The sequence below is a fragment of the Pseudonaja textilis genome, chromosome 1 (genome assembly GCF_049901715.1).
Source record: "Pseudonaja textilis isolate UNSWEBS1 chromosome 1, rPseTex1.2, whole genome shotgun sequence".
In the NCBI taxonomy this organism is placed as follows: Eukaryota; Metazoa; Chordata; class Lepidosauria; order Squamata; family Elapidae; genus Pseudonaja; species Pseudonaja textilis.
In genome coordinates, this window is record NC_141990.1 from 225,317,880 (window position 1) to 225,462,058 (window position 144,179).

The 144,179-nt window shown below is 40.8% G+C and overlaps 4 protein-coding genes and 1 pseudogene across 55 annotated transcripts in view; 4 read left to right on the forward strand and 1 right to left on the reverse strand.

The window, feature by feature from the left end:
• The window catches only part of TMX2 (thioredoxin related transmembrane protein 2), a 10,148-nt gene extending 9,589 nt beyond the window's left edge, over positions 1 to 559 (forward strand). For both annotated transcript variants that reach the window (XM_026719729.2, XM_087920758.1), the window contains one exon: positions 1 to 559. This exon is cut by the window's left edge and continues 580 nt beyond it. The gene's annotated coding sequence lies outside the window, so the exon portion shown is untranslated.
• A 2,364-nt stretch (positions 560 to 2,923) lies between these two features.
• On the forward strand, positions 2,924 to 12,349 carry SELENOH (selenoprotein H). The gene is made up of 5 exons (XM_026719731.2): positions 2,924 to 3,118; positions 5,621 to 5,770; positions 6,932 to 7,077; positions 11,426 to 11,554; positions 12,064 to 12,349. The coding sequence occupies exons 2-4, from the start codon at positions 5,622 to 5,624 to the stop codon at positions 11,542 to 11,544; spliced, it is 414 nt and encodes a 137-aa protein (XP_026575516.2). The 5' UTR covers positions 2,924 to 3,118; position 5,621; the 3' UTR covers positions 11,545 to 11,554; positions 12,064 to 12,349.
• A 927-nt stretch (positions 12,350 to 13,276) lies between these two features.
• BTBD18 (BTB domain containing 18) lies at positions 13,277 to 30,686 on the reverse strand. Of its 2 annotated transcripts, XM_087920708.1 has the most exons (5): positions 30,406 to 30,686; positions 19,459 to 19,620; positions 15,246 to 16,690; positions 14,572 to 15,098; positions 13,277 to 13,417 (listed from the first exon to the last, which is right to left on the reverse strand). In XM_087920708.1, exons 1-5 carry the CDS (start codon positions 30,455 to 30,457, stop codon positions 13,384 to 13,386), a joined length of 2,220 nt encoding a protein of 739 aa, XP_087776834.1. In that variant the 5' UTR covers positions 30,458 to 30,686; the 3' UTR covers positions 13,277 to 13,383. The 2 variants fall into 2 exon arrangements, 1 of the variants encoding a protein (XP_087776834.1); XR_015740857.1 differs by lacking the exons at positions 14,572 to 15,098; positions 15,246 to 16,690; positions 30,406 to 30,686 and having other exon boundaries at positions 13,295 to 13,417; positions 19,459 to 19,593.
• A 9,055-nt stretch (positions 30,687 to 39,741) lies between these two features.
• Positions 39,742 to 106,195, forward strand: CTNND1 (catenin delta 1). 50 transcript variants are annotated; one of them, XM_087920711.1, is made up of 22 exons: positions 40,282 to 40,371; positions 40,655 to 40,922; positions 64,711 to 64,824; positions 66,663 to 66,971; positions 68,823 to 68,894; positions 69,754 to 69,912; positions 70,705 to 71,231; positions 82,199 to 82,662; positions 82,765 to 82,948; positions 83,850 to 83,967; positions 86,203 to 86,356; positions 86,731 to 86,748; positions 89,296 to 89,364; positions 91,046 to 91,173; positions 94,164 to 94,314; positions 95,406 to 95,598; positions 97,196 to 97,310; positions 98,398 to 98,482; positions 101,836 to 101,883; positions 103,239 to 103,327; positions 103,873 to 103,929; positions 104,214 to 106,195. In XM_087920711.1, the coding sequence occupies exons 4-22, from the start codon at positions 66,777 to 66,779 to the stop codon at positions 104,223 to 104,225; spliced, it is 2,838 nt and encodes a 945-aa protein (XP_087776837.1). In that variant the 5' UTR covers positions 40,282 to 40,371; positions 40,655 to 40,922; positions 64,711 to 64,824; positions 66,663 to 66,776; the 3' UTR covers positions 104,226 to 106,195. The 50 variants fall into 50 exon arrangements, with proteins under 50 accessions (XP_087776873.1, XP_087776850.1, XP_087776837.1 ...); XM_087920710.1 differs by having other exon boundaries at positions 40,295 to 40,384; XM_087920724.1 differs by lacking the exon at positions 103,873 to 103,929 and having other exon boundaries at positions 40,269 to 40,371.
• Positions 106,196 to 138,236: 32,041 nt separating this feature from the next.
• Positions 138,237 to 139,170, forward strand: LOC113448859 (olfactory receptor 11L1-like; annotated as a pseudogene).
• The last annotated feature ends 5,009 nt before the right edge of the window (positions 139,171 to 144,179 follow it).

Genomic DNA, 144,179 nt, shown 5'->3' on the forward strand with positions numbered 1-144,179 from the left:
CACTCTTGAAGGTTCGCTCTGAGAAGAGATTGGCATTTCTGACCAGTTTCTGCTACCGCTACCCTTTGCCCTATTATTATTGTGGTCATTGTTATTGTTATTAAGAAAGGTCTTGTGGTATCTTGTGGTCTTTTCTCTTTTTAGAAGCTAACGGGCAATAGTAGAATATTTGCTGAACTTGAAGTTGTGCCAGAAAACCAGTGGCTAATATACAGCTTTAAAAGATCTCCTGTCTTCTATAGTAACAGCTGGTAGCTTAGTGTAACTGTTTGACTTGGAGAAACTGCTGTTTCTATTGTCCATCTAATACTGCACTAAACAGGATTTAACTAATGTGTCACATGTTCTGGGACTACATTGGCAGACATTCCTAGCCAATGTGGCTATCTGGGTAGAACAAGGGTTGGGCAAGTCTGTCCTTGCGTTTTTAGTTGCTCCACTCCGAAAATTGAGGGCTTGCCTGTAGGTGAAAACACTGCAATTCAGAACTGTTCATCCATGTTCATGCTTCCGTTAATGGTCTTGTACAGGTGCCTTTAATAAATCTGGGAGTGTTGTATTCCTGTGACCTTTTATTGATTTATTAGATTGTTGGTGGAGTTCCTGCCTTCATGGTTTGACTTTGGCTTGTTAAAAAAAATACAGTGTTCTAATGTTTAAATCAATTTGCTCAAGCTCAGCTCATTCTTTATCCAGCAGCATTTTTAGGCTTTTTCTTTTTCTGTTAGGGTACATTTATAGAAGATATGCAGAAAGCAAATGAGATTCACATTGGATGGGTTCACACAATTTATTAGGGTATATATATCTCCATCCTATCATTTGTACTCTAGAGCAGGGGTCCCCAACCGTCTGTGGAACAATTTCTACCGGGCTGCCGGTTTGCTGGGCACCGCCATCTTGTTTTGATGAAAAAGCAGCGTTTGGGTGCTGAAAGAATCCTCACGCCTTAGTTTCATCGAGGGGGGGGGGGCGGCTTCGAACAAAAGTAAGGCGCGAGGATTCTTTCAGCACGCATGGCAAGGCGAGCTGAGTGACCGTCCCGTCGCGAAGCCCATCAACACAGGTACAAAGGAGGAGTTGAAGGTGGCGGGAAGAAGCGGGGGAAGGCTGGCTGGCCGGTCGCTCGGCTCGCCTTGCCATGCGTGCTGATGCCGGTACCGGGCCGCGGATGATTTTGTGATGCCGGTACTGGGCCGCGGCACAAAAAAGGTTGGGGACCACTGCTCTAGAGTGAAGCAGGCAGTAAAAAAAGGGGTGGTATTTTATTATTTATTTCACAATATTTGTAGCCCATCTCATTCCTAGCAGATTAACATGTTTTGTATTAAGAGTATTAACTAAATCCTGGTTCTAATCCTCCATCTATTTAAATAAGAATTCTTGTTCTTAGTAGTGTGGCTTCTGCTGATTTGACAGATGGAGAAGACATGCTTCTTTCAGAAGTGTAACTGCTAATGCCCTTGTTCTCAGAATATATAACGGTACAAAAACAAAACTGTTCAGTGGCAAATGAGGATGTGCCACCTGGGATCTGATGTTATTTAACAGTGGCAAGGAGCAAGTCTTCAACCACCCATCTCTTTTCTGGAGGAGACAAGCAGGATGTTGGTTTTGGCCCCAGAGATAGGACTAGAACCAACTGATGGAAATAGCAGAGTAACAGATTTCAGCTCAATGTTAGGAGAAACACTGTTTCCACAACACAATGAATGTTAGAAGTTCAAAGTACCTTGGGCATCTGCTTTTTCCACCGGGCAGCTTCTGACCCTGCTTACTGATTTATATGTTTTCCCGATATGAGCAATCTTATTAACTTGATTTTATTTATTTATTTATATCCCACCTTTACTATTAAAAAAATTTAACTCAATGCAGTGAACATATCCACCACCTCTTATTTTCCCCACAACTACAATCCTATGAACTGGGCTGTGAGATAATGACTGGCTCAGGATTACTCAGCTGGCTTTAATGGCTAAGGCCTAACTCAAGTTTCATGCTTTAACCAAACTGGTTCTTTGTCTTGTTTTTTTTAAAGTTCTAATAATTAGAACTTTTAAAAAACAAAAAGACAAAGAACTTGTTTGATTATACAGACATAAGCTAATCATAATTGCAGTTGGGAATGAGTCTTATAAGTCAATCACTGATCTTGTACAGCATCTATTCTGGTTGCTTAGTTATTAATTTTATTGTATGAACTCTGCCACTAAGTGGGATCTAATAGCGGGAGAGATTTTCTCAGGAAGCAAATGATGAACTCTCCTGGGCAACATATCCTACTGTGCAGGTAGTCCTCGACTTACAATCACAATTGACCCCAAAATTGTTATCAAATGAGACATTTGTTAAATGAGCTTTGTCCCAATTTATGACCTTTCTTGCTACAGTTAAGTGAATCACTGCAGTTGATAAGTTAGTAACGGGGTTGTTAAGTGAATCTGGCTGCCCCATTGACTCAGCTTGTCTGAAGGTCACAAAAGCAGATCACATGACCCAGGGAGTCATAAGTATGAACCAGTTGCCAAGTATCTGAAATGTGATCACTCCATCATGGGGATGATGCAAAGGTTGTAACTCTGAAACATGGTCACAAATCCCTGTTTTCATTGACGTTGTAACTTTGAACGGTCAATGAGCTGTTGTAAGTCGAGGACTACCTGTACTGCAAGATTCTCCACGGAGCTGCAAATTGGAGTCAATTATTTCCTCTTGCCGAGCGGCGGGCGACCAGGAAGAGCAGAAAAGATACGTCCGTGAATGAAGCAGAACAACTGCTCGAACGAAAGATGCTCCAAGTGAAGGAAGAGCCGCGGAATGGAAGGTGGCACCTACTTCTCCGGAAGCGCCGGTCCAACCCGTAGTTCAGCCCCTTTAACTGACAGGCGCCGTTACCTGCCCTGCCCACCGGGGAGAGTTCGCTGCCTTTGCTAAAGCTTGCAAACGCGCCCAGCTAATACGGTAGCCCTTCGAAAGCGAGTCGTGATTGGTTGCTACAGGACGTCACTCAACTTTCACGGGCGGGCAGCGGCCATCTTACGAAAGGCTTTGGCGCGCGGGGCAGTCGGGGAGGCTTAGGATTGTGCTGGCTTCGTCGCAGCCCGCGCTTTGGAAGGTGAGGCGGGAAAAGGCTGTATTTGTCCTTGGGGGTGGCTCGTCTGCCTTTTACGGGTTTTTGGTTAATGCACCTCATTCCCTTCCAAGTCCAGCGCTTAATGGTTGAAGCTGCGGGAAATTTCCTTTCTTGAGCTGCCCATCGTGTGGGTTGCAAACAAAAAAGCAGGCGCGGTTGCTTCGTTTCCCGGAGGTTGCTCTCTTATTAGTCTCGGTTTAATTATCCCTCTACATCTGAGACCAGGATGGATCTCTTTCCCGCAGCTCCAGAGGGGCGATGCTTTTTTTTTTTAATGCTTAATCTAAATGGTTTTCTTGGCAAACTTCTCTGCGGTTCGTTTTTCTGTCGTCTCCCAACGAGAGTTTTTGGACCGATTTTATTCTGCTTTTCTTTCATGGTTATTGCTACTTCTTTTTAGCGTTATCAAAGATTATTCTGTTGGTTCTGTCCTTATCAGTTGCATTTGTATCCTTTTTCTCCCAGAGGTCAGCATCTCGTCCAGTGAGCCCCGTAAGTTGAATGGGAATTTGTATTTTGGTCTGCAAATCCCAACATTAAACTAGTGTACACGGGTCTCCTTTGCTTATACATAAATTGGTTAAATAAACCACAATCATTTATAATCCTTTTTTGCCTTGCTTTCTCCTTTGATGAAAAGCTTGTGGGTAACAACACACACAGACTCATATTCTCTAATACACTCCTTGCTAACAAATTTAATGATGTTTTTTTAATATAGGTAATTCTCCACTTATGACTACAATTGAGCCTAAAATTTTTGTTGCTAAGTGAAACATATTATGTGAATTTTGCCCCATTTTTGTGCCACGGATGTTAAGTGAATCACTGCAATTGATAAGTTAATAACATGGTTAAGTGAATCTGGTTTCACCATTGACTTTCCTTTTAAAATTACAAAAGTGATCATAAGACCCCAGGACACTGCAACCTTCATAAATACAAGTCAGTTGCCAAGCATCCGGAATTTTGATCATGTGACAATGAGGATGTGAAAAATGGTCATAAGTCCCTTTTTCAGTGCAGTTGTAACTTTAAACGATCACAATGAGGGTGTGGTATTTGTAGCTAATTCATATTTTGCTATTAGGAGAAAAGTGTGTTTTAAATGGAGAAAAAGTGAGTTTCATTGCTTGCCATCAAAGTACATTTTGATAGGACTATTGAAAATCTTGGCCCATTGCAACCAGTAGTTTGGAGATCACTAATTCCCCAGTTTTTTCTCAAAGTGTTAAACTACAATTCCCATCATTTCCAGATAGCCTGGAAAGTTACATTTTAAAGATATGGTTTTGATTGGGAATTGCAGTTGACAGTATGAACTAAATAAGGAGTCATATCCATTAATTGAAGAGCATGACCAGACTTCCCATGGCATATAAGGGGCAAATTTTCTGGAGTTTTATATCTAAGCTTATATTAATCCCCACTAAGTGCTATTAAACAAAATACTTGAGAGGAGGACAAAATAAATGCTGATGAGCTCTGGCCACACTTTGCATTTCTGAACTCAATAAATCAAGGCTGTTTGGCTTCTTTTTCCTAGATAGTTCCAGGTAGAGCATATGTAGTTGTTCTATCTACTCTTTTCACCTTCCTGTGAAAGGGCAAAAGGCAGAAGATGCAGTAATGGATTTCAAATGAGAGTTATCATCAGTAAATCAGACTGATAGCATAATAGATAAACATTCTCTAAGCCAGGGGTCACCAACTTTTTGGACCTCAGGGACCACCAAACTCATAATTTTAAATCCAGGGGACCACTAATAGGAATTTTGACTGACCTTGGGAGAGAGAGAGATCTGATCTTACCCCCCCCCTCTCTCTCTCTCTCTCACACACACACACACACGAAATTCAAATTTCTTATTCTTGGGCATAGCCTAATTTGTGGGCGTGCCTTGGTAGTCATGTGACTGGCTGGGCATGGCTTATATGTAAATATAAATATTTATATAAATATTGAATTTTTTTATTAAAAAAGAGCAACTTTTACCCAAAATCAGGCAAAACAGGCAGGGAGATTGAGTTGCTCACAGAATCACAGATTCATTTAGATTCACTTATCGGCTATCTTAAAAGCAGAGCCGAAGATCTAAAGATTAACTAGAAAGCAAGAAATCCAACAGTTCCTGCTTTCTAGCTAATCTAAATCTCCCAGCACAGCAGAACAGCTGGTGGTCAGAAGAAGAAAAAAGGAAAAATAGCAACTTAGCAGGCAAGGTTTCCAGGTAAGGAGTGACTGGACGGGGAGGGTTCCCATGGGCCCTGTGGGCCCTGTGGGCGGCGCAGCATGGATTAATTGCTTTGGGGGGGGTACTCTGGGGTGACATTTCTCTGCAGACCACCAAAATTTTCTCCACTACCACTACTCTAAGGATTCTTTCTTTGGTGTGTTCTTCCCAGAAAAATCAGCTACATATACTGAGATCTGTAATCCAAAAATACAAATGTAATATTCTTTCTTCTTGCCTTCATTTGCAGAATGCCTCCCAAGGGGCGAAAAAGGAAGGCAAAGATTCCTCAAGCAGAAGCCACAGCATCCAATGGAGAGGGAACCAGTGATGATAAAAAATTGCCCAAGATCCAGAAGACTGAAGGATCGGGAGACCTTCATGTGACCATTGAGCACTGGTAAGATTGCAGGATGCAGTAATCCATGACACATTGCCTACATATTGAGAGAAGGTAATCAGTCAGATAACTTGTTTTAGAATAACATTTTCCCCGTTCTGAAAATAATTATTGGACCTGGGATAGGTATTCAATAAAAATAATAATAATGTAAATTTTAACTGATTGTATTTATTGTTGTATTTGTTGAAAGAAACAAGTTTTGTGAAGGTGGGTAGATGTTTTAAATTGATGCATGCATGTTGTAACAGTTGCTTAGAGCTGCCTACTCTTAGGTGTTCCAGGAATTCTAGAAATTGGAGCCTCAGTAGATTTGGAGATTCCTGGCTGGAGACATTTTAAATACAGGTTCCCCAAATTGGAAAGAATGCCGTCTGTTCCTATAAGTACAATAAATATATTAAAAACAGATTTAATAATAAATTATGCTGACCACTCAAATAGAAATACATTTTTTAATTCAGAAATTTTCTAATGTTTTGAGGTTTTTAAATTACAGAACTTGTTAATTTTTTAAAAATCTGGAATCTTAAGAGGCAAAGCTCTAAAAACACAAAATTATTTGGGTTCAAGGGTTTGTTTTTTCCTTTTTGCTATTACCCCATCAATTTCTCATGGGATTTTAGGGTTCTAAAAAACACAATTTAAAAAAACACTATTAATTGATTAAACCCTGTAAATCAGATGGAATCTGTTTTGAATCAAATATTTCATTGTAACATTGGGCCTCAGTGCAATGAACTTTGTGTGCAGTGAACCAAATTGGTGCAGCTATTTATGTCTTCTGTGCATTTATGTTAATGATACAAACTGTTATTTAGGAGGTACATGTGCACAGATTTATTCCAGAATGTCTTTTATGTAATAATATAATGCAAATGTCAGTTTGGGCAACATAGCGCCCAAGTGCCATAAATTGCCACGGTGACGTATTTTTGAGTTTAATGGATATGTGTAAAATAATAGACAACTATCCTCCCATCTGCGAATAAAATGTTAAAGTGAAGTTTTTATTATGAAATAAAAAGAGAAAGATGAGATGTATTTTTTAAATATGGTGGGAACCTTGTTCTTTTTAAGTTCCAGGGACTTTCAAATTCACATTCACATTCACTCTGTAGTATTAAGATGTTTTTCCTTATTTTTCTTCAATATTGACAGTAAAAGCTGACGAGTCTTTGGACGCACAGCTGAGGCTATCAGCCAAGAGCTGTGCCTGGCCTTTCCTGACATCTGTGTGGAGGTCAACCTTGAAAAACCCCGGAGAAATAGCTTTGAAGTGGTTCTCTTGAAAAAGGATGGCACCAGTGAGTTATTCTGTTGCTTATGAGAATAGGATGCATGAGACCATGTTGGATTTGCAATCTCAATGCTAACCATTGCTTAGCTAGGTCTATCGAATATACCACAATTGGTTTATTAAATTAACCTAGTTTCCTAGGTTTCCATGCCAGTTAAGATTGTTGGTCCTATACCAGGGGTTGCCAATCTTTTGGACCTCAGGGACCACCAAACTGATCATTTTAAATCCCATGGACCAGAGACCCTGGGAAAATCCCCCAAAAAATCTGCAGGAAAATTCCCCACCCCATTTTCCTATTGATCGATCGTTCTTTATTTGGGATCTCAGGATACTGTCTCCAGCTCCGTTGGGGGCGGGGGAGAGAAAGAGAGACTTTTGGCTTCATGCAAGGAAAGCAGCAAAAGTCTTTCTTTCTCTCCCCCAAACTCCACCAGAAATGAGTCTTTGCCGGTGCAGCCTCTTGGAGCAGGAGGCCTAGCAGGGTCCCAAAGACTCATTTCCTAAAGAGTTTGGGGGAGAGAAAGAAAGACTTTTGCTGCTTTCCTTGTGTGCAGCCAAAAGCAGCATAAGAAAGAAGTAGCCTGGTGGCCAGACCAGGCAAGTGGGACAAGTCCCCCCCCATCCGCCCTTTCCCCCCTCCCCTCACTACCTCCTATTGTTTGCAATGCAAGTGACGCAAGCCTTGTGTTCCCATGTGGGCGGCGCAGCCTTGTGTTCCCGCGTAGCCTGGATTAATTGCTTTAGGGAGGACATTTCTCTGCGGACCACCAAAATTTTCTTGCAGACCACCCGTTGTCCCCGGCCCACTGGTTGGTGACCACTGTCCGATACAACATACTGTAGTTGACCACAGTTAACACAGTGCATGAATGAAGCACGTGATCAACGTCTCAGGAATTGTCCTATCTACTTGAATGATGTTACAGAATGGGCTTAATTACATGCCATCAAGTTGGTGTAAAGTCTTAATGATCTCAGTGATAGATTTTCTCCAGTATACTCTGTCCCCAACCTGATTCTTCAGATCTTTGAAAGGTACAGCTGAGTCCATGTGCCTAATTATAGGTTGTCGTCTTTTTCTCTTTCATCTTTCATAACTTTATAGACTTCTCCAGAGAGTTAGGTTTTTTTATAATGTGTCCAAATTTTTCTAATTTGAGCCTGGTTATTTGTGCCTCGTGTGAGAATTCTGGATTTATTTGTTTTATGATCTATTTGTTTAACATGCATTTGATAATCATGGCAGACTTCAGTTTTCTCCAACACCAAGGTTCAAAAGCATTGATACTCTTCCTATCCTACTTCTTCAAAGTCCAAATTTTGTTTCTACAGTATCACAGGAAAAAAATCTTCTTTCTGCTGTACCTATTGTTTATACCTGTATGCTTTGATCTTCTTCATATTCAATATTAGTCCCATATTTTCAATGTCGGTGACATTTTATTATTAGAATGGTGTTTTCATTCCGCTCAGTATCTAAGTCAGCTTCTCCAATGTGAGTGTAAGCCCTCTCACAAAGTTTGTGCACATTTCACAGTATAGATGTGAAAGTGGGTATTGAAGCATAGCACCAGACCACCCACTGTAGACATCAACAACATAAAATCCACAGTGTCAGTGTGTTGCTTCCCTAAATAACATTCTTTTGTTCCCCTAAAATAGTCAATATTTTCTATGAGAGCAGCAAAATATTGTACAATATTTTATGGTGTATTCCTGAAATCTCATGAGAGTTGGAATGAGTTGCTCATATCTTATATAAATGTGATGCCCAGACATAAGAGATGATGCAGCAGAACAAAGTTACAGCCTAGAAAGATGGTTAACTTTCTGTTCTGCTTCACCATAATCTTATGTCTGGATATCACTTTGTGCGTTATACAGTTTTGAAAAGAGAAATACCAGACTCTTCCAATTAATACCATGTTTTCCCTTAAGTAATTACATATGTTAACTGTGCTAACTATGGTACTGACTACAGAAGGAGCAGGAAATGCAAAGGGGCTAAAAACATGTACTGCGTCTTCAAGACGGGAGAGGCTGGTGGTGCACTAATTGTGCTTCACCTTGTTACACTCAACATATAGTGAGTGCCTTTCTCCATGGAGATGCTCCAGAGTGTTCAAGAACATTTGGGAAAATGAGATTCTCAAGTGGTGGAGAACTTCCACAGCTAAGTAGATGGTTTATTGCAGACATTCATAATTTTTTTAACGTGGAAAAGAAGACGATGCAAATTAAAGTGAAACTAGGTAGTATGAACAGAATGAGATGTCCCAAGTATACTATTCTGGGAATAAGAGCTTCTGAATTTAATGAGATTTGCCATAGAATAAACAAGCTTAGGTTCATTTATTTGTTCAATTTCTATAGCTGCCCATCTCAATCAATGACTGGGCAGCTTACAATTAAAAAAAACACAATTAAAATATTAGAAACATTTTAAAACAATGAAAACTATAAAAACCATCCAAAATATATATACACAGCAGCAGAGATGCTTGGCCTGTTAGCAAGTCAGGAAGCTCTGCCTTTAGCACGTTCAGCACAGACGGATTTGTAGAGCTTTATAACAGGATTGAGACCAGGGGTGGGTTTCTACCGGTTCTGTCCACCTCTGTAGAACCGGTAGCTCTGAAGAGCAGCAGACACAGAAACGGTTCTATGTCGTCTGGTGTTTTTGCCCACCCGGGCTCTTACCTGATCTTTATTTCCTGATTTTTCAACTTCAGCTGCCGAACGAGGCACTCACGGCTCACAGCGGGCAGGGAAGCTCTTAAATCCCGAACCGGTAGTTAACCCTGTAGTATCCCACCCCTGATTGAAACCATTCTAATCTCCAAGGTGAGGTTATCTCACGGCAGGGTCTACTACAGAAAAGGCCCATTTTCTAGTCCATGCCAGGCAGCACTCTTTGGCTGACGGGATCTGCAGCATGCTTAGTCTGTTAGATTGAATTTGACAGGTAGAGACTCTTGGGAAAAAAGCCGGTCCCTCAGGTAACCCAGCTCCAAGCCATGTAGGACTTTTAAAGGGGACAACCAGCACCTTGAATTGTACAATCCGGAAACATGCAGGTAATCAATGCAGCTCAGCCGGTACTAGGGTTATGTGTATCTGGCACCATTTACAATCTGCAAAAGCTGAAGTTTCTGAATGCTCTTCAGAGGCATCCCTGTGTAGAGTGCGTTTAGTCTAAACAAGAGGTTACAAGGGCATGAATAACTGAGCAGGGCCTTCTGGTCCAGAAATAGGCACAACTGATAAACTATCTGAGGGGTGCAAAGGTTCTAGCCATGGCTGCCACCTTTGAGCAGGAGCTGTGAGTCTAAGAGGACCCTCAGATTGCACACAGACTCTGTCAAGGGTAATGCAACCTCATCCAGAACCAAAGATGGAAGAACCTCGTCTCTGGAAGGTCCAACCACCACTCTGTCTTGCTAGGGATGATTGGGAATTCATTTCACCCCATCCGGTCCCAAACAGCCACCAGACCCTGGGATAGGACATCTACAGCATTACTCAAAAGGCATGGGGCAGATATACAGTATAAAGCTGGGCGTCATCTGCATATTGATGATAACTTTCTGAAATCAGTGGATCACCTCACCCAGCAACCTCATTAAGTAGGAGAGAGAGAACCAGATCCTGGGCACCCCACAAAGTAGTGGCTGTGGGCTGGCTCTTTCCTTCTATCAACTCTGACTGGAATCACTTCCGGAGAAATGAGGAAAACAACACAGTGTTCCCCGCACCCAGTTCTTGAAGCTGGTTCAGAAGGATACCATGATCAATGGTACTGAATACCACTGAGAAGTCAAAAAGAGCCAGGATGGATGCACTACTTCCACCCTGATCCTGCCAGAGGCTATTTAAGACCATCCCCCTTTCAAGTGAAATGGATAAATCTTGTACTTCAGATATGAAAACTGGTGGTGATGTAATGTAATAAATGTTATTCATTATAATGAATGGCTGTGCCACATTTTCACACAGGTCTGATTTATTTTACTACAAGCTACAAGTGCCTTTAGTTCTTTTTATGAGCTCTGTTCTGGAAGCATTCCCTTTTTTTTCATTGTACAAATCTTTCTCTGCACTCTGTCCCACAAACACAGCACCAACTGAACATCAAGCTTCTGCCCAGCTAGGCAGGGAAAAAAAATGAAGCAGTTTAAGATGAACAGTGCCTGGCTGCAAGTTGCCCCTTTTGTTTTGAAAGTGATTAGTTGATCAGTGAACTCAGTTCTGCTTACAAACCATGTGACCTTTTAGCATTATGTATGGGAAGTTACTGACATTGTATAATCCAAGTACTTCTGGTGATTGCTTATGTGTTAATTATTTTTTAGAAATAGAGCTATGGAGTGGTCTTAAAAAAGGGCCACCCCGCAAATTGAAATTCCCAGAACCCAGCCACATCGTTGAAATGGTGAAGCTCAACTTACTAAAGTCAACAGTGATGGAGTAGGAACAAAGTGGTAAGTTTACACCCAGAATGTGTGTGTGTGAAGTGTCCCTGCAGTTGTAAGGGCAGGCAAGTTTGCCAACATCCTTATTTTGATCGGCCATAACTTCAGGCACCAGTCATAACTCCCTTTTAGTGCCACCATAACTTTGTTTGATGAATGGTCATTAAATTGGGGATTGCCTATAATCTGTCCAAATAATGTCTTGAACCCACGCCAACAAATTGGCTCCTATACAATATTTGAACAAATGTACTTGGGAATGGGGTCTGGATATGTGGTATCTGGTACCCATCATTGATACTACCTAAAATGAGTCATATTTTACATCTCTGGAACCTTAAATTCTATATTCTTATACTGCGGGAAGCTCTCTTAGATTGTATTATGGATAGCCGTATGCATCTGTACTGTGTGGCTTAGAAATGAAAACAAAACCATTGTACACCTGGGAGTTATAAATGATGGCCTGAACTGGGAAGTAGGATCTCTGGCTAACAGGCATCTTTTGTTTTCTACAGCCTCTATGACTGTCCGTTCCTCCTGTGAACTGGAGCATTCATGATGAGATATGATGAAGTGGGGTAAAGAAACTCTGGTCGTATCTCTGAAACTGCTGCCCGCCCCTCCTTTGCAAGGAAGAATGGACCAAATATTATCCTTTCCTGCCCCACCATCCTTTCAAATGTTTGTTACTTCTGAGAACATTTTGGGGAAGAACTTGATTTTCAGTAAAACTTAACCGCCTCCTCTATCTCGTTTAGTTCTGTCCTGTGAAATAAAAGTATGAGGTTCTCTGTCATGGCACAGTATAGTGTTGTCCAGTGTTTTGCGAATTAAAGTTGCAGATCTATATTCACATGTCCTGTTTCATCTGCTGAAGTGTTAAACTTGTCCTCCCAAGCACATACAACTCCCAAGTATACACATGATTTCTGAAAACATTTCATTTTATTTTGCTATTGCACTTTCATCCCTCCAGTGGCTTTAGATCACCATGCTAATATTTTGTCCTGTATTTTTTCCCCAGTAAAACCTAAATGTGTACTTGTTTGCTAGTGGCATTTTAGAAGTTATACTTAAAATCTCTACAGTATTTGGTCCCTTGCTATCTAGAATTGAAGGAAATAATCCAAAGCCAAAAGTATTGGGATTGTTTTGGCAGAGAAAAGGATTTCTTCACAACTACTACTTTTATTTTGCCTTTTCCTTATTTCCTTGATCATGACAGAATGAAGAACCCTGAAAACCTAAGTCTCTCCTCTGCAATGTTTTGTTCTTTTTTTTTATTGACTAAGGAATTAGCCAAGGTGGAATATCTAAGCCGTTCCACAAGGGCCATAAATTGCTAATTATTCTCTCTAAACCTCTTTTTCTCTTCTAATTAAAGATTATTAAAGAAGGCTACTAGCTTTCATTTTTGAGTTATCCTTTTAATTATCCTATTATATTACTGATAGCAATCCTCAGCCTTTGAAGTTTTAATATTTAAACCACATTATTTTCCTTATGCACAAAATACCTGCTCAAGAGACTTAACTCTACTGTTAACTTTTAGTTTACTATGCTGACTATCAATCTTCCCAATGCTTGCCCAACAATTTGTATTATTTGTGCGTGTGTAGTTTTATTTCCTTTAGCTATAGTTAACCCCACAAGATGGCTTCAGTGTAAATATGATACAAAGAACCAAGAAAACGTAAGAATTTTTATTTGAACAAGTTACAACTCAATATTTATTCCAGTCTTTGTGCCATCTACTCTTCAGAATGTTCTGCATACATGAAGAGCTTTGGGTTGTGAGAGAAGGAAGTATTTGGCACAGCTTCGTGGAGTATAGGTCATTGCACTTGAATACACTTCTCTGTGAAGAAGCTGCAAACACAAGGAGATGGTTTCAATGAAAAACAAGCAACTTGGTAATTATTCTCAAGCCTCTAGGGAGCCTTCTCTTTTTTAAAATATAGAAAGTCAGCAAGGCACTTAGTTCCCTGTATCAGTGTTTAAATACTGCAGGCCGCTTATCAGGAGAAAAGTCAGCTCAATTCAAGTGGTCCATCTGGCCAAAAGTAGCAGGAGAAAGGGGTGCTACTTCCAGCAACGTATTGGTTTAAGGAGAAAGAATTAACATTTACAGCAAAGCATGTACTACTGCAAGTATTGAATTAGTAGTGTGATCTCCAGTAACTGGGAAATACAGATCAGCAGACCCTCAGCAGTTCCAATCTGACCTTTAAACAAACAAAAAATGGAAGCATTGAACTGAAAGAGCCAGTACAAAGAGGGCAATTCTTATTCTGTTGCCAGTCCTTTATATATTGCCTTTGAACTGCTAACTCAACTTAGTAGCTTTCAGCTTGGGACAACAGTTGTCCTAACCATTGCATTTCCGGGTTTAGTTAATTCACTAGCCATTAAATAAAATGTTTTTAAAAAATTGAGGGGAAGCACAGGACTTAAAAACTTGAGGACAACACTGTTTCACAATACTCTTCCCAGAAAACGTAATTTTGTCCTCTGAATTATAAGTCACCCTTTGAACTTTTGACTGGCATTTTAAAATCTTGTGTTTACTATAAGACAGTTACATTATAATCTATAAAGGAAATTAAGTAGAACACACTTGTGTAAAATTATTACCAGCCCCCAAGATGTCTCTCGCAAGATAAAATATTACTTTTCATAGAAGTAAATGCTGTAGATTTCTGTAGCTTATCACCTATCCCACAAGAGGCCAGAAGAACCCCAGCATCCTGGAAGGCCACCCTACACAAAGAATAGATTATATCAATGTCACGGTCATGATTTAATGAGGCTGAGAACTGGTGATAATAAAGCAGCCTCTCCCCAGTTTGATTTTAAAGGGGGCTTTTCCATCATCTGATCAAAATACTCAAAAACATTATGGAATCTATTAATTGCTTTTTGTGGGCAGATTCCTTACTATTTGCCATAGAATTTTGCAATATTGTCTGCTAGCCCACCTCACCAAGTAGTCAAAGTAATTCCTTGCCACTACTTGCACTCACTAGTTCAGAACATCCACCTCAGTTTCAGATATAGGAGAAGGATCTGGCCGGACACATTCAATATTAAGAAAGAAGTCCTCTATCCCTCCAACGTCTATGGTTTCTTCTTCTAGGCCGGCTAAGGAAGATGATAGCTTGCAGTCCAAGTTGGGCTGCACAGGATTGCTGAGAACAGCTTCAGTAAGTGACTTTGTATCTGAGATTCCCACATCGTAAGTTACAGGTCCTTGGTCCTCATCATCCGTCCAAGCGACAGATAAAGGCTCAGCAAAATTTGCAGTCCCATTTGTGGGTTCAGGCAGCTGACACTGAGCCATTGCCCAATCCCCCAGTTGGGGAGAGGCTGAGCTGGACAAGGAAAGGCAGTCACCATTAGGCGCAGGTGTTAAAAGAGGAAGACAGTTAAGTACAGGGTCCAGCAAAGAGCTCCCATTTGTTGAGTCACTAATTTTTACCTTGTCTAACTGTGCATCTACTGTACAACATCTCTCTGTTTCTTCAATTTCAACGTTTCTCAGGACATTCTCCTGGGGTGAAGCACCCGGGCTCCTTGCCTGGGGTGAAGCACCCGGGCTCCTTGCCTGGGGTGAAGCACCCGGGCTCCTTGCCTGGGGTGAAGCACCCGGGCTCCTTGCCTGGGGTGAAGCACCCGGGCTCCTTGCCTGAGGTGAAGCACCCAGGCTCCTTGCCTGAGGTGAAGCACCCAGGCTTTGTATAATAGGAGTGCTCTGGGTGGCATCCTCATCAGCCAGAAGCACATCTAGCATTTGTTCCAACTCTCCAGCTGAAGCAAGGATATCATACTGCTCTTCCTTGACCAGATGATCCAGCACAAATGCCTCCATGTCATAATGATTCCCAGCAGCATCAGCTCCTTCTTTCTTCTCAGATAGTTCGGCCTCTTGTTTTATCACACTCCTGTTTTCAGGACTCGGTGCAGCCTCAGCAGTTGCAGGGAGCAGTTTAGCAGACCTGGCCAACTGTTGCGCATCTGTTACTTCTGGTTTAGGATGTCTGGGTTGAGATTGGGAGCCCTCATCTTTCGAAGTGTGCACACCATTTTCCACCACTGTAGGCTGGGCGGCAGGTGATTCGTGCACTACTTCCCAGTAACTGCCATTGACAACTTTTCTGAGTTTTACTCGGCCTATGTGACCTATTTCTTGGGGAAAGTTTGGGGAGGATGCTGGATCATTGCAGGTGCGCTTTCTGCCTTTAGATTTTGGAAGAAGAGGGGGGCTTCTTAAGTCACAAAAATGATTACTATCTTCTTTTTCCATCTCATCCTTGACAGGACATTTTTGTCTCCAGAGACGTTTAACAGACCTTGGCGATTTGCTGGACGTTACAGTACAATGGTCTCTGGAGGCACAAGGCGCGGACAGAGGTGGCAAGGAAAGCTTTGAACGGCTGAGCTTTATCTTTTTTGAATTCTGCAAACTGGCTGTAGTGTGTGCATCTCCAGCCTCAGTCTCCTTTCTGTGCAGACCACCATTCTCATTGCTGCCCATTATATTCCTTATTGTGCCTGAAGGGCGTTTTTTAACTTTTGTTTTCAGGGGATCAGCAGCAACTGTCTGGCTTTTTGAACTCTGTTTGTCATTACTCAGCAATGCTGTAGTAAGCTTTTGCTTCTTTACGTCCTTCTGATCAGCACTGTTGTGGCCACTTATTTCTTTGGAGCATGGTATAAAATTACTGCCGGGTATTGCTTGCTTGCCTGCAGCTACCCAGGATGTCAAGCTACCTCCAGAGGGAGCAGAAGAATGAATTAAGCTTGTCTCTGACCTGGTCATTGGACTGGTTATCTGCAAACAGTTCCTGTTTAATTGCCGGCCAGGTTTTTTTTTTACTAACTTTCCTCCTTCTAACTGTAAAGAATCAAGTTCTGACACCTGAAGCTGTCGTGCAGCTGCAAGAATATCCTGAGCTTCTTCCCGGGACACTTCCATTTCAGATGTATAGAGGAAATCTACCAATTTACGCAACGTCCCAATTTTCAGCCCCCGAATTTCCAGCACCACCTTGTGTCCCTTGGGGGCCATTTCTCTTTCCAACTGCTCTGTGAAGAAGGGGCTGCAGGCCGACAGGATGCAACAATGAGCTGGAACGGCTTCGCCTATAAAGAACACCATTATTAGCAGGTACTTTACCAGTGGACCATCAATTTTGACTGAAGATGTTCTCCATGGGCAAGCCTTGAAATTCTCCCACAGTCAATACATAATGTCAGGAAAGTGAGAATTGTACTGAGTCAGGGCAAAGACGTATCTAGTCCTAAATTCTATTCCCAGGGCAGCTAACCAGAAGCAATTTAGGAAGACTATTTTACTTGCCCTGGCAAGAAATGGAAGGAGCATGCTAAATCAAATGCCTACATGCACCGTGAAGCAACATCTCCCCAAGCAATTGTCTTTGCTCCCTTTTTCTGACAGAATAGAAGGGCAAAGAAGTGGAAGGGCAGGGAATCAGAGAGGAATCTGGACTACGATGAAAAGGCCTGGTCCATTCGCCAGTTATTGCCATTCCCAGTACATAGACCCCAGTACATGGATCATTGATGATTTATATTTTAAGCACGCTAACTTAAATAATGTATTTCATTACAATTAAGTAGTAAGTATCAAACTGCATTTTTCACATGTTAATTTAAAATAGTTGTATTTTTAAAACAGAGTTGCAAGAACGGTTCCCTGCAAGGGATATTTTAACTCACTCTTCCTTTTACATCAACTTACTGGGTAGTGTTAAAGTATACATCTTAATAAACAAAACCCATCTTTCCTAACTAAATTTGCCTAGAGTTCTTAGGTTAGTAATGCTTCTTTAAGGCAAAAGCTTAACAATTTGGTCTAGTTATTTCGGGACAATTGAGTAACAAAAACAATTGCAAAGTGTACAAACTACCATTATGTATTTTATTCACAACTAACAAGATATTAAACAAATCCACAGGCATGCCCTAGGTAAAATTAAATAGCTCCATAATTCCAGTGGAAGAATTCAACACAAATAAAAATAACAATGGCAGCACTCCAAACAACTTCCTTGGATCTATCGCACACCCCCCCCTTTTTTTTGCAAAATTTCACTATGGTTAAACGTTTCAATTGCAAAGTCTTAATACAGGTAACCTTCAACTCACAACCACAATTCAGCCTAAAATTTCTGTTCCTAAGCAAGACAATTGTTAAGTGACTTTTGTCCCATTTCACAACTTTTCTTGCCACAGTTAAATGAATCGCTGCAGTTGTCAACAACACCGTTATAAAGCGAAATCTGGCTTTTCCATTGATTTTGCTTGTCAGAAGGTTGCAAAGTGATCATGGAATCCCAGCACACTGCAACCATCATAAATAGGAGCCAGTTGACAAGTTTCTGAATTTTGTTCATGCTGCAACAATCATAAGTGTTAAAAATGGTCATGTCATTTTTTTTCCAGTGCCACTATAACTTTGAATAGTCATTAAACAAATGGTTGTAAGTCAAGGACTATCTGTACTCTATTCCTCTTCAGAACCCAACTTCCACATTGCAAGCCACGTTACTTAAAATGGATGGAAATGAGGGGACTTTCCACCTCTACAGATAGTTCTCGACTTACAAGCACAATATTGGTCACTGAGCAAAGAAGTCATTAAGTGAGACATATTATTGCTTCCCTCAGCCACAATCCTGGCACTCGCAGTTGGGGTCGTTAAGCAGACAGAGTGAGTGCTGCCTGCTTGCAGAGCTAAATTCCCCTGGCAGCTTTCAGCCAGCCCTGAAATGAGAGGGAGGTCCTCTTGGCAGGCAGCAGCAGCAGCAGCTTGCAACCTTCCCTGCTGCTGATTTCCCCACTGACTTCCACAGTGGATGGAGAGCAGGGTTTACCTTCAATCCTTTAGATTTAAGCTCTGTTCCTGAAGCCCAATGAAGGAACACCCCCCGCCATACACACATCCAAGGCTCCTTATGTGGTGATGCGGTGGTTAGAATGCAGTATTAGAGGCTAATTCTGCCAACTGCCAGGAGTTCGATCCTGACCAATTTAAGGTCTTCCATCCTTCTGAGATTGGTAGAATGAGGACCGAGATTGTTGGGGGCAATACAGTATACTGACTCTGTAAATGGCTTAGAGAGGGCAATAAAGTACTATGAAGCAGTATAGTGTTATTCGGCCTGCTTAACAGTTTGAGAGATCGCTTAATAACTGAAAGTGCCTGGATTGTGATCATCGAACTAAACAGTTGAAAAGGCATCTCAGCTAATGACTATTTTGCTCAATGACTAAAATTCTGGTCCAATTGTAGTTGTAAGTTGAGGACTACCTGTATTGGCAATTTGGTGGAAGGATACAAAGTATTCTAAATTCCATTTTTCCCCAATGTAATAGCCCATGGATATGGTTGAAGAATTCTGGGAGCCACAGTCTGAGGTGCATCAGACTGGGTGAGGGAGCAAAATGGATTCAACAGGCAATTTCATATTATTTTAAATTTCAAGGCACTGAAAACAGATTAATGGAGACAAGCTTCCATCATATTCCACATTAAACTACTGCAGTAACAAAATGAATAATAGATGTTTTGGATAATTATTAGAACTATGAATATCCTATAAAAGGGATACTTTGCACTAAGCCAAAACTATTGGTCCTTTTTGTCCAATAAAGCATGATACATATACACATATACAGAAAAACATGGGATAACTTATGAAAAAAATTGTGCGAGCCTGAAAAATAAGCTCTCTCTTTTTTAAAAAAACCATGTTGCATATAGGCATCTACAACTAGAAAAACTCTTTTGGAGGACTTGCAAAGCTCTAAAAAAATTCAGCTAAAATACCAGAACTTGATCTATTTATTTTAGGTATCTATCTTTCAGATTTTAGACAAATTGGTACCTTCTGCTTGTAGGACAACATCACAAAATAAGTCAGCCCTTTGTTGGCGATGGAGTTGTAGGAACACCATACGGAGTAGACGAGAATTCCTATATAGAATCTTGGGATTTGCAGCTGAAGAACTCATGGTAACAGAACTTTCCTTCATTGTATACCAGGTTTCTATGAAATAAATGTTGCCCATGTTAGCATTTCAACTAAAGTCTGTGCTCAATTCCCATTGAACAGAATTCAACAGCATTTCTTTCAATTCAATTCAGAATTTACTATCTAGTAGCCTACTACCCAGCACAGGAAATATATAAATATAAATATAAATACACACACACACTTTCCTTCATATTATTCTGTCAAAGTTTCCCTTTAATTCTATCAGCAGTGTTCTGCTAATGTATTATCAGATAAACATTCTAATTTTACCTCAATAGATACTTCCTGAAAGTCATTTTTAAATTAAATTTAAGCCTAAATTGCTTAGTAGAAAATAGTCTTTGGATTCTTCAATCTTGCTATAGATCATATTAAATGAAAGTCCTAAAACACAGGGGTAGAACAATTCAAACTACAGGTATCATTACATCTGGTATGTAACTGCTACATTTGTGATTTCACTAAATATTAAACTTTCTTCAGAGCTTTATGAAACAAGGTGGCACTGCTTAATTCAGAATCCTGGCATTCCATGAGTAATAAATTGTTCCAAAATGTATACCTTCACATAAACAAAACCATATTTAAAATTCACAAAGAGGGTTTATTCCTTTCATCATGAAGTTATATTTCAAACTGTGTCTAGTGTGGAAAAACACACGTTCTACTGCCATGGTTATGCGGTTTATCTGGGACAGGAGGCAGAGGCCAGTAACCTCTTAGTGGCACAGAATGAAGGTTTTAATGACTGTAGTTAAAATAAAACTAAACGCAGTTGATCTAAATTTGCTAAATAAAATCATAGTTATTTCCTACATATTTGATAATTTTCCTTTTCTAATAACATTAAAAATTAGATTTTGGAGGTGTTCAGGACTGTGATCCTTGCACTTTGGTCTGAGCATCCCGATTTAAAACAGGGCCATGCAACTCTCATAAACTCAAAACCCACCCCAGACTTTATGTGGTATATAATAAGCCACATTACCAAATTACCAGGGGCTATTTGGAAAGAAAATGTCAAAGAGTTCAAGGGATGAATAAAGGACCCAAGGAATTTGTAAAGTTTAAACATTTTACCCCAACCCACTAACAATGCAAAAAGGAGCAAACTTTTCACTTCATATACGGAGGACCAAAATAGGAAAGAGACAGATTGTCAAGTTCTGTATTAACTTATAGCTTACAGAAGTCACAAATGAACAATATGCGTATAATTCAGGAAATCGAAAAAATCTCAAACGCTCCTCATCAAAATCTGTTTTTAATCCTGTAACAATCGAATTAGGCAGGATATTCACTAATTTATATAACATACTAGTTGTGCATATTTTTTTAACCTGATACTTCTATAATAAAAAAAAAGTATTCCTTTATATCAGAAGTTATACTATTGTTAAATGAGATGCCTTCAGCAAATATGCTAAACTGTTTATTTGGCTTGGGCTTAACATCTAAATTTAGCCAACTGTTTTTTCCAGTTAACCAAACCATGGTTTAACATGTTTCCATTCGTTGGGCACATTCACATAACAGATCTTTGGAAGTCTGGCATAACCTGCAAATAAATGACCTACCCAGTAATCCAGCACCAAAAAAGTCAGTAATTAAGCGTTGCTCTGATCATAATGAAAACAGTCATTCTTGCTAGTGTTCCAGCCCATCTTTCTAGCTTTGAACTATTTGCCTTCGCTCACCTTCTTGTTCCTCTCCTCCTGGATACTGGGAGTGAGAAGAGAAAGGGAAGCAGAGATGGCACAGATAGAAACTCCCGAATTAGCAGCTGTTCTGTCTTCCTGTCTTTATGTCCAGTAGCCAGGATTATCTTTAAAGTAGCTTTCTTTTCCAGGTACAGGTTACATAGACAGTCCCAGGTAAGTTAAGTACCCAATAACAAACTTTAAATATAAAGCATGGCTATGGCATTTTATTTGATCTACATTTTGACCCAAGTTCAAGGTTTATATGGCATAACTTTCAATAATATGGCTCAGTACATAGAGAGATTTATATCTACGATCTGTGGGCTATATCGAGTCCTCTGAAAGGTTCCTTCCAGCCTGCCAGCTCTTCTCATGCGTTGTGCTCTGATCCTTTCCAAACAGCATAGGGAGACACAGCAGGGCTGTAAAGGTAGTCCTTGACTTATGACCAGTTTGAGACCAAAATTTATGTTGCTAAGTGAGAAAATTGTTAAGAGACTTTTGCCTTATTTTATGACTTTTCTTGCCATATTTGTTAAATGGACTGCAGCTGTTAAGTTAGCTGTTAATTCAGTTAAGTTAATCTGGCTTGCCCATTGACTTTGTTTGGCAGGTGGTTGCAAAAGGTGATCCCATGATCCTGGGACACTGCATCCAACATAAATATGAACCAGTTGTCAAGCATCTGAATGTAAATCACATGACCTTGGGGATGCTGCAACAGTCATGAGAAAAATCGTCATAGTTAATTTTTTTAGTGCCCTTGTAACTTTGATCGCTAAATGAACTGTTGTAAGTCAAGGATTACCTGTATTCACCACTGTTTAGAAAGGTAGGATTCCCTTGATTTCTCCAATGGGGGGGGTGCAAGTCAGCTGGAGGGTTGCTGGACGAGGAAGGGGGAGCATCTTTCCCTTAAAAAACTTTCTATCATTTGTCCATACAAGCATGGCATTGTTTCTTTGAAGTTGTCACATTTTTTTGCTGTTGTTGTGAATCATATTGCACTGAGCAAAATAAAACATTTCTTCAATTAAATTTTACTTGCTAATTTATAAAAATGATTTTTCCCCTGGACCCTCAAATGTTTGCAAATGTAACCCTCAGACTAAAAAAATTGGAGACCCTGGATTTATATCAATTTTTCTAAAAGCATATTAAACCTTCTGTTTCACATATTCTCTATTTTTCATACATAAATGTGATATATACATACACACACGCACATTGTCAATTGGACACTGCTTGTAAACTTCCACTTTCTTTATAACTTCCTTTTTCTAAAACAAAACAAAGCCACCATGTCCCTCCTTCCAAATCCCACTACCTGGCATTTAATTGGCACCTGAATCTAGGAGGTATATTATTTGGATTCTCTGGTAATAATCATCTCATTGGTAACAAAGTTTATAAATTGCATGCTATGTGAAATAAAATTTCCTTTTGCTTATACTCAATAATCTGCCAGTTTCATTGTATATAAACCCTCATTATCCTTGTTTAAAACTGCTTGTTTTTTAGTCCAAGTTGTTTTAAAATAAATTCTTACCTGTTATTTTAAATGTATACTGACATGCCACGACATTTTAGTTTTCAGGCTCCTTATTTCAAATTATACAACTAATTCTAATGCTATTCTATCAATTATTTTATTCCATGACTCTCCTACACTTATTTAGAGATTGTGTAAGTTAGTGAATGAAAACTCCTAATTTCTTCACTCTATCATAATTTTGTCATTTCATCATTCTTCCCACCAAAATCCTCTCTTAATAAACATAAACTATTAAAGGGAAAATCTTCCAGCCCTCTTGCTAATTTTCATTGCTCCTTTCTGTAGCAATTACAAATGAGGACAATCTTATATTTCCCATCTTGTCTTTCTGATATTCTTGTCATAAGACAGATCTAGCAACCTCTGAAGCAATTCTAGATACGTTTGCAGACGTAAATTAAGTAAGCTATGATTTTGCATTTTTTCTGTCATTGGAATGACTCTCTTAATTGGAGCCCATTCACTAATAGGAAGCAAAATCTTCCAGACATGTGCATTAATGGTCCAAATCTATCTTTGCTCATATTCTCATTTTAAAATTAAGAGAACTACTAGTGGGCATTAAGCAGCACTTATCTAGACTAATGCTACAATCCTGTATATGCTTAAGAAAAAGACTTACTAAATTTATTTCTAATCAAACAAGTATATGAACATACAACTTTTGGCTTTCTGGATAGAAAACAAGTCCAGTAATTTGTGTTACATTTTAAAACCAAAGTTAAGGCAATAGCTAATTATGGGGGGCAATAGCTAATTATGCTGTTTTTCACCACTACCCATAATAGCTTATTTTCTATCTAAGAAATTGTATCCATGTTGGTAATAACCAATCTATTTTCAATTTTCACCAAAGCTGCAAACAACTCAACTGAGAGATGCATACTTTACAGCTAACCAAGTATAAAATTGCCCCACAAAATGGTGGAAGGAAAAGCAACAGCAAAAATGTGATGAAAATAAGATGAATGGCTACATGATAATTTACAGCCCCTTTCCCTTGAGGGGTGTTGGATTCCAACTCCATCATGTTATGCTGAGGATGACTGGAGTTGTAGTCGGGCATACCCAGAAGGCACTACTTGGGGAAAGGCCAGTTCAAAGTTACCGGGGGAAAGATTCCGTTTTCACGAATACTCATTTGCCTCGATACAACTCCTTCCCCACGTATAACTAAAGAAGACAGTGGTCTCTTTCCCTACTCCTCTCTCTAGCCATTCATTCCATTCGTCAAGTCCCACGGAAGCTTTTCCCCACCTTCACTGTGGGACCTTCCCTTTCTCGTGCTCCCCAATTCCCACGCTCGCGTGGGTTTGCCTTCCAGCCGCGGCCGACACGCACGGCGTGGCGGAGAGCGCAGATACCCGCATCAGCCCCTCCCCGATACCCACTCGCGCCACGCCGCCAGGGCAACGTTCCCTAGCAGCTGAGCAAAAGCGGGGGAAAACCGTATCCGCACGCGCCGGCCACGCCCTCTCCCGCCGCCTCGTCTCGGAAACAGCCTGCCCATTGGCTGGAGTTCCAGCCATTAACGAGAGAGGCTGGCTTTTGGCGGGAGGAATCACGGCTTCAAAAAAAACCAAACAAACGAGGAGAGCGGGAGCCAAATTGAGGCTGTTTTTTTTTTAAAGCGCTCTCCTTATAATAGTCAAAGCTCCGCTTAGTGGCTGTACGTAATGACGTGAGAAAGGACGAATTAATAGCAAAAGTGGCTTTTTTTTTGCTTATTAAAGGGGCGTTCCATCATTTGCGTTTCTTCCCGGTATTTAACCACGATTCAGCAGTGGGCTCCACTTCTTTTGCGGTTCCCGGCTATTTCTAGCAAAGAAACTAAGCTGACAATATTGATTATTGTCCAATAGCGTATTAAACTTGTATGCCACCGAACAGAACGACTCTGAGCAGTATCTGAGAATTACAAGAGGTAGAGGTAATATACCATCTTTTTAAAATCACGGCAGATCGAGAGGAAAATGGGCAAACTTCCCAGGGAAAAAAAAAATCAACCATGTGTTTAAAGTTTGCTGTTCAGCCTGTTCTGCCAAGGTGTGCAGTCCTAGCTGGCCGCCTAGAAACAACATCTCATTCATTTAGAATCAAGATTATTCCCTTTGATATGTTGGTGATATAAGGAGAGGGATAAGACTTTTATCTTACATACAATTATTTACAAACTTCACATGGACCCCAATATTAAGTAAAATCCATTTAGGATATGCACAGATAAAATTCACTATATAATAGAGAATTTCGGCATGGCAAACACCAGATGAGTTCACACTACACAACTATGATTTCCTTAATCACATACATACATGGGAGCATGCCACATGCTTGATTACAGATAGCAAGTGAGTTTATGACTTAATGGGAATAATGTGCTGTTAACCTGTATGGGTAGTAATACATTCTTTTTCAAAATTTTCAGGAAGAGTAGACAGAAACATCAGGGGGAGGCTTCCCTTATCTTCCCTTCCCTTTTACTATCCCAGCAAAAGGATTGGCATTTCTGTTTTAACATAAAACGGGCTGATTCCATAAACATTTTAAGAGTTATACCACTGAGTCAGCATACCACATAATATCTCCTAGTTAATGGGATGCAGGCCGCCACATTTTTGTACTATATGTATACAAAAGATTTTTCATTTCAGTGATCATACAAACAACCAATTATTGAATTAATTATAATGGATATGCATGCAATAAAGGGACCATACCCATCAATACTCAGTGGAGATTAGCAGTCATATTTCCAGGGACCATTCATCCACAAATTCTTAAACATATTATTTGTTAAATGTCAGAAATACAACAGTTGTTCAGCCTAAGTTGACATGAGCAAAATTCAATGTGTGCTGGACATCTGGGAAAGTGATTGTTGCTAAAGAAGAAGGAGAAGTAACTCTCCTCAAGATAGGGCTAACAATACATATGTGTCCAAAATACTATATATAGCTTTACATTGAGGAGGTGATATTGCCCACAAAATACAAGCTATTCAACATCCATTGAATAAATTTTGAAAAATCAGATAAATATTGATTATTTTCCATTAAAACAGAGTCAGATTGGCTAGGGAAATATAAGCAAAACATTTCAGCAAATACACTGCTCAAAAAAAATAAAGGGAACACAATAAGACATCCTAGATCTGAATGAATGAAATATTTGTTATTAAATACTTTGTTCATTACATAGTTGAATGTGCTGACAACAAAATCACAAAAAAATTATCAATGGAAGTCAAATTTAGCAACCCATGGAGGTCTGGATTTGGAGTTACACTCAAAATTAAAGTGGAGAAAAACACTACAGGCGGATCCAACTTTGATGTAATGTCCTTAAAACAAGTCAAAATGAGGCTCAGTAGTGTGTATGACCTCCACGTGCCTGTATGACCTCCCTACAACGCCTGGGCATGCTCCTGATGAGGTGGCGGATGGTCTCCTGAGCGATCTCCTCCCAAACTTGGACTAAAGCATCCCCCAACTCCTGGACAGTCTGTGGTGCAACATGGCGTTGGTGGATGGAGCAAGACATAATGTCCCAGATGTGCTCAGTTGGATTCAGGTCTGGGGAATAGGCGGGCCCGTCCATAGCATCAATGCCTTTGTCTTGCAGGAACTGCTGAAACATTCCATCCACATGAGGTCTAGCATTGTCTTGCATTAGGAGGAACTCAGGGCCAACTGCACCAACATATGGTCTCACAAGGGGTCTGAGGATCTCATCTCGGTACCTAATGGCAGTCAGGCTACCTCTGGCGAGCACATGGAGGGCTGTGCGGGCCCCTAAAGAAATACCACCCCACACCATTACTGACCCACTGACAAACCGGTCATGCTGGAGGATGTTGTAGGCAGAAGAATGTTCTCCACGGCGTCTCCAGACCCTGTCATGTCTGTCACATGTGCTCGGCGTGAACCTGCTTTCATCTGTGAAGGGCATAGGGTGCCAGTGGCAAATTTGCCAATCTTGGTGTTCTCTGGCAAATGCCAAACGTCCTGCACGGTGTTGGGCTGTAAGCACAACCCCCACCTGTGGACGTCAGGCCCTCATACCACCCTCATGGAGTCTGTTTCTGACTGTTTGAGCAGCCACATGCACATTTGTGACCCGCTGGAGGTCATTTTGCAGGGCTCTGGCAGTGCTCTTCCTGTCCCTCCTTGCACAAAGGCAGAGGTAGCGGTCCTGATGCTGGGTTGTTGCCCTCCTACGGCCTCCTCCACGTTCTCCTGATGTACTGGCCTGTCTCCTGGTAGTGCCTCCATGCTCTGGACACTACGCTGATAGACACAGCAAACCTTTCCACAGCTCGCATTGATGTGCTATCCTGGATGAGCTGCACTACCTGAGCCACTTGTGTGGGTTGTAGACTCCGTCTCATGCTACCACTAGAGTGAAAGCACCGCCAGCATTCAAAAGTGACCAAACCATCAGCCAGAAAGCATAGGAACTGAGAAGTGGTCTGTGGTCACTACCTGCAGAACCACTCCTTTATTGGGGATGTCTTGGTAACTGCCTATGCTTTCCACCTGCTGTCTATTCCATTTGCACAACAGCATGTGAAATTGATTGTAAATCAGTGTTGCTACCTAAGTGGACAGTTTGATTTCACAGAAGTGTGATTGACTTGGAGTTACATTGTGTTGTTTAAGTGTTCCCTTTATTTTTTTGAGCAATTTATATTCATTAACTAAGCCCAAATGTGTTACGTTTGGTTTTAGCTTTGTGTGTTGTAAAAATCCAGCCACTGTGGTTGATAAAGTCTGGTATGTGGCTTACCATATGAATTCAACTAATTGTGGTTTATTCAATTAAGTCTTTTTTTTAAATCCATGGATTTTTGTGAGTTAACCGAACTGGGATTAATTTTATATTTGTATTGCAGATGGCATTTACTTTTGAATGGGGATCTTGGAGAGGCTGTGCTTTCAGCCAACACTCTTGGGATATAATAAATTTGCAAGCATTTAGTTTCTTCTGATTTTATTTTATGTGAATTTTTCTCCTTTCAGTTTCTTTGTAGTTGGCCTGTTCATTACCATAACAAATTGGGATATTCTTGGGATTGTATGCTAGATACTAAGACATTTTACACCAAAAGTTTAGGGTTAAAGCTTTTACCAATGACATTAGCAAAATCACCATTGGCACAACAAAGAGTTCATGATTTCCCACTCTGGCATGACGATCAGCAATCAGGGTAACATCTTTCACCATGCATATGCACATGCACACACCATCTGTGCATGCATCCAATAATGAACATGTAAAGTTTAGCAACTGCCTTGGACAGCAACTGTTCACAATTATAAGGGTGATTAAAAAGTAATTGCAGCCAATTATTGATTTTATGAACTTTGCAGGTCTATAAAGCAAAGGAAAATGGAAGTAAGATCATAAGCATAGTCGCAATTTACTCAGTGGCCACTTTGCTTAATCACTAAGTAGCTTACTTCTAATTATGGTTGCTAATTAAGGATACACAAAGATATATGTCAAGTTACATAACCCAAGCACTTCAGTGCTTGTATACAAATGGACAGAGTGTAGAAAAGAAATAGAAAGAAGTAAGACAGTCCTTACTTATCAACCACAATTGGGACTGGCAATTCTGCCTCTAAACAAAAAACCACATGATTTTATTGTTGGATGAATCACTGAAATCATTGGGTGAGATATGTGAATGACACGTGATTTTGCTTCTGTGTTCTCCATTAATTCTGCTTGCTGGAAGTTGGTTGTGAAACTTGTAAATGGTGATGACATAATTGCAGGACACTACAATGGTCGTAAATGCGCACAAGTTGCAAAATGCCTTGAAGTTAAATCACATCACCATGGGACACTGCAACGACATTATGTGTGATTGGTCACAGAGCTGTTTTCTTTCATATGTCATAACTTTAAATGGTCGCTAAAGAAGGCAGCCAGTAAGTAAGGACTAACAATGGAAGTTTTAATGTAGGATGCTGAATATGATTTTCTGCATGTTCCTGGAATATGATACAATATAATTTATGAATGAAATGCAAGGAGTCAAGAACACAGCTTATTCAAAAGGAACAAGCCAGCAAAGAAGAATGGTATTATATATGAAAAAAGTGCATAAATATTAAAGTCCAGGAATTTTATCATGAAAAACCCCACCTCCTTGATGGATCCTCAGAAGGTTGTTAGAAATAAAAAATTAATAAAAATGTACACAGGGATATATTGCTTCTAAGAGAGCAAAAATTCTTTTACCTTTCATTCTTGTAATCCAATTCCTTTCTTCTCAAAAGAAATTCTTACAGATAATCTTGGAAGAGATATGCTTGGAAAGAATTGCTTTCATTTTTAGGCAGCTCCTAAAAAGCCTGATTCTCATTTCAAATTATCAGATCAACAATGAGAATTTTCTTTTCTATCCAAGACTGTATTTCCCCCCCACAAGTTCTCTCTCTGGAACCCTTTAAGAAGCAAGAGCAGTGCATGAAAAACATGGGGCCAGACCCAAAACCATACCAGGCTATCCTTGTTGTCATGGATACCCCCTCTTTTTTTCATCTAATTTCTCTTTTTGACATCCTCTTTTTTCTTTTTCAAAAAAAGAAAAAAATAGTTTTCGTCAAAAAGCTGGTATCTTACAGAAGTTTTCAAAATTAAGCCTGGGGCTGCCTACATGAAATGCCAGAGATTACATGGGGCACTTATCAGCCATCCATTGCATACCTCTGTAATAAGTCTGATTGACAAACATACTAAAGCAAATAAACTTTGAGGGGCAGTTACATGATTGCTGTTACCACCACCACTAAATAACAGTTTAAATATAGTAGGCCACTGGGGGAAAAAAATAAATTGAACCTGGAAATCTATTTTTTCTATCTAATAGCAACACTTCAGTTCACAAAACACAATCCTTTCTTCATAGTGGAATCTGCTGTCATTGCATTAGGAAGCCGGACTCAAGAACAGATCAACAACTGGAGAGAACCATGATTCTTTTGTATATGTCAAACAAAGCCTACCAATAAACACTGTAAAACTCACTTTGTTAGTTTTCCCTAGAGAATGTTTGTTCATGTCCTTTATGTATCATAATCTTAACATCTTTCTTGGGATTAATTAGAATGCCATTCCTAATGTACTTTAACTTTTGGATAAGGTTTTTGGCAATTAACTTCTGAAGTTTAAGTTTCAATACTGTTGTAGTATTTATTGTATCTACCTCAATAGAAAACTTTTCTGAGATGAATTAATAAAAACTCCCCAACAGATGGCACATAAGCTTACTTCATACAGAACACTCACCATTCTTCAAACAGAAAAAATACACACTATGGTTTTTCCTGCGAGGCCTCATTTGGAATACAGTACAATCATTTGCTGTTTGATTGTTTCTATAAAGGTAGTTATGTATATTATGCTGCCATAAGGGTTTTCTGACTCATAACAGGTAAGTGGGTCAAAAGCAGGCACAGGCATGAAAATAGAAACAGTAGCGTGTGAAAAGCAGAGAAACTGAACTCACAAAAATTAACTACTTACTGAAGTGCAAGAAATACAGGATTCCGTCTTGTGGGGAGTCAGCCTTGTGCATATGGTGAGTATTTCAACAAACTTGCTGGATTGTAGCACTACAGAAGCAATTGTAGACAGAAGATAGAGATGTTGGCATGTTAAAGCAGCTTGAGTTTAAATGTAGAAGAATGTTATTGCTGTTGATAGTTACCATTGAAAATATTTGTAAAATTCAGGTAGAAGCTGCAGCCATTGAACCATTAAGTCAATGCAAAATTAAAGCAAACTAAGCTAATTTTAATATTACAGCTCCCCCTCCCCTTACTGTAGTCTTAGAGAATGTTAGCATCACAATGTAACAAGGTAAAGTATTATGTCTTTATTTGCTTTATATTTTACGTCACTATTTGGTCAATATTTGAGATAATATATAACAGGCCAGTTTTACTATTTCTTGGTAAAATCAGCAAGCAGAATTAATAGATATAGCAGCAAAATGTTTAAAACTGCCAGTAGAAAGATAGTTCCTATTTTCTGTTTTATTGCAGTAATCATGCAGAACAAGTTAAAAACATCTGTACCTTTTTGCCCTTATGCAAAATGCTCTGTGATAGTACATAATAACAATGTTGAAAAGACATTTATTCCTACAACACGTGAGAAATATCTATTGCATCATTAGTAAGAAATAATAACAATAGTAAAAGATTCTCAGAATAAACTAACTACATTTTTATGTCCAAGTGCAGAAGACTGAATGGTCCAAACAAGACTGAATGCATGTCATGGTTATATGAGGATGTTTTAGCTAAGGTAAATCCTGCACTCAAAAAATAACACGTTTAAATTTGGTTAAAGCAGAAACATATTTCCAACATAGCTAAATCTAACAGATGAGGTAAGAGGGCAAAACAAAGTAAGAGCAAAAGAAACGACCTATACCATATTAATGTATCCATCATCTTTATTATTATTGCTATGAGGGAAGACTGGAGAATTAATTAGGGGGGCTTGAAGAGGATGGATGTCCCCTTTATTTACAACCAGACTGCTTAATTAACCCCAAGAGATGTCAGTAGCAAAATGTTTAAGACTATCAGTTGGCTTTTATGTTTGTTTGTTTTTTTTACAACAAAGATAAAAATTTATTTTGGTCAGAATGGTGTTTTATTGACAGAAGCAAAGCTTGAGAGAAGGATAAGAAAAAAAATCTGCCCAAATTACACAGCTGAATACTGTCAGAGGACACAATAATCCTGCCTAGTTTTGGTTTTTGTGGTTGAAAAGAATTTTAATGGACTTTACTCATATTGTAAAAGGACACATGGAGAATTTTTAATTGGTTCAGAAAGCAACTTTTCTTTTTGTTCTGATATTCCAGTTTCTGCTGTTCCAATGACTTTAAAAGTTGAATTTATTAAACTAGATTGTTATAATCATACAGTACAGTGATTAACAAAACACAAAATAAAAAATAGGATAAAAACAAAATATTAAGAAACAGCAAGCAAAAAGAGAAGAAAATGCATATTTCACACTAGTTTTATACACACATACACACACAAACATTTGTAATAATATATATTACATTTTAATATCCATAAATGATATTCTATCTAAATCTATTAGAATTCTTTTTTGATAGAAGTAAAAAAGAAGGGCATATGTGAATAAACCAGTATTTAATTACAGAATTCGTGACCATGTTCATTTTTCAGCCTATTCTATTTCCCACATTTTTAATACAATGATTCAAAGAAAGATATGCTTTCGTTTTCCAGAGGGTATATTAAAGCTATACCCTGGCCCAGGCTCAAACTGGGATTTATATCTTTATAGTAATTGCATAATATTGTATCTCTCAGTAAACTAGACAATAAAGCTACACTAGCATTAATTATTAAAGATAGGAATGCAGATTATTCAAACACTTTCAGCCAAATAAGAAACTCAGTGGGCATTATACACTGCTCAAAAAAATAAAGGGAACACTTAAACAACACAATGTAACTCCAAGTCAATCACACTTCTGTGAAATCAAACTGTCCACTTAGGTAGCAACACTGATTTACAATCAATTTCACATGCTGTTGTGCAAATGGAATAGACAACAGGTGGAAAGCATAGGCAGTTAGCAAGACATCCCCAGTAAAGGAGTGGTTCTGCAGGTGGTGACCACAGACCACTTCTCAGTTCGTAGGCTTTCTGGCTGATGGTTTGGTCACTTTTGAATGCTGGCGGTGCTTTCACTCTAGTGGTAGCATGAGACGGAGTCTACAACCCACACAAGTGGCTCAGGTAGTGCAGCTCATCCAGGATGGCACATCAATGCGAGCTGTGGCAAGAAGGTTTGCTGTGTCTATCAGCATACTGTCCAGAGCTTGGAGGTGCTACCAGGAGACAGGCCAGTACATCAGGAGAACGTGGAGGAGGCCGTAGGAGGGCAACAACCCAGCATCAGGACCGCTACCTCTGCCTTTGTGCAAGGAGGGACAGGAGGAGCACTGCCAGAGACCTGCAAAATGACCTCCAGCAGGCCACAAATGTGCATGTGGCTGCTCAAACAGTCAGAAACAGACTCCATGAGGGTGGTATGAGGGCCTGACATCCACAGGTGGGGGTTGTGCTTATAGCCCAACACTGTGCAGGATGTTTGGCATTTGCCAGAGAACACCAAGATTGGCAAATTTGCCACCGGTGCCCTGTGCTCTTCACAGATGAAAGCAGGCTCACACTGAGCACATGTGACAGACATGACAGGGTCTGGAGACGCCGTGGAGAACGTCCTGCTGCCTGCAACATCCTCCAGCATGACCGGTTTGTCAGTGGGTCAGTAATGGTGTGGGGTGGCATTTCTTTAGGTGGCCGCACAGCCCTCCATGTGCTCGCCAGAGGTAGCCTGACTGCCATTAGGTACCGAGATGAGATCCTCAGACCCCTTGTGAGACTATATGCTGGTGCAGTTGGCCCTGAGTTCCTCCTAATGCAAGACAATGCTAGACCTCATGTGGCTGGAGTGTGTCAGCAGTTCCTGCAAGACAAAGGCATTGATGCTATGGACTGGCCCGCCCGTTGGCCGGACCTGAATCCAATCTGGGACATCATGTCTCACTCCATCCACCAGCGCCATGTTGCACCATAGACTGTCCAGGAGTTGGGGGATGCTTTAGTCCAGGTGTGGGAGGAGATCCCTCAGGAGACCATCCGCTGCCTCATCAGGAGCATGCCCAAGCATTGTAGGGAGGTCATACAGGCACGTGGAGGCCACACACACTACTGAGCCTCATTCTGACTTGTTTTAAGGACATTACATCAAAGTTGGATCAGCCTGTAGCATTTTTTTCCACTTTAATTTTGAGTGTAACTCCAAATCCAGACTGCCATCGGTTGCTAAATTTGATTTCCATTGATAATTTTTGTGTGATTTTGTTGTCAGCACATTCAACTATGTAATGAACAAAGTATTTAATAAAAATATTTCATTCATTCAGATCTAGGATGTCTTATTTTTGTGTTCCCTTTATTTTTTTGAGCAGTGTATATGTATAATGATTAAGCCATGATTATGGCTATCCAGACTCAATTTGATTTATATAATGCAATTTTAAGGGAATGTGATATAGTATTACCAATTATTTCCTTTTATAGTCAGTTCCTGATAATTAGTTTAAATTTTATATCATGTAAGGTTCCAAGTTGATTCATTTGTATCCTAAAACTTCTTTCCATCTTTTAAAAATAGTTGAAAGAGAGGTTGAAACCATGTTCTTGACTTGAACAATAATTGCATTTATTTCACATGGAACTAAGTTGGAACTTCTGACCAATTCTTTTACCAGAAGAAATAGGAATAGATTGTTCAGTAGAAATAGATTGTCCATCAATGATCTTTAATCCTCACCAATCCTTTTTCTTTCTATTCCTTGACCTTTATTTATTTAAACCTGATCAAAGAATGGGAGAAGAATCAAAAGGGTTTTAAAATCTTTTTTTCAGTATTTTTAAGTTTCTAAGAAGTTTAAATGGTGATAGTATTTATTTCTCAATATTTTGGAGGAATAGTATTTCCCTAACAAATTAAGAATCTATCTCTAATTTCTACTCACGGAACAAATTTTTAGTTACCAATAAGTTAATTGTTTAATTGAAAAAGGTTAAAATGATGTTTTAGATTTGATATACCTAAGCTTCTATCATATTTTATTTACACAATATAAACTGTTACTAGCATTTATGTGTGCTTGTATACATACAAACACACACATACTCATATACATGTCTCAGCAGGTGGCAACATATGGCTGGCATAATTTATGCGTAGAAAAAGTTGTGTCGGATTGTAATTTACTATCAGGGAAAGTTAGATTTAATGGAAGACCACTACCAGAGAATCACAGGGCTAGAGGCTAGTAGAAAGGAAGTCAGGAAAAAAAATACCCAGAAGGAAAAAAAAAGGGACAATCTGTGTTCATGTTGCCAAGATATCTGCAGATATAGGTGTATTTATGGCACACCAGGAATTGAACTCAATTCAACGGACATTTTATTGTTTACTGACTCTTCCACAGTAATAGTTATTACAAATGTGAAAGTCAGATCTTACCCAGGAATGTGTGATCTTCTGCTACAGCTGGAGGTTATGGTGTGGTTGGTTATATATGTCAGCCTTTTCCAACCTAGCATCCTTTAGATTTGGACTTGACTGTCCCAGGAACTCTCTGTTTGCTTCTGCTCCTGCTACTACTCTGCAAAGTATCAGGTTGGACTGCCATACAACACTTTTGCCAAACTATGACCTTCATAAATAGATTATTTAATCAAGGAATATGTGGATCTCTCTCCTACAGTAAAAGACCCCCCCCCCCTTTTTAATTCACAATACAAAAAATTTGCTTAGAAAGTTGTTTAATTGGAAAATGAAACGCAGGAGTAAAAAACAATTGTGACTTTTGTTTTGCACATTTGGCAAATGCCTGTAGATAGTTTAAATCCAACATCGTAATAATACTAAAATTAATTAATATGTTGCAGGTCTCAAAACTCATTTTGCTAAAAGAACAATGATTTAGAGGTTCAGTTATGATATGTGAATACTTTTGCTTAAGAATGAATCCAGGCTGTTACACAATGTAATCTTTTCTGTCTGTACTTTGCAGCAATTGTGATTTCTGTCTCATGCCTTATATGAGAATATGACTAGTAGGAAAAATGCAAACTATGTTTTGACTAAGTTTGTCATTTTTCCCCCTTTGAAATAATAGATTATTGGCACCAAAGTTCATTTACCTTCTTTTATATCTGTATATTAATTAATATAAACATTATTTAATCAAGATCATGTGAAATATTAGTGCTGCTTTATAAAATCCTGGTTAAGATCACACCTGGAATACTGCAAGCAATTTTGTTTACTATACTACAAAAAAGATTTTGAGACTTTAGAAAAAATTCAGAGAAGAATAACTAAAATGATCAAAGGCCCAGAGACTTAAAAAATATGAAGAATGCCTCAGGTTTGAGTTTGGCTAATCTAAAGAAAAGAAGAATTAGGGGTGACATGATAGCAGTATTCCAGTACTTGAGGGGCTGCCACAAAGAAGAGGGGGTCAACTTATTTTCCAAAGCTCCAGAGGGCAGGACAAGAAACAATGGTTGGAAACTAATCAAAGAGAGAAGCAACCTGGAATTAAGGAGAAACTTCATAACAGTGAGAACAATTAACCAGTGGAACAGCTTGCCTTCAGAAATCGTGGGCACTCCATCACTGGAGGTTTTTAAGAAGAGACTAGACCAGGGGTCGCCAACCTTTTGGACCTAGGGACCACCAAACTCATAATTTTAAATTCTGTGGACCAAAGACCCTGGGAAAATCCCCCAAAAAGTCTGCAGGAAAATTCGCCACCCTGTTTTCCAACCAATCAATCATTCTTTATTTGGGATCACGGGATACTGTCTCCAGCTCCGTTCTCAGGGTGGGGGAGAGAGAGAGAGACTTGTGGCTTCATGCAAGGAAAGCAGCAGAAGCAGAAGTCTTTCTTTCTCTCCCCCAAACTCCACCAGAAATGAGTCTTTGTGAGACTTATCACGCCGGCACAGCCTCTTGGAGCAGGATGCCTTGCAGGGTCCCAAAGTTACTGTTTGACGGAGAGAAAGAAAGACTTGCTGTTTTCCTTGCGTGCAGCAGAAGAAAGAAGTGGAAAGAAGCAGCCGGGAGGCCTGGCGAGGCGCGTGGGGTGAGTGGGGCAAGTTCCCCCCTTCGCCCTTTCCCCCCTCCCCTCACTTCCTCATGTTTGCAATGCAAGCGATGCAAGGCTTGTGCTCCCGCCAGCCATGTGGGCGGTGCAGCCTTACGTTCCCGTGCAGCCTGGATTAATTGCTTTGGGGGGGGGAGTGCTTTGGGGGTGACATTTCTCTGCAGACCACCAATATTTTCTCGCAGACCATCAGTGGTCCCCAGCCCATTGGTTGGTGACCACTAGACTAGACAGCTGAAACAATATAACTTCTCCTCCTTGAGCAGGGGCTGGAGTAGAAGACTTCTAAGGTCCTTTCTTATTCTATTCTATTCTACTCTACTCTACTTTAGTCTGTCTGCAAGCAGACAAGCGGCAAATAACCAAAGATCACTAAAAACTCCACAATCTGTAATTTGTACAGAATATTATAGAATCAAATGAACATTTCCTGCAATTCATTTACAGAAACTTTATGAAGTAGACTGTGCTTTTGGATTTGCTTTGACAAGCAAACCAAGTATCACAAGCATGTCACTTGACATCCTTTTAATCTGAAAGATGTTTTCTTTGCACAAAGATGAATAATTGCCACATAATTACTTATATTTCCTATGCAGACAGTGTTGTGTCTATATGCAAATTGTCATTGGCTGAGGAATCTGGTCAAGCAATTATCCCTGAATTAAGTGGCTCTGGGCAGCCACTTAATTAAAATATTGCATTATGCCCTTTTAATCTGCAGCTTCTTAGTTTACATTTCTTTCACACTATTGCTAAAACGGGATCATTTTAACCCTTAATGGCTGATATTAATAACTAGTGCTTTTCAGAAGTTGCTTCTTAGGCTCATGTGTGAAAAGAAATAAATATTATTCTTCTGGATAGATAAGGATGGGATAAAATAACCAGTGACTGTATATATGCAACAGATTAAGCCTCTGTGGTATTCTTCACTATCATTTCTTACCTCCACACCTCCATAATTACTGCACTAAGGCAACTTCAGTGAAAGAAATAACACCAGAAGTTAAGCTCCACTTGAAAGCCCAACCCACTGTCTCTCTGTTCATACAACAGAAAGCCAAAAGGGAGCAAAATAATTATAAAAATAATAAAAGTGGGATAAAAATATTGTAAATAAATACATTCATGCTTAGTGCATTCTATGAACCCAAGTTTCATGAAGAAACTATTATCCTAGACCAGGAAGGACAGCTTCTAGCCAATTTTTGGGCGGCCAGTGGTTATTTCTGCAAAGACCAGTTTTTCCTGCCTTCCTGGAGGAACTAGGAAAATTCTGCAGGTGTTTTGCTACTATTCTCTGATCCCTCCCTGTAATTACATCACACGGAGAGAATGTAAGCCTTGTAATTAAATTAATAATAATGGAAAGTGGTATAAATGGAAGGGATCTGTTATCCGGATTTTTGCAGCCCAGCTTGGCTGGTCCTGCTCCACAAAGGCCTACCTTTTGGTAAATGGCAGGTCTCCATTGGGCCCAATTATGTAGATGGATAAAGATATCCCAGCACATGTATTTCTACTGCATTGGAAGAATTGCAATCTTCACCTGACGTCTTGATAGGAAATTGTGATCTGGCAAATATCCTGATAAACATTGGGACCAAAGTTGTATTAAGTAATGGTTTTGCACTGATACATATTTGATAGCAATAAAGATGGAAAATTAAGTTGGAAAAGCTTCTTTGATTTTGTAAAATAATTTGACTTGTAAGATTGTATATGAGGGATTACCTGCTAATATTAATCCCAAATATTATTCTGAAAGTCTAAAGCAGACACAGTGTTTAGTTTGAAGGGAGGGAATGCAGGTAGTCCTTGACTTACAACCATTCATTTGGTATCCAAAGTTACAATGTTAAAAAAGTGACTTATGACCATTTTTCACAAGACTGTTGCAGCATCCCCATGGTCACAAGATCAAAATTCAGATGCTTGGCATCTGGTATATATGACAGCTGTAATGTCCCAGGATCATGTGATCATAAAGTTATAAGCAAAATGACTCTGGGACAGTACAGCAAAGTCAGTGGGGAAGTCAGATTCATTTAACAACCATGTGACTAACAATAACTGCAGTGATTCACCTAACAACTGTGGAAAGAAAGGTCATAAAATGGGAAAATCTCACCTAATAAATGTCTTGCTTAACAACAGAAATTTTAGGCTTAATTGTGGTCATCAGTCAAGATCTACATGTACTGTAGAGGACTTTACCTCTTAATATGTATTTATTAGCTAATCATATATAAAACACCAATTCTTTTATGGTATGTGGGACACATGTACCTATGTTTTTTGGTTCATCAAACTTGAGAACAAAATCAACTTGGACTCTTTCCCCTTTTGTACTTCATATGGCTCATGGTGCTTAAACATGCAAAAAAGAGACAAAATGCATATTTATTCAGAAGAAAATCTCATTGAGTTTAAATACTACAGCCTAATTTTCTATCTTGAATAAAGTTAGTTTTGTTTCTAATCTATTTTCCTATTGCCTTACAAAATGTTCCATTTGCTCTAAGTGAAAAGTGCCCTATTCATTCACTTCAATACACTGATTCTGAATAGAGATAGAATTCTATGCTCATCCTTGGGGATAAGTACCATTTTTAAACACTGACATCCCACTGATACTGGCTTTTTTAAAAAATTAGTTTGAGCTCTTTGTTATAGTCCTCAGAATGGCAAAAAAGAAAAAAAAACTAAGTACAGAGAATCTTCACACATTGAATCAAGCTCCTTGCACCTGAGTTATTACTGCACTGCAATCCTGACCCACAATCAAAAATACAAATTAAATATTGAGTAAGAATACAGGCTAATCAGATAAACAAAGAAAACAAATTGTCTGCGCTCTGAGAAAAGGGTGTGCGACAGGAAAGAAAGGGGAATAAAATCCCTAGTCACTGTAGTCAATTAAATTAGTAGAGATTTAATTACAGGACACGCAAAATGAAATCCTTTCACTTGATGATCCCGGGGCTGCCAAATCCCACCTTCGGGATGTGGCTAAAATATCCTGACCTTTTTTTAAGAAAAGATTGGGGAAATCCTAATATAATAAAAGTTCTGAAATCGCATGTTTTTGTTACACGCCTCATTTCTTGGGGTGAGACGGGGCGTCTGCAGGCAGAGGAAGCGGAACAATAGAGCCAACGAAACCCGTACCACGGACTGGTTTCTGACTAACTCTTTAGGATTGCGCAAAGTCTAGCTATAATTCTCGGGGAAAAGTCTCGCTGAATTTCTCGGGACTGAATTTCGCAGAGCAACCATTCGGAGTGTCGAACGGTAAAAGTGTTCACAAAAGTATTTCAAATCCTGGATCAGAGAAGAAATAAGTAAGTGAAAACATGTTGGAGCCTGACTCTTTCCCGTGGAATGGAATGTTTCCTTTTTGAGAAGATTCTTCAGCGCGCTGGAATAAATAAAAAAAAAATCCGGGCTTCTATCTTTTTAGCGGAAGCCTCTTCCTCTTTATGATTTTAAAAGTTCTTTGCACATTTCTCCTGTCAATTTTTTTTTCTATTTTCCTTTTTGTCTTTTTTTTTTAAACAAAAAAAATCTACAATGGAGTTTCCTATTGGATAGCCTAGAATCCCTGATTGATGCCCGCCTCCCATTGGATCTGTGCGGGAGCTGACATCACTTCGGGAAAGAGGGGCTGGGCAGGACGCGCCGTGTGTCACCGCCTGCTTGCTCTGCCTTTGGCTGGGTGCAACTTCCATTTTAGGTGTTGGAACTGAGCAAGGGGGGTTGGGGGAGCAGCGAAAGATCCCGCAGGAAAAAAAAAGAAAGAGAGAAGGAGGGAGAGGAGGGAGGGAGGAAAGGAGGAGGAGGAGGAGGAGGGAAAGCTTCAGCGAGATCGTTACTGCTTTCCTCCGTCTTTTGTCCGTGAGATTTTAAAGCTCTGGCTGACAAGAGATTTTATCCTTAAGATTCCTTAGCGCTTTGTTAGGAAACCGCACGCTTATCTTTCTTCTTTTTCTTCTCCTCCTCCTCCTTTGCATTTGCAGAAGGACAACGAGGCACCTAGTCCAGGAGACTATGCGAAGTTGCCAACTCGAAGGATTAGGAAAGACCTAGCGGAACACTTGGGATCGTGGCACTCCAAAAGGAAAAGAAAAGTGCTTTTCTTCCTCTCCGTCGCCCCCTCGTCCCGAGCTTGTTTTAAAGCCTTCAAGGGGTGGTGGTGGTTGAAGCAAACTTGCTTCCCAAAGCAACCGCGGAAGGGGACCGCCAGATTCCCGGAGAGAGAGCAACGCGAGGGGGAAAAAGCCCAAGGTAAGGCGATTTTGTAATAATTGCATCCGACTGCCCCTCTCGCGCCTGACTTCTGATTGGGCACGGAAGACCCCCCCCCCTATTTCGGGGTCGATTCTCTTCGTTGCCCTCCCGGGTGACCCCTCCCCCCTCTTTTTCTTTTGGAGGGGGGGGGCGGCGGCCGCCGAGGGGGAGGGAGCCAAGGAATTCCCGGGAAAAGGATCGGCTTGGATCTTAGGGGGGTTTGCTGGAAAACAAGAAGGGAGCGGAGGAGGAAAGAGGCGAGAGGGCAAAGATTGCTCCGGCGCCGCCGTTCTACAGCGAAGAGCACAGTGCGGGGTGGATCCCGTTTTCGCTTCTCCCAGGTGCCTTCGGATGGGGGGGGGCTCTCCTGCTTTTTCGGAGCTACTTTCCTGCTTCAAAGTAAGCTGCGTATCGAACCATCAAAACTTTCCTCTTGGGTGGAAGTAGAATAAATTTTCCTCTTGAAAGGGTGGGGGTGGGAGGGGAGTTGGCCTACCATCCGGCATTGGGAGGTAACCGCGGGGAGGTGGGGGGGTTGTAAAGATTAGGATCTGCGTCGGGTTGTCGTCTCAAAGCAACGTTACTGGTGGGGGGTATTCAAGTGTTGTGCTTCTGTTTAAAACTCTGGAGAAGTTTTCCTTAGTTTGTGAATCTTGCTAATGCGTAAAGCCCTTAGGGGAGTTCTTAAGTGCCCATTTTACTTCAATTAAGTTAGACAAAGCTGCTTTAAAGAGAAAAAAAATCCTCTGGAATGCCTTGCAAAATAACCAATGCCGGGTTGTAGTGCAGTGTTCTTTTTCCCTGTTAGTAATCCTGAATCCTGCGCAGGTGGGTCTCCTACAGTTGAAAGCACCAAAACCTTTGCTCCCTGAATTGTTGAAGTTATGAGTAATTTAACTGCATTCTCTCCTACTGGGCCTGTTTTTGCTCTCCCCTGCCTATTATGCTCCTCAAAGGTACTTTTTTCTTGCCCCTCTCTCCCAGTCCCCTTTTTAAAAATGTGAATTCCTTGGGGCAGAGGCCAGGTTTTGGTGACTGCTAATTGTAATGTAGATTCACAGGGTGTGGCTATCATTTTCACTTATGTGCTTGTGATTTCTGTGGTGGGACTTTCTATTAAAAGCTGCTCAAGAAAGCTGGTTTGAGATCCTGTGGAAATCTGGTTATTAAAGGAAGATGTTAACAATAGCGTAAACCCTTTTTGTAGCACACTATACAAATAGCATATTCAAAAGAGGACAGAGTTAAAATTTACCCATTGAAGAAGAGGTAGTAGTCCCCTATTGACCGTTGTTGCTATTACATTCTTGCCAATTGCTGTTTCTCTCCATGTCCTGATAATTCTGTGGAATTACATTGGAAACCTTGCTTAGCCACCAAATCCCTAAGAAAGAGCCTTTTTTCTGAGAAAGCAGAACACAAAGGCACTTCAAAAAACAGGGGAGGAGCTTTCTTCTTTTGGGTTTAAACCAACACAGTGGCTTGTGGGTTTAGTAGTTACAAAACAGGATAATAATTTATCTCAAACGCTGAAAATCTTGGTTTTCGCCCAGTGCAAACACATGCATGTAAAAGAAAATTATATTCTCCCCAATCACAAAGGAAGCATCAGATTGGCTAGTACCTAGGGAACTTTTCCTCTGATTCCCTTGATATCTACAGCTAAACATTATACATAAATGATATGGGGCAGTGATTTAGGGTTCAAGCCAGCCAGGTTCAAGGACTTATTTGTCCTCTACTTTTTTATATGGTTTTGCCACTTAGATTACATTGCTGGAGAACTGAGCAGTGGTGAGAAACCCCTGATATTTTGGTTCAGAATTTCAAACTCTGAAAAATGAAGTGCTTGAGCTTGGTACATGTTTTCCTGAGGCAAAGAAGACTGATTCTAAACAAACTTCTGCGGTTCTGGTGATGGTAGTTTTGTGCCAGAAAGGAACCATGTCTAAGAGAAGAGTTAAAGCTTCATATCGCCTAAATAGGGAACCTGCAAGAAATCATTAGTAAGGTGACTCTTTTTTCATGCCTAAATTGTCTGGTATTTCTGGTAAACCTTGATATGGGAACTCTATACACAGTATTAAAGAAAGTTAAGTACTGTAGGTGTGGATATCTAAAATGTATGAGAGCTTTTCAGGAAGCAAAGTTCAGCTACTTATTTGAATGCTGAATTACGTTATGGGGTGGGGCAGTTTACCTCCATTTTAAAGAGTCTTTGCTTTTTTAAGGGCAGCAGTAAATTCATGCTAGAGAAGCTGTTGTTTTGTATATTTTAAAAATATTGAGCCAAGTTTGACAAAGATGATGACAAAGTGGAGAGCTGTAGTTTGCTTATTCTTTTTATATGCATCAAATTGCACATTGAGGAAAAAAACCTCAGCCACACAAATGCTGTGTGGTATGCTTCAGAATCAGTATGTTTGGGTTGGAAGGCCATTGAGCTAAAGTGTAAAGCTGTGTATTTATCACTGTTGTATGTGGAACTAAGAAGTAAACCCAACATTTTTTAATGCATTTGGATCCTCTGGGAGTTGGGTTTAGAAGCATACCCTGTAAACTTTGGCTAGTTTTATTTCCAGTTAACTTTTTAACTCTCTAGGTTAAAAACCAATTCTTTTCCCACATGAATTAAAATATCAACAAGTGCTGATATGACAAATTGAAAGGTCAGATCTGTTTAATAAATTGTGACATTATTCAATAGCAGGCAGGAGCAACATAGAAACACATTGGCTTGGATTGACAAATAGTAAAATTAAGTGAATGGATTATGATTCTGTAATGTGAACTCAATAAACCAAGCTGCGTCTAGTCATACTATAACATTTTATAAGTTGATATAGTGGCTTCCACATAGCTTAAAACAATGGGCTGAATCTAGGCTTAGTCATATGTAAAATGGGTAAAATCAGTAAGGGTTAATGTAGTCATAACTAACTTAATTACACAAGTTGCAGTAATTGAAAATGTTGGCTATGCTTCTAAGAACAGTGAGAATCGATGTGTCTGGAGGGTGCCAGGCTGGAGAAGGTGAATTTAACACAAGTTTCCTGAAATGAGGGACCATGTTTTGCAAGAAGGTTAGCTTAGGTAAAAGAGGTGAAAATAACAGGGGTTGGGTTTTTGTAGGTGTTTTAGCTGATGAATATATAGTATGGCATTATAAGAAATGGAACACTATGTAATATTTTTCAAAATGGGAGTTTAAAGTATTTCTGTTTAGGAATGAATGTGATTAAAACTAAACACCTGGAGCAGGATATAATATAGCTGAGGTTATTGGGGTTGCCTCTGTTAGGAGTGACAACATTACCACTGATGACTTATATGACATATTCATTCTTGAAACATAATTTAGGACCTACTGAGATATTGGTCAATCAAGGGACTTCTGATTTAGTCTGAGTACAGTATATAGACAGGAGGGGGACAGACTTACTCATTACCATCATCTGAGTCATTGAAGGGAGGACTAGGATTGACTTTGTAAAGAAATATAACTGTGGTGACTTTCCCTTGTAGTATAGGTTCCTACTTTATGGCCTTTATGCAACCATAAGAACTGAAGAAAGAGAAAGCAGACAAGAGAAGTCACAAAGTACTGATAAAGAAGATTAAGATTCTTCTGAGTGATGAAAAAAAGAACACCAATGCATTCGTGCAATTCTGAATTCACAGTTCCTGACAGTGTGCTTCAAAAAAAAGAGGACAACAGTTCAAGTTAATCAGTAGTTAATCTGCACTTGACTTGGATTTTGGAAGGTTTAGAAATGGGGGTGTGTGTGGAAATGTGCCTGTTTAATATAGCAGTTTCAACATGGATTAATCAATATATCTTTGCTTTCATTTCTAGTTATTAGCTATTCAGGGATATCAGGGAAGTAAAAATGGCCTGAATAATTCTAGAGAGAATTCTTCTCAATAGAGATAAGCAAGCTGGTGCTTTCCAGATGTTTTGGGCTACAACTGCCATGGTCATCTACCTATTTAGGTACTAAGTGAAGATTATGGGGATTTCAGTGCACACTAAAATAGTGGGCATTTCCATGCTTTGAAAATGGTAAATATATGGAAGGCATAGTTAGAATTGTGAAGACTGACTCATAATTGAATGAAGAAGTGCCAGTGGTATTCTTTGCCATTGGAAAGGCCTCTCTCCTAACAGCGGCCTCTCCTGCTTTTGTGGCTACATAAGAGCAAGTCCTGTGACACACCCTTCTGCTGCTCTTCAACTGAGAGTTACTGCCAGCACCCACAATCTCCAAACAAAGCCAAATGTAAAAATGAGGCTCACCAAACAACCTCATGCAGTTTAATACAGTATCCTCTTCAAGCAAAAAATAATAATTTTTTTATTAAATATCCTTTGTGAATAGATGAAGGTTAGGTCTGTGGGATCATCTGGCTGAAAAGTTATTCCACCTTTATAGATTGAAAGTTGATCTGCATGTAAAACTAATGAATGAAACCCATCTTTAAAGCCTATTAGCATCTTGCAGAAATGCTAATATGGGATTGACAGCAGCAACTCCTTTTCAGGTGGGGAAAATATTACGGACAGCCTGGGGGCAATGGTGGTAGAAAAAACAACAGTACCAATTTCTGAGAAAATCAACTCAACTTTTTCCAAGAAAAAGACACAAACTGACACTTCAGCAAAGGCTTCCCAATTTTTTTTCTGCCCTCAGTCCTGATTAAAATAGCTCAAGTCAAACTTGTCTCACCATCTAGCACAGTCGTCTCTGATAGTGCACATGCCTTTCCCTTCTTTTTGGAATACCACACGCATACTTCTGAACGTGTTATTGCATGTACCGTTGCTGCCACAGCCTTGCTTATGAATCAAGCAGGCTGGTTTTGGTGAGGGAGAAGCCTGCAATACTTGCTTCTTTTTGGCTTAAATATCTCACTAAAACCACTCCCTCAGTGGAGACTGAAAAGGAGTAATTTGGATAGTCTTTCTGTTTATTTCCCCTTTTTGTCTTCCACAAGTTATTGCTTAATTATGTCCTCCTTGAGTGGTCATCTCAGTCACTGACAAATGGGATGTCATCCCAGTTCTGTCAGTATTCTTCTGAATTGAGCAATAAGTCTGTGAGAAAATGTTTCCTGACTAATTCACAACTCTTTACTCTGATAGTAGGATAGATTTGTCATAATGACAGCAGCATTGAGACAGCAATTTTAGGTTTCACATTTTATTTTACAACCAGAGCTGGTAGAGGAAGGATGAGGTTAGTACACTATAAACGCTTAATAATTGGGAATGCTGGTAGGCAAGGATTAGGCTTCTTTAATTTGGTTTTCCTTCAGATATATTGGGACTGTGCTTTCCTTAGTTTTCAGCAACGCGCTAGAACCATGCTGTCCAAATCTAGCATGTAGCTGGAATGTATCATTTTGAGAAAATCCTGCATAAAGGATGATGGGAATGGGAGGGTGTCTTGATTGCCTAACTGTGATATGACTTTTAGGGCTTAATCGGAAGTTTTCTTTTATCCCCCATCTCAAAATACTGGCAATATGGACCTTCTGTTTTCCACAAATATACGCTTGAGGACTGCAGACTGAGAATTCTGGCACTGCTTGCATCCTAGAGCTAAGGTTGTCCACCTCTGTGTGAGATTGCATGATTGTGTATTAAGTGCCCTGATAAAATGTGGCGCAGTCTTAAATTTTGCGGGGTGGGGGCGGTGGGGACTGAGACATGCTGTGTTCTGGACATGAGGGCCTTCTGGTGTTTTCAGTGAAAGGGTGCGTGTAAGAGGGAACACGGGAAAACAGAAGCCCAAGCTTGTGAGTGAGGTTTGCGGGGAGTTGGACAGAGGGTGGAATTGTTAAAAGATACAATCTGAAAGAAGAAGAATGGATTGCATTCCTTGACTTCATCCCGCATCCTTTCTCTGTTCGAGCAAACCAAAATCTAGCATCCAGTCGGAAATTTGTCTTCTCTTTCCTGCAAGTTTCTAAACACAATATCATTTCCTGTCTGACCAGGAAATGCTTGCTTCCTTCCTTTCTGCATGAACAACAAAGAATTTTAAAAGCTGTTTGGATTATAATATTTCCTTCTCCCAGCCAAACGAGAGAGTCTATGGAACCATTTAATGTAGGCTGCTGTTGTAAAGGTGCAGCTGCGTCTTATCTTGCATTGTATAGCTCTTTGTAAAACCTTTTCTCCAAAGTTGGGTTGTTACTTGGGTGTGGCTTTTAAGCAGGTATGGATGTTTGGATTGTAAAATGTGCTTCCTGGATAAGAAAAATGGAGAAGAGAACTTACGTGATCTATTATTACATTAACACAATGAATTTTATAGTATCTGATAAATGTAATCGTCGCTGGTTGACATTTTATTGACTGTTGGATATTGTTTCTTTCCAGTTCTCTTGTTAAACCAGTTTGAGAGGAATCTTAAAACATATGGTACATGAAACCATTTGAATCAAAGGATAGAATATGGATAAATAGTGCATAGATATTTCTAAATGTTTAATGCATTACTTTCACAGTCCCTGCAAACAGGGAGACATTTTACTTTTGTGGATAGCATTGTGTCTGTAGAAGAAATGCCTCAGTTTCACCTTTGCTGTATTGAATATCTCCCTAAAACTTCTTAATATTCAGTTTCATAATGTTTATTTTTCTTTGGTGAATTGCAATTTGAATTACTTCATCTGCTAGGCAGGAAGTGTGCCTAAATCATGACTTTGATTTACATTACTTATAGTAGCTGGATTCCTTTAAATTAGACTTCTTAAGAATAAAATTGGGGGCTATTTCCTAGGCAGTTTTATTGTAAACATTTGAGAAGAAATTGTAATCATGAATTTAAACTCTTCTGAGGAGTTAAAACAGCTCTAGTTAAAATGAGGTGAGGGTTAACTGCTTAAATTTAAGGGAAGTAATGTTTCTTAAATATTAGAAATGATTATCTTTTACCTGCTCAGAAAAAAAGCTGGTGTGAGAAATAAATATCTTCATTCTGGAATATCATATGTGGCCAGTCAGCTACTTCGAACACTTGTGAGTTTCATACTTGTTGTCTTCCCTTTCTAAATACACAAAAGAATCAGATGGAAATGTATGCTCTGTGTTGCATCTACTTTAAAGTTGTGAGCGCCTGAGGAGGAATTAGCCTGGAACCTTGCCCATAGCAGCTCAGGCAATGCTTGATCTTGTTCTAGTGCAAGTCTTTTGGTATACCCCACACAATAGACTTGTAGCACTTGTTGTTCCAGACTGTGTCATGCTATTCCTGTTTGCCGGAAGTACATACCAAATTGTTTGTAGGATTTGTGCTCTTCTTTGATCTTATTTACAGAGGAGGAGGAGGTCTGAACCATATAGTGATGACATCGAGACTTTGGACTCTGGCATCATGATAGGAGCATAATGAATGGAGAATTGAATGCCATACTATTCTGATTTACTGGAGAAACAACTCTTTGGTGGCACATATTTGTCCTATTTTGGACCAAGTGGTGGGGTAAAAGGGCTGTAACAGTGGTAGAACTGTTTGTTTGACTGTAGAAGCTGTCAGATTCAATTCTTGAGCCTTTCCAGTTCAGTTAAAAGGATTGCATAGCTTCAGCAGATAAGGTGCTGTCTTAGGTAAAGTAAAAATATTGGGCAAATGGCCAAATAATTGAAAAAGACATAAAGGTGTGTCTCACAATACCCCTTGGGATAAGACTAGGACAATTCTAGACAGCAACTTTACTTTAGGAAATTTCAAATCATACCCAATACACTTTTTGGCTTACATCTTGTGTTTAAATATATTTATTAAAATTATAGGTATTTATGTTTTTTTAAAAAAAGTTGTTATTAACACAAATACCTTATGTGCACTGTTGTGGAATATAATATTGAGATTGTGTTAAGAAGACAATATTCTGCTTTTGGATAGGGCTTTGTCTAAAGTTTCAACACTAATTTTGGAAAATAGAGATTTTCAGAGAAGAGACAAGTAGCAGTGAAGTTATTCTGGAAGGGTTTTTGGAGAACAATTAGAGAAACCTGGATACATTGGAAGTTTCCTACTCTCCTTTTATGGTTTTATGATTTCTATGGGTTTTTTATACCATTTGATACTAAATTGCTAGCTTTTAGAGATTCTGACAATCTCGGAAAACAAAAGGAATAAGATTCTGCAGTTGTGAAGGACCTTGGCAGGTACATAATAGATTGCTCGAATTATTTGATTATAAAGAACTAGAAAATATGAAATAACCCCCCTCCCTCCTCCAATTAAGTTGCAGGCATTGCCTGGGCTTATGTTTGAATGCTATCATGAAATTATGTTTAGGAATTAAGAATACTGATAATACAGTTTTGTGTTTAACACAGGTAGTAATGCAGAGTGATCTATCTTATGCTATTGCTAAGAGTCAAAAGCAACGGTGAACAATAATGCAGAAGATAAAAATAATGGCTGTTGGTAAAAATTGCATAGGTTTTGTTGGTGGCTACAAAAGTTAATATGATACATGCATAGTTAGAGGAACTTTAGTTTCCTAGAGGAGATCCATCCATATGTTCTTTGCCATTTCAACTCTATTTTGCTTCAATTGGGGTAAGCCTTTATTTGTTTGTTTATTAGATTTGTGTGGCACTCATCTTGTCTAGAGGGGACTCTGGATAGCTTACAAACATATGCTTTAAGCATCAGTTGACAGTCTTTTCAAAGACTATATGTCATGTGAGAGAAGAGCCTCACTCTTGTGAATGTAGGTAGAGTAATCATATTTATTCTAAACTCCAATGTATTTACATTTTAAATAGTTTATCAGCTGTTATGTAGATGTATCATCTGTCTGTGATGACCAGGAGTGTAACACAAATGTAACAAAATGTAAATAAATGTCCTTTAATGTCTCCAGCTTGGCCCCCACTGTTCAATAATTCTCAGTTGGAGATAAAACTTACTCAAAAATAGTCTTCAAAAGAAAGCAATACAGTCCGAACTTAATGAGCAGATAGAGGTGAAATAAAAAACCAAACAAACTACAATGAAGAAATTTCCACAACGGACCAGGATAAGTAATTACCAAATTCAAGGAGATAACAAGGCAGAGTCTGTTGCAAGGATGCCAACCAAGATAACTTCAGCCCAAAATAAAATATGCTTTGCTTCTGGCAACGCTGTGTTGTAACCGTCTCTCTTATATACTATTCTCTCCAGCTGCAACCAGTGAGGGGGATCATGGCCACTTCCTCTCTCATAAACCAAGTTGTTTCTTTCTCCGTTCCTCCCTGCGTGTCCAGGGGATGGGCCTGGTTCTTCCTCTGACTGCCCAGCCGGCCTCTGCCCTTCCCCAGCCGCCTCCACAACCTCCAGAGCCACATCTCCACTCCCTGTCAGCTCTTCCTCCTATTTCTCCTCTCCCTCAGAGTTCTACTCTACCAAGGCAGTGGTGGGATTCAAATTTTTTTACTACTGATTCTGTGGGCGTGGCTTGGTGGACATGGCTTGGTGGACATGGCAGGGGAAGGATACTGTAAAATCTCCATTCCCACCCTACTCTTGGGGAAGGTTACTGCAAAATCCCATTCCCTCCCCATCCCACTAACCTGCTTTCCAGCTCCGTTCTGTGCAGGACAACAAAAGAAGACCCACCTGATTGGCTGGGACTTGGGAGGCAGAGAAGAGATGGGGGTGGGGCCAGTCAGAGGTGGTATTGGCCCGTTCTCCGAACTACTCAAAATTTCCGCTACTGGTTCTCCAGAACTGATCAGAACCTGCTGAATACCACCTCTGTACCAAGGCATGACACTGTCCAAAGTTGCTTGGATAGGTAACCCAAAACATTTTATCAATTTGTAAATTGATAAATATTTTATCAATTTGTAGAGATTCATGGTTCAGGTAGTGAGAATCCAGATAAATGGATTGCTGGACTTCAGAGATTCTAAGTGGATTCTGACTTCATGGGTGATTTCTTTGAATCATAAGATGTTCAGTGGCCTTAAGTTTTGAGTCACACTAGATGTGATTAACGTGACGAGTGAAGTGTAAAGACAAAGAGGATAAATTTGTTGGCAGACTTCAGGTCCTCATAAAATCTATTTGGCTATACTAGAACTAGAGAATCACCAAATATCTGATGCAGGACAGCTAAGAGCTTAATATTTTTCTAAATTCTTGTACAGAGGCCTGAACTATAATTGGTCCCAGTACTCGTAATAAATGCAAATCACATAATTTGTTCCTTTCCTCTTAATGTTTTGTCATATTTAGAGAATAGGAAGTCATTGTCTGGTTGGTATTTTATGTAATTAGGAATCATTGTCGATCTAATTCTTATCCTCTCATAGCTTTAAACTAGACAAAACAAAATTATGTGCTAGTTGTCTTTTTTTCTTAATGTTTCCTCAACATGAATAGAATAAGGTTGTGCAGGATTTTGAGTTCAGCCTGTAAAAGGTGCTTCAGAACATGAACAAAACAATCAACAACTCTTTAAAGTAGCCCCATTTTTCCTGGAGTCATATGGCAGGTGCAGTGGGCTGTTGTGCACACTCTTGAGAAAAGATACAGGTGCTTTAAAGGAGCTTCTGGCAGGAGTAACATTGGCTCTCTGAAGTACTCTTTTCTTAATCTTTTTCCTCAGGCATTGTACAGCACTGGAAATAAATGTCAGCAGGGTTGTTGGCCATAGAAAGGATTTCTAGGGATTGCTTCTAGTAATCTGTTTCCAGACCAGGCTGTAACTGTCCTAGTGAGAGTTGCGAAGGGCTTGAAATCTGCCTTGCTGATAGGTATGTCACATTTGTATTTACAGTAAGGCTATGATGAAAAAGTAGTTAAATCCTTTTGAGCAAGGAAAATGGAGAGAAGCATGGTGAAATGCATCAACTATCTTTGTATAATAAGGGAATGAATTGATGCCCTTCAAAAGCTTCCATATGAACTTCACAAAATGTTGGAGGTTTATCACTTGAGAATGTATACTAATGATGGGTTTTTATCCTCCTTTGTTCATCTAGCACAGAATTCCTGTTGCAACGTTGGTGTAGCAAAATGGCTACAAATCAGCTTCTTTCCCTTTTCTGCATCCTTGACACAAGCCTCCCCTTCGAGCCCCGGTTGTTGGTGGGGTTACAAGGGTTGTTTTTCCTCTAATAAGATAAGGAGTTCTGCAGGATAAAGTGGGAGCTCTGGCTGCTGATTGGTGCCCAGGCTGCCCTGGAATGCTCTGGCCCATTTCCCAGAATCCAGCACTCTGTGTTTGTTTGTTTCTGGGCTTGAGATCTAGTGCTACTGTGACAGGAAATGGGTAGGCAAGAGGGGGAGAGAGAAGGGAGACGTCTGTATATGCGCGTGTACGATCTCTTTGTCCCCTGACTTCAGCTGCAAATTCCCAGGGAGAAAAGAGTGACCTTTGTGTTGTGAAAGGATTTGCAAATTGTGCAGATCCTTGAGTTTAGAGATTTGGCACGTGAATCCAGGTGTCTTGCCCCATGATCCATGTAAGGATGCTGATCTCTCCCGAGGACACAAAAAGCTGCGCGCAATGTATTTGTTTTTCCCTGTAGTTGTGTAAACTTGAAAAGCTTGTGGTGCTCTGCAGGGTATGTAGGATATTTCACTGCTGGCAGAATATGTATGCGTGTTTCAGAGAGGTTCCTTCTATTGAACTTGCAGATACTGACAAAAGTATAACCTAAACGCTGGTCAAAGATTGCTCACTATGCATGAACCTTTCTCATGGGCATGTTGTGTGGATGGTTCCACAGATGACAGGTAGATACAGTGATAACAAAATAATCACAAATTAGTGCGGATGCTCTTCTTAATTACCCCAGTTACTTTCCTTGGCAGGTGGGCATATTTACAAGGAAAGCCTTGTTTAAAGAATCTGCTATTTTTATTCTCCCAGAATGTTAAGGATCTAATTTGGAGATAAGAAATATTTACACTAATAAAGATCACACTAGAGCTGCCATCTTGTTTTGCAGCATAGCTTTCCGTTAAATATTTTCTTAATTAATTTTTTTTTAAAAAAAACCAGTAGGTGTGTATCTTACAGCGCCCAGGGAAATGCATTAGTGGCCTTGAGCTCCCAACTGAGTTAGAGGAATTCTGTCCCCAGTCAAGCGTAATTTGTCTTGATGACAAGTGTAATGCTTGATTGCGAACTATTAGTGGGCATTTTTCAAAGCGGGTGTTTTATGCTAATAAAATACTGCTGTCATCAGATGGAAGAATAAGAGAGAGAGATGTTTGATGTCAGATGCCCTTTTGTCATTACATTTTTCTTGCACTATTCAGGCTCCTTGAAGACAATCTTTTGCTTTTTGTTTTCATTTCTTTGTTTAATGGCTGAAGCCTTTTAAGATAGATGTCTTTCTGAGGCTCTTGTAGTTTAAGTTTATCAGATCATATTACTCCATTTTGAAAACAGTATTCCAGAGTTATCTGTTGGGTATACATGCTTTCCTTGTTTTAAAATCTCGCTTAAAGGAAATTTGTATAAAGCGAGACACTAAAACAGTAGAAAAACGTTGTTTGCAGCATATTGGTGTCAGATTTTCTAATCCAAATGCATTGACAAATGTGGTCATAAATGTTTAGAACCTTATTCATAAGCATCCCTAACTCAGACATGTTTTTCTTTGTTTCATGTTATATGTACAGTGAAAACACTTAATCTTTTCTGTAGCTAGATTTGTAATGCGCATGATTATCATGGCAGACAAAGAGGTGGAATGCATCAATACCTTATGAATTTTATTCTTTGCTATGCTGTGTACAATACATTGCTCAAGCTTTAAAAGCTTGTCTTGGGGTTGAGGATCCTTTAATCAGCTTTGGCACAATGTAATTTGGCGAACTGTGTTTCTAGAGTTAAACCAGTCCTTTTCCTGTCCATTTTGGATAAGGGAGTGGGTAGCTTTGATTGTATTAAGGGGCCAATAACAATAACAACAGTAGCTATTGCACAACAGGAGCTATTGCACAGCTAGAACAACCACACAAGACAGAGGTGGATGCACAAATGAGGGCGGAAAGAGGTTCTGTTAGGAAAATGTTTGGTCTAGTGGTGAAGGAGATGGCCTGGAAGCCAGGAGACTGTGAGCTCTAGTTTTACCTTAGGCCTGAAAGCAAGCTAGGTGACTTTGGGTGAATCATTCTCTCTGAACCAAATTCACCCCACAGGATTGTTATTGTGGGGAAAAATAGAAGAAGGAAGGAGTATTAGTTATGTTGACCGTCGTGAGTTATTTATAAAAATAATAAATATGGGATATAAATAAATACATAAAATAAAGCAGTTTTGGTGAAGAGAAGTCTTAGCGTGTTTACAGAGCTTGGTCACAAATTAACTATGCTGGCATTTTGTCAAATGATTACAATTCTCCCCCCTCCTCAGAAAGCAGATTATTAGACAAAAAAATTCCCCTGAAGTGAGTGAAAGCAATATGTAGAACATGCAGAGTGGGTTGACTCTTGGCGGTCTGAATCTGTAGTCTTATCCTGACTTTGTTCACTTAGCCCTCACTTTGTGTTTGGGCCCCAAGAATGAGAGAGGATGGCCATCTTTGGGCTTACGTAGCTAAACTGAAGTCTCCTAGCAGGGCAGCCTTCAAACACACGCACACACACACACAAACACACACACACATGGGTGGGGGGAGAGAGAGAGAGACTCTCCTTTGATTGCTCTGAAAGACAGCTGCCCTGCAGCCAGATTACTGGCATACCAGTAGAACAATCCTTTCCCTCTGCTTGGCTGATTTCCTTTCCTGGTGTGTGTGTGCGTGCTTGCGCCATAGCCCCCTCCCCCTCCTGACTGCTGCTGCTCCCTTCCTGAAAGGCTGGGGCCCAAGTTCCTGGGTGGGGCTCCTATTGCTCTGGCTTTTGCTGCGGGCCTCGCCTCGCCTTGGGAGAGTGCTGCTGTTCTGTTCGGACCATCCCTAAAGCTGTTTTGCCACTGACCGTGCACATTTTTCTGAGTTAAATGATAACTGAATTCCCAGCAGGACATCGGCTACCGCTAGCTAGCCTCCTAAATACTCACAGACGGGGAGGTGTGTCCCTTAAAGCTGCCATTAGATTTTAACTTTGCATCCATGCTGACCTCAGAAATACTAAGTACTAAGAAAAGCTTTCTTTAGTAGTTTTCGCTAGGACCAAAAAAAGGAGAGGTAATTATGGGATTGTGTTGAACTACCCTTGGGACTTGCTGAGGACTCGATTGCATTGATCTTTGTGCTTCCTTGTCCTTTAATCTCATGTCTCCCTGTGTCCATTTTAGCTTTTTCTTTCCCCAGCCTCAGAGATCCCGGTTTTGTAGCTGCTTGAATTTTCCCATATATGGGAAGGTGGGCTTTTCATTGGTATAGAGTCATAGGTCTCTAGTAATCTGCCAGAATTCTTCCTGGCCAGCATGTAATTTTCATCCCTTAAGGGTGTAGGGTAGCTGTGTATAGGTTAGGGAGCCAGGTGAGTCTCTTGAAGAGATCAGATTAACTAGTTAAACCAGTCTTGTGTGTGTGACACAGGTTAGGGCAAAGCTTTACTTTTCTGCCTTGGGCCAGTTTTAGTCAGTGGGGAACACACCTTCCATGCAGCCTGGTTTTTTTTTTTTTTTTTGCTGAGGTCTCGCTGTCTACCAAGATTTTTTTTTTTGAAGTTGTTAGAAGGGACTATGGCTGCCTGCAAGGATCTGTGGTTTCCTTATCATTATTGCCCAGATAGGAGCTTGCTTGTGTAGGGAGTGGCGGTGTTCAAAGTCCAAACAAAGCTATCATATCGGTTCTTTTTTCCTCTTTCTCATTTTCCTTCTGAGTAAAGGCAGAAATCAGTGTGGGGTCCTTGGAAATAAAGGTCAGGATGAGAAACAGGTGAATAGAACCAACCCTGCTCACTTGTGGTGGTTGAAAAAAGTTTAGTTAGTCTTGTTGAATATTGTATTCCAAATAAGAGTAGAAATGTGTTCTGGCCTGCAGACTGCTTGTGAAACGCAACCAAAGTTGCGTTTCAACCAAACACAACCAACCAACGCTATTATTTGTAACCAGTATCTCAAGTTAAGCAGCTCTAAATATACAATAAACACACAAACACATATACACTCACACATTTTACACCAGAAAAGTATTCAGCATTCAGGAAATATGAAGCACGTTAATGAAGTACAGGGGGACTCTGCATCGTCTCATACAACTTCGACTTCTATTAATTAAGAGTGTATTATGATTACTGCGGCTGCCAGCAGTGGGTAGAGTCACACTTGCTGAATCATAGTTTATTAACCCACAGAAAGTTAGTTAGCAGTGTACTACAGTAAAGTTAATCCTGTTAACATGACTTAAAGTAATGTCTCATTGATACTTGTATCTTCTTCATTTGGACTTTCTAAGCTACTGGTTTAAGATGTTATCCATCCCTCTATATACCTGGCCACAGAATACAACACAGACCCACCACATGCAAGTTGTGATTCATTTAGATGTGACAATCCACGTTGTAATATTGAATCTTGGTTCTTCTAGATGGTCCTTAAATCATGTTTGTAATTCTTTAGTAGAAACATGGTAGAAAATGTCCATCAGGGTCAATTAAATGGGACTAATGATCTAACAAAGACTTCTGCTCCGTTTTCTCTCTGTGATTCTGTGAAGTGAGAAGAAGATGCAGGCAGAAAGACCAAGGAAGGTTGAACTATAAAGTACTAACAGGAGTGGTTCTTCTAGGATGTGTGTCTCATCAGAAAAAAAAGGACAACTCACAAAGCTATAAAGACAATTTCAGTATATGGCAATGAACCCAGGAAATAAATTCCTAGTTTGCTTATCTATAAAAAAACATGTGACCATATAAAAGCTATTTTTTAATGAAAAAAATACAAATAAGCTCTGTGGAGTGCATAATTGAAAATATAAAGAGAAAATGATGGCTAATATAATCAGTAGTGCTTGTTAAATGAGTTTACATAGTTAGGTCAAGTTTTCAGAAAAAGAACCATAATTTAGCGATCTTCTTTGCACGAAGAAAAGGTTTATTCCTTTCTGTCTGCTGACAAACTTCCTCCTTCAAGGTACATTCATTTGAATTGGGAGGGGGGAATTGCTGCTATTATTAATCAGAAATCTTTGGCAGTCAGATCACCTATAAAGCTGTCTTATCTTCAGTTGTCAGACTCTTGAGAAATGAGATGAAAACTGAAATATTTCTTGTTTAAACAAATTTTTACTTTGTACAGCTCAGGATGGTAGACATAATGCTTCCTGGTCTTATTTTCCCCATAACACCTCCATGACAGAGGAAATGGTCTGACAGAGAAAATGACTGGCTAAAAATCACAATGTCCTAGACATCCCAATCTCCTATTTTCTATTCCAGCTCCTTAACACTGTAGCAAACAGGCAACTTGCTTCTGTGGAGAAAAGCATCACTGAGGTTTGAAAACAGGAGGAAAGGTTCTCTCTTTTAATCTACGCTTGTTTGGAAACTGATACTGAAAATATAATAAGCCTCATTCTTAGGGCTGGAGTAAGTAAATATTGGTTAATATTTTGCTTCCTGGTTTGGCAGAGTCCAGGTATCCTAGTGATTATTCATTAGAAACAGGGAAAGTATTTAAAGTTTTTAGCTTAACTTCTGTAATGTAGTTTTAATTCCTATACGCTGTAAAAATTATATGTTCCAATTCCTGCAAGTAGGTACAGTTCCAAAGTACTCCTTGAAGGCTTAATGTAGCTGCCATATAATGGTTACAGGTGGTTGCGCTTGCTTGCCAGATATTGACATCAGTCTCCATAATGAGGCTCATGTTTTATTCAGCGGTTCATGTTTTATTGCTAGAAGAAATTGCAGTGAGGATCATTGGCAACCTCAGACTTTGATGGCTGAAAGTGAAGAAGCTGGTTTGCTGCTCAATATTGTTGTTTTTTTTTAAAAAAATTAAACTGACCTCAATGGACAGTGCCAATTGAATGCAGACGATTTTTCTAGACTAATATTCGTAAGAGTGATAACAGCCACAAAATAAACAGATATCTGGTACCTGAGAAAAATACTGTGACACTTCTGGATGAAATGGAAAAGTGCAGGGACATGCCACCAGCCTTGCTCGAGCAGCGGGTTGGACTAGAAGGCCTCTAAGGTCCCTTCCAGCTCTGTTCTGACTGATATGTATTGTCAAAGCCATGCTTTTTCTCCTTGTGTGGGAATGAAAGATGGAGATCAGAAAGGCTGAATGGAAAAAAAAAGTTTGTCTATCAGTTGTAGTGCTTGAGAAAATTGTGGAGAATATTGCAAGAACAAGTAATTTGATAGTGGTTGAAGTAAAACCAAGCTGTTTGAAAGAAACTGTAATAACGAAGCTAAAACATAAATATTTGGCGCATGTACAGTACAGGAGCCCCAGTGACGCAGCGGTTAGAATGCAGTACTACAGGAAGCTCTGCCCACAGCTAGAGTTCGATCCTGACCAATTCAAGGTTGACTCAGACTTCCATTCTTTTGAGGTCAGTAAAATAAGGACCCAGATTGTTGAGGGCACTATGTAAAACATTGTAAACCATCCAGCACTCTCTGGATGGTTTACAATGTTTTGCATAGTGCCCTCAACAAAGCACTCTGGAGTGATATATAAGTCTGTGTGCTATTGCTATTGCTAATACAAAAGCAAATATCTTTGAAGAAAACGGATGTTTGGAAAATGTCTATGGATGTTTGGAAAAACTGAGGCTAGATTCTGACATAAGTATGAGCTCAGAGAAACAGTGACTGATAATCCCGGTGAAATGATATCCTTGATAATTCAGAGTCAAAACAGCTGAATAGTAGCAACTGTCTTTCATGATATGAGGTGTAATAAGAGACCTTTTGATAGCTAATTTAGTAAATATTGAGACATGGGGCTGCTTAAGAAAGATATCTGAGAAATATTTCAGATGTTGCTCTGTCCTCATCTTGGTTCAGATATACTTTGTTCATTTGCCTTTGTGGAGGGAGTATTTTGAAGGTGGTGTCTTAACTTTTTGTGTAGGTTTAATCCATGGGCATAAACATTTGTGAACTCTGGCTGTCTATCAGACGTATGGAGGGGTATAATTTAGTCTCTTAGCTTGAAAAGATGCTATTATCTTGATTTTAAATAGATCAGAATGTGATAGTTTAGCTTACTGACCTTAAAGCAGTTTAAGTTTCATATGCTCCTCAAATATTAGTCAAAAAATATTTTTTAAAAATTGAGCAAACTGGAAAACTAAATTTATGTTTGACACAGAAGCATAAATGAATAGTGAACTTTTAAATAATTAGGCCTTGAATCTTTGAAGTTGCAATAGAAAGGATGTTATAACTTAATGATTGTCCTGAATTATTAATGGTGTATCTGATGTGAAACTTCTTCCTATAGAGAATGCTTATCTTTTTGGCATCATTTGGACAGGCAGTTGGATGCCTAGCTTAGATATTTATGACAAGTGGTAGGGCATTATGGGGGGAAATACCTCTTGAAAGCAGATTTGTTCGTCCTTTTGAAGTTATTAGCTTCGAGTTGCTGTTAGAGCAGCCAATTTCAACTCGTTCAATGACCAAGATTCCAGTAACCTTCTCAAGGTGCATCTTGCTTATTCTCAGCTTTGTACCACTGAAGTGAAAATGTTGCCTTCTGATTTTAGTAGTTTAGAAATTAGATCCTGGGGATTTATAACATTAGAAACGGTGTTATTAGTTGATAGAGATAAGTCATGAATATACAAGAAAGAATCGAGAAATATGGTGTGGGATTTGCATATTTATGTTGATGGTTAAGTGTAAACACTATTGCTCTTAATGGCCACTAGTAGTATAATGGAATTTATATAACCACTTACACCAAAACTAAACCATAATTTACAGTTGGTTGTCACCAGGAGTGGGTTTGTACCGGTTGTGTCCACCTCTGTAGAACCGGTAGCTCTGAAGAGCAGCAGACATAGAACCGGTTCTATGTCTGCTGTTGTTTTTGCCCATCCGCCCACCTGGACTCTTACCTGACCTTTATTTCCTGCTTTTTTCAACTTCAGCTGCTGTGGAAGGCACAGCTGCAATTTAAAAAGCAGGAAAAAAGGGCTTTTTGAAAGGCTGCTTCTCTGCATTCAGCGTGCTGATGACAATTTACAGGCGTCCGTCAGCGTGCAAGGAAGCACATTGTAAATGACCGAACTGGTAGTTAATCCTGTCGGATCCCACTCCTGGTTGTTACCTAACCACTGTAATACTGAAATGTGTATAAACTCGGCTAATACAGGAAGATAACACTTCCATAAAGTGTTTTATGAATTAAAAATGAAGTCTTTTTAATTAAGCAAAACTCTATGGAAGTAGAAAGTAAGGAATATCTTTATTTTTTTCTTAATCTGAGTAATACATAATTTTATTACTTTGGATTATTTTTTTAGGGAAGCGTAACTAAAGAGCTATGGGAATTAGTTTAAACTTTATATCCCAGTCTGTCTTAATCCTGAGCTGTCAGTCTCAAATATCAACCAGTAGTGGACTTTTTAAATAACATGGTTTATAAGCTTAGTGTTAAATGAGGATATTAATGGAGTTAGGGTTATATAAGGTAGTCTCCCTTTCAGTTCTAAGGAATGGATTCCTTGGATGATGCACCAGGTAGTCCACCACTTAACAACCAAAATTGGGATTGGAATCTTGGTCATTGAACAAAGTAATTGTTAAACAAGATGCCTATGTGCCTGCTATTCAACTACAACCATCTTGGCACTCATGGTTGCATAAATTAAGTGATCTCCTACCATAGTAGTTAAATGGACAGAGAGAAAGAGCTGCCTATTAAAGGATATTCTTCGGGCTCCATCCAAAGCTGAAATTCTCCGTCGGAGAAGCCCTTTTGCTCTCAAAGAATATCCTGCTGTGAGGAATTCAGCTTCCCTGTGTCCACTCTGCTTGCAACCTTCCCTTCCTGCTTCCTCATTGACACTTTGGGGAATCTGGCAGAGAAGATTGCAAATAGTGATCATATGATCAAAGGGCACTTGGAAACCAGTCATAAATGCAAATCAATTGCAAACTGCCTGAAATGCGGTCATGTGGCAATGTGGGTGGAGACACACACACACACACACACACACACACACACACACACACACACACACACACTGTGAGATGCTTTGCAATGTCCAGAAGTGCTTTATGGGGCATAAAGCATCTTTTCAGAGGCGTACCTTTGAACGGTTGTTAAACAACCAGTCCTAATTCAAGGACTACTAAAGTCCTACTCTTTTGCTTTGTAAATATAGGTAATGAGACTGTGTTGTCCTGGGGCTGTTGAAGAAGTCATGCAAATATATCTCCGAAACCTCTTTTTTTAAAAGACTAATTTTAAGTTTTAGTGAAATGACATATGATACCCTCTGTGGTCTTAGGACAGTTGCAGTATAACTTGGCAGTAAATTTTGAGGATAATGTTAAAGAAACATTGCTAGGAATTGGACAAAGTGAGACATAAACCTGATAGGTTCCTCCTTTAGTATTCCTTGGAACAATATCAACCAAATGCTATATAACCCTAAATAAGCACCCACTGTTAATCAAATGGGGCTGAAAATATTTTTGAAGTGATACTCACAATATTGTCTCCTCTCCCTCCCATTTTTCTTTTTCTTTCTTTTTTTTAAACATGTTTAAAAAATATGAGAGAGACTTGACTAAAACTTTTAATAGCAGGTAATAGTTTCAGTAAATCAGTTTTCTGAATTCTGTGTTTCAGGTCCCAAACTTCTACTAAAATGTAATGCTCATTATTCTTTTGGCATAAAGCTCATATAACACAGTGCATAAGAAAGGTTGAAATTTCATCTTATCTATTCTTGTTGAGAAAACAACTGCCCAGGCTGTTGCCTTTTCTAGCTGTTTTATCAGTTGAGAGTTTTGTTTGCAAAGTGTATCTACTGTTTAGTTTTAGAACAAGAAACACATAACCTGTGTCCCCCGAAGCCTTGACTAGAATTCCTAGAGTTTCTTCTGACTGAGTTATTAAATACATAAAATCATACAGACTATTGCAATGCACTCTACATGAAGCTACTCTTCAAGATAACCTGGAAGCTACATTGGGTCCAAAGTGAAGTAGTTTGGGCAGTAATTGACATGTCACAGTATGCCCATATGACAACACTAGGGGCTATTTATCACCTGTAAGTTTGGTGTTTTTTTTTATGTCCTAAGGCTTCGTTATTTGAGGAACTGTGTCTTAATACTGTAGTTTCTGCCATTAGGTAAGGTTGGGTACAATGTATGTGCTCCAGATTACCTCAGTTAAATAATGCCTTCTATTGGAATCTAAAAGAAAGTGCCTTCTCTGATATAGTGCCTGCCCTCTGGAACAGCATCTCCCCAAGATCTTCATCGTTTCCATCTTGATGATGTTCAGGAAGTCTTTGAAGACCTGGCTAATCTTCCAGGCCTTGGAACAGAGTGGTGGTCTTTATGATTTTTCTTCTGGACGGCACATGTATCTGTATCTTTATTGTTTCCTGCTTTTAAAGTACAGGCCATCCATAGTTGTTGGGAGACAGGTGATCTCCGAATTGGTTCTGTTTAGTGCTTGAAGTTAGCTCTGGGCCTACTACTTGGGGACCAAGTGCAGCATATGGCCTGAGCATTCTTGTGCGCCTTCCCCCAGCCTACTTGTAGCTTTCCTCATGCTGAAAGGGGAGACTGCCTGTTGCTTGGAACAATGAATACCAGGTACTCCAGTCGTATATGAACACATTTCATAGCTTTGTCCTATAATCTGTAGTAAGTCTTTGGCTTGCCTGCCTGGGCTGACGATACCTGCCTGGGCTGATGGAAGAATTACAACTCTGTGATTGCGACACCACATTGTTTGCTTGTGTTGTCATCTGGGTGCCCTACAAATCTTAATCCTGATGGTGGATCTGAAGCTGATGATGAAGCCCAGGAAGACATATACTGTATAACTTTGAAAGGGCACGTGTTTTGGGGTATGGAGACAGTTTTCCTTGGGCTATTCCAGTCCAAGTGCGCCCTTATAGAAGTTCTGCATTGGCTTTTGGCAGGGGGGAGATTGTAGGGTGAAGGTCATCATATGGCAAAGTGCAAGATTGCCTAAGCAAACTAACAGTGTCTTTGAGGTCAAAGTCCTTCTGGTGCCAATATGTCTGAACTGAAGTGAAAGAACTTAAATGAAGTTCTTTTTACATGTGACTAAAAATATGATTTTGATGTGTGTTAACTGTTACAATCCAGAATTGCAACACACATTCCAATCTTTCAAAATTACTTCATCACACTTGCTTGCAAAGTGTTACATCTGCATATGCCACAGATGGAAGCAAAATTACATAAAATATAAGGGTGGATTACATTCTTGGAGCTTCTGTGTTTGAGCAAACACTTTGATAGTTCCTACCACCAAGTATTGTGTGTGTTGTATGCTTCCTCCTTAATTCAGTTAAAAGCGCCTCTAACACTTTTATTTCCTGAAACGGAGACACAAGTTTAATACTCTGTTACAATCCCAGGCAAGCCTGCAAAAGCTCCAATAAATGGAGACATGAGCTTCAATAGATTTTAATGCAGTAGATTGTTTTTCTCCTGATGCTTTCTCTTTAATTTTAATATTGGTTTTCGGTATCAATAAATTCAACTGTGATGGTTAACTGAAAGCCCTCTGAGGAATTAAGTCTATTCCAAGAAAAAATCACAAGATTCTGCTACATTCAAATAATCTTTTGAATGTGTTCCTCAAAGAAACCACTTTTTTCTCAAACTGTTATGCCTGTGGCCATATGTATTAATAAAGTCAGTTTAGGGGCTGATATGTCACCAGCACCGTGGGAAAATGGATTGAGAGAGTTTCTGTTGTCTTGGAGGCTAGGCTAGCTCAAACATGTTGTTCCTGCTTTGATTTTGGGGAAGCGGGAGTCTGAATTAAAAAGGAAAAAACATACCCAGAATGCTTGGACAAGGGGATATAAGTGCTAGAGAGAAACAGTTTCTGGCCAATACAACCTTCCATCAACTCCAGAATAATTAAAATATGTTTAGCTCACTGAGTTGATAACATCAAGCGCATACAGTAATTCTGTATTTCTCCTGTATTTATTCTAGTAATCTTTTGGAGGAAAGGTTGCAAGCAAAGGCTTTTATTATAGAAAAATAATAATGGTACAGTATTGTTTCATTAAAATCTTTAAAAAAAAAAAAGAATTGGAGTACTGTTCAAGACAGGAATATGGTCTTCCTATCTTGGGAGATCATCTTAGGGGGCTAGGTTTTTACAATTACTGTTTGGAGGGTAACCTGTAGTTTCTTCAGCTTCCTTAGGGTTGATAGATCAAAAAGGAGGTATTTATTGTTTTATTTTTTTTAAATTGTTTTGTTTTATAATTATAGAATTGTAAGCCGCCCAGAGTTACTTGGTTGAGTTGGGCAGCTATAGAAATTGAATAAAAAGAAATCAATAAACCTTGAAAGGCTGTATATCCATAAGATCCCACATTCTTTTGTGGAGTTTTTTCCTTACCACAGTTGTAGTCACAATGGGAAAGGATTAAATGCGCCTCAAATTCCATGATCCAGTCTGCAACATTTCTACTACCCTACTGTTGCTTAATGAACCCATTATTTAAAAAATAATAATTTTAAAAAATAATATGTTGAAAGTTGTTGGGGTTTTTTTTTAATGTATAAATACTGATTTGATCTTAACTCCTTCCTTCCTTGACTTCCTTCCCTTTTTAAAAATTTACACTTCTATTTTTTATCCCCTTCCTGGTCTTTCTCTGCAGCCTTTTTTCTCCTGCTTCCTTGGTGTTGGTGGCTGGGCTCCTTCTCCCATGATTTTCTGCACTTAGACCAAGCTGTGCCTTAACCAATCAATTCAGACCGGCCTTCTTCCACAGGTGTGTACGGTACGGAAAATCAGTCTTAAATGTTATTTTGTCTCAGGATGGGGTTTCTTCCAGATTGGCTTTCTTAAAGACTGGGAAGCTCTTGTGGTAAGGAGAAAAATGATTCCAGGATGGAAGAAATATATAGTCTATCTTCCTTCCATATTTACAAGTCAATCAACCTTTTCGGATATGAGGTCCATTAAAATGTCTTTATTAATTCATAAGTAGGCTGGGACCAAAGATATTTTTGATGGACATATGCTGATGTTTTGTCCTGAAGCACTTTGGCAACAACCTTAGGTTTGGGTAGATGATATGCAAAATGGCTTGTTCTCCTTGCTTGTCTTGTTAGCCCTGTTATGAATGTTGACAATCATTATTATTATTAATAATAAACATTAATGTTTATAGCTTAACACTTGTGGTTTTGAACTGATAAAAAGGGGGGGTCTTGAAGAGAATTGGCTTGAGAAAAAAAATTCTTATAAAATGAGTCAGAACATTTCTCAATCCTTAACGTTAAATTCTTTATATTATATTTTTATAGAAAGACTAAGTTTCCAGTTGAGGAATAAAATGCATAAAAAACAAACAGATGTAATTCCTTACACAAGTGTGCATACAGTCTGTGAATGATTTTGGAAGATTAAATTGGAGAAGCTCTAAGATTGTTTATATATTGTGACCACTGCATAAACAGTGGTAAAAAGCATTTAAACAATTTTATGTGGCAAACATTTTTTGGTAACATGAAACAAAACTTGCAGCTTTTCACCGCGTATCTATATCTATATATATATGAATGTTTGAAAGAAAACACTGCAGTTTCTTTAAAAAACTACCTGTGGCCTTTCCCCTTCTGGCCCAGGCTTATCATGTTGCTCAATATAACTGCCATAGCCTGTTATAATTAGTTGATAGGTTAGCTAACTGATTCCTAAGGACTGTGTTTTTAAAATGGTAGAGGTTACTCTCCTCTTGACAGGAATGCATAAACCTAAAGTGACATGCAATTTCCTGTTCGAGGGACAGTGACCTGGACCTAGGCAGGCCGGCAGATATGAAAATGCTGCTACAGTAAAATATGCGTAGTTGAGACTGACTGCAATTCCCAAAAACAGTTTTTAAAGTTGAGATGATGTCTTCTGAAGACTGGTTTAGTATAAATAATGTAATGAGATAAAATTATCAAGAACCACTAAAGATTGTGTTGATTGGTGTTCACAGAAGGAAATCTTGGCTAAAGCTTCTTTTTAAAATGGCCTCCCTGTGCATTAAACTGTCCTAAAAATTAATCTAGGAAGACAGCAAGAGCCTTAAGAGCCATTTAACTAGAGCAAATTCTTACCATAGTAAATGTACAAAAATAAGTGTGCTATGCTGCACAGATAGAAAGTTCCATAGTCTTTCTGAAATGTCATTGATATTTGACATTCTGATAGAAAGAAGTCCTAAAAATGTAAACTAAGGCATCAAATTAATAAAAAATAATAATGTTACAATGTCATTAGCATACCTATATCCTATCCAGTATCTGATTTGCAATGAAGAAAACTCCGGAGGGATGGATTTTCGACCATCCAAAATGCCTGTTGTGTTACTAAAGGAGCACCCCTGTAAATCGAGTTTACCTTCACACTTAGATTGGTATTCTTGAGCCAGTTAAAGTGTTGCAGTTACTATCTTGAGAGGTTATTAGTGTACAATTTTTCTCACACTGCTGATTTGGGGGAGGATGACTTAGGTGGAACTTGGCCTTTTTCAAGTATTTTTAATCTCTCTTCCCAGATCTAAGATCAGTCTTTCTCTCTTTCTCCTTACTTTTCTCCCAAACGTGTTCTTTGAAGTGAGGGGATTCTTCTCCCCTCCTACCTCTTTTCTGTGTGTCGTCAATTCTCACATCCCCCGTGGCATCTCCCTGCCTTGCACCCACTCTCCCCCTGTGTGGGGCCTTCAAAACCATGGATGACTCGGAAGTGGAGTCGACTGCCAGTATACTTGCCTCCGTCAAAGAGCAGGAGGCACAGTTTGAGAAGCTGACACGGGCGCTGGAGGAAGAACGGCGCCATGTCTCTGCACAGCTGGAGCGCGTCCGTGTCTCCCCACAGGATGCCAGCCAAACAATGGCCAACGGCACCCTCACCCGCCGGCACCAGGTAACATCTAGTGATGTGCTCAAGCGGGATACTTGTCTTCTGATTATGTGGTTCCTGCTGGAGGGCTACTTTGGTAGTTTGGCTTCTGTTGGAAGTACTTTGTGTCGCAGCTTGGTCCAAGAGTTTCAGGTTTCTACTGTCTGCATAGCTAAGTGTTGGTGAGTGTATTTGCCAGTATTCATTATTAGTAGGGCCATAAGGCTGTGTGGGTTAAAGACTATCCAGGGTGGAAATTAATAGCAGTATCATCCAATTTCACAGTGTCTGGCTTACGTTTAAATTCACTGTACTGATTACATGTGCACTTGTAGCGACAACCGATAATGATGGTTCACTATTTGTTTTGTGGAAGCACAGTACAACAGTGGAAATGTTAGTAGTAAGCCACTGGATTACAAAAATCCTTCGCTCTTTTGGAAACATCCTGTATATCCAAGGGTAGGATTCAGCCAGTACTCACTGGTTCAGGTGAACCGGTAGTTCAGGCAATCAGTTGGCCCCACCCACCCCTACCCTAGTCCATCCTTTATTTCCTTGTTTTGAAACCCAGCTGATTCACGTGGCACAGCGGATTGCTGCGTCTCAGCTGTTTCACTCACCGGGGCTGCAGCAGAAGATAAGTTTTAACTCACCAAACCGGTTATTAACACCGGTTGAATCCCACCACTGTGTATATCAGGCATATATATTTATACCCTTAAGTTTCTGAATTTCTGTTCCCATGTCTAATGCATGCTCCTGTGTATTCTCAAACAGGAGTTTGATGGTTTTTATGAAAAGAGAGTCCTAAACAGATGAAATAGATAAAAAGAGTAAGGAGCAGGTTTACTGACTAAGGAATGCCAGACATTAAACAAAGCTCTCTTTGCTCTGAATGACAATATTTGTACAAGATGATGATAATAAAATGGCCTCCAGCGTGACTATCAGCTCCTGAAACTATTGACATAAGAAGCATGAAATAGGACTATGGAAATATGTCTGCCAATAGCCATAAGTGAGGCATCGAATGAATTTGAATAAGCTTTTGCACCAAGCTCATCTTGTTTTTCCCCTTGGGTTTTGGCTTTTACTGGCTATTCAGGTTCTCCTCTTTTATCTTAAAAGTGTACAGATGAGCAAATAGCCAATATCAGATGATGTTAAACTTGTGCTTAGAATACATACTGCATACCACTTTCATACTCAGAACAGCAGAGATCCCATCCAAGTAGTGGGTACAAATTACTTTGGATGCATGCAAGAAGACATAATTATAAAGATGATAAACAGGAATTCCCTACTGTAAAAAATTTTCAGTGCATTTTTCCTTTTCATTCTGGGCAGTGTCTCTAAGTAGAACTAGATGATAGAGACCAGATTTACTTTCTTAAGAGGTTTTATCAATGGCTTGATTTTCTGAATTGTTTCTGAAGGTGCTTCCATTTGCTGTTTTGAGCTTTTGGGGTCAATAAGAACTGGGACAGCATGGACTCAGTATTTATAAATTTTGGAATGTAGTGTTCAACTTCAATATGTTATAGATGTTAATAAATGGGTAGGATAATACACACATAGATAATATCCCTATGAAGAAATGTAAACCTAAGATACTACCTAGTTGCTAATATTATCTTGTCACTTTCAAATAACAGCAGCCTCATTTCTAAATATTTGGCATTGTAGCCTTATGTGGGATTCAGTGTAATAGACAGAAGTGCTCAGTTGTCATACATGTCTCTCTCTCTCTCTCTCTCTCCCTGTGTGTGTGTGTGTGTGTGTGTGTGTGTGTGTGTGTGTCTTTCCTCTTGTGCCCCCCATTCCTTCTTGTTTTCTGATGCTGGTTATAAATTCACTATTATTATTTTGCAGAACGGCCGTTTCTTGGGCAATGCTGACTTGGAGAGGCAGAAATTCTCAGAATTAAAGCTCAACGGACCACAGGTAGGAAAAGAGACTAAAAACTTCTTTCTGGTAAAGCTTACAGAAAGCTGTGAAGCTGTTTGGAGAAGATCTTAGATAATTGGTTGGAATCTTAGCAAAATCCAAAGATTTTTCTTTAAAATAAAATTTGAAGTCTTATATGGATAAAAGATGTAAACACCTTGGTGACTAAATGTATGAAAAGAAAATCCATGATCTTCCATTCTTGTTCAGTGGTTTGCTATTTGACTAATAGATTTTTTTAAAGTAATTATAAGTGAAAATTGTAACCAGGATTCTAAAGTCTTAGTCAAGACAGCTTCAGCATGTATCACTGATTTTATGTGAGTTTTCTGCATGAGTTTTTTTAATGTTAAAGTGGGTGCAAACAAACATTACGTAGCAATTTTTTGCTGTCAGAGGAGGCTTGAGCATATTTTTTTTTTTTTTTACAAATGGTCTCTGACCTGCAAGAAATGACTTCTTAGAGCAGGGTGTCAAGCTCATTGAGGGCCACATCGGGGTGGTGTTTGACCTCGGGGACCAAGTGGGCGTGGCTGGGGTGGGCATGGTCAGTTTGATGTCCTGCGGCCCTTTGCCAGTGCAGTTCTCCTGGGCTCCGTTTTCGCTGGCAGAGGGCTGCAGGAAGCCGTTGCAGCTGAAAACTGAGCCCGGGAGGGTCACATGAGGCCCTCGCAAGCTCTGTTTGCTGGCAGAGGCACCGCAGACCGGTCCTTCGCTGTTTTCAGGGCAGCCCTGCAGGCTAGGTCTAAGTCCCCTGTGGACCGGATGTGGCCCACAGCCCTTGAGTTTGACACCCCTGTCTTAGAGTATTGTTTGCACAGAAATAGGTTGATAGGTTTCCCCCTCATTTCCCTAGGACCATAGTCACCTCATATACAGCACCATTCCCAGGATGCAGGATCCAGGACAAATTGTGGAAGAGACATACACCATGGAGGAGGACCCAGAAGGTGCAATGTCAGTTGTTTCAGTAGAGACCTCAGATGATGGGACAACCCGTCGTACAGAGACCACGGTGAGAGTCTAGGGAGAAGTGGCGAGGGTGTTATGCAATCTTCTGAGAGGGTTTCTGTAGGGAAGAGGTGATACTTATGGTTGCCAGATGCATGGTATTGAGTAATCTCTAATAGCAAATAAAGCATATAACACAAATAATGCTTTTCTATTTTTGTCAATGGCAGGTGTATTATAGTGATCTGAAGTAGTTTTCATCCGGCGACTTATTCAGTTTATTATTTCAAAAGATCACTGCCAATATAATATAGAAAGTTTATTCAGTACACAGAAAGCTGCAAGATAGTTTCTTTTTGATTCCATTAGTTACGATTTCTCAGTCTGGTTAGGGTTAACTATTGTATTGGCATAAAGTTGATAATCACTATGAGAGAACCATTAATAGCAGATCTGAAATCCTGGAGGTGTTTTTGACTTGACATGAGGAACAGAGCATGTGAGCCTGCCAACAGCTCTTGACTGATTATGCATTTGGTACTCTTGCATCTTGTGAGGTGTAGTGGAATTCTAACAACCACAGAAACAGTTCTGCAAGTGTTTTTGTTGAGTAAAAAGTATTGGATTTAATTTTCCTGTAGCCGGAAGTTTCAGGGATCAGAAAGTTTTCTAGGAAATGCTACAGAACAAGATAATATTTGTAACTGAATATAAAGGATGTGACTTGAGATAATGGAGAGCAGTGTCCTGTAGAATTAATGGTGAAAGGCACTGCAGCGCATGAGCCCGCTCTGTCCTCAGAACTACTGTGAGGTGATAAGGAGATGCCGGATAGCTCATTCTTACTATTCTATAGGTGAAAAAAGTTGTCAAGACCATGACCACACGTACTGTGCAGCAAGTTGGCCCAGATGGGTTACCTATTGATGGCTCTCCAGTTACCAACAACTACATCCAGACCATGGATAGGAATTTCAGAAAGAACACAAACGGTGGCCCTGGGGCCTACATGACCCAACCAGGCACGGCTACCCTTCCACGAAATTATCACTACTCAGATAGTTATGGGCGGCCCTACGAAGATAGCTACCATGGCAGCGAACACAGCTACGGTAGCCTCTCCCGAGTCACCCGGATTGATGAGCGCTACCGACCCTCTGTGGATGGCTACAGGGCTCCCAGCAGGCAGGATGTCTATGGTCCCCAACCGCAGGTGCGGGTAGGGGGAAGCAACATGGACTTGAACCGCTTCCACGCTGAGCCTTATGGGCTGGAGGATGACCAACGCAGCATGGCGTATGATGACCTGGATTATGGTGCAGTGCCAGAATATGGGACAGCGAGACGGACTGGGACAACTTCTGATCCCCGCCAGAGACTCAGGTAAGAGGATAATTTTAGCATGTTTTAGCCAGCGTTGGCAATGTTTTGATGTTTCTCCCATGCTTTAGAGAAGAATCTAACTACCCTTGAAAAATCAATTATAGTACTCAGTAACAGTGATGTTTCTAAAGCAACCAGGACACTCCTGGGATAAATTTAGTGTCCTACCGTAGATAGACGGCTGTTAACTGGAGACTATTTGTGTATCAAAAATTCTTCAGGGGTATGAATATGCTTGCTCCTTCTCTTGAAGTGTGCATGCAGGGAAGGATTACATCACAACTATGCTGAGCTGGTAATTTGTTTCAGTGACACAGATCTGTGTAACCGAGTCTCATTCCCACTAATGTGATAAATCCTAGTCCAGTCAAGCTGCAGGAAATTGCAGGTGGGGAAGAGAGGGCTCCAATAATAGAAAAGGTTCAAGTAACAAAAAGAACGCAAACCTCCAAGCTCCAAGTTTGTATTTTAAGGAGCTGTCTAGTCTGCTTAATAATGCCTGTATCGAATGCTGCTCCATAAGAGATCCCCTGTCTTCTAAATACCTATTTGCAACCTTAAATAGCGCAGCTCAAGCTTTTACTACCTTAGTTGAGTACAAGACTGTTTTTAAACATACAGGGAATCATTGTTTTCCTGTTCTTTTCTCAGCCCCTTTCCCCCTGAAAAAAAGAAAAATTAAAACTCTGGAAATGGTTAACACTCCCCAACCCAAGGAATTACTTTCTTTTAGAATATGAAATGCAATAGAACCAGATACTGATATATTCACCTTTTATTCTTGCCTTCATTTTTTTCCTATTGACTTTTCATGGAAAGATTTTTATTCTAGAACAGTGGATTCTCAAATGTTTGGATTTCCGTGACCCTTTTACATTCTTAAAAATTACTGAGGATCTTTGGTTTGAAACTTGGCATGTTTTAAAACTTGATTTTGCAGTCCCCCCTTGAAAGGGTCTCAGAGACCCCCAGGTCACCCCAGACCACACTCTTAAGCACTGTTGCACTGGAGGATCTAAGGGCTGGAGTTCCTGCACCTGAGGACAAAATAGCACAGTCAGAGGTTTCCTTGTCATGGACCTCTTTGCTGCTGACTTTTTATCCAGGAGACCAGTTGGATCTACTCAAAGACCATTTTTGAAAGAGCCCAAAGCCACGCCCCAGAAGAAGCCCACCCCTCCCCCGATCTGCTGTTTGACAGGTTTGCCCCACGTACGCAGTGAGAGGAGAGAGCTAGCTGCCCCATTTTACCACTTCAAAACTTGCGTTTAAAACAAGCTTGTCATTTGGGGCTGATCATAGCCTTGTTTGAGGGCGGATTTAACAAGCCACAGCCTCCAGGAAGTGGTGGATGCAACGGGAAATCCCATCTCTTCCAAAGCCGCCACCTCTTGTAGCCCATCAGACAGCCCATCTGTTCTGGCAGATGGTGAGACTCCAGCTTTCTGGAGGTGAGAGCCCAGGAACCAGACTTGACGATGGGCAATCCCAAGCCAGCCTGAAGTGAAGTCAAGAGTTTGGCGTTGGCAGGAAAATGTATGAAATTAGCCCAGATTAAAACTGCTGCAGTCTGCTGTCAGTTTAAAAGGAAAAATAACCATTTTAACATCAAAACAGCTGAGGATGACTTTAGGTGCTTCACCTATGTATTAGAAACAAAATGACTCACGGGGTTATGGCAGAAAACCTTGTCAGGGCATGTTTGTTCCGTGCTTAGATGAAAGTGAGGACATAGTCTGGGGTCAGACTATTATAGCTCCTTTTTATTATCATGTTGACAGTTTCTTTTGACTTCAACTTTGTTTTTCTAACCTGCCAAACTGACAAAATTAAGGTTTTTTTTTTTTTAAAAAAAACTTTCTGCGGATTATAGTTTCAGCTTTGAAAAAAATTAAAATCTTATTGTAAATTCAACTAGAAAGTATAATTAGCTTCTGACTAAGGCTGGCAGTACTTTTATGTTTCATACATTTACCGAACATGAGTTGTTTGTTCTTAAAATAGCAAAATGAACTTAGGTCAGGAAAAAAATTAATATGGCATGTATTTATTAACACCCACACCCCACACCCCGATTTCTGTTTTTCAACAAAAATAGAATTTTCAAAATTTTCACCTTAACCACTGGTGTGAGATTTTAATGCCATTGAAGAGAAAATATTTTATCCAGCAAATAATGTAACACATCATGTGCTTAGACTAAGGGAGACTCAGCCAATCTCATTGTACACATGTTGTGCATTGACAATAAAGGATTGAATTGAATTGAATTGGACATTCCACCAGATGCAGCCAGACATCTAAAGCTGAAAATATCAGGTCACGATGAACGAGGTTGTTGAGTTATGCTAGAAATGCTTTTTAAAGCTTTTTCTTAGGCTTGTTTTTTTTTTCTTTCTTTTGCTGGATTGTGGCTAAACCTTGGATACAAGGTCTCTACTTTAGACCTCCGCTCTGCACTTACCCAAGGCGCTCCCTGCCTCCTTCCCTCATCTGAGTAAATACTAGTTTACTTTGTGGAGGAGTTGTAAAAATTACAAGTGTATGCAGGAAGTATTACATGGCTATATAAATAATATCGCAGTACCTCTGGTAGCCATAACATGGCTACTATTCTTTTTGAGAAAGTCTTCTGTGCTACAGATGGGTTATAGCAAGGGAAGGGTATTTATACAACGGTTTGGCAGTGAGTTACTGCTTATACCAGTGTGGGCTTGTTATGTAAAGATAGATGTGACTAGTTCACAAGAGGGGGTGGTGGTGCCTATTTTTCTTTTCTAAGGTATGGAATAATCCTGGTATTTTGTTCAGTATGAGAAATCTGTTTACCCTCTGGGCTAAAATTGCTTAACTTAGATTCTTAACTGGTCTGATAACTGCTGTAGCATCCTGGGAATATGAATTTCCGTTTTAAAAAAAGAAACACCATCCTAACTTGCTAGTTTGATCCACTGCAGTGGCCTAAATTGTTCCACCTAAACATTCCAAAAAAGAGGATGTGGTTGTGGTTTCTACTGAAATGGGGCAATGCAATAGTAATTATGGAGTACAGCTTCCATTTCTCCTGTGTATTCAAACTGCCTTCCCTTCTCTAATGCAAGTTTATGTCCCCTGTCTGTCTTTCACAAGTATGGTCCTGAATTTTCATAATCTGATTAGTCTGCCCACTCCTTCCATGTTACAGTCTTCAGCTACAGTAAATTGCATAAATGTAAGGCATGCAAACTGTCTTCTATAATACTTCTGTTTGACTTGCTGTCATTTGAAAGGAAGCATTTCACCTCCTAAAGTATGCATACACCTTGGTTGCCTGAGTTGAAGTCTGAAGTAGATGAAATTGTCTTGTTGTTTGCTTGCCAGTTATCCATTAGCTCCGTGCCTATAATTGCCTGATGTAATATTCAAAAAATCAGTAAAGTGTTGGAGTAATTTCCCCCTAATCCAAGCATGCTGTCTTAGATTATGGTAACCTAAGGCATCTGGAGAATATCAAGTTAAGGAAGATTCTTGAGCCAATAACAAAATCAGACTTTAAAACGCAAATTAGAGATTGAAAACCTGCAAACCCTTCAAATTATTGGTAAACTCAGCGTTAGAATCTTTTTATAGCAAAACCAGATGCAAGAGGGAAGATTGGTGGTTAGGCTCACATGACATTTTCCAATGTATATGTAATAAGTGTCCACACTCTGTAATGGTTGCATGGCACCAATGCAAGACTTTGGAATAGATGTTCCAATAAGCAGAAGGATTCCCCCAAGGTAGCAAAGAGAATCTTAATTCCTTTTTTTTCCAGAGGTGGGGAGAAAGAAGCAGCAAAACAGAGAAGTTTTCCTGTGTTTCTTTTCTTTGTGCACAAAGTGAGGAGAGGATGAACCGTTGTGGCCCAATAGTCTTCTGCGTTAAAATGGCAATGAACAGCTCTGGAAAGTCAGACTACAAATTGGGGGATCAGATAAAGGTGAAAAAGGTTATCCTCTCCTCTCCTCTCCTTCCAATAACCCTGGTCTGAATTTTTCCTCAGGTGACTTTCTTTATACGCTTAGGTAGTTAATCCTAATCATAGACATCCCGCATCACATCACAATTTTAGCCCTGATTTTTCTGCAGACAAACCTCATGCTCTTCCTTTAACTGAAGGTTGGCATCAGTCATTAAAGTCGTTGCCAAAGAACATATGCAGCTGTGAAGCAATTACAGTAGCAAAGACTGTCCTGAATTTCCCAATCACCATCTTGGCAAGGAGAACAGCACTAGCTACACTCAGCAAAGACCTCTGCAAGGAATCTGGAATCTCTCTCTATTCAATTGAGTAGATAAGATCCCAAAATAACCAGCTCCTAGAGACCTTCCAGCAGCTGGTTTCTGACAAAGTCCAGGAGAAGGATTATTGCTGTTATCATCCTATGCTGTCTTGATACTGACAAAATGAAGATGAGCCATTTCCATTGGTTGACAGCTGAAATGACCTCTGAGGGCGTCATTCCCATGCGTTTTAAAGCTTGAAAATCATGTTGTGAAGGTAACCTTTTAAATAAACTAGTCCAACCTCAGCTGCATGCTGAGAACACTCATCCATAATTATTTCTGTTGTGATTCATGGTGGCCTTAATACCTTGAAAATACTTACAGTGTGTTGATCTTTGGTGCTCTCCCCAATATTTGAATGGATGCAATTGGCTTTAAGTTCCTTGCCTAATAAAGGTTTGGCTCCATTTAGACCTGTGAGAGGTGAACTCCTTGTTTTATAGGATGATGACACAATAATTCTAACCGTTTCTTCACTTCATTTGAATTGGCATCTCCTTCCCCTTGTGCCATGGCTGATAAGGGCTGTCAAACTCATGGGCTGTGGGTCGGATGTGTCATGCGCTGGTCATGCCCATGCCCATTTTAGTGAAGGGGAAAATAATTCCGATATGTGATTCTGCCGTGACAATGCAAGTTTGACACCCCTGAGCTAGATGAATGTATATCCCATATTCAAATTGAACCATGAGTAGCTTTGTTGGACTTCTCTATAGCTTTAAATGCTGACATCCTTGCTGGAAAGGATTTGGGAAGGAGATTCTTTGAGATGGTGCTGTGGAGGTGGATATTATTAGACATCTTAGCTACTGGCACAGAGTGTGTGACAGGCAGTTACTGTGAGAGGTGGCTTGGAGTTCACTGGATGATTTTTATTGACTATCAAGTGCCTCTCCCATCTGAATTTTAAAAAGTTGTAGGTAGCAATAGGTTGGATGAGACCCTTTTGTTGTTTTGAGGAAAATAGGAGACAGGAGGTATGTCTGCTGCCTTAAGTTGACCAAATGAAAAAAGAAGTAGGATAAAATAACTACTGGCAAATTAAATCTTTATCTAATATATTGTTTGTATTTAGTAGAAAAAGGACCAGGGCTTATTCTGTCTTGGGTGGTATTCCAAGTTGCAGTTTAAATATATCCTAGTTCAAACTTTGCTATGGATATTTGTTTAATTGTATGGTCAGGAGAAGTGCTTTTGCACTTCAACTAGTGCACAGTCTGCACCTTTTCCTGGAGATGTTGCGTGAGTATTATAACCTGAAATCTTCAATTGCATCTTGCTTGGACAACTGTAAGCTGATTTGCTTGAGTCTTTCACTAAAGAGTGTTCAGATTTTCTGTTGGCTGAGAATTCTCCAGCTAAATCGTGGAACATTATAGGAAGCATGTGATTCCATCACAATAATTTTAATAGCTGGTTATGAGTTATAAAGTCATATGGGAGCCAGTGTCTAAATGACTGTTCTCCCATGCAAATTAGCTTAGATTTTATTGAAAGAAGCTTTCAATTTCAAGCTTTCCTTTTTCCTTTCCCATGACATTTTTGATAGTGCTTCCAACGTATGGAAGTCCTTAATAGAAGAAGGTTCTCCTTTGTCTTCTTTTCTGATGACCTTTTTAAACAAGCAGAAATATGCTTAGACCTGGGTTCAGTTCTGTCTCCTTTCATTATAGGGGCTTGAGCTTGCTGTTTTCCAGATTTGCTCTTTGGAGGAGTTCTTTTGCCATCTGCTTTTTATTCTTCACATTGCATGTTGCATTTTATGGCTATCTGCCTTGAGTACTCATTTGTTGGAAAAGGCGGGATATAATTCAACAGATTAAAAATGCCTCAAAAACTCTGGGTAGGAATGAACTCTCTGTTGAACTGATACTAATGATGCTGTCCCTTTGGTTTGACCGGAGTAAATGATTAAACAGCTTGCAAGCCTTTATTAAAATAGAAAAATGTCATTGGTTACCTGTGATGTTAGTATAAAAATTGCTCCAATAGAATCTACATATGTGGATTTTGACCTCTAGCCACCAGTTGTGAAACCAGTGTGCTGTGTACAGACTGATAACAATCGCAGAGATCTTTGGAATCTGAGTATTTCTTGCAGCTGGCTCTTTCTCTCTGGCTTCTCCCTTATTATCCAGACTGGAGCTTTGTATGTCTGTGTGCAAGCTTGTATGAAATTTTTTCCCCCTTTGGACTTTATGGAACATAACCTGTCTGATATTATCTTAGCTCATTTGTTCTGAGCAAGAAACCTGTAAAAAGGATTGTGATCTGGTAGTTTACACAAGAGAGCTCTTAAGAATTTCTCTTATGCATAATGTCCTCTAGTTTTAATTTTTCATAAATGTTGGAGATCCACTCTCGAGGATTCTGCCAGAATTCTTAAAAATACACAAAACATTGGAAGATGATGTGCTTGGATAATAAGTCACGGGAGAGGTTTAATTTCCTCTTCCTCCCACATTGTTGACATCTTGGAGAGGGCAAGATTGCGTCGAAACAATTTCCCAGAACAGCTGCCAGGTCCAAGTGGTTTGTTTTATACTAGGCTTAAAAACAATTCCCCCTCCTCAGTTTGCATTTGTTTCAGGGAGCAGAATACTATATGCTTACACTCTGTGATCAAGAGATTAAGACGAGCAAAGAACTGTATATTTGTGGGTGGGTGCAGGGCTTCCAAAATAACCTAGAACTATGTGGGTATCTTGTATGGACAAGTTTGAAAGATGGAAAATAATTGTTAACCGTCATTGTCCGCCTCTCAAGGCACCTGGGAAACTTGTCTTTAAATTCCCTTCCTTCAGGGACCACATTTCATGTTGACTTGTCTGGGGAGGATATCAGAGAATGTTCTCTCTTTAGTCCGGCTGTGAGTGACAGCTCTTAGATTCTGCTATTGCCCCAAATAAACCAAGTAGGGGCACAAAGCTCTTCTACTGTTATGAGCCTTAAAGCAAATAATACTTGGTAGAAAACCCTGTGTTGTCACAGATGTGGATAGAGAACATTTCAGGAACATAATTGAAAGTTACTATTCTGAAGCAATATTTTAGAACCCCTCACAGAGCATTTACAAATCAGAGTCAGCTGTACTGAACTAGGCAGGCCAATGGTTTGAGTTAGTATGAGGCAGTTCCTTGTGCTGTCATGAAAAATTAGCAGGGTAGAACAAAGTTATTTATTTTCTTTAGCTTATCTTACGACAAAGTACTTTATCTTGGACATTTTTCAACCAAAGATCAAGAGGCAAACTGATTCCAGACAATTTATTGTTGAATTGCCTTGGCTTACTCAGGTTTTACAAAAAAAAGTTCACATGATATCACCCATCTGGAATCCTCTTATATTTTCCCTAAATATCATGGGATGTCTTACCAAAGAAAGCTCAACTTTTCTGAAGATTGCTGAAGAAAACATGCAGTGTAATAAGCCATTGGTTTAGGTGGCTTTGGTATTACAGTACTTCTGTGTTTTTAAGAGGTACGGCTTTGGTGCAGGCAGTTTTGTGGCTTATCGCACATTTGTGGTGGGCTATCATTTCATAATTTTTTAATGATGTTCATTTCAATGTTACAACTTAAGTAGTATTAAAAAGTTATTTGTTATTCTTTGGGAAATCAAAATAGTGAAATGCCACTTACGTAAGAGCTCAGCATAGTACTAGTGAAAGTTCATTAAAAGTGTATTATAATGCTAATGAACCAATATTTCTAATGAAATATGTCCACTTTAAAACAGAAAAGGATAAAGGTCTAGTTCTACTCACTGTTATTTTAGTGAAGTGGTTAATTTTGAAAGAAGAGCAGGAGTGTTTTATAAAAAGTCTTATAATGGGAAACTTAACTAGAAAGTATCAGTCACTTGCAGCCCTAGGCGGGAGGCAGGGGTTTTACTGTTTCAAGACCACAGGGTTTTATTATCCAGAACTGGAGGGCGAAAATATTGGCAGGTATTTTATTCAATTCCGTGTGGCAGCTGCTACTGACTAAATAGATTGCTTTGTTTGATCAGGGACTTCCCAGTCCTCTTCTAGACAACTGGCATAGCACACAGTTCTCCTCCTGAGCTCAAAAGAATGTCAAAGAGCAACCTGTGAAAAAGAAGAAAAAAAAGGCACTCCACCTCCCAGCCCCTATCCAATGTTTATGAATTCTGAGCTTGAGTCAGATGGTGAATGAAGGCGGCTTTAGCTACGTTTCCTTTTAGGCCCTGCGTGGGCCTAAATGGCAGGGATAACAGGTGCTAAGCTGAGGAATTGCTGGACTCTGCGGCGGAACCAAAACACGAAATGACATAGACCTGATACGGCCTTTTGTCACTTGGGTAAAAAGTTAGATAACTCTTCGGTTTAGGGCAGATAAAACCTCCGTTCTGTTAAAAGTCAAAATCAAATGGGCAGTCTTTTGTTCTAATATATCAGCTGGCTTTCTTCAGGCATACTTACATAGTAGCAACTCCTAGCTAATTTTAAAAGAATGTAGACTAATCAGATGGAGATAAGATACCAGGGACTAAGTGCTGCTATGTACACTGATCAGCTTCTGTGTTTGAGCAAGAGGGAGGTTGGACTGACTTTTCATGCTTACAATCAGAAAGGAGAGAACGTAACTTGAGTTGAAAGACATAATTCTTTCTCCAAAGGCCAAGATCTTAACAGCTCTGCCATGCGTAGCTTTGCTTCCAACAGTACTTGTAGAAATTAAAAACCTCTAAAGTATTTAAAATTGTGGATTTACACTACTTCTCAACTTACAGCCATTTGTTTTGTGACCATTCAAAAGTTGAAACGGCACTGAAAAAAGTCCCACCCCATTCCTTTTTGCAATGAGTCTTATTGGCCAACACTTTATTTAAACTTTTTTTTTTTCATAACCTGCTGTGAATTGTGCTTCGTGTGGAATCTTGGATCCTTCTGAGAGTCGAAGTCCACAAGTCTTAAAGTTGCCAAGTTTGGGGACCCCTGGCTTAAATGTTAGCCGGAATGAGAGGGCTGCCTTGGATACATGGACATAAAATTGCTTAGGGGAGTTCCCTGAAAAAGAAGCTGAAATATCTACTGACGTACCATCATTGTTCCATCATTACAATGAAAGGAACTTTCCCTTTCCCTGAAGCTCTTTACAAATGACATCCTTTTGCAATTTCTTCCTTTCCCTTCTCACCCTAACCGTAATTTCTGCATTATTTCGATGACATTTCCTGGGGTTCATTTTTTCTCTCTCTTTGCAATCATTCTCTAAAGCAGGGTGAATGAAGCCTTAAATACTACAGCCTGTAGAGGCATTCTATAAATTACAGTATAGAAGCTAAATTCGATGTGATAAAGAAGAAAATTACTAAATACACACTGAATCTTATTATCCTGAAGGCACAGCTGTTCTCTTAGTGTCGTCATTGGCCTGTCTTATTCCCCAATATTAAATAATGAGACATGCAGTCTACTAGGTGTGACACCTTAGGCGAGAGGCATTTAATCATTTTTAAAGGGCTTAAGTAAAGTCTGCTGGTGTGCCTCTGAAATGTTCTGGTTATTATTTACACTTCGATTGTGTCATGTAAAGGTCCAGTGTCCTTGAAATGTCATCTAACTTCACCTACCTGACTTGATTGCACAACAAAGAAAGCATTGCAGGCCTGGCTGACAAGAAGGCTTTGTGAACAGCTTTGGTATAATTGGGGCAATGGTGAATAGGCCGGATGATGTAGAAAGGGGTCTGTGGTTAGGCATAGATGACATCTACTTGCCCTCTAGTGGTCAAATTAGAGCGGCATTTGCTCAAGAGAAAAATTCTGTTGACAAGAGCTAATTCGATTCAATTTTAACTTTTTCCCCTAGGCCCAGCTTGGCTACCTATGCAGTCAAGCCAACTTCTAGGCCTGCTCCCACTGCCTCTTTTACCGGGCAATGAGGCAGTTGACGGGCACTTGCCTGCATTCCTGTATTCCTCCAGGATTGGGAAGGAAGGTCATGCTGGATTTCTTTGTTGCTACACGACCCAAGTTTGTTGCCACATGACCCAAGCATGAGAGATGCTGCTGGAAAAGTAGCAATCGGGGCATACTTTTTTAGGAATGCTCTTGATTTTAGAGTGGATGGGGGAGCAGTATTAGTAATGAATAGAGGTGTGCACTATCCACATCCAGCATCTAGTGGGTGGATATCATCCTCATGTTATTTGACAGCAGCCCCCTAAAGGAACCATACCTTTTTCTCGGCTCATACTTGCATAGCATTATCATCAGATCCTCCTGTGCTATGTAGCATATCGAGTAGCCTACTTGCAGGCTTTGGAAAACTTAAATTTGGAGAATTTAAGTTCACTATGCCCCATTATCACCTTTTAAATGGCAATTAGTATTTTTGTGAGGCCATGTGACCATTTTGGAAGAGGCAGGAGTCCTTTAAGGAGCTACTAACATTATTATACATGTTATATATATGTGCCCACGTCAGATCCAAAGCATCTTTGGATTCAATTACCGTTCATTTCTTGTGATGAGATGATGGTACCTGAGGCTACGTCTTTTCTAATTCTGATTGCAAAAGTGTCCTCATTAGAGAGTTAGTAGGTTAGTTCAGTGCTCTTCTCTGTGGCATTGTAGCCGTGCCCTTGATAAAGTTGGCTTACCTGGCCATTTATTTTCTTTTCTGTTTATAGGAGTTACGAAGACATGCTTGTGGATGACATGGCTAGAGACCAGTATTACTGGTCCCCAATGTCACAACATGATAGAGGCAGCCTAGCCAGTCTGGACAGCCTGCGAAAAGGAGGCCCACCTCCAGCCAATTGGCGCCAGCCTGAGCTCCCTGAGGTGATCGCTATGCTGGGGTTCCGCTTGGATGCAGTCAAGTCTAATGCTGCTGCCTACCTGCAACACCTGTGCTACCGAAATGACAAGGTGAAAACAGATGTGCGCAAGCTAAAGGGTATTCCTGTCCTCGTTGGGCTACTGGACCACCCCAAGAAAGAGGTGCACTATGGGGCATGTGGGGCTCTCAAGAACATCTCCTATGGCAGAGACCAGGACAACAAGGTTGCCATCAAGAATTGTGATGGTGTCCCCGCTTTGGTGCGCCTGCTCCGAAAGGCACGTGATATGGACCTCACTGAAGTCATTACAGGTAACCATTGCTAGCATTGCCCACAGAGAATGGCTAGAGATGTAAGGGCCTTTCTGGCACACAGATACGTTTTTGAATAACATTATACATTCTCCACCACAGGGACACTCTGGAACCTATCCTCTCATGACTCAATAAAAATGGCCATTGTGGATAATGCCTTACATGCCCTCACGGATGAGGTTATCATCCCACGCTCTGGATGGGAACGAGAGCCCAGCGAAGACTCCAAGCCCCGCCATATAGAGTGGGAATCAGTGCTCACCAACACCATTGGCTGCCTTAGGTGAGCTGGCTCTATGCTGTTATGACAAGGACTCTTGACAGTTCTCTAAAGAGCCACATCCAAACTGCAAAAACTTAACCCATGATGCTGGAGTTTGAGGAGTTCCCTCTTGGGGAAAGGCCATTTGGTGCCAGGTGTTGTAGTCCAGTTGGGAAAGAGATACAGTCCTGGCCACAAAAGAGGATCTTTAGTGACCTGGTACTTCCTGGTTTGCCTGATATATAGTAACCTTGGATTGGCTTTATAACTTTGGAGAGTAAACCCTGGTGGCTGTCCACATAATCAAAACTGAGAATAAGAGAAGGGCTTTTCAGAATGCGCAAAATGGAGCTGCTAATAGTTTAGTAGAAATTTTTATCAAAAATAGAATTACCCTGTGGTAAGATGGGCAGCCAATAAATTTTATAAATAAAGAAATGTAAAGAAAATTGGCAAAATCAACATTGAAACAGGTGGCATGTGTCTGAACTTCGTTCAGTCATGATGGGGATGGCAGCAGCGTTGGCTGAAATCTCTAGGCCTGATAAGAGGATGTGTTAAAGATGGCAGAAGACTGAAGAATGTTGCTGATTTTAGAAGTTCACACTAGGGCCTTGGAAATTTTTCCACCCAAACACCCACATGGATTAGGTTTCACAGATTGTGATAAGCTTCGTTGTGATTTGTTTGGTTTGCCACCTAGTGTGAAACTGGTGATTTGTAACGCAGAGTTTAATGCTTGGCATGCTTTGTGAAATCAAGCCCAGCAGGGTTGGACAAATAATGCTGTAATGTGTTGTGCGAACCTAGCCCCATTGTTGAGAGTAGAAGTTGGGTTAAATTGGCTTAAAGCTGACATATTTTCAAAGCCGTAACCTGCTGGTGTCTCCATCCTTCTAAAAGATTTTCTTGGTTTTTATAGGAACGTCAGCTCGGAGAGGAGTGAAGCCCGTCGAAAGCTGCGGGAGTGTGATGGGCTAGTGGATGCACTTTTATACATTGTCCAAGCAGAAATTGGCCAGAAAGATTTAGACAGCAAGGTAAAAAGGAGGGGGGAAAGCACACGAAACTCCCCCCCCCCACCAGTTTATTTTTAGTGGACTATATGTAGTTGGGCTTTTCCTCCACCTCAGGTTCTGTGATTTCTATTTGGATTAGCCTTTTCTGAGCAAAGAAAGAAATCCTATATAATCAGAGAGATCTGAAGTTTCATCTTTCGGGGATTGAAGAAGAATATTTAAATTTGATATTTCATTTCATGTCTTGGTAAGGCCACGCTTGGAATACTGAATTCAGTTTTGGTTGCCACCTTGTAAAAAAAGATGTTGAGATTCTAGAAAAAGTGCAGAGAAGAGCAACAAAGATGATTAGGAAATTGGAGGCTAAAACATATAAAGAACAGTTGCTGGAATTGGGTATGTCTAGTTTAATGAAAAGAAGGACTAAGGGGTGACATGATAGTGTTCCGATATTTGAGGGGTTGCCTCAAAGAAGAGGGAGTCAAGCTATTCTCCAAAGTACCTGAAGGCAGGACAAGCTAATCAAAGAGAAAAGTGTTCTGTCTCACCTTTCTTCTTTCTCAAAAGATGAAAGAGTACAAACTCACACAAACACAGGGAGGCAAGCTGACTCGGACTTCGCAGAGTTAATTCTTTGGAACTGATAATGTCCGTGGCATTCCAACACGCTCTGCCTTCCAAGTCCGAACTGATAACAAATAAAAAGCTACTTACAGAGAATTACAAGGCAGACCACAAGAATCATTCACAACGAAAAACCTGAAGTAAGATTAAATTTTGTCCCGTACAAAGTTCCAGCCGACAACACACCCACTTTTATCCCCTGTGGGGTGTGGCTCAATGACTCAGCTCACTCTCTGACCCTCCCACGCCTCCTACGTTGCTGCTCACGTTTCTTCCTACGACGCTACTTGGCCAGCATTCTTCCTCTTGACTCCCTGTCAGGGGCTGCTCCGATATGCCTTCCTCCTGATTAATCTCAGGCTGTTCCTCTCGGTTGTCTGATGAAACCTGAGGCATTATCAGGGAGGAAGGCATTGCCAGAGAGGAAGGTCCTGGGGAGGAAGGCATTCCCAGTTCCTCCTCCTCATCTTCCAAGTCCTCTTCCTCTAACAGCACAGGCTTGGGAATCAGAGCCACAACAGAAAAGTAAACTAGAACTAAGGAGAAATTTGCTGACACTTAGAATAATTAATCTGTGGAGAAACTTGTCTCCAGAAGTTGTGAATGCTCCAACACTGGTAGTTTTTAAGAAGAGATTGGACAACCATTTGTCTGAAATGATATAGGGTTTCCTGCCTGAGCAGAGGGTTGGATTAGAAGACCTATTCGCTGCTGTTCTTTAAGATGTACAATTTTGTTGCAGGGGCCATCTGGTTTTCCCATATCCTCAAAATTAAAACACCCTGTTTGGATTTTAAATAGGGCAGGCTTTCACCCAAAGATATCAAAACAAAACCAGTAAGTTCTTTGGACAGGTGATTTAGAAACAAAAGTTAGAGCATCCTTTCCCCTCAGTGTGCATATATTTTCTTCTCATTTTCTATCCCGGATCCATTAATATGCAAAGCAGGGCATACTACCTATTCTTCCTGCCACTTCCTAGGACTCCTAGGGATGAGCAGCTTAATAAGACCATCCTCCATTTGTGGCAGTGAGTTGTTATATAGCAGGCAATCAAGTTGGTTCTAATTCAAATATTAGTACTCTAAAGTCAATAACTCTGTATAGCCCAAACACATGGCTTGTTATTAGGAATTAAGGACCTTGTTGTAATCCGCCTGAAGGGTGGCATTAAAAATATTAAAATAACAATAATCTAAACTTCTTAAAATAATTCCTATTCTACTGAATCCTTAATCTTAAATCCAAATGAAAAAAGCACAGAAGGACCAAATGAGACTGGTTCTTCTTGTTAGGACATCCTTCCTTCTGATATGAGTTGCCACCTCTCCCTTTCTGTGTATGCTTTCCTTCTGACTCAATACTTAGATCTTACCTTAGACAATGTTCTTTTAAGCAGGGAACGTATGAATATTCCCACAACCTTCAGTAACCCAGTTTTGTATCTCTTCATAAGAATTTTTAATTTCAGCTTTATGCCCAGAGGCTACTCTACCTAGTTAACCGTTTTAAAAATTTTTAAAGCAAGTAAAATCACTGTTAAATAATGAAGACTGAAAGGTTCTGGTTATACTCTGAAACGTTTGAGCTCCTATGGCTTTCCTGTCTCACCTGTGGAACTGTCTTCCCCAGCTTGTGGAGAACTGTGTCTGCCTACTGAGGAACTTGTCCTATCAGGTACATCGTGAAATCCCACATGCCGAGCGCTATCAGGAAGCCCCCATCAATCCTGCCAACAATACTGGCCCCCATGCAGCCAGTTGCTTTGGTGCCAAAAAAGGCAAAGGTATGTAACTTTTGAGTACCTGCTCCTGTGGCTAAGTAGCTGGAGAAAAGGGAGGGTAGAACTAGAAGCGGGAGGATGTTGGCTTTTAAGTGCTTCTAATCCTTGGCTTTGTAAGACGAGCTGTCGCTTTCCATAGAAGCCTCTTGGGGTCACTTTCTGGCTGTCCTGCTCTTTATCTCACAAGGTCTATGGACTGTAGCACATAGCGTTTTTATTTGGTTAATTCAGCTCAGGTGATGGATGGTTCTTCAATTAATTTGTGGCCTATTTCCCCTTCTCTTTGCTTTATATTTCCCCCCCCAAAATGGCTGTGATCCTGCTGGCATCTCTTCTCTCTTGCCTCCCTTCTTCCCTGTCCTTCTCTGCGCCAAAAGATGAGTGGTTCGCTAGAGGTGAGTTGGGCTTTTTGATTTTTGGCATGCCTGTGTTCGTGTGATACACAATTTTTCCTCCTGGTCTCATTGTCAACTCAAAAATATTTCTTTGGTGTTTTAGAATTGCCAGCAGAAAGGGTGTAGGGGAAGTAGTGCATTCTTTAAATATTTTCATATATAATTTCTAGGCTACCAAAGCTTCCGGAGCTCAAGATTATTACTGGAGAGCATGATTGATGACTCTTGGCTATGGATGTGTCCCATTAGAGAATGTGAATTACGATACACCCAGGGGGTGGGGGGAGACCAGGGTCAAGGGTGAAATGAATGATGTGTCTCAGAGTCGGCTGCACCCAGGTAGCGCTGGCATGTTCACTCCTAATAAATCTTTAAGCTATCTGAAAGAACCAGTTAGAGATTCATGATTTAAATGGAGGTGACTATCAGAGCCCTGACACTCATTTAGTGTGATTGAACCCAATCAGAGGCATAAGCAAGGACGGTGTTGAATGTTGTGAGACTCCTTGCTTGTCTCATGGAGAGAGGATGCGCTCTTTCTTCTCTTTTACTTGCACCGTGTTTGGGGAGAGCCATCAGACCACCCAAAAGAAATAGGATAATGATGAATCAAGAGAGGTCCAACATGAAAGCCTTCTCTCAATTAAGATATTAAATTGAGGTTTCAGAAAACAGGCTTGGAAATAAACATTGATTACAATAACAAAATATACCTGGCTGCTGAGTTCTGAGTGTATTCTCAGGTTGCATATGGGTTAGGGTTAGGGGATTAATCTGTGGATTATTTTTTGTTACTTGACTTTTTCTCTAGGCTATCTTTATACAAGTGTTTCTGCTATTGCAGTCTTTGCAACATTCCCAATCCTGAAAGATAAATTTAAAGTTAAAGATATATAGATTTTGAACAAATTTTTGGCTAACTGGAGAAATGCCATCTAGTCCAGCGGTCGCCAACCGGTGGGCCACTGCCCACTGGTGGGACGCGATAAAATTTTGGTGGGCCGCAGAGAAATCTCACCCCCAGAGCACCCCCTCCAAAGCAATTAATCCAGGCTGCACAGAAACAGAAGGCTGTGCCGCCCACATGGCCCACAGGAACCCTCCCCTCCCACTCACTCCTTAGCCGGTAAACTTGCCTGCTAAATTGCTATTTTTCCTTTTTCCGACCATCATCTGTTCTGCTGTGCCGGGAGATTTAGATTAGCTAGGAAGCAGGAAATGGTTGGATTTCTTGTTTTCTAGCTAGTCTTTAGATCTTCGGCTCAGCACAGCCGAACCTCCCTTAGGACTGAAGATTTGCTTGCAAGCAAATTCAGTGCAGACTCACGACAAGCAAATTTGGGAGACTGAGCTAGCCGATGGCAGATAGATAGATCACTGAATGATTCTGTGAACAACTCAATCTGCCTGCTTTGCCTGATTTTGGGTAAAAGTTGCTCTTTTTAATAAAAATATTCAATATTTATATAAATGTTTATAATATTTACATACAAGCCATGCCCAGCCAGTCACATGACCACCAAGCCACGCCCACAAATTAGGCCATGCCCACAGAACCGATCAGTGGTCCCTGGGATCTAAAATTATGAGTTTGGTGGTCCCTGAAGTCCAAAAGGTTGGCGACCCCTGTTCTAGTCTAGTCAATTTCATTTTTCTCAATTTTAGTAAATTGAGTAAAATGATTGAAGATGCCTTTGGATAAATGCAGTAATTTGCATGCTACCATGTTTTGAACCCAAATAAATACGAGGAAGTAGAGAATTTGTTTTCTGAATTTGAGCATGGTAGCATCTAGTCCTTAATGGAAGAGTACATTGATCCTAATTTAGTCTATAAGTTAATATGAAAGAAGCAATTTGGATTTGCACATCGTGCTTCAGAATAATTTGTTCACTAAGCCACAGACAGCCATTGCAAATCAAGCTGTAAACTATAGTTTGCAAATCATTGGCTGGTTTCATGCATCTTACTAAGAAACAGATGGATCACGGTGGCTTATTACAGCCTTTTACATCTAACTGTCCCCTGATAATATGGACTTCAGTTTCTAGAGATTCCTAGCCAGCATCATCAATGAGACTTCTGAAGGTTGGAAGTCCACATGTCTAGAGACTCTGATTTTAGCCAGGGTATTAAATGGCTAGTTTTAAGAGCTTATCTGAACATGAAAATTTAAATTAAATGGAAAAAGATCATATTCAAATGCTTGGTATGCATGGAGTTTCAAATGCACTCTTGGCATCTCCAGTTAAATGTGTGATCAAAACGCTAGGAGAGCCTATTTTGGTAAGAATTACTGACAGTTGTAACAGATGGTACAGAAATAGTCAATTCATTAACCTGGCTCCTGTGAAGGCATATCTTTTTTGTGTATCCTATTTATAGTATAGTAGATGTGAATCTCTCCTTTATTTGTGCATTTTTCCTTAAGCAAAAGAATTCAAAGTTTGGGACTATATTCCTTGTGTCTGGCTATACTATAGGCACTGAGTGGGGTCTTGTATCTTAGGATTTCTTTTCGTTATGTTTCTTCTTTTTCTTTTCAAGGTAAAAAGCAGGCAGAGGATCCTTCTACTGATATAGTTGACTTCCCCAAAAGACAAACCCCTGCAAAAGGTATGGCTTCTTTTGCTGTTGGAAGAACAGTAGGGCAGTGAAAACAGCTTTGTTTGCACAGGGCCCTGAATTTGATCCTTCCTAAGATAAGGCACCAGTTGATGATAATAAGCTCTTTGTCCAAGATCTGGTGAACTATTGCCAGTCAAAATAAGCAGTAACGAGTTAGCCCTGTCGAAACTCGTATCTCGAAAATGCACCCTGTAGCAGTTATAGCAATATTGTCTGGGAAATCTTTTAATTCAAGCGTATCTGAAAGATTTGTAGAAGGTTGAATTTGATGGACAGTTGTGTTGTGAGGACAGTTACGTTGTGATACAGATTCCTATATTTCTAGAATATATATTTTTTCTTTCAACTTTCTCCTTTCGTTGGGAGAATGTTACTTGTTCTTCTTTAACTACATTTCCTATATGGATTTTCTTGTATGCATTTGTCCTTATATGTTTGGCTTTAGGAAGGCAAAGGTGGTAAGCCATATACTGCTGAGAAATGTTTTATTGGAGGTTTGAGTGAAAGTACAATTTTTCCTCCAACCTTAATAAACCAGCTCAAATCTAACAAAAGTGTGACTCATAGGTGTGGCAGGAAATTACCCAGTTGTAGGATGACCAAAGCAGTTGAAAAGGCAGTGGCCTTATTTATGAAACTGTTGCTAAATCTGGGAATAAAACAAAGCACACAATTATTCTTAGTCACAGGAAATGACCCTTAATAGGAAAGGGCTAACTCCACCTCTTCAGATTAGAAGACGGGGCTTAAAGCATCTTTCTGTCTATCTATCGAACTGAGGAATCTGCTTCCCTTTAGTTTTAATACTCTGACTTCTAGAGGACACCAGTGGCTTTCCATTGGCTTCCTCTTGGGAGCCAGGAATGTAAAAGAAGGAAGAGTAGATGAAAACCAATGTTCTCGCTGTCCAAAAGCAGTCCCTGCAATCACCTGCCAGCAAGAGGTTGCAGCTAAGAGATCTGCAAAGAGTTGGAACGCAGAGGAGCAAGTTGCAATGCCAGTTTGAACTGCCCCCAAAGTAGCAGGACTGAATGAAGGTTGTACACAAACACACTTGTTCACCTTGATGGACTAGGCATCAGCTAGCACCAGTCTTGCAACAGCCTGAAGGCAAATGTGTGTGTGTGTGTGTGTGTGTGTACAATTATATATGTGTGCAAAGTGTTCTTGAGTGTGCAGCACAAACTAGAGATCCTGAAGAACAGTTCAATCTTGACTTCCACAGTAATGTATAAATAAACACGGTGGGGAATCTTGATAAGTGCTTGTAGTGGTTTCCTATCCTTTGCTGGAGAGTGGAAATGGATTTAAGTACTAAAAAGCATCCTCCTGAATTGGGTCCCATTGATGAGAGTCCGCCTTTCTCATTTAAAAGAATTCTCTGCTGCCTCTTTCCCCACATCATTAACAGAAACAAAATACACACAAGGAAGCAACACATGAAAAATTGCAGGAACTAGTTACTTGGCCAGGAAGAAGACACAAACACACACACACCTTTCTTTTTCTAAATTTGAAAGAACAAGTGTTGATACTAGACACCTTTGGAAGGCTGGTTGGAAAACGCCGGGGTTGAGAAGGTTCTCTTAATAGATGTCTCCAGGGAAGATCTGGAAGGCATACAGTTTGGCTGGATTTGTGTGTAATTAGTTCTCTTTTCCTCTGCTAGGCTATGAACTCCTCTTCCAGCCAGAAATTGTCCGCATTTATATTTCATTGTTAAAGGAGAGCAAAACCCCAGCTATCATAGAAGCCTCAGCAGGAGCCATCCAGAATCTGTGTGCTGGTCGCTGGACGGTGAGTAACTGCATAAAAGAGAAGTAGTGCTTGTAAGTTAAATACTTTCCCCTTAAAATTAGTAACTCCCAACAAAAATATTATGTTAAGATAGCAAATGTTGGCTGGGTTTGCAAATCTTTAAGTCCAGATGTTCTGTAATGAACAAGCCACTGTGGCCTCCTATCTTAAAGAGCTAAGTCGTAAGTCACATCGAGCCAGAAACAGACAGGCAACAAAGAGATTAATGATGACCATCCCTCAAAATTGCAAACTTCCAAAATAGCCATAGCTTGTTTGCTGCTTCCTTGTATGTTGAAGCTGCTTTTTCATCACAACTGTATGGATTGGTTAGAAGTTTGGGAAGGGCACAAAACTACAAAAGTCAAAACAACTGTAAGCAGGCTATGCTTTCCCAAAATCACATTAAACCAAGCCCAAAGATGCTCTTTGATAGATGCTAAATGCAATCAATCCAAGTGTCTGACTTACCAAAGGCAGAAACAGACATATCTTAGTCTATGTAAGAGTAATAGTTGATGTGATGCAACCCAGCTTTATATTTACAGGTAGTCCTCGACTTAGAACCATTTATTTAACAACCAGCCCTCACACTAAACGACCCTTGAAGAGTCCCTGCAGTCATGTGGTCATAGTTTGGGTAATTGGTTTGTATTTCAAGAGTTACAGCATGCCAGGGCCATGGGATTGCCATTTGTGATCTTCCCAGCTGGCTTCCAACAAGCTGAAGGCAATAGAAGAAGCTGGACTCACTTAACAACCATGTGATTCACTTAACAACCACAGCAGAAAAAGGTTGTAAAATTGATGGAATTTCTGGTCTCAATTATTGTAAGCCAAGGACTACCTGTAAGCCAAAACACAACCAGGCATTCCAAAAGTATTAAATTAAGCCATAGATGCTGTTAGACAACTATGTAAAATCAATCAAGTTGTCTATCAAAGTCAGAAACAGACCTGACTCAATCATTGTGTGCAACAGTGACTAAGCCAACTTTATATTTATTTTTGTCCAGCATGTTGATTTGACCTTGTAGTGTAAACATTACAAGAATTTTAAATTCAGGTTGGCTGGTTCCAATAAATTTGCCTTTTAGTTTAAAGTAAACAAAAAATGCTATTCTCTCCCCTCCTGTAGTGTTTGGAGCAATAGCTATGCTGCTCATTTTGTACCTTTCTATCAATGTGGCTCCATTCCTAAGAAAACAAAGCAAAAGTTAAAACACTCTTCCACCAACAATGCTATATAAAGGTTTGCTATTGTCACCATTGTTCCTTTCCTTTCTAAATAAATGTCTAGAAGCACTCAAGATCTCTTATATGAGCTTCACAGTTTTCTGCTTGTTATAACAGAGCAATGCAAAGATGATACAATACCTATATTTCTGTATTACAAAAATACAAATATGTAATACAGTAGTAACAAATAAGTAGTATCGGTAGAAAATTGGCAGTAGATGTATTAAGAGAAAGAACTGGAGAAAAATAATAAAATTTAAAGACCTGCAAAGAGAAGTAGAATGACTGTAGAAAAAGAAAATAAATCAGTACCAATAATAATAATAGGCACTTTGGGTGCAATTCCAAAATATTTGGAGCACTGCTTGAGAACCATCCGCATTGACAAAATCACCACTAATCAATTGCAGAAGGTAGCTTTACTTGGAGCAGCTTACATCCTGCTGCGATACGGTTAACACCATCAAACAACATTTGCATATCACAGGTCTTTGAGAAGGACTCAATAGGTAGACAAAAATGCCAAACCCAGTCTGGCTGACTGTGATGATTAATACTAATAATAATAAATTAAAATATTAATAGACTACTTCCTATACTCTAAACACCAAGACTCTTTCAATGCGATGAAAGATTTGGCGGTAGTTAATGGTCAGTTTTTCTCTCACCATTTACTCCAAACAATTGTCTGGCAGAAGGAAGCTAAACTTAGTCCAACATTTGCGCCTGTAGTTTCTGTAAAATTCTTGAGTTTTGTAGAAAACTATGCTCAAAGTTTAAAGCCCAACTTGAAAAGAATCCATGGAAACAGAATTCCCTCTCTGTATGGGAGAAAAGCAACTATGGACAGATTAAGAGGGAACAGAGAAACAAGCCAATTGTCCTTCCCCCTTCACTGCCACCTCCCCCCATATATATTTTGTTCTTATTCTTCTTTAATGTACCGTATCTAAGTATAAAAAGGTTATCTGATGTGGCATTCTGAATGTATGTCACTGCCTTACAGGTTCCTCCAAGTTGGTGGGATGCATGCAATTGTAGGTTGACTTGTAAGATAGTCTGTAGATTAAAGATTCTGACTTGCAGAATGTCCAATCAGCATTCTTGTGGTTAACCCCCTTTCCCAAATTTGGACAGCACATACGCAATTTTGTTCTCTTGGTTAGCTGATCTAATTTTAAGAGGAGCAGCCTAGAAGAAGTCAGAAATTAACTCTGCTATTTTCACAGCTGCTGAAACTTAACATTCAAATCTCTTCAAATGAGAATTCAGTTGGAGGCTAAAGATGTTGCATGTGTGGACTCTGATAATGATGAATTTCTAATATAGAATAGTGAAAACTAATGAAGTCAGCATTGGTGGCAAAAACTTGCTGGTCATGACCAGTTTATTTGGTCATAAAAAAATACATGTTCAGTGGCAGTATTTGAGTTGACAGTCAGCTTTCTTGATAGAATTAATCTGTTTTTTTAGGAAGACTATCAGTTGATCGATGTAGATGCAACGCTGGAAAATAAGATGCTTGAGAACAGCCTTCATCAGTTTATTATCCTCCATATGTTCTGGGCAACAGCTGCCCTAATTTCTAGACAGGTGATCAAAGGTTGTGCCGGCTTGAGTTAGTAGGAATTGGAATCCGTGACTGAACTCTTAATTCTAGACAATGGCTCAAGGTTGGAGAGCAATTTGAATGATGTCAGCATTTGTTGTAGCTCATATTCTGAGCTGAGGATTGCTGTTTTTCCTTACAGTATGGGAGATACATCCGCTCTGCACTGCGCCAGGAAAAAGGTCTCTCCGCCATTGCAGACCATCTGACCTATGACAACGAGCGTGTGGTGAAAGCAGCATCTGGAGCCCTGCGCAACCTGGCAGTGGATTTCCGTAATAAGGAGCTGATTGGTAAGGGGGGGAAAAAACAGGAGGAGAAGCTCTCTCCTGCAGTGGGATGCACCATTTAAGGAAAAAAAAAAATCCCCTAACGGTCATAAAGTATTCTTATTCAGGCATACCAGACTATCAGCTGCCAAATCAAAGGCTGTGTGCTACTTCCCAATCGGCGTCAGAAATGGATGGCAGGGCAGGGCCAGTATAGAGCTTGCATATCCTCCTCCCCACCCCACCCCACCCCACCCCTGCCCCCAGGGGGAAGCCCTCTTCAGTCTTTGTAGCACACAGTTTCCTGACCTCCTTTAGAAGGTGGATAGGGTGTCCTTTAAAGAAAAGGAACCTGCTTTGTCATTAACCACCGGAATTTCATGAAGTTGAAAGCAAGGGAGGGGAATTAGTGGCCCTCCCAGATATTGCTGAAGTTTAATGGGGGTGGGGTGGAGTGGGGTGCTGGAATTTGTAGTTGAGAAATATCTGGAAGATAGCTGGAATCTGATCTCTGGCCTAAAATCCCGCTGAATGTATCTTTGCTTGATGTACTTCAGAGCTTTGGGGTCCGTTCCTACCTCGCTCCAAAAATAGCATTTGAAAAAGTGGGTTTGACACTTTTACCTGCTCTGTGCTGTTCTAGATTAAAAACACCAGCTTTTTGGGAAATTACAAATCATGATATATGTATCATTTTTCTGAAACACAAAAAAGTAGTTTGTATTGTGGAGGAGCAACTTTTTAGGGTCCATTCCCTCTGGAGTGCAGTGAGAACACCTTTCATCTTCTGTATCTTTTCAGTGTTAGAACAATTTCTTCTGTGTGCTGTATTTAACAGTTTCATTAATTATAATGAATTCGTGTGCAATTATATATTTTGTTTCCTGTCTCCTTTCCTGTTGTGTAATTTACGTCTTGGCTGCCATCTGTCTTCTCTATCGTTTTATGCCATTATCCTGATTATGTATTACCATCTGCAGTCCTTCCAATATTTCACTTGTGAGCTTCCAGGAAATTCTTGCATGCAGTTTGCAGGATGGAGGCGCTGGCGGCCACTGTTGGTTTTTAATGTTTCTTTCTCCTCATTGTGGCTCTGATGTTTTACCCACTCCTAGGTAAACATGCCATTCCCAGTTTGGTGAAAAATCTTCCAGGAGGACAGCAGACACAGGCGAAGAACCTCTCTGAAGACACAGTGATCTCTGTGCTGAATACTATCAATGAAGTCATCGCTGACAACCTGGAAGCAGCCAAGAAACTGCGGGAGACACAAGGCATTGAGAAACTGGTGCTCATCAACAAATCAGGGTAAGGGGGAGTTTTGGACAAGGGGGAGAAGTAAAGGAGGCTTGCACTTCTCTTTGTAAAAGTTTGTCTTTTAGATTTTTAAAAAATATTAAGAGTAATTGTATTAAAATTACAGTAATAACAAATTTTAAAAAAGAAAAAAAATGGAAAAGAAAAACAACAATTTGGTCAAGAAAAACAAATGATAAAGAAATAACTTCCCCCTCCATGATAAACAAATATACACAAATTTAATAACTTATCATACAATAAATCCTTAAAGCTTCATCATGTCAGTCCCAATGTCAGCAAAAATCCATTAAGCGTTAGCAGAGATGCCATAACAATTTTCACCTTGATCAAATAAACCAACTTTTAGTCCTTCCTTTTACTTTTATCAGTCTTGATCTTTAATGCTTTCAGATAATGTCCTAGAACAGAGGTCTCCAAACTTGGCAACTTTAAGATTTGTGGACTTCCAAGCTATGCTGGTTGGAGAATTCTGGGAGTTGAAGTCTACAAGTCTTAAAGTTGCCAAGTTTGAGGACCCCTATCCTAGAACTTGATTTCTTTCCATGTTTTCTCCTTCCCTTTTCACAAAATTCTTCAAAGCTTTATTTAACAAGTCTCTTTTGTAAAAACCAATATAAGAACATTACCCGGGTCACTCTCTTCGTTTGTTAGTTGTATATCCCTTTTAATTATTAAGACATAAGCCAATTACTTGTGAAACATCTGGGTAACATCTTTTCTCATGTGATTCTTATAGCCTGTCATTTTTAAAATCCACTTTCAAGTCAGTCTTAATCATGTTAGATAACACTTATTCCTCTTCCATAGCATCTCTGAACTCCGTCTGTCTATAGAGGCAGATTTTCTTAAAAGTAATTCCAAGGGTCCCTTGTTCAAAACTATCCTATTTATTTATTTATTTATTTATTTATTTATTTATTTATTACATTTATATGCCGCTACCTCACTATCCAAGCAGCCTGGCTGGCTTACAATAAAATGTCCAATGTTGAAACATTTTGCTTCATTCTATATTTATAGGTCAAATTTGAGTGTTCTTTTCCTTTTCCTTTAATCTTTAGCTCCTTCTGGTTCTCTCTAATGTCCAATTTTTAAACTCTTATTTTATATTTTTTAAAGAATTCAAAGCAAAAGCATTCCCCCATGGGAAGGATTCTTTATAATTAATTCCAAACTCATTATTTCAAATTTATATGGTCCATTTGTAACTTTCTAAATTCAAAATGTAATCACCCCATTGCTGTTTATTACTCCCCCCACATTTTTAAAAAGTCCTTATACTTGAATTTAAAACTTATTTTGCTGGGAAACTCACCGAGTGCTATAATATTGGTCAGTCCAAAGCTTCCTAACAACTGTAAAACAGTTAACAAGAATTATCACAAGTGAAGGAAGTACTTGGTGCCCTTTGAAAGGCATTCTCTGTGGTTGACTATTCCCTTGTCTTTTTATTCTCAAAACCTGCCGGAAACAACTGTCTTGTGGTCTCCTAGTGGGGAGCAGCTGTCTGGAGCATTTGCAGGTGCACTTGAGTCCTTTGCTTATTTTAGATTTTTATAATACATTTTGAATTTTTTCTCACTAGCAACCGATCAGAAAGAGAAGTCAGAGCTGCTGCTCTTGTGCTGCAGACCATATGGGGTTACAAAGAATTGCGGAAACCCTTAGAGAAGGAAGGTTGGAAGAAATCTGACTTCCAGGTACCTGGGGGCTGAAATGGGGTTGTGGAAAGACTGGGAAATGGGGATCTTGAGTCTGAAAACTACTTCTGTGGGCCAAGTTGGTTTTATTCACATACGTTTATTTATATATAGCTTTCATATGCTATGGGCACTTCACTGGTTATGATGCTGAGGTTGTTGGCTGGAAAGCCAGCAGCCCAGGTTTGAGACTCAAGTGCCATGTGACGGAGTGAGTTCCTATCTTTTGTCTCAGCTCCTATTAGCCTAGCAGTTTAAAAGCATGCAAATGAGAGTAGATAAAATAGATACTACTTTGATGGAAAGGTAACAGTGCTTTGTGACGTCATGCTGGCCAAACAAATGTAGAAATGTCTTCGGACAGCGCTGGCTTAATGGCCTTGAAACGGAGATGAGCACTGCCCCCTATAGCTAGCAACGACTAGTGGAATAAAATCTGCAGGGACTCCATTTTTTACCATATGCTATATAAGATGTGTAATAGCTTGAACCCAGTTCAAGACAGTTACTATTGTTCTGTCCTACCTCAGGCAGTGTCTACAGTATGTTTCTATCTCTTGCCCTCCAGGTAATTTCTGTGAAGTGGTTAGATTGAGATTCCTTAAGGGTCATTGCTGAATGGGGGCTTGGATGCTAGATCTTCCCAGTCCAATCTCATACGAGGATGATTGCACTGCTCCAAACAAGGAAGGTGAAAAGTGCTGTGTTCATGCCATCAGTTGAAAATGTAAATTTGCAGAACATAGCTGCATCCATCATTGACCAAAACTTGCTTTTATGGTTTTGCTTCCCCTCTATAGCATAGGTGTCCAACTTTTGGCAATTTAAGACATGTGAACTTCAACTCCCAGAATGCCCCAGCCAGCCATGCTTTGCTGGGGAATTCTGGGAGTTGAAGTCTGCAAGTCTTACAGTTACTAAGGTTGGACCAGCCCTGAGTGTAGTCTGGGTTTATATATGTGCACACACAAACACACAGAATCATGAAGTTTCCAAGAACTGGTTGGCAGCAGATCATGCCAAGGACAGAATAAAACAATAATTTTTCATTATAAATGTATTGAATACTTCCGCTATCTTTCCACAGGTAAATTTGAACAACAACTCTAGAAGCCAGGGTGGCAACTCCTTTGATGACAGCACCTTGCCCCTCATTGATAAAAATCAAAAAGGTAAATGTTTAAATGTGGTATTCTTACAGATATGTATGTGTACGAAGAAAGAAGTCCGGATTTGGATGTCCTTGCAGGCTTCCATGCAGTAGAAATAAATAAAATGTGTCACGCTCCACCTTTAGTTCAGCTTAATGTGCATTAATGGGTAGCACTGCACTTAAATCAGATCAAAGTCTCTCTGAGGCTAAGGGAATCGGACACTGATCTAAGATTGCTTGAGCCTGTGTTGTGCTCTCCACACAAACTGGGGTACAGCTGCTCTTTTCTAAAGCATTATTCCTGTAGTATAGTCATGTTTTTATGGGCTGCGCAGAACTGTTCCAAGAGTATTGATGAGGCTTTTGTGGCATTTTATATGAGGGGCAATTCCGATTCAGTATCTTTCAAAGTGTGCGTGCACTATGGGCATTTGGTTCCTTTTTCACATGAAGACTCTCGTTAGTTCTAAATATCAGGGCGCAAAAATAGCTAAATCAAGTGGATGCGAACACACATTTTATTGACAGGAAAAATGCTGTTCTTGGATGCATTTTACCTGAAGAGCAGCTCCAAAAGTAACACTTTGTGGTGCTGATAGGAGGAACAATTGTGATCAGTGTGTTGGAACAATTCACCTTTTTGTATAAGCTGTGTCTGCCTGCATCCCACCTCCCTCCTTTGATGGAAGGGATTCTAGGAAGTACAGGTAGTCCTTGACTTACAACCATTCGTTTAGTGACCGCTCGAAGTTAAAACAGCACAGAAAAATGATTTTTGTCCATTTTTCACACTTAGGACTATTGTAGCATCCCCACTGTCACATGATCAAAATTTAGACCCTTGGCAGCTGGCATAGACTTTATGACGGCTGCAGGGGTCCCAGGGTCATGTGAACACCTTTTGTGATTGTCTGGCAGGCAAAGTCAATGGGAAAGGTGGAGTCACTTAACATACAGTGGAACCTTGGGTCGCGAACACTTCTCTTTGTGACCAAATCGGGTTCCGACCAAAAAACCCACCCAATTTTTAAATCGGGTCACGATTCAAAAACTGGATGGCGAACAAACCAGGCCACGGCAGATTCCCTTTCCTCACTGATTTTCCCTTCTGTGCATGCACAGGCCGCGCAGTTTTTTTGTCTGTGCATGCACAGTCGGTCGTGCTTCCAGTCAAAACCAAATCGGGTTGCAACTGTAGTCCTGGAACTGATTACAGTGGCGACGTGAGGTTCTACTGTACATGTTACTAACTTAATGAATGCACTTAACAACTGTGGCAAGAAAGGTCGTAAAATGGAGCAACTGATTTACTTAGCAAAAGGAAGTTTGGGCTAAATTGGGGCTGTAAGTGGAAGCCTGCCTGTACGGCTCTTCGCCTTTGCTCCCCTGCTAGGGCCATGATGAACACTGCTGTTTGAGGCCCATTAAGTTCTGTTCTAGCAATGGGGTTTTCTGGAACCCATAGCAGCCAGTGGGTTTTAAGAAAATAAGATTAGATAGTTTGACGGAAGAAGGCTCTTGTCAGTGCTGTGTAATCCAATCACTTGAGCCTTTGGTCTGGTCTGTAATTTATCAAACTACAACAGATAATTACAGTTCCTACAGAGGATAGAAATGTGTGAGTGCAGTAGGTGGGTTCCTATAATGTGCATTTATATTTAAGCTTCAATATTTAAAAGTGTGGGGAAAATCCGTTAGATCTCCTCTCCCAGATAAACTTAATTTTTCACCCTTCTTCTCGGGTGTTACACTTCCTTGACTAATGCTTTTAAATTATATAGCGGTTAGGTTTTTTTTTTAAGGGTTATTGCAGTACCAAGACTTGAGATGAAAGCTTTGTTGGTCAAAATACAAATTATGTCTCTATGGAACAAATGATTTTTTTTTAAAAAAAAGAATCAAGATAGTTTATATTGCAAACAGAACAGACACTGCAAACGGGACAGAAAAATCAGTTAAAGCGGAGAATCATTATCAAAGAGCACTGCCCTCTAATGGTAGTTGGGCATTTTAGTATGATGAAAAGGGGATTAAAGAAAATTTTATGCAGCCTATTGGAGATATCATAATTTACCTTTAAGGGTAAATGAGAGAATACAGAAAGATCATGAACAGGAACTGGTGAATGCCGACTTTATATCTTTTATCAGCTGGAAGGTTCAAATCCAGGAAGCCCCCATTGGTACAACGTCTGCTCATCAACTTTAACATCCCTTCCCAATGGAAAGGCAAATGGGTTGCTGGATGCCCAGCCATAGGAAGACATAAAAAATGAACCCACAAAAAAGGGTGCCAGGCTTTGAACTACCACATCAGCAGTGGACAAGCCTGAATAAGATTCACACCTCACATAGGCATCTGCCAGGACTCTGTATAAAGGGGCCATAATATCCTCCCCTCAGTGTGGCAGCGGGGGTCCCACGTCAAACTGTAAATCACCTCATGACCAGTTGTAAACTGAGGCCATATATAGGCACAGTATCTGATTTTTTTAAAAAAATATAAGGAATTCTGCACATCGGTGGTTAGATGGCCTAGACATTGGTATTTAAACATAGATCTTTTTGACATTTATATTTTATTGTGTTCTACTAGCATAGATGAAATGTTAATATATATTGCTAGTCCATATATGTTATGCCATACGCTAAATAAATAAAGTTTAAGGATTTATCTAAAAGATTTAACACAGGTAAAAATAAGAACTTGTCAAGTTGTACTCAAGTTCAGGTAGTCCTTGAGTTATGACCACAACTGAACCCCAAATTTATGTTGCTAAGTGAGAAATTTGTTCAGTGAGTTTTACTCCATTTTACGACTTTTCTTGCCACTTAACATTTGTTAGGTGAATCATTGCAGCTGTTCAGTTGATAACACCATTGTTGAGTGAATCTGGCTTCCCCATTGACTTTGCTTGCCAGAAGGTCACACAAGGGGATCACATGACCTCCGGGACATGGGAACCATCATAAACTGGTTCTCAAACCCTTAGATATAAATCACATGACCAGGCGGATGCTGCAATGGTCATAAGTGTGAAAAATGGCCAGAAGTCACTTTTTCCAGTGCCATTGTAACTTCGAATGGTCACTAAGCAAACTGTTGTAAATCGAGGACTACCCATATTATTTAACCAGTAAAAGAGCGAGAACAATAGCCATGTAGTTCCAGCTCCTAATATTATGGTATTATATATAAATGTCCCTCCTCAGATCTACAGTGCAGAAGTTGACAAGAAGATTCTAAAATCCTGTACTATTTCTACTTAATACTTTTAAATACGCTACTTAAAATATTTTTTAAGAAACCTTACATCTGCAGTTCAGGAGAAATTCTGTACTCTTAACTATTTTAATTTTATTTTCTGTTTAGACAAGAAATCCTCTCGGGAAGAGATCCAAATGGGGAACTTGGGACCAGGTGCGTAAGTTTCTGCCTTAAAGCTTTTTGACCAATCTAAAGCAGCTTTTATTGGATAAACCCATCACCCTTTGCAGCTTCCAAAAAAAAAAAAAAAAGTGCCAAAGCACATGTGCTCCCATATCTCTTTGTGCATGCCTACTTAGCAGAATGTCACCAATCCATTTCATTGTGGAGATCCAAGGGCTTCAGTTAGACACAAGTAATTCTCTACTTACAGCCACAATTTCCACATCACTAGGATTTCCATTGCTAAGCAGGGTGGTGGTTCAGTGAGTCACACCCAATTTTACAACCTTTTTTTGCCATGGTTGTTTAAGAGAATCACGGCAGTTGTTAATGAATCATTAGGTTGTAAACAAACCTGGCTTTCCTCATTGACTTTGATTCTCAGAAGTTGGCTGGGAAGGTTGCAACTAGAGATTACATAACCCTGGCAGGCTGTAACCTTCATAAATGTCTGCCTTTTGCCAAGCGCCTGAATTTTGATCATGTGGCTATCAGGATGCTACAGTTGTAAGTGCAAGTTGTAAGTAATTTTTTTAAGTGTCATAACTTTGAACGGTCACTAAACGAATGATTATAAGTTGAGGACCACCTGTACTTGCTTTGAATAAACCACCTTCAATTACTGAGCTTGTTAATCTTCTGGGATGTTATCTTTAGTACTTCATAGCTGGGATGCCTTCATCACTTGTTACAGCAAATAGTGACATTAGGAATTTTGCGGGACAATCTAAAAGTTTCTAGCTTTACCGGAATGGGATCAGACAATATGGATTCATAGCTCATTGCTATTTTTCATGGGCCTGCAGCTACTGCACACACAAACCTAACCCTCATATTGATCAAACTCTTTCATGCTTGGTGTGCTTTAATCTTTAAAACCAAAATGTGTCAGTTTATGACTTTATTACACTGCAGATTGGAGAAGAGTTTCTTCTAAGCCAAGGATTATATTTGAACTTTGAGCAATGTGCCAGAGGCTACCCTGAAAAAGAGAGAGGGAGAGTCAGAACAAATTTGATTTCTTTTCCCCTGAATTGCAATTAAAATTAAATATAATTCATACGAATTATTTAATTTCCATGATGAGTAGCCTCGTGGTGGCTTCGGTTTGGCAGTTCCATAGGGCCTAGCTTGCAGGTCACATTATTGGTGACAAGAAGAAGGGCAAGAGTGCAAAGGATTAGGATTAGTGTGTGTCAGGGAAATAAAAGATGACACTTGTTTGCTGGTTGATTGGTAAGCAAGAACGTGATTGTGGAAGAGAAAGGGAACCATTATCTCTGCCAGCTTCACCAGAGTTAGTCCTGTGAGAAATTCCCTCCCATCATTATCTCTCTTGATTTCAGACTATTCTACATTGAATGAACGGGACCATAATAGGACATTGGACCGGTCTGGAGAAGAATTGGAACCTATGAAGGGAGCACCCTTGGTGGTAAATATTGGGATTTCCGTGGATGGAGATCTTTAGAGAAGCCTTCTTGGTCAGTGGGAGGAGATACTAGGACATTCTTGCCCAGCTTGATGGTCTCCTTATATTTTGATCTACACTCCCATATTTTCTTGGCACTGTGGCTATAAGAATTACAGCGTAAAACAGTTGGAGGCCAGTTATTTGGAAAAAATAGCTTATGCACAGAGAAAGCCAGGAAAGAGCAGAAATTACTGCACTTCTATGATAGTAGTTTTTTTAAAAAATGAAATTACTTTTGAGCAAACTTTGAACAGCCAGATACTTTTAAGAAGATAGTGTCTTGAGAAAAATGCAAGTATTAACCATTTCTCCCCACCCCCTCCTTTCAAAATGATGTTTAACACTTTTTTTCAACTGAATGACTAACCCAACCCTGTTGACTTTTCTCTCTCCATTTGACCTCTCCTCTGCTTTTCTGAGTGGAGTTTTAGTTAGGCTTTTTCTTTCTCGCTTTCTCCCACTTGGACCCAGTGTGCTGTTCTTACTAACCATACCTATGTCTACAGCAGGAGGAAAGGCACGAATCCCTTGAGGAAATTGACCAGTTGCTTTATCCTCCTATGGTATGTCTTTGCTTTCTGATATTAACCCTCTGTTTCTGTGTTTTAAAAAAAGGGGAGGGGTGCTGAATCTTTACTTTCCCAATCATACTTTCCCAATCATACTTTCCTAGGGTTAAATCTTGTGCATAAAGAAATTTGTATTTGCTTTTGAGGAGGAGCAACACTTACATTGCCGAAGTTTGAAATGATTGATGATTCTATGGGATTAGATTGTCATGGATAAAGCTCTGCCCTTTGATGTTTTTCACGAAAACTGATGTTAACTTATTTGTGTTTTTCCACAGCAGAAGATCTAGAGATGCTACCATCTGCCTTCTCAGTTTTGGGTTCATAACATATTTTATATAACTCTTGTGATGAAATGGACTGAGCTTTTTAAAAATCTTGGGGCCATGTAGCCAAATGACCGGCTCCCTGAAGCCCACGGGGTCTCACATCTCCCTGTAGAATTTGAACTTCTGGACGTCATATTTTGTTTTTTATTCTTCAAAAAAAAAAAAAGTAATTCCTAAAGACCAAATACTCTTGATGGATCTCATTACACAACAAAGGCAGATACTTTAAAATACACATTCGTGATGCAATCGACAGAAGCTAATGGAACCAATCGGAGCAAATGGATCTCAGCCAAACTCAATCATACTGGAACTTATTTTTTATTAAGGGGATGTTGACTCTCTTCTTCCAAAAAGCAGAAAGAGAGAAGCCATTTCCATCTTCTCTTAGCCTATAGAATATATTTTTGTGTGTCACTCATGTTTGCAACAAAGGCTGCTGGGAATACTGGAACATTCCTAGTTGGGGAGAGGTGGTGGTGGTGGGGGCGCAAGATGACAAAGGATCAGCTTGCAAGTGATTGCATTTGGGTCATCTGCCCTTTAGGATACGCCCCTTCGAGACAGTAACTTCTTTATCCTCATAGGCTTGAGGACAAACAGATTTGTCTCTTTTTCCCCCCTTCTCCTGTCTCTTTAGTTGCTTCTTGATGGCCTTTCTGAGATGGATCAACTCAAGAGTGTAGGAAGCTATTTATTTGTGGGGGAAGAGATGCTTAGGGCCTAGCGCTTTAAGGGAGGGAAAGAGGGTGGAGGACGTTAAATGACAGTTGGTGGAAGGGGCATAGTCTTCATACCTAGAAGTGTCCATTTTGCCTCTCACGGGAGAGGGCAGTGTGATGCATCTGGTTTTGGGTTGCTGACTTAAGTGGTGAGTGCCTAGATTGGGCCACAAATTGCTTAGAGAGCTGATAGAAAACTTGGTGATGCAGGAAGTATGAGGGATAGGAGGCCATTTGTAAATATTGCCCAAATCCTCCCATGCAGGCAAGGGAATGAAACTATGATCGGTCACTATTTACATGTGCCTTTTCTTTGCTACTGTGAAATAGCTTGGTGCTTTGGCTAATTGCAGGTGCAGAGGGCCAATCCCTAACCATAGAGATTTTGGCACAGAGTTCCCTCCTGCTCTCTCCCTCTCCCTCCCTCTCTCTCCCTCCCTCCCTTCCTCTGCAATCAGAGTCCTGCTGTTGCCCTGGATGTAGTGACAAAATTGGAGAGGGGTGATAGAGGCTACTGTGTGGGGGAGACCAGGAACTAATCTGTCACTAAAGGTAAAGGCTCAAGGGTGAGAGGAAGGAGAGAAAGAACTGTTGGGTGAGGATCGCAATGTGCACCTTAGTGGGTTGCTTCTTCAGGGAATAAGAAATTTAGAGTCTGCTTACAGATCTCTGCCTTTAATCTGCAAGGTAGCAGTAAAATGGGGAATCGTGAATTACTCTGGGCACCATATTGGTGCCGGTTGCCCTTTTATTGTTGAAGAGGACTGCGGCCTCTCTCACCCTCACAGCTCTGCTTCCATCAAACAACTGGAAGGAACTCAGTTGCGCTTGACTTCTCTCTGCCTCCCCATTGCACAAGAGGGAAGGTCTACAGTAGAAAAGTCTTATTACTGCCTCTTCTTTGCCCCAGTCCAGTTTTTCTTACCTTTTTTTTTGGGGGAATTAAAAGATATAAATCAAGGCCCTCTGCAGGGTTGCGCAACTTTTTCTAATGTAAAACACTATTTCCTTTTTTAATCCAGATGAACCAAAACTACCCTTTCCCACTGACCAATTCAGTGCTATAGAAAAAACTAATCACTGACTTGTTTTTTGCTTTTCCTCTGCACCCCCGAGGAAGGGGACATTCTGCTGTTCTTTGAGACCTTACTCATTCTGCAATGCTTTTAAATTGAAATGATTTTTATATAAATAAAGTTTTAAAGTGTGTATTTGTTAAAATGGAATTGACTGATCCCAATCTTATCGAGTTTGTCTCTTGCTGTCTTTCATGATGACCAATCCCTGCACCATAAAAATAGGTTTTGCTTACTTCAGGAGGGATTAATTCCTCCTGCCTCCAGTGTGTTGATATCCCTATTCTAAAATAAGCTCTGTCAAATGAGGATTCGACCCAGTTCTTAATGGCCTTGCCAGCTTGGCTTTTGCTCATGTAAAGAGAGTGGGATCATAAGCAGGAATAGGTGGTTCTAACATAAAATTACAATGTGCAGAACACATCTCTATTTCTATTGTGACAATTTTTGTTTGGAAGATTGGGTCACCTTGGCAGAAAAAGGAAACACGTTTTCAGAAGGCAGGTCCTCCTAAAATTGATTTGTAGAAAGATTCCCAAGTGGACAAATCATTTAACCCTCCCTCCCTTGCTGATTGGTCTCCTCCTGGACTGCAACATCCTATACCCTTCCACTTCAGACATCAGAGATGAGACATGCTACCTGTGCCCGCTCTTCCTCCAATTTGAGTTACCTCCTGAGAGCACTGGTGTAAAAGGTTTTTTATTTTTTTTAAAAAAATGATGGAAATGAACCGTAATTCTTTAGAAGCAGTAAGAAAATGGATGCAAATACTGATTTCAGGATCTGAGAAAGAAAACACAGCACCTGTTACTCGTCATTGGCGGATACCTTATAAACAGAATAAGCTGCGTTATAACTCATGGGCTGTTTGTATGCATCTGTAAGGATGCTGGTAGTCCAGGACATGTCTGGTGACTGCACACCTGATAACCTTGGTGTTCGGGTGCTGCCTGCATGCATCCTGTGCACGAGACTTGTTTGCAAGGACCAGTTTCTGGCATGCTGTGGACCAGTGCCAGTCCATGGACCCCTGTTCTGGATAACTAATTTCAATCCCCCTGGCCATCCATTGGTCATGCTGCCTCGTATTTTAGAGCAGGAAGTAACAACTGGGAATCTCTTTCTGTCCTAGGACACCAGTAAAATAGGAGAAAATAGAGTGAGCAAACAGAACGTTTTTCTGAGCTGATGGTTTTTCTACAGAAGCATTAGGGGGACTTACCTGAATAGTGCAACCAGTGTTAGTAGTTTTGGCATGAGGCCAGATGTGTCATCTAGTCTTCTAGAGAGGTGCCAGGAAAAGCTCTTTGTCAAACATCAGCTTCAGGGTTCTGACTTCACAGGCATGGCTAACTGGCTCTTGCTTCACTCCTTTGAGCTTCATGTTACATGTGAGGCATATAATATGGGGGATGCAGTGGAGAGAAGTTAAGGGGGATGTTTATGCTTTACTAACTTATCAATAAGGATACAAATGAGGTCGCTTGAGGTCAGAGCCTACCTGGAACCCCTTCCAAAGTTGTCACTGGACTGTAGTTTTTATTGTGACCTAGCATCATGTTGTGAATTGTTATATATTGCGTTCCTTGCAGGTGTTGCTAACTTTTAATGAAATGCTAATTAAGTCTGCAGTTGCCAAAAGAGCCAATTGGTCTGCATCTGTAGAGATACAGTGTTGAGATAAGGAGAAGTAATAGCTCCGCTCTGTACTTTATCAGTCAGACTTCATCTGTGGTAGTTGTGTCCAGTACTGGTCACTATGAGGATACCAAGAACTTGAGGTTGAGGGGAGAAGTCAAGAAGAGCAATACAGATGGCGACGTGGCTTATAGGGGCTAAATCCTATGAGCAGTTAAAAGGCCTGAGAAAGTTTAACCTACAGATGAAAAGGCTAAGGAAAGGCATATTAGTGGTCTTGCAAAATTTGTGCTGGCAGAAGGAAGAGGGTGTGGATTGATTCTCCATCATGCCTAAGCAGGCTAGGGCAAGAACCTACAGGTGAAAGCTTTACAGAGAAATCCAAATGAAACGAGGAATTCCTTGACAATGAGAAAGAACTATTAAGCAATGGACTAGCCTGCTTCCTGTAGGCATGGATGCTGCTCCGTTGGAAAATTTCAAGGAAAAGTTATCATGGAGGAATAGCAGGCATTGGTGAAAGAGCAGACACCCAGGAAGGAGCATGAAGGGGGAAGCCAAGTAAGTCAAGGTAAACCAGGTTACCTCTCAAGGTGGCAATTCAGATCAAAAGATGATCCCAAACTGCAGGTTAATCTGTAGGTCATCACTAATTGAAATTGTTAGGGATATACCCTAGCAAGATCTGCAGGGCAGTCAGGCAGGCAGGCAGAATGTGTGAGATACCGTTTTTTAGTAGCTTACACTCAATAAACCAGATACACAGTGCCTATTAAATAGTTTTATTCCAGCAAGAGTTAAAGCATAGTCAAAACAGTCCATATATCATTCACTTAGTTCAGTCCGTCCAGGGATTATTCATTTGCAAATTCCAGTATCGAAAAAGAGAGGTCAGTACACTTACAAATATCAGTCCGGTGATATATCTCCTCGCAGTAGAGAGAAATGCAAAACTCAAAAACTCCTCTCTTCCTTTAGCAATTCTTCAGTAGGGAAATACGCAGCTAACAAACCATGCAATCCAGTAAATTGTCAGTAATTGCCAGCAAACTGTCAGCGTCTCGTTCGCGTCTCTTGCTCCCTCTTATGGTGGTTTTACCCAAAATTACATGCTTTGCAGTTTTAAAGTGACATACACTTAAACTAAAAATCATAGCTTATATATATTATTTTACCCAAAATAGTTAGGTGACCTATGTTATACCTAACAGAAATGGGTCATGGTCTTTTTGGTATAAGAAAAGAGCTGAAGTGGCTTAGCTGGCCGAACAATAAAATTCTCGGATAGTTTTACTCCGATATGCTCTCTAATGATGCTCTGAATTGTTTACTTCCTGCAGCAGCCTTTGCTGCTCTGGGTAGCTGCCAGTTCTTGGAGTTGTAATCTCAATTTATCCACAGAAAAGGGGCCTGCCCTATACGCCCCTCTCCATTTGAGATGCTCTTCTGCAACAGAACAACTGAGTCAACAAACCAGATTTTTCATGGTGAGCAAAAGGTGTAGAATGTCTCAAGTCAACGGCGTAACTGATAAGGAGAGAAAGATTCCTTTCTGCCTCCAAATACAGCAATAGGTTGGGTCCCCAGCACAAAACCCTGCCTGTTGTCCTTTTGCAGCTAAATTGTTTTGGCCAAGTGTGCATCTATTAAAACTATTAAGAATATTTGTGTGATAGCGATTGTGATTCTGAAATGTTTTCTCCAAGATTCTTTCACAGAATTGTTTCCATTTTAGATTGGGTAGACAATTGCAAAGAGATTTCTAGGTATTTATTTCCAAAATTTATAAACTTGCCTCAAGGTAACTCTTTTTAATAAGTTTCATTAGACTGGACTTTCAGTGCTTGGATTATTTGTTTATTCTAATTATAATTAATAAAACCACCAAACTTGCACTTGTGACATCAGATGGCTAACATAGATCTAGAGAAACACAATAAACTACAAACGAACAGCAGAAATACATACAAATATAATTTCTGTTTGAGGCCTAGAATTTCGCTCCAGCAAATACAAAGAGAGCATAAAAAGAGTTTCCCTGGCCCATTGCCTGATGTTTTTAAAGAGTTTTTCAACCTCAGCAACTTTAAAAATGCGTGGACTTCAATTCCCAGCATTCCTCAGCCACCATTCTCAACCTGAAAAGTTGGCTGAGATAGAGAAACACTGCTTTTAATGCTTTGCCAAAAGCAAGCAGGGTCAGACCTAAGTATATGGGATGTATGCCAAAAAGAAAGCCAGGATTTTGGTCAGGAATACAAGAAGTCCCTGCATCTAGCAAGAGCTAGGAACAAGATGCATGCAACAACGAGCAAAAGGCCAGACGTGACTGAAATCCATTTTTGCTGAGAATCTACAACTGCAGCTTCTCTTGCCCAGCTGCTGCCCAACGTAATTGGCTTCCCACTTGCTCCCCCGTCAATCACTTTGGTGAAGCGCAGAGCCTTTATGTCATGGCCTGGGCAGTCTCCACTACTCTTAGCAAGACACTCGTGTTAGTTTGCACTCATGTTGTGTTGTCTGAGGGTGGCAGGGGCTGGTTCAGCTGTGTTTGAGGAGCTGGAAAATTCTAAAGCAAGGAAGGGCCTTCAAACTTGTGGTCTTCAACTCCCAGAATTCCTGAGCTAACATGACTGGAGGAGGAATTCTGGGAGTTGAAATCCACAAGTCTTACACCATCAAGTTTGAAGTCCTCTGTTCTAAAGGGTCTAGCAGGCCTCCATCCATGCCTGTTCCTTGAGCTTTGACCCACAATATTATGTGGCTGGGGTATTCCAGGACCAAACTCTTTACTAAAGAGCCGTAGTAGCGCAGTGGTTAGAATGCAGTATTGCAGGCTAATTCTGATGACTGCCCACAGTTCAATTCTCACCAGCTCAAGGTTGATTCAGCCTTTTGTCCCAAGGTTGGTAAAATGAGGACCCAGATTGTTGGGGGCAAGATGCTGACTAGGTAAACAGCTTGGAGAAGATTGTAAAGCACTATGAAGTGGTATATAAGTCTTAAGTGCTGTTGCTAATAATCAAGGTGGAATTTGCCAGTAGGAAGATTGAGAACTGAAACAACCATACCAATGAAGTCCCGGCCAGTTCTCTTCAGAGCAAGACCTTTGAAAACCCTAGAAAAACCTGAATGGCTATAGCCACTCCGCCACTCTTCCCCTGGAGTATGGGTGATGCTGCATCAGAAATCTAGACAGCCGCATTTCCAAGAAGAGAGGCTCCTTCTTGTGCCCAGGCAGATCTTAATAATGTATGAGTAGTCCTCGACTTACAACAGTGATTGAAGTTACAACAGCAGTGAAAAAAATGACATGATTTTTTCACACAACTGTTGCAGCATCCCTATGGTAATGTGATCAAAATTCAGATGCTGGGCAATTGACTCATGGCAATTGCAAAGTCCCAGGGTCATATGATCCCCTTTTGCAACTTTCTGACAAACAAAGCCCATGGGGAAGCCAGATTCACTTAACAACCATATTACTAACTTAACAACTGCAGTGGTTCACTGAACAACGGTGGCAAGATTGTGGTCGTAAGTTGAGGGCTACCTGTACATTGAGTCAGCCTTCTCATCTGTTATTAAATCCGGAATGAGAGAGGCCTTAAAACGGGTTGATGAGTTGATGTTCAGCAGTAGCCACCCAAAACCTGAGCTTCTGATGACCTGATGACTGGAGAGGGTTGGAATGTGGAGATTCATGTGGAACAGTGAGACTTTTGCCCAAGAATGGGCCCTTCTGTTTCCCATCCCCCTCCATTTCCCTCTGCCCTGATGTCACCACCTCTTCTCAGCCCTACTGACCTTCCCCCACATCTGAGAGGCCCATCTCACACTTTAGTTGTGTTGATCAAATTGCCAAACAATTAGTCCACTTCTCTGGGTCAGTTCTAAACCAGCGACCCAGGTCCAGAACAGTCCTTTCTTCCAGGCCATCCATTCACACCCCTCCAAATCCTACCTGCTCTCATAGGCAGTAGAAGGTACAAGGTGGCCTCCATGTGACAAGTTGTAGACCTAGAACATATCCAGGATTCAATCTGGTGCCCATAATTTAAGTAACACCAAGGTTGAACATGCTTGGCTTACCATCTGCACCGTTAAGTCGGCTGAGAAATCCACCAAAGATCCTGCAGCCACCTCCTGATTTGAAATATTGTCCCCAAACACTAGCAACCCCCTTCCCTGTTTCCCCGCCACACCACTAAGTCCAAAACAGCCCATTGGTGTGTCACAGCAGTCAGTGAAACAACTCAACCCTCTCCAGGCAGCTGGGTGGACTCCAGTACAGTCAGACATGAGGTAGAACACCAGCTACCAGCTGCATATTCTTCCATGATCACCTGAAGACTTCTCAGAACAGTTTGATGGTATTGAGCTGTGTACCCCAAATATCCTCAGCACTAGTTTCCAGTCCTGGGGGACTACCCCTCCCAATTTTCCCCAGTTCTTCACCACTTACACCAACCACAATCAATCTAGTGCAGTCACCAATTCCCTGCAGACTATCGCTTGCCCACTTCTGACCTTAGCATCTTTTAAATCAATCATTAAGTAAATAAAAACAAATATTTTATGTGTTACCTCTATCCAGTGATAATGTAAAGTTCCTCTTAATGGAAAAGTCCAGCAACTCAGTTCCTGCCCAAATATTTAAACATCAACTCCATCAATTCCTCAGCTGGAGCTTAAGGAATCAAAATTCAAAACACCCGAAGAGCACCAGGTTGAACCGCTTGGGCCTGGGACAAAGGTTCACAATCACTGTGTAATTATGTGTGACTGCAAGCCCCGATATTTGGGGGTTTGGGGGTTCTTGTTCATCCCTTGTATAAACTTGCCAGGCTAAAATGGCTTTATCACCACCTATGATATCTGGAATAAGAGATTTTTTCTTTGGGCCTATATTATTTCCCCTGTAGCTCTGTTGCATTTACGAAGTAATGTCTAGGATTAAATCTTGGCTTTGCTTTCATAGACATGTCTTGATTTGCAGTTCTTCTCACCTGTTAGGCAGCCATTGGGACTGCCTTGTTCCAAACACAGATGCTTGGATTCCAGCAGGTTTAATGTGCTTTACCAGGGCAGCCAATCTCTTGGTACATATATATTAATATATTTTAAGGGTGAACTGGAAACGGGTCTTTTTATCTGCTATGAAAATTAAATTACTGAGGCAGATCTTCAGAATACAGTATACAGAATCTGAATACTTATCCAACCAAACTAGCACTACAGTATTCTAACTGACAATAATTCTGCCAGATCCCAGGCAGAGACGTTTTCAGCTCCCATCCCACAATCACAATAAGTTTAATTGGAAAATGTTACAGACTGAAGGTGAGCTTCTCTCCCAAGAAGCATAGGCTGAATAATTGAACATTGTCCTCTGCATTTTATGCACAGTACCTACAGTACAGCCAAAGAATGGTGCTTCCATTTGCTTTCAGAAAATGAGTTTATTATATGTGCAACTATCTTCATAGCAACTAACTCACATACTTTTCTTGGATAGGTTTTTAGATCTCGCACAGGCAAAAATTTTACTCTTTGGTGTAATATATTTAATCAAAAGATATGATGGTACAAAGAATAATATAGATAATAAAAAGTAAGATTGTGTAAACATAAAAATGCAAGCATGGAAAGCTGTTTTTCCATTATATATTTACCTTTCAGTAATTGTACTACTGATGCAATATTTGGTTTAGTCACTGTTGATATTTGCAGGAACTTACCAGTTGCTTCTCCCATATTGACTGTTATCTTGTAGAAGTTCATCTTGAAGAGGTTATCTTCTATACACACATATCTGCACATTTTAATTGCTGGCCAAACTCAAAAGATTCTGCATTTACAAATTAAAACAATAAGTAGCAATATAAGACAAATAATAACAACAGTTCTAATAAATCAACAGTAACAAGAAATGAACTTTCCCCCTAAGATGGATGCCAATAAAACTTAGGTTGCAAGTCTAGAGAAAAAAACCCTGTCTTCCCAGTTCTTTTTAAAATTGTGAGGGGAGTTCCAAAGTGTGTAGGCTACAATAGAAAAGGTCTGTCATTTTGCCAATCATCCCCTCACATCAGAGAGAAGGGGACTCATATCATACCATGAGATATTTCAACTGGCTAGGAAGACTCAATTTTGGCAAGTCTGCATTATATTTAAACTTCCCAGAAGATCAAGAATTATGTATTCTTTGCAACCTATTGCCAAGTTCGAAGCAGGCTTATGCTGTTGCAACTATTATCGCTTTTCAGCTTGCCAACCAACCAGGGGAGGATGGAAGGGTGAGAAGGAATGTAGGCTCCGGACATGATGTACTCAATAAAGTTTTACATTCAGAGATTGGATTGTCTCGACTGTGCTTGCTCTGGTTGGGTGTATCAATCGGAACTTTGACACCTATCATATCTCATGAAAATGTCCTCTTAATGTATACAATTTAGTTTGCTTCTTTTTTCTTTGAGTACATAAGCATATATCTTTGATCCAAGCACTTTATTACACTTTATATTCAGTTTCAAATGGTTTTGCCTCTTTGCCCTTTATGGGTTGTCTGTTTTGCAAATAAATTACATTTATGACTGTATGCTTTGCTCCTTTATTGGGAGCATGGCTCTCAATTCCCCAGTTTTGCTTTGGCAGTCTAGCTCAGGAGTCTCCAACCTTGGCAACATTTTAGACTTGTGAATTTCAACTCTCAGAAAAACTAGCTGAGGAATTCTGGGAGTTAAAGTCCACAAGTCTTAAAGTTGTCAAGGTTGGAACACCCCCCCCCCCCGCTAGCTTATTGAAAGATGCTTCTAATAATTTGCAATTGCTTTTTTTTGGGGGCTTTCTACTCACAGTTTTGTTCTGGGACAAACACTGCTCTGTTTTCTTATGTCTGGTTCCCTGTTCCTCCCTTTCCCTTATATTTGCTCCACTATTAGTGCACAAAGCCTTAGGTTTTTTCTAAGTGTGTTTTATACTCATGAAATATACTCTTGATCCTTTTCAGTCTTCCGTTTTCCATTTTAGAAAGTGGGAAAAACACTTTAAAGAGTTATCAGCAATTTTAGAGAAGTAGATTTATCTTTTGGAAAATTTTATTTTAAAAGGCCAACACAAATCTTTATGGATTAATTCTAGTGGGGTTTTTCACTGTTTTTCCTTAGACAGACATTTAGGTAGCTCAAATTGTATTTAATTACAAGCAAATTAAACTAATTCAGTTTGTACTATTTCTGTACCCAAACATCCTATGCCATCATTTAATGCAATATTTATGAAAGAACTATTTCACATTGTTCAGTTTCTGTAAAGTATGAAACTTGGTAAACATAATTTTGGTTCAAAAATCCCTTTCTGATCAGTTTTTCATCTTGATAAATCGAGCAGTAATTTTCTTTGGAAATAATGTTATAATCTTATGGTTGGTGTTATACAGTATTTAGGAGATTGTTCTCTAAATGTGATACATAATTGGCTCCATCAATTACTATATCTTGATTTTATTGAATTCTATTGCAATTTACTTTGCAGTATCTAGCAGCGAGCAGATCCCACCCCTTCCCAAAAAAACAATGCACACGACTTATTCTTTTTGCATTTGTTTTTTCCATTCATCTTTTATGGAACAGTTCTTGCTACATCTGTCTTAAAGCAATACTTCTTGAAAAATAGATTGCTGTTCCAAAAAAAGCCCCTCTTATTTTATATATTCTTTCTAAGACTCTGTTTCTGTTTTCTGGAACTGAACTCTTGCAAGTACTCTTAAATAAAACTCAAGCTTATATTTTATTTGAATAAAATTAATATCCATCACACTAGGGAGACAGATTGTGAAGAAGTTAATTCTAAATTAACTACTTTTGGCAGAATTGCATTGCAATTTTCAAACTGAGGCACAAAAAGAAATGGAAGCAGCAGACCTTTTTACTCTCGTGCAATTGCAACATTGAAGAAACGTGATCATATTCTTCTGTTGAAATGATTCTTTTAATCCATTTTTAACCATTTGTCTAGTATGGCACAAATGTAACCAACATTTCTTTTTATGCCAAGCATATAGTACTTACTTTCTTTTATTGCAAGTTAAGATTTCTAATTTAGAGATTATCTTGCAAACCAGTGTGCTATATTGACTGCATTCTCCAACTCAGAGATTCATGTGGTGTTCTGACACATGTATTTGACATTTCAGAATAAAGCTGGAATATTTTTGGGATAGATTCTTTTTAATAAGCATTCCACTCTTTTGTAGAGCACCTTTGATTCTCGAAGGGGTTCCTCAGAAATTAAGGCCCCAAAGATCTTAAGAGTAACCATATGCAGTTCTCTTTCAGAATAATTTTAATAGAATGGCTAGGCTCAACAGGAATTATGGCTTGGCATCAGATAAAAAAGATGATGATCTTTTGAACTGATAATTCAAACTGGTTTGAAAGTTTATACGCCAAGGGTGATTCTGACTAACTGCCCCTCTCACATGAATATGGTCCATGAGTGACAACATAAACTGGCTTAGTCCACATTTCCTCCCTGTGTGTTATTGATACAGCTGTTCCTGAGTTTCCGACGTATGAATCTTTCTCCTCCTTTCCTATCTTTTTATGGTATTCAATCAAACCAATTCCTAAGCCCCACCTGGCAGTGTTGTATCTTTTGGGAAAAAACCATGCATATCTACAGTTTTAAATAACATTTGTCTTTTCTCCCAAAGATTGTGTCATCATCTATGATGCCTGTAGATTTTTGAACTAAGAAGGCAGTTTCATGCTGAAACTAAGTCTTAAAAGGAAGCAAAGATCTGACTCTGTTCCATATTGCCCTGTCCCGAGTTGTCCTTGGTTGATTGAAGAAATTAGGAGCATCAGATTTAGTTAGTATTAAAGTCAGAAATTATCAGAAAATTTCAGTGACCAAAATTGGTTGCAGTATTCTAGGTGAGGTCTTACTAGGGTTTTATAAAGTGGTACTAATGTGATCTTGAGTCTATGCCTCTGTTTATACAACCCAGGATTGTATTAGCTCTTTTGGCTGCTGCTGCACATTGCTGGCTCACATTTTTGGAAAAAGGCGTAGCAAATTAGTTCTACATCAGCCAAGCCACCTGAATGAATGTTTTTTTTATTTTATTTTATTTTTATTTGTCAATTGCTTACAAGATAATAGGTATAAGTAAAAACATAGTTATGAATACATGGATGCATATAAGAAAAATAAAAAATATATAAAAGAAACAAGAGGACAGGGATGGCAGGCACGTTGGTGTGCTTATGCACGCCACCTACAGATCTCTTAGGAAAGGGGTGAGCTCAATAGTAGACAGTCTAACGTTAAAGTTTTTGGGGCTTGGGGAAAAAACCACAGAGTCAGGTAGAGTATTCCAGACATTGACCACTCTGTTGCTGAAGTCATATTTCCTGCAATCAAGTTTGGTGCGATTAACCTTGAGTTTGTATCTATTGTTTGCTCTTGTATTGTTATGGTTGAAGCTGAAGTATTCATTGACGGCTAGGACATTACAATGTATGATTTTATATACTATACTTAGATTGGACCGAAGGCAGCGTAGTTCTAGATTTTCTAGGTCTAGAATTTCGAGTCTGGTGGCATAAGGTATTCTGCAATGAATAGAGGAGTGGAGAACTCTTCTTGTGAAATATTTCTGGACTTTCTCAACTGTGTTAATTTCAGTTACGTAATGTGGGTTCCAGACTGATGAGCTGTATTCGAGTAGTGGTCTAGTAAATGTTTTGTATGCTCTAGTTATTAGTGTAATATTGCCAGAGAAAAACCTACATAAGATTAGGTTAACAACTCTTAATGCCTTTTTGGCTATGTAGTTACAGTGGGCTCTAGCACTTAGGTCATTAGAAATGAGTACTCCAAGATCCTTGACAGAGTTTGGATCATCAACAACGTCTTGACTATTCAGCATGTATTTTATTTTCGGATTTTTTTTTTTGCTAATATGTAGGACAGCGCATTTATTTGTTGAGATTTGAAGTTGCCATTTGTTTGACCATTCTGATACATAGTCAAGGTCTTTTTGAAGGGTAGCAGTATTGTCTGTGGTGTTGAATAGCTTTACATCATCAGCAAAGAGAACGCAGTTGTTCTTGATATAATCACAGAGGTCATTTATGTAGAGTATGAAAAGAGCTGGTCCTAGAACACTGCCCTGGGGGACACCACTTTTGACAGGTACAGAATTTGATAGGACGCTCCCAATTTTGATCGTTTGTTGTCTGTTTGACAGGAATGCTTCTATCCAGTTATGCAGGTGTCCAGAGATACCATAAGATTTTAGTTTTAGGAGTAGTTTGTCGTGTACCACTGAATCAAAGGCTTTACAGAAGTCTATGTAGATTGTGTCTATTGCTTTGCCCTGATTGAGTTGTGTAGTCCATATGTTTTTGCAGTGTAAGAGTTGCAGATTACAGGATAGTTTTTTTTCCTAAAACCAAATTGTTTATTAGAGAGTAGGTTGTTTGTTTCTAAGTGGAGGATGATGGATTGGTTAATAATTGATTCCATGACTTTACAGATGACTCAGCATAAAGAGATTGGTCTGTAATTTTCAACTAGGCTGGGGTCTCCCTTTTTGAAGATCGGGATGACTGTGGCTTGTGACCATAGTTTTGGCAAGGAGCTGGTCCTGAAAGATTTTTCAAAGATTACGCTTAGAGGTTCGGCTATGGCAGTAGATAGCTTTTTTAAGAAGTAGGCACATATTCCATCCAGTCCAATAGATAGAGATGGTTTTAGATTGCGTAGTGCTTTTTCAACATTGTCTTCTGTAAAATCGATATGTATTAGATCATTGTAGTTATCTGTGGTTCAACTAGGAAATACTGGGCATGATCCATTGCTGTTTACAAATACTGAACCAAAGAATGTGTTAAAGAGGTTGGCTTTAATAGCGTCGTCGTTGCAGTCTTTACCATTAGGTCCTTTCAGGGGTGGGATGGACCTTGAGTCTTTTAGTTTGTTGTTTACAAAATTGTAGAAAGCGTGGGTGGAATTCATGCGTAGAAGGTTTTCTTCTTGTTTAATGTGATAATTGGTGCATTCAGTTTTTATCTGGTGGCATAATTTTTTGTATCAGCTTTTGAAGTTGGCAACGTGACCAGATTTGTTTTTCCGCCAAAGTGGTTTATTTTTGGATTGAAGCTTCCTTATGGTTTTGGGTAATTTGTTTTTTCTGGTTTTGGGAGTTGTTAATGGTACATATACTTTGATGACTCTTTTGACTTCAAGTAATAATATGTTGTAATGGTCTTCTACAGTATTGCATCCAGTGAATAGAAATTGCCAATCAAGGGATGAGAGATTGTTGTTTATAAGATCATAGTTGCCTTTTTTGAAGTTATAATTGGGGATTCTTTCATTGTGATGATTTTTGTGTGGACATATGTTGAGACAAAAGTCAATCATGTTGTGGTCACTGTTGGAAAAGGGTTCTTTAATTTGTATTCCATAAATTGAATTCAAACTATTGCAGAAGATGAGATCGAGACAGTTATTAAGTCTAGTGTTGTTGGTTACTAGTTCTTCTAGTCCCAGATTTGTTACTGCATTGTAGAAGGTTGCATGTGTGGGTTCAGTTGTACATTCATTAAGGGTCCAGTTAATATGAGGTAGAATGAAGTCACCAAGAAAGATAAAAGCGTGTGGGCAGGATGCTGCCCATGCTAGTAGTGTATTTAGCTTGTTTGCATGTTCGATGTCATAATCAGGGGCTCTGTAACATAGTAAAAACCGAAATGTGATATTTAAGAACAGTTCACAGATGATGGTCTCAGAAATAGCAAGCTCCTGGGTAACTTGGATGTTTTTTAGATGTAGGGACTTTTTACAGAAGATAGCAACACCACCTCCTCTACAGATTTCACGATCTGATCAGTAAACATGATAGTCTCTTACTGTGGTAATGGAGTCAGGGAGGGATGCGTTGAGCCATGTTTCACAGACAAATATAATGTCGAATTTAGCCGTATTTAGTAAGATGAGAAATTCAGGTATTTTATTTACAAGGCTTCTTGCATTGAGTAGCTTGCATTTAAGGCCAGTTGTGGTTGGAATAAAGGTAGTTAGGGGCATGCATGCCTAGTTTTGAGTGATGTTGGATTGGATGGGATGGGGTTGGATGCGGAGTTGTGGGTTGTGTGACTTTCTTTTGATGCAATCAGCTCTGTAGTCAATGTATAGGTCCTTTTCTCCATTGTCTAGATGGTTTTTGAGTTCTGCGTGGAGTTCACGGGAGTGGATTCTTTGCAGTATAGATAAGTTGAAAACCTCAATAGGAACCAAGCTCAACTTTAGAGAGTTTATTTTTAAGAATTTTATGGGGATCAAAAATCTATCAGGGACTTCTCTGATAGATGTCAGGCCACACTTGGAATATTGCATCCAGTTTTGGTCGCTGCAATGTAAAAAAGATGTTGAGACTCTAGAAAGAGTGCAGAGAAGAGCAACAAAGATGATTAGGGGACTGGAGGCTAAAACATACAAAGAGTGGTTGCTGGAACTGGGAATGTCTAGTTTGATGAAAAGAAGGACTAGGGGTGACATGGCAGTGTTCCAATATCTCAGGAGTTGCCACAAAGAAGAGGGAATCAAGCTATTCTCCAAAGGACCTGAGGGCAGGACACGAAGCAATGGGTGGAAACTAATCAAGGAGAGAAGCAATTTAGAACTAAGGAGAAATTTCCTGACAGTTAAAGCAATTAATCAGTGGAACAATTTGTGTCCAGAAGTTGTGAATGCTCCAACACTGGAAGTTTTTAAAAAGATGTTGGATAACCAGTCTGAAGTGGTGTAGGGTTTCCTGCCTAAGCAGGGGGTTGGACTAGAAGACCTCCAAGGTCCCTTCCAACTCCATTATTCTAATCTATTCTAAATATTGGCATCCCTGAGACCTGACTACTTTGAACCAGGGCTGTATCAATATGAGGCCTATGTTGTTGTAGATCTTTGAGAAGGATCTTGCAAAATACATATCACTATGTGAATGCGTGTGTGTTTGCGTGTATGTACACACAGAAACACAAAAATACATTGCTTGTGTACATTGCAAACTTCTGCTGCATATAAGCAAGGAAGCCCACCAATTCACAGACTACCTCCTGGCCCTCTCAGAGGTGGAATGGAAGATCTAGAAATCTGGAAGGGGATCTCTCAAATCAGCGTCATTTCTGCCCAGTCTAAGCATAAAGATACAGACAGCTGGACTTGAAGGCTGCAGTGTGGAAAAAAACCTGGTTGTTAGTGTCTTGCATAAGTTTAAGAGTTCATTGTCTGTTTCTTATCCTTTCTTTCTATTTCACTTCACTTTGTGACTTTTTTCAATTTTGCTTTAGGTTGTCTCACCTTTTGTTTTTTCTCTCACTTGTCCTTTTTTACTCAACACCAACAAGTTTTGCAGTCCCAAACTCGTGTTTTAATTAATTCCTTCCAAACTCCCCTCACTTTGCACAAGTACATCAAAATTCTAGGAGCATTGACTACCCTTAGGGAAAGATAAATGGCTCTGTTGGGCTTTTAAAATGTTCTGCTTCTTTCATGTTCACCTTTCACAAATAATGGTAAATGTGAAAGTCTTCCTTGATTGCCAGAGCAAGCAAACATCATCTTTCTTGCCCTAGAGAAAAAGAAATATTCCATACTTTCTTTTCATATTCTCCCTCCTACTTCACATCATTATCAGAATGGCAATAAACATTTGGTAAAAACTAAACAAAACCTCCCTTGGCATTTTAAGGCTGAGTCTCAAGAAAACTGAAGGATGACTCTGGAGAAATGCAAAGATAAGCCTTTCTCATCACCCTCCTCCCCAAATCAACAAAGATAAAAGGAAAGGTATTATTCAAAATGTTATGTTTTTCTATAGACTTACAAGTAAAACAAAAAGGTTTTGTGAAATGGGAAGGAAAAAGAGATCATTATTTGTAGCTATTCCACCATTAAGCAGACATTGCCAAACACGGACACAAGGATATTTGCACATATCTGATGACCCTGTTTTAGCCAACCGCAAAATGTTTCAGTATGATCGCGAAACAATGACTGTTGGTATTCTCCGTCCCAGGACACGTTAGCTAAGTATGATAAGTATACTTGCAAGCTTGCAAACTATCACATACTTTGTTCTTTGTTCTTTGTTTATGATTTCTTCCATATAAGGTAAAATTCTGCTACCTCCTTTGTGCTCCCCCGCCCGCTTGAAAGAAAATAATAAAAGAGGTTTGTGCAAAGCAATCGGGGCCGCCGGGACCATTCCACCTGCCCCGGGCGCGATGTGCTCCCTCCTTTGAAGCAATCGGATGTCTGGTGTCTGTTATTGGTATTCACCCTTGCAAGGGTCCCGCTAAACTTCTTCCCTGTGGGGAATTCCATAGGCAGCGGAAGGACGCCGACGGAACAACGGACTGGTCGCTCGGCGCAACAACTGGGGGCTCGTCCGGGATCCGTCTGCCTTTCGCTGTCTCAAGGTGTGGTCTCTGTCTAGAGGTGCACCTCCTTCACTCCCGTTCTTGCGCACCTGGCAAAGGCATCGTACAATCGTAAGTAATGGGCTCCTCACTTTCCAAAGTTTCGTCAGGTCATAGGGACGAACTTTATACTATAGTGAAGACGGCTAATTCTTTACAAAAAATTAATGGCACCACTATATATCCTCTTTCAAAAAAACCATTGACTAACCTATTGGCATATATAGAGGCACATTGTCCATCTTATCCTGAGAAGGGAACGCTCCGACACTCTTCATGGCAGAGATTGGGGAAGTACCTACACGATATTCCCCGAGCCCCGCCCGAAATATTAACATCTTGGCGGGCTGTCATGGCAGCATTAAACACACTCTATCCTCCGAAAGAGAATGCTGCACCTCTTACCTCTGATATTGTCCCTCTCTCTTCTTCTTCTTCTTCTTCTACTAACCCTGCTAAATCTGGAGATCCTCCTGTGGCACAGGTGGAAACTCCCTCTCTTCCACCACCTTACACCAATCCTGTGGAATCTTCTAATCCTCCCCCTTCTGCCCCTACTCCTTCTTCCTCTCCACTAATTCCTCGAGGAGGTCTTATTAGCAATCTCCTTTCCTCCCCTCTACCGTTGGATGATTCTGAAACTCTTTCTGCCGTCCCTCTTGCCCTTCCCCCGGGAGGTGGCGGCAACCCTGTACATACTAACATTGAATTTAAGGTCTTGAAAAACATAAAAGATGCGGCAACTAATTATGGTCTGCACTCACCTTACACTAGAGGCATACTTGATTCCTTGGTTTCTGGTAATACTGTCATGTTGCTCTATGATTGGAAGATGTTGTTTTCTATGCTCATGACCCCAGCACAATATGTTGTGTGGCAGTCTGAATATGAAAAATGTGTTGATGCAGAAATACGGCGAGGTTTGCCGGCAGCAGTCACGGAAGGCCATCTTAAAGGGACAGGACAATTCGCCACTTTAGCTCAACAACAGAATTGTCCCCGCCATGCTTTCGCCATCATTCATATGTGTGCAATGAATGCCTTGAAACGAGTGGATGATACAGACTCACAATCCACCCAAGCCTTTTTAAAGGTAGTGCAGAATTCTGATGAATCCTATGCCTCTTTCATCAGTCGCTTACAAACTGCATTGGATAATCAGATTGATAACGCTACTGCTAAACAGGAATTACTCATGAAATTGGCTTTTTTTAATGCTAACCATGACTGTCAAAAATTTTTGCAACCTGTCGCTAACAAGCCAGGGGTCACTTTGGCTGAGTTTCTCCAGCTTTGTAGAATTGTTGGCACAACCACCCATAAAATGGACGCGCTCGCAGCGGCTATTTCTTCTTCTTTCCCTACTTCCGCTTCTTCTCCCGACGCTTTCGCTATAACTCGTAATGGCAACTGTTTCAACTGTGGCAAGCCTGGACATTTTAAAAATCAGTGTCGGATGCCGGGAGGAGGAGGGGCACCCCGCGGCCAAGCTAGGGGTCCTCCGCCTCCTGATTTTAAAGCAAAACCAAAAACTATCTGTCCTCGCTGTCGTAAAGGCTTTCACTGGGCTTCGCAGTGTCGTAGTAACCCCCCTTCTGCTCAGCCTTCGGGAAACTAACTATGGGGCTTTCAGCTAGCCCCGCTACCAAGGCTGACCTCCCCACTACCACTTTCCCGGTAGTGTTATCTGAAGACCTTGTGTATGATGACCCTGGTGCTGTTGTAACGCTTCCTTTAACTGCAACTCTTTTAACACCCTTGCCTCCCTCGTTGCCTATTCTGCTCATTCCCAATTCCACTCTTACCATAGAAGGTATCGTCGCTGCTCCTTACCTATATGACTCCTCTGCTCTCAATAACTTGGCTCTCGCTGCAATAGGGGATCGCTGTTTTTCCTTAAAAAAGGGGACCGTGGTCGCTACGCTTATCTTAATGCCACCTACTGATCCGCCTTTCCTGTTTGCATTACAGCAACCTGTACACGCTTCTAAACCTACCCTGTCTGTTACCTTGAATGGTCACACTTTTGATGGCCTGATTGACACCAGTGCTGACGTTTCTGTCATCTGCTCTGCTGAGTGGCCCCCTACTTGGTCTCTTACCGAGGCTGCTTCAATGCAAGTCGTAGGCGGAGCTCAAGCCGCTAAGGTCAGCTCTAATTGGCTCTCTGCTTCTACTCCACATTCAACTATAACAGCATACCTTAAGCCTTATGCTCTTCCCCTGCACTGCAATCTGTGGGGACGTGATTTGCTTTCTCAGTTTCATGCCTATATCCAGCTACCCTAACACCTCTGTGTAAAATCTTTGCTTTCTTTCAATATGTCTATTGCACCATTAGCTCTCACATTGAAAACATCTTTGCCTGTATGGACTGATCAATGGCCTCTTACCAAAGAAAAGTTAGAAGCATTGCACCTTCTTGTTCAGCAACAGCTTATGCAGGGGCATATTGAGCCATCTACAAGTCCTTACAACACTCCTGTTTTTGTCATCAAAAAGAAATCAGGCAAATGGCACCTCCTGCAGGATCTCAGGACTGTCAATGCTGTCTTGCAGCCCATGGGACCTCTGCAGTGTGGCTTGCCTAATCCTAACTTAATTCCTGTCGGATATGATCTTATCATTATAGATTTGAAGGACTGTTTTTTCTCCATACCTTTGGCACAAAAGGACAGGATCATTTTTGCCTTTACAGTACCCGAGCTCAACAACTCAAAGCCTATGGCTCGGTACCAGTGGAAGGTCCTTCCACAAGGCATGTTAAATTCACCGACTATGTGTCAATTTTTTGTTAACGAGGCGTTACAGCCTTATAGGTCTCAGTTTCCCACTTTTCTTGTTTATTATTATATGGATGACATCTTGATTGCTGCAGATGGGCCAAAAGGAACAGTTCAGAAAACCTTTCCAGTCCTTTTGACCACATTAGCAAAAGCAGGGTTACACATAGCACCTGAAAAAATCCAGTCTCATTACCCAATGCAGTATTTAGGTCACAAGGTATTAGCCTCCACGGCTTCTCCATCTATTCCCTCGCTTACACTTCCTCAACCAACCACCTTGGTTCAGCTGCAACAATGCCTAGGGGTCATCAATTGGGCTAGACCTTATCTTGCATTGACCACACATATGCTGTCACCCCTGTTTCAGGCATTAGTAGGATTAAAACATCCAGCAGACAAAATTTATCTTTCAGAACAACACTTACACGCTTTGCACCAGGTAAATACAGCCCTGGCCACTAGATGGGTGGACCGTGCCCTCACTGATAGACCACCTTCCCTTGCCATTCTCTCTACCCAACAGCTATTAACTGCTGTAGTGATCCAAATTTCGGATGAAAAATGCCTCCATATTTTGGAATGGTTACACCTACCACACACTCCCAAGACATCTATAACCACTAGAACAGCTCAGATGGCTTCCCTTATAGAGAAGGGGCGAAAACGAACCAAAGCTTTGATGGGAATGGATGTTTTTACACTATATATCCCTTTTAAGATTGCTCAATGGGAACCTCTCCTGCAAACCTCCATGGTATTGCAGGATGCATTGGAAGATTGGTGTGGTCAAGTGTCATGCCATCTTCCCCCTGATACTCGGCTGCAAGTTTTGCGAACAGTCCCTTTTGTTCTGAAGTCACCTTTTGTTCAGCAGCCCTTAAAAGAAGCCCTTACTGTGTTCACTGATGGCTCTAAGACTATTGGGGCCTGTGTGTGGTACATAGATGCTCAATGGAACAAACGCTTAACTGCCCCGCAGAGATCAGCACAACAGGCTGAGTTGGCTGCTTTCTCATTGGCCTTGTCTCTTTTTCCACAGCAACCTTTAAATGTCATATCTGATAGTATGTATGTCACTCAAATGGCTGTTTGCATGTTTGATGCCTATATTTCCCCTGTTACCCCTCCCCCTCTCATGACACTCTTTTTACAGCTCCAAGCTCTACTGAAGGAAAGAAGTAAGCCCTTATTTGTGGCTCACATTAGAAGTCATCAACACTTGCCCGGATTTTTATCAGAAGGCAATCATATGGCCGATGAGGCCTGCAAAATCATGACCTCCTCCCCTTTTCCTCAACCACTTTCGGCTGGGGAGAGTCATGACTATTTCCATCAAAATAAGAAGGCCCTGGTACAGCAATTCGGGATTACGTACCAGGAAGCCACAGCAATAATCCAACAATGTCCCACATGTAGTCTCCAGGCTAGAGGTATCCCTGAGGGTGTTAATCCCAGGGGTATCCAAGCTTGTGACACATGGCAAATGGACGTCACTCATTATCCTCCCTTTGCTCCCTGGAAATACATTCATGTGTCCGTAGACACTTATTCAGGGTTTATTATGGCAACATTGCAAAGAGGAGAGGCAACTAAAAATGTTATTAATCACTGTATTCGAACATTCGTAACGTTGGGATGTCCAAAAATTCTCAAAACAGATAATGGTCCTGCTTATGTCAGCTCTCCCTTTGCTGAGTTTTGTCATAAGTGGGCCATCATTCATAAATTCGGTATACCATTTAATAGCCAGGGTCAGGCTATTGTGGAAAGGGCAAACCAAACTCTGAAAAACGCCCTTGATCGGCAAACGGGAAAAAAGGGTTTAGGCCCCCCGAACCTCCCAGCGTTACAAAACATCTTGAACATTACACTCTATGCTCTTAACTTCCTTAACCTCACTGGCTCTCCCTCTTCTACGGCTGCTTCTCGCCATTTTACCAAGCCAGTGTCCCCCTCCTCTCGCCCTCTTGTCTATTTCAGACAACTTCCGGATCCTGCATGGAAAGGCCCTGCGCAGCTCATCACTTGGGGAAAAGGATACGCTGCAGTACAACTTCCTGACAAAGTGCTTTGGGTTCCTGCTCGTTGTGTCCGCCCTTACCATGGGCCACCCAGTGGCCACGACTCCTCTATCTCTCACCCTCTTGCTGACAATGATATTTCCAGTCTTTTCACTCTTTAATGCATCTCCGGGGGTTATCCTAGCCCCCCTTCACAGCACAGTAACCTTTGCTTATGAAGACAATTCTCTTCCTGCCTGCAATTATGCCTTTCAGCATAATGGCCGCCCTCTTCTGCCTGCTTCAGAAATCACTCTCTCATATTATTATTTCCCTTGCTTCATTTCTCTGACTATACAGGTAACTTCGCGAACAATTGGCTCCTATTCTTGTTTAGGCTTTTCTTCTAATCATACTTACCTTAATCATACTGTTCTCTTATTGTCTACCCCCTCTTCTGCTTTTCCTCCCCTATCCCCACCGTTTCTATCCTGGCTACAGCTGCTTGACTCCAACGTCTCTCCTCTTTCGGGACGCATGGAGAGACACCTTCACTGCTGCATTCCACCCTGCGACTCTGCTGCCTGCCTTTGGATATCCACTCTTCCATCTTATTGGCCAGGCCATTATAAGCCACCCTCGGACCGCAGACGCCACCTCATCCTCGATGGCACTTCTCATAAAACAACCACACTCATCCGGACGCATCGCCTCAGCTCCATTTCCAACGCCATGGAATGTGTCCAACGCTCTCCGGTAAAAAAGAAGGGAACTATTTGGAGGTGGTTTCGAAATGATACTCTGTTGACAGATGACACCCAATATTCCATCACTTATCATTTTCGTGCTACAACCCTAGCCCTTCACCATGTGCGATTGGCTGACTATGGACAGTACCAGTGTGAAATTACAAAAATGGTCAATGGATTTGCCACTTCCTCCCGATTGACTCTCACTTTGTATCAACAGCACGCTCCACACATCACTCATCGTGTCCGTCGACCCCCTCGAGCAGTCTCCACGAATCAACATCAGCCACATAGCTATACCTGGACTATCCTGGACTTTCAAGGACAAGTTCTTAATAGCACCACCAACCACACTCGGTGGCCATGGTTTCCCCCATTATCCATGGACTTTGCTGAAATGGGTACTGGGGTCGAGAAATTTGCTGACAAAAAACTGCAAGCTGATACATGGGACAAACAGGGTTCTTGCTCTCCAGCTCCTGCTGATAACTATCCTTTGTACTTTTGTCCTGCTCACAGCACCGGCAAATCCCGCTCTGCTTGTGGTGGCCCAGTCGACAGGTATTGTAAAAAATGGAGCTGTGTGTCCACTGGCCACATTCGGTGGTCACCCCCTACTAAAGGAGATTATGTCCACATCACCCGCACTCGTGGGCAGCTTCACTGCTCTTCGTGGCCATGTTGTGGCCAGAGACTGAACCCGCTCACCATTACCTTTACCAAAAAAGGGAAGACATTAACTCAACAACAATGGATGTCAGGGTTTACATGTGGGGGACGCCAATGGGATGGTCATAGGGATGAAGGTAACATTTTCACTATTCGTTTAACAATGTCTTTGCCCACGTATGACATAGGTCCAAATCAAAATTTGAAGTCTGCCTTTTTACAAAAATCTGACACTCAGGCCAATCCATTAATTCAATTGGTTAATTCTTCTTTTGCATTGTTAAAAGTCACCCTTAATGACTCCTCCAAAACGGACCAATGCTGGCTCTGCCTATCTGACCTGCCACCCTTTTATGATGCAGTAGCCTCAAATGAACCCATTCGCAATTCCACCTCAGATAACGAATGCCGATGGAATACTTCTTCCATCACGGTTACTGACATAGTAGGTCAGGGAAATATCCCTGCTAATTATTCCAAGTATTGTCATAATGTTTCATCAGGTTATCATTGCCAAGTCTATTTAGCCCATCACATCCTTTACCGGGCATGGTAAATATGGCCCATTATATACCTCTTCTGGAGACAACATAACTGCTCGCCTCAGGGGTCAGTATTTCATTCCGGGTAACAATTCTGTTTGGGCATGCTCCACGGGAGCCACAGCTTGTGTTCATGGGGACGTTCTCATTGCTCAAAAATCCTTTTGCATACAAGTAAAATTGCTCCCCAAGATAACTTATTACCCAGGGCCGGAACTTGTTAATGTATTAGAACCCCCAAAATTTCCACTTCATCAAAAAAGAGAAATTGTCACAGCTCTCACATTGTCTGTGTTGTTGGGCCTTGGTGCTGCCGGCGCAGCAACTGGGGCCACAGCTCTGGCTGTTGGTCATCAACAAGTAACAGCACTCAGCTTACAAATAGATGAGGATCTTCAACGTATTGAGACCTCGATCTCTGCACTCCAGGCCTCGCTCACTTCTCTGGCTGAGGTCGCTCTGCAGAATAGAAGAGGTCTTGATCTGCTATTTTTAAACAAAGAGGGATTATGTGTAGCCTTAAAAGAAGAATGCTGTTTTTATGCTGATCACTCAGGTATTGTTAAAGATTCAATGGCTGAATTACGCAAACGATTGAAGGATAGAGAAAATGAGCGACAGCAAAATCAAGTATGGTATCAAGGCATGTTCAATTTTTCTCCATGGTTAACTACCTTGTTGTCTGCTGTAGCCGGTCCTCTGACATTGCTATGCCTTGCCTGTTTAATAGGTCCATGTGTTATGGGACGATTGCTAAAATTCTTAAAGGGTCGCTTACAAACACTTGATAGTGAAATCAATAATACTCAAAAAACGGTCAGTTTTCTCACATCTGTTATTGTATCCAAAGATTCCGTTAAACAGCCTCTGCTGGAGTGGTCCTCTGACGAAGAGTCAGAGAATGAAATAGATACAAATGCCTCCTATGCTCCCAAAGGAGCCCTATTGGCTATGAGTGATGAAGAATCAGAAGGTGAGTGTTCCTCCTCGTACGAACTGGTGCAACAGGATCTCAGCAAACCGAAGGGTTTGTTGCCACCCTTTGAATCCATTTCAGAGGAAAAAGGACTTTACCTGGAGACGGCATCACAAAAATAATAAAAAAGGAGGAATTGTAGCTATTCCACCATTAAGCAGACATTGCCAAACACGGACACAAGGATATTTGCACATATCTGATGACCCTGTTTTAGCCAACCGCAAAATGTTTCAGTACGATCGCGAAACAATGACTGTTGGTATTCTCCGTCCCAGGACACGTTAGCTAAGTATGATAAGTATACTTGCAAGCTTGCAAACTATCACATACTTTGTTCTTTGTTCTTTGTTTATGATTTCTTCCATATAAGGTAAAATTCTGCTACCTCCTTTGTGCTCCCCCGCCCGCTTGAAAGAAAATAATAAAAGAGGTTTGTGCAAAGCAATCGGGGCCGCCGGGACCATTCCACCTGCCCCGGGCGCGATGTGCTCCCTCCTTTGAAGCAATCGGATGTCTGGTGTCTGTTATTGGTATTCAACCTTGCGAGGGTCCCGCTAAACTTCTTCCCTGCGGGGAATTCCATAGGCAGCGGAAGGACGCCGACGGAACAACGGACCGGTCGCTCGGCGCGACAATTATTTCTGTAGAAAACTCAAAATAATTCAGCTGTATAAAAATTCTTAATAAAACAATACTGCTATAGATCCAGCTTTTAACAATTTCAGAAAAGTGCTGTGAAGAATGTGAATTTGTATAAATATGCACAGTGGTGGGATTCAAATTTTTTTACTACCAGTTCTGTGGGCATGGCTTGGTGGGTGTGGCAGGGGAATCCTGCCATCCCCTTCCCACCTCACTAACCTGCTTTCCAGCTCCGTTTTCCTGTGCAGGGCAACAAAAGAAGACCCAGCCAATCAGCTGGGACTCAGGAGGCAGAGAATAGATGGGGCGGGGCCAGTCAGAGGAAGTATTTGCCGGTTCTCCAAACTACTCAAAATTTCTGGTACCAGTTCTCCAGAACTAGTCAGAACCTGATGAACACCACCTCTGGAATGGAGGCATTTGTGTAAGACCGAATGGCATGCATCCGGTGAACTGGGGTGCCCAGCTGGCATTGAGGAGAAGGAGAGTATTAGGTACTTCTGAAACTGGGCCATCAGTTGCAGCCATCTTCCCAGTAGCTCAGGGGCAAGCTGAAGATAATAATATGTGTTCCTGCCCTGCCAACATGTAGGTGGTGCATCCAGACACTGGAGCAAGCAGGAAGCATGGATCAGCCCACAAGGGCAAAGAACAGAAGTTCTCAGGCTCCTGATATCCCATCCATCCATCTCTGTTATTAGAATTGCTTGTTTTATATGATATCTAATTGTTAGCATCTTATTGTTTGGATAGAAAAACAAAGTAATGATGGAATACAATTGAGGCTATAATAATTCTTGAGGGAGGGAAGTATTTCCATTGTTAATTAAAAACTAAGTGCAAGTCCATATCTGCAGATGAAGGAAGAGAAGCTAGAAATGCCTCTTGTTTTGATAATCCACCCCTCTTTTTTCCAGGTGCTGTCATATTTGATAGTTTATATATTTTGCTGGGTTGCGCCATTAAGGTATATCTGATCAAGAATTTTTTTAAAGGAATAATCCTAACCTGCCCAACCATTGCTTGGGCAAGTAGACATTGGGTGGGCTCCCTCATATAATTCCAGGGAACTTTGGCCATTCTATAGTCAATTTCACTGCCTAATGAGAGAATCTAATCTAGACAATTTAATAATATCTTACTTTCAGAACACTGGCAGAAAACTTTTCGCTAGTTTTCCCGTGGTTGTAGGAATAGTGTTGGATGCCCTTTCCCTAGTAGTATCCCATCATTAAAACATAAGAGTACAGGTAGTCCTTGACAGCCATTCATACAGTGACTATTCAAAGTTACATCAGCACTGAAAAATTGACTTATGACCGTTTTTCTCACTTACGACTGATGCAGCATCTCCATGGTCACATGATAAAAATTCAGATGCTTGGCAACTGGCATGTATTTATGATGGTTGCAGAGTCCCAGGGCCTCTGCAATGAGACAGGCTTTTGAGATATCTCTATAAACCAGGAGTGTCCAGCTGTGGCAACTTTAAGACTTGTGGACTTCACCTCCCAGAAATTGAAGTCACGGCTGGCTGGGAAATTCTGGAAGTTGAAGTCCCCAGGTCTCTGCTTTAAACTCTTCCTCTGAACATTTTGCCCAATGATGAATCTAGTAATAAAATCTGTGCTTAATTTTTAAATGACAATTCAACAATACAGATTTTCACATCTGTCAATTGTGGCAGAGGTGGGAATGAGATGCATAATGTGTCACTCGTGGTGTCTTACAAAGGCATATGCTCTGAAGAGTGATTCTGCTATCATGCAGCAGCTGTTAGCCAAGGGAGGAATTGTCCTGTTAACTGAAATCACACTCAGGAAGGAAGGAATAAACCATTAGTCTGCCAGGCCTTATTTGGTATGCAGTTAATAAGTTGAATGGCTGCTGATGCTTTCACTGTCTTACTCATAGTTGGGACACCCCACCTATCTTTCTTCTTTACATCAATAGCACAGGAAGTACTCACTTGCAAGATTTAAAAAATTCCACTAGGTTCCTTCAGTTCATCTTTCATCAGCTTCTCTCTCCCATCTCCAATGAACTGAGTTTAGTTGGGGTTCTATATTTTTGTTCCTATCAATTTGTTTCAGGGTGATGTTTGACTTGTCTAATTTGCTATACAGTAAAGATAACTGGCATTTGGCTGGAAAGAGCACCAGGCTTCATGTGCCAGGCAGGAATGAACCATATTTGCTAACTCATAAAAAATCCCAGAAATAAAGAGAGTAATATTTATTGAAAACAGTAGAAACCATAACAAACCCGGAACTATACTGATTTAAGAACAAGCCAAGTTAGAAACAAAGTTCAAATTCTCTTAACAGTGTTTCCTTCTTGCCCAACCCAATGGACAACTCGGTCTTCTCTTTTGGGTGGGTGGGATGGCTGTTCTGTCTAGTTGTTTTGTTCCCTGTGTTTTGAACTTGTGTTGTTCCCTGTCTGTTTGGGAACTGACCCTTGCAGTTGACTGCTGGAATTTTATGTTTGTATGCCATTTTAAATAAACCTATGATTTTCAGAACTATACTTTCTACTCTTAATCAGAATGACCCCAAAATAGAATCTGCCTATACTTCAAGTGGTGAATCTAGCAGAAATCACAATTTCTGTTTTTGTGGAGATCAGGAAATGTGATCCACCTGCCTTATTCTGTTCCAGGCTAAACTATACTCCAGTCCTTCCTGCAATTGATCTTTAATAATGTGTAGCTTCTTTGCCTCCCTTGGCTTAGCTATTGTTGCCACTCTTCTCTCATCTCCTACCCCATCTCTCAATATTTGGCATTACATCTCAATATTTTGCATTACATGTAATGGACGGCTTGTCCATCTGTTTCCATCCATGTGTGTGTGGGGGGGGGGGGGGACACCTGCCTGAGGCATTTTTGTAAACCCACTTTTTTTGGCTTGGGCTGAAGTCTCATTTACCTGATTGTTGCTTTGGTAACAGATCTTCCCAGCAACCCTCTATATTAATTACATAACTTGTACAGACGTTTGGGCAAAAATGGTTTCAAGTGCCTGTAATATTTTAAAGATGGGTTAGTAATATGGTATCCTTTACAATCTCATAAAATATTTTTAAAAAACCTTACAACTTACTTAATTTTTCAGCAAATTCTAGTGTTCTAGTGTTTCTTTTGCCTCCACTTCACAACTCATACAGTAAAGTAAACTAATAGTTGTTCTGTCTCACTTTTCTTCTTTCCCAAAAGATGAAAGAATAGAAACTCTCACAAACACAGGCAGACAAGCTGGCTTGGACTTCACAGAGGAATTGATAACATCCTTGGCATTCCAACACCCTCTGCCTGCCAAGTCCGAACTGATAACAAATAAAAATCTACTCACAGAAAATTACAAGGCAGTCCACAAAAATCATTCATGAAGAAAATCTGAAGTAAGATTAAACTTTGTCCCATGCTAAGTTCCAGCTGAAAACACACCCACTTTTATCCCCTGTGGAGTATGGCTCAATGACTCAGCTCACTCTCTGACCACCACCCCCCCCACGCCTCCTACGTTGCTGCTCACGTTTCTCCCTACGATGCTGCCTAGGAGCAAGCCAACATTCTTCCTCTTGACTCCCTGTCAGGGGCTGCTCCGATAATGCCTTCCTCCTGATTAATCTCAGGCTGTTCCTCTCGGTTGTCTGATGAAACCTGAGGCATTATCAGGGAGGAAGGCATCGCCAGAGAGGAAGGTCCTGGGGAGGAAAGCATTCCCAGTTCCTCCTCCTCATCTCCCAGGTCTTCTTCCTCTGACAGCATAGCTTGAGAATCGGGGCCACAGCAAATAGTAATGTACAAATAGATATTTGATTTGTACCTCCAAAAATTCATGCTCCTAATCTCTCTTATGCATCCTAATATACTACTAACAATAGAAGATAGGTAATAAAATGAAGTAACCAGTCATAATTTCAAGCCCATTAGATACAGAAGCTACTGGTGGTGTGACTTTTTGATTTGTACTTACAGGTCAGGCACACAATAGAATGAGAGGTAAATTGTCCACACCATCGTAGGACATCAAAGTCCTTCCAGGCAAAAGCAAGCCAATGACTTAGCAGGCCACCTATTAGAGCAATTGAAGCAACATTGCAATTTCTGGCCAAGGGCATCAGGTTGGGGAAAGAAAGTTGTAAACAGCCTTTTTGTCTCCCCAGTTGAACTGACTTTCCAATTAAGTTAACTGGGAAATTGGTCCATGTGAGTTTATTATGTTGAGGCAAATTTCTGCAACCCTCTGAGGCCCCCAGGTGGTTATATCAGCAGCTCTGCGCCTTTTCCGTTGTTGCCCTTATTAGCCTGCTTAGCTTGCCTTTGGAGAGAGATGGAAGCATGATTGATGAATGCAAAATTTGGGTGCGATCATAACTTATGTGATTGCTGCTTTGAGTGGTTTTGAAAGATAGGCATCACTGACAGGAATAGTTTGCAGCACATGTTACATCCAAATGCAGTAAAGTGAGAAATAATGCTTAAAGGAAGATGTAAGTGAAACCTTTCTTTACTACCCAAAGATTATCAGCTGATAAGTATGACAATTGCCTGAACCTTTTATTCTCTGGACTGGATTAATGCTACTGTAATAGAAATTCTGTGCTTTTCTTCTGCTGTAATTACATCTCGGTAAGTGATACTGATTAAGGTAAGTGACAGGAGTCTCCTTTCATCTCTCTGTCCTTGAGCTATTATGAGATAATTGCATAATCATACTTTTTATTATTCTTATGGCTGCTCAGGAAAACATAAAAAGATTTGGACAAATTGTAAAGGCCTGGAGGACCAAATGAGTACTGAGCTAAAATCTAGGATGTGGAAGTTTTCATTCCACAAAGTTAACATATTTCTTTATATGCCCTCAGAGCTATATCCTCCTGCACAAAGAGTTTGCTTTCAAATATCTCATGTGAACCATGTTTGGTCCCTGATAAAGCTAACCTCAATTTCTGGAGATAATTATTGTTTTAGGAATTAAGAGTATTACATTTGGAAAATATAGATACCACACCTATGGAATACTGTAATTTGTTGCTGCTGGATATTGTTAGTGATTCTTAACTTCAGAATCCAGGGCATCTTGGTTATTATACTCCATTTATCAGAAAACAGAATAACGTTTGATGAAATTATGTGTGCCTTCAGTTGTTACCATAACCATATCTGCACACAAAGGAAATAGAAAATCTGTGTGTACTATATTCTGAAAAAAAAGTCATTTTTGAAATGGATATGGTTAAGAAACACTAAATCTTGCTAATTGGACCAAAAGTCTATATATTCCAACTTTTTCTTCCCCAAATGGCTCTTAGATATCTACAGAAAGCTCCAATAAATTGTGAGTACACTATCCCCTAGTACTTGTGTTGCCAAGCAACCACACTGAGTAGAAATATATGCAATATTCCAAATATATAAATGTGTGGTTGGAAAGATGACCTGGGACTATTCCCAAGAATAAGCTGAACATTATGTTATCTTTCTATTCTACTGAATATATAGTATGGTAAATTGCAAGCTTCCCCTCCCATGTAAGTCTGGAAAGCAAAATTAAGCAAATATTAATAGTATAATAGATAAGCAGTAGATATTGATAAGCTTAAATGTTCTGAATTTTGGTTTTTGACAACATCTTTTGTTGAACTAAATGGAAATCCCTTTTACATCTCTGTACACTGCTTCAAGTTTGTTTCCAAAAAGAAGCTTCTGAAACCACAGTTCATACAGTACATGTAGCCTCCTTCTGCAACTCTTTCAAGCAGCTTCATCTTTACTCAAAGTGATGAGTTTGGTTTAAAACCCCATAAAATAGCTCCTGTATTGTAGCATAAAATAAAAATGTAAGTATGCCATCTGGAACGGATCGCATGGCCACCATCCATTTTCTTTATAGGTACAAATGTTGAGGATGCATGTTTTTTCAGATTTTTTCCTACTTTCTATTCATGTTTATTATTTCAGTTCATATAAATGATTGTCATATAATATTATTTAAAACTTAGATAGCTCTATCTCTGTGTCCAGTCTACTTGTAAGTGCATAAGTGCATTTTCCAACCTGGAATTTATCAGTTACACTGAACTTTATTTTTCATAATCACTGTGGTCTATGTTCCAGACTGAGCAGTGGTGTGTATCGGCTGAATTAGAAGACTTCCAAGGTTCATTCCAGCGGTATTTTGATTAATTGATTAATTGTTTGACTCTCAGAATTCATCACCACCAAAGTGAAATCCACACATCTCAAAGCTGTTCATGTTGGGAGACACCAATCTATAGGAATTCGTAACGCATCTCAAAAGCATCAGGTTGGGGATAACTAGTATATGTGCCTACTTCCTAGTTGAGGAAACTTCCTACTTGAATTATATGGTGACTGATGGGATTTTTTGAATTTGAAATCTCTAAGAATGGTTTTTATGCTACATCATAGAAAGACGTAGATATATCCATTTATTTTGATTTAAAGCTGATTGATATAAATTCATACAATTTATGCATTTCAACCTATAAAGCCTTTTACAGGTGAAATTCAAAAAATTAGAATATCGTGCAAAAGTTCATTTATTTCAGTAATGCCACTTAAAAGGTGAAACTAATATTTGAGATAGACTCATTATTTGCAAAGCAAGATAGTTCAAGCCATGATGTGGCATAATTGAGATGATGATGGCTTACAGCTCATGAAAATCCCAAATCCACAATCTCAGAAAATTAGAATATTACATGCAATCAATAAAACAAGGATTGTACATAGAACAATATCGGACCTCTGAAAAGTATAAGCATGCATATGTACTCAGTACTTGGTTTGGGCCCCTTTTGCAGCAATTACTGCCTCAATGTGGCTTTCCATGGAAGCTATCAGCCTGTGGCACTGCTGAGGTATTATGGAAGACCAGGATGCTTCAATAGTGGCCTTCAGCTCTTCTGCATTGTTCAGTCTCATGTCTCTCATCTTTCTCTTGGCAATGCCCAATAGATTCTCTATGGGGTTCAGGTCTGGCGAGTTTGCTGGCCAATCAAGCACAGTAATCCCACGGTCATTGAACCAGGTTTTGGTGCTTTTGGCAGTGTGGGCAGGTGCCAGGTCCTGCTGGAAAATGAAGTCAGCATCCTCATAAAGCTCGTCTGTGGAAAGAAGCATGAAGAGCTCCAAAATCTCCTGGTAGACGGCTGCATTGACCCTGGACTTAATGAAGCACAGTGGACCAACACCATCAGATGACATGGCTTTCCAAATCAACACAAACTGTGGAAACTTCACACTGGACTTTAAGCATCTTGCAGTGTGTGCCTCTCCATTCTTCCTCCAGACTCTGGGTCCTTGGTTTCCAAGTGTCAACCTATTTTGACACCCAGTGCCGAATATAAGGAGCTATACTTTCATAATGTAAGCAAGAGCTATCAGCATTCCAAAGTAATGAGAAATTCCAAATGGATTTTAATATGTATATAATATTATGTATTAAATGTGTATATGTACCAAGTTAATTCAGGTGGCTTTGTTCGAATCAAAGTTGAAAATGGTGAACGGATGCCTGGAATGTGTTTATTGGAAGAATAAATGCCTTTGCCCCCTAGCATCTCTATTCTCAAACATGCTTTGTTTCTTTCCTATGTCTTCCATTTCCTTTTGATGTTGGCTGTACAGACTGGACCAAGAATATGCTGAATCATGACACCTCCGCCCCACAATTTGTGCTGCTTGGCTTTCCAGAGCATCAGGAGTTCCCGTTGCTCTCCTTTGTCATTCTCCTCTCCATCTATCTCTTCATAGTCCTTGGCAATGCCTCAATGATTGTCCTCTCCCATATAGATGTGAGCTTGCAATTCCCCATGTATTTCCTCCTGAGACATTTCTCATTCCTTGAGGTGTGTTAAACCTCAGTTACTCTTCCCCAGCTGCTGGGAAATGTCCTCAGGGCATCCTGTGCAATCTCCTTCCAGACGTGCCTCATTCAGTTGTATCTCTTCTTTTTCTTTGGTTCCACAGAGTTCCTTCTCTTGGCTGCCATGGTCTATGATAGGTATTTAGCCATCTGTCACCCACTGCAATATCCAGTGCTCATGGACAGCCATGCTTGTGTCTTCCTCAACATGGGTTCCTGGCTGATTGGATTTTTGACCTCCTTATTGCCCATAGCCTTAATTTCACAGCTGCCATTTAACAGCAGCAACCAGATCAACCACTTTTTCTGTGACTCGGGGCCCTTGATTAAGCTCTCGACTGGAAATACTTTCATGGCTGACACAACAGCATTCCTAGTCTCTGCGGAGGTTGTCCTATCTTTCCTTCTGAGGTTGACTTCGTATATGCTGATTGTTTCAACCATCTGCCACATCCCTTCTGTGTCAGGAAGGCCTTAAGGCCTTTTTTACCTGTTCCAGTCACCTCATGGTGGTTACTATCTTCTATGGGACAGTCATCTTCACATATATGTGCCCTCATTCTGATCAGGCTTTTGAAATGGACAAAGTTGTCTCCCTGCTCTGTGCTGTTGTCACTCCAGTGTTGAATCCAATTATCTACACCTTGAGAAACAAAGATGTGAAAAGAGCTGTGGCAAAGGTCCTCTACCATGTAAAGAACAAGCAATGAAAAATATCATAAACCTCACCAGACAAAATTGACAAATTGAGGGGAGGTTGCAGTAGTAAATAAACTCTCACATGTGCTTTTAACTGACAATAAAATGATATTCTTGAGTCCTTGTAGACATTGGTTTATATATTTTTATGCTGTGTATTAGCACATGACATACACTGAGGAATTTTCTTCAAACCTGTATTATTGTTGAAGGTGTTTTTTGTTATAACTATTAACAAAATAAATAAATATCAAAGCCAGACAAGGAAGAGATTGTTTTTTTCTTCAATCAGAAAATAAAATATGTTTTCTAATACATTTGTACAGCAGTGACTTTTCACCCACATTAGTTCAATACATTACTTGAGCATAATAAATGTGCAACAAAGAACAATTCAGTCTTTGGAATACTAAGAAGGGTGGAATGAAATCCTAAATTCAAACCATATAAATACAAAAGTAATCGTATCCATGGTGAGCCTTGGGCAGAATATAGAGATAGTCCATTTCCTGATCAGCAGAATAATTATAGCTGATTCTAGGCAGACCTTTTATCACATACTTGTGACAGTTATAGGAAGATCTTTTAAGGTAGGCTATTGTTATTCGGGCTGCAAAGAATTGTGAAGGATGGATGTCTACCAATGAAAGGTTGTGCAGCCGTCCTAGAACAGGACTCTTTAAACTGCGTTTCACAAATCTCAGAATCTCATAAGAAGTTGATGGATTTCTTTGGGTGGGGATAGTTTATGTGAACACAACCAATTTTTTGTCAGTAAAGCTGTTATGTAGTCGAAAAGGACAAACGAGGCAGACATGGAGCTGAAAACTAACATCTCTTTATTGAAGCATAACAGGTTGCTGTGGCTGCCCTGGCTGGGCTGGCAGCCCGGAGGGCGACAACGAATGCTGGCTCTGCTCGACAGCCGGCTTTTATAGCCGACTGTCAAACGGAGCCAACCAATGGGAGCGGCTGGTGTTCCCGCTCAAACAGCGGACCTGGTTGGGGACTCCAACCAGTTCCAAAGACATAACAGGGACACAACACCCCTTCCCCCTAGCTAGGGACATGGTGGACCAGACTGGGAACTGTAGCTGTCAGGGACCAGACTGGGAACTGTAGCTGTCAGGGACACAACACCCCTTCCCCTAGCTAGGGACATGGTGGACCAGACTGGGAACTGTAGCTGTCAGGGACACAACACCCCTTCCCCTAGCTAGGGACATGGTGGACCAGACTGGGAACTGTAGCTGTCAGGGACACAACACCCCTTCCCCTAGCTAGGGACATGGTGGACCAGACTGGGGGCTGTAGTAGGCAGGGACACACCCCTTCCCCCTGGTTAGGTATATAGGAGACCTGCAAATAGGCCCCTAGTCCCAGGGGATAATGCGGACCCAAACTGGGGCTGTAGTTAGGCAGGGACACACCCCTTCCCCCTGGCTAGGGACATGGTAGACCTGCAAATAGACCCCCAGTCCCAGGGAATCCTCAGCTGGGGTAGAGTCCTTTGCCGGTAGACCGGGCCCGGCTGAGGGGTGCTCAGTGTCTCTCAAGTTGATCGGGGCCTTTCAGGGAACGTTCGGCGTTGGCTCGGTAGACCGGGCCCCGCATGGAGCTCTCAACGTCAGCAAGGTAGATCGGGGCCTGCAGGGAACTCTTGCCGGGGTAGGCCGGAACCTGCAGGGAGCTTTCGGCATCGGCGAGGTAGATCGGGCCCAGCAGGGAACTCTTGTCGGGGCAGACCAGGCTCTCCGGGTTTGACAGGTAGACCGGGCCGTTCGGTTGGGAGTTCATGCATTTTGTAGGTTGACCGGTTCCATGCGTTGGCTGAGTAGGCCGGGCCCTGCAGGGAGCTGTCGGCGAGGTAGGTCAGGCCCCGCAGGGATCTCTCGTCGTCGGCAGGGTAGACCCGGCCCTGCAGAGATCTCTCGTCGTCGGCGAGGCAGCTCGGGTCCTGCAGGGAACCCTCGGCGGAGGTTGACCAGGCTCTCGGGGTCTGACAGGTAGACCGGGTCCCCTTGGCTGCTAGGTAGATCGGGCTCTCTGAGTAGGCCGGCTCGTCTCGGCCTTCAGCAGATAGATTGGCTCTCGGGGTAGACCAGCTCGTCTCTGCCTTCAGCAGATAGATCGGCTCTTCAGGAGGTGAGACCGGCTCGTCTCTGCCTTCAGCAGATAGATCGGCTCTTCGGGAGGTAGACTGGCTCGTCTCTGCCTTCAGCAGATAGATTGGCTCTTCGGGAGGTAGACCAGCTCGTCTCTGCCTTCAGCAGATAGATCGGCTCTTCAGGAGGTAGACCGGCTCGTCTCTGGGGCTTTCGGAAAATGGCGGCAGTGACGCCTGTGGGCGGCGTTCGTCTCCTCAGCGAGGGAGGCTTGAACTTCGCACCCTCAGTAGTGCCAGCGGCAGCGCCTGACAGGGGGGGGCGTTTTTCTCCTCGGCAATGGAGGCTTTGAGCGTCGTGCTCTTGGTAGCGCCAGCGGCAGTGCCTGGCGGGAGGCGTTTTCTCCTCAGCAATGGAGGTTCTGAGCTTCGTGCTCCCAGTAGTGCCAGCGGTAGTGCCTGTCACCTCAGTAGTTGTGACTTCGAAAATCGCGCTCTGAGAAGAGCGTTTTGCAGCTGCGCCTGTCAGGCGGTGTCTGTCTCCTCGGCTGAGGAGGCTTTTTGAATTTCGCGCTCTTGTGAGCGCCGCCAGCGGCGTCTTCGGTGCCCGTGACTTCGCTCTAGCGACTACAGCTCAAGCTACAGAGGCTTTTTGGACTTCGCGCTCTGTGAGCGTCGGCGGCTGCGGCTTCAGTGCCCGTGGCTTCGCTCTTCAGTGACCACAGCTCTTTTGAATTTCACGCTCTTTGTGAGCGCCGGCGGCTGCGGCTACAGCGCCCGTGGTTCGCTTCAGTGAGTACAGCTCAAAGCAATGGAGGTTTGAATTTCGCGCTCTTTGTGAGCGTTGGTGGCTGCGGCGATCCCATCCTCGTCGCCAGTGTTATGTAGTCAGAAAGGACACACGAGACAGACACGGAGCTGAAAGCTAACATCTCTTTATTGAAGCATGACAGGTTGCCGTGGCTGCCCTGGCTGGGCTGGCAGCCCGGAGGGCAACAACAAACGCTGGCTCTGCTCGACAGCCGGCTTTTATAGCCGACTGTCAAACGGAGCCAACCAACGGGAGCGGCTGGTGTTCCCGCTCAAACAGCGGACCTGGTTGGGGACTCCAACCAGTTCCAAAGACATAACAGGAACTGTCAGGGACACAACACCCCTTCCCCCTAGCTAGGGACATGGTGGACCAGACTGGGAACTGTAGCTGTCAGGGACCAGACTGGGAACTGTAGCTGTCAGGGACACAACACCCCTAGCTAGGGACATGGTGGACCAGACTGGGAACTGTAGCTGTCAGGGACACAACACCCCTTCCCCCTAGCTAGGGACATGGTGGACCAGACTGGGGGCTGTAGTAGGCAGGGACACACCCCTTCCCCCTGGTTAGGGATATAGGAGACCTGCAAATAGGCCCCTAGTCCCAGGGGATAATGCGGACCAGACTGGGGACTGTAGTTAGGCAGGGACACACCCCTTCCCCCTGCAAATAGGCTCCTAGTCCCAGGGGAATCCCCAGCTGGGGGAAGAGTCCTTTTGCCGGTAGACCGGGTCCGGCTGAGGAGTGCTCAGTGTCTTTCAAGTTGACTACAGACTAGCGACTGCAGACTACAGATCGGGCTCGCTGGGTTTGACAGGTAGACCGGGCCCTTTTGGCTGGGGTTCATTGTCGACGGCTGCTGCCTTCAGCAGATAGATCGTCTCTCAGGGGTAGACCGGCTGTCTCTGCCTTCAGCAGATAGATCGGCTTCTCGAGGTTTGACAGGTAGACCGGCTCGTCTCGGTGGCTTTTGGAAATGGCGGCAGTGGCGCCTGTGGGCGGCGTCCGTCTCCTCAGCGAGGAGGCTTTGAACTTCGCACTCTCAGTGGTGCCAGCGGCAGTGCCTGGCGGGGGCGTTTTGTCTCCTCAGCAATGGAGGCTTTGAGCTTCGTGCTCTCGGTAGGCGCCAGCGGCAATGCCTGGCGGGCGGGCGTTTTCTCCTCGGCAATGGAGGCTTGGTGCGCCAGCGGCAGTGCCTGGTGGGGGGGCATTTTTCTCCTCGGCAATGGAGGCTTTGAGCGTTGTGCTCTCGGTAGCGCCAGCGGCAGTGCCTGTCACCTCAGTAGTTGTGACTTCGAAAATCGCGCTCTGAGAAGAGCGTTTTGCGGCTGCGCCTGTCAGGCGGTGTCTGTCTCCTCGGCTGAGGAGGCTTTTGAATTTCGCACTCTTTGTGAGCGCCGGCGGCTGCGGCTCAGCGCCCGTGGCTTCGCTCTCAGTGACCAGCTCAAAGCTACAGAGGCTTTTTGGATTTCGCGCTCTTGTGAGCGTCGGCGGCTGCGGCTTCAGCGCCCGTGGCTTCGCTCTTTAGTGACCACAGTTCTTTTGAATTTCACGCTCTTTGTGAGCGCCGGCGGCTGCGGCTTCAGCGCCCGTGGCTTCGCCCTTGGTGACTACAGCTCAAGCTACAGAGGCTTTTTGGACTTCGCGCTCTGTGAGCGTCGGCGGCTGCGGCTTCAGTGCCCGTGGCTTTGCTCTTCAGTGACCACAGCTCTTTTGAATTTCGCGCTCTTTGTGAGCGCCGGCGGCTGTGGCTACAGCGCCCGTGGTTCGCTTCAGTGAGTACAGCTCAAAGCAGTGGAGGTTTGAATTTCGCGCTCTTTGTGAGCGTTGGTGGCTGCGGCTTCAGCGCTCGTGGCTTCGCTCTCTGTGACTATTTTACCTTGGCTCTGTCTTGTATTTTTCCACAAGATCTTGCTAAAGAGCACGTATTCAGTTCAGAACATTATAGCAGGAAAGCACTGACAGGAAGGGAGTTAATAAAAGATTAACCGCAGACAAAGAATGTGTATTCAAAGAAGATATGCTTATCTATAGCAGTTACAAAGTAGCAATTACAGAGTTCGTTGCTCATGTCACGTAGTCTGGTCTAAAAGATTAACATT

Excerpts from the sequence above, each read along its gene's own strand:
- BTBD18 (XM_087920708.1), bottom strand. The coding sequence starts at position 30,457 with ATGCACAAGGCTGACTCCCCACAAGACGGAATCCTGTATTTCTTGCAC. Across the intron at positions 16,691-19,458 it reads TGTTGTCCTACAAGCAGAAG|GCGAAGCCGTTCCAGCTCAT; the intron begins GTACCAATTTGT and ends TGTTCTTTATAG. Across the intron at positions 13,418-14,571 it reads GAGGTGGATGTTCTGAACTA|CTTCTTCACAGAGAAGTGTA; the intron begins GTGAGTGCAAGT and ends TTGTGTTTGCAG.
- CTNND1 (XM_087920711.1), top strand. The coding sequence starts at position 66,777 with ATGGATGACTCGGAAGTGGAGTCGACTGCCAGTATACTTGCCTCCGTC. Across the intron at positions 97,311-98,397 it reads GGAAGAAATCTGACTTCCAG|GTAAATTTGAACAACAACTC; the intron begins GTACCTGGGGGC and ends ATCTTTCCACAG. Across the intron at positions 98,483-101,835 it reads CATTGATAAAAATCAAAAAG|ACAAGAAATCCTCTCGGGAA; the intron begins GTAAATGTTTAA and ends TTTTCTGTTTAG.